Raw genomic sequence first — 121,896 nt, forward strand, 5'->3', positions numbered from 1 at the left:
TCATCACCTTGCACCTCATTTTTCAAATTCATTCAACCTTTCAGAGTGGCATGCAATGAGATGCCCATACTTTTGTACCACCCTTTTCAGTTTCCTAAGAGACCCAGCCATCAATTCAGCCTGAAGATGCCCAGCACTGCCTGCAGTACTGGCCAGGCTCTGGCAACATCCTTCACCTCCACTGGGACTTTCCTTCCATCCTCACAAAAGCCCATGAAGGTGGCATGTACAAAAAGGCTGATGGATGGTCTTGTTGCTTCCTCAGATTATGAAAAGCAGTGTCTGCTTTTCTCCAGGCACCAGTTCCTTAGCCATCTAAAATTTGGTGTTAATCTAGTTATCTGAGCTTCATCTACAGTCAATGGAGATGGAGTTAAAGGCGTCTCAAAAGGAAAGTTCTTCCCACATACGTTTATCATCTACTTTAGCAAAGGTTCAGTTGCCCTCTGGAGGAGGCTTTTGTCTTCATTGATTAAAAAGTAAGGCAGACAAGTAGCACAGACTGAGTGCTTAACTTTTAGAGAGCAAAAGCTAGGTAAATCTTATCCCTGATCACATATTTTGTTACCTGAGGGAAGAGGTAGAAAAGAATCCTATAAAGAGGGTGAGACTAAATCTATGAGGTATAAAAAAGGATAAATTACAAAGATAAATTTGTTTGATGTTATGCTTCCTGATCTGAGAATGAAGAAGGAGCAGCCTCATCTTCCATGGGTACATTTGCTAAAGGCTCAGCTTGCAATGTCATTTACAGCCCACGCTAAGCATCCAGCCTCTGTGGGCATTTCTGATCTTTGCATCAGAGGCGCCTGCAGAGAGCAGAGCTTATTGAAAACCCATCCCAGGGCTCTGCCAGGCTCTCTGGGCCTTCGTGTTCTCTGTTTCCACCACAGAATGCAATGGTCGCTTGGGTCCACAGTTTGCAGCTTTGTACAGTGGTGGGTTGGTGTTATATCAAACAAATCACAACCAGTCATAGCTAGGTTGTACCAGGCGGGGCGGGGGGGGGGGGGGGGGGGGGGGGGAGACTGAGCAAGTCCAGGCCCTCTGATTGTATCATAGACCCTGGAAGGGGAGTCTGAGAGGTCGGTGATTATATCAGGATCCCCAGGATTATTTATAGCCTAGGTATCATCTTTCTCTCAATCCATTATTTTTATGGCATACATAGACAACTTCTTACATTATTCATAATTCAAAAAAAAAAAAAAAAAAACAGGAAAAGCAACTCCATGATGTAGGAAAGGCTGGCATGGACTATTTATCAGAAGCTGACATGGGAGTGGTAAAATAGTGGGAGCAAGACAGGGATTGATGGAAGTCTTATTGCAACAACCCTCTACCATACTTGCTGGGATGGCTGTAGCCACTTAATTGTCAATGCTCTGCTTTTGATTACAGACACCTTTTATGCATGGATGAAGATATGTAAGAACAAAATCACTTTCTAGAGCTATTTTGAAGAATGTTGTCAAATGCTCCTACCCCAGGAAGGTATTGATCCTGTGCCAGACTTCCCTGATGGTCCTGCAGTCCTGGAGAGCAATTCTGCACTGTAAAATCAGGACTTTGGCCATAGCAACAAAACTTACTCTCCCCTCTCCCTCTTTTCACACCTGCAGTCCTATTTCTCTGTGTGACAGATCTCAAAGCATTTTAATTTGGGGTTTTTTTTTTTGGTTTGTTTTTGTAGCTCTTCACATGTGCCTGACCCTTCATTTACATCTCAACCACAGGAAGTATTGCTAGTCTAGAACTTCTCTTGGTGATGTCTGTCACACGTGAGAAATCTCAGCACATTACAACTCCACTGGGGACCGTGGCCTTACCTACCATTCATGTCAGACATTTGCTATGAGGACAAGTCATGTCTGTTCACTCAGGTGAGGAACTAAAAGTCCCGATCAAGCTTGCGATGGATCCTCCCTGTCCTTCCCCTCAGGGCCATGAGGACCCTTAGCCATCTCTCTACAAAACAGGGGCAGGGATGCCTGGGATTCCTGCAGCAGGGCCAAGGGGCTCTTTGCCTTTTTATCCCCTACAGGAGTCAAACATAAATGGGATACGGCAGTAGGATCATTTGCAGTAGGATCCTTGGTGGTCACATCAGTATACTAAATGTATGGAAAATAAAATTTGTCAGGAGAAGATGGACCATCACTGGGAGGAAGATATCTACTTCCTCCTCTTTATTGTTCCCTAATATCACATAAGTCTTTACAGCAGGAGTTTTGGGGTCACCTTTTCAAAGTGCTGCTTTTTCATCTCACTGAATATTCCTTGTATTACACAAGGAGAAGTAAAGATTTATCTGCACAAGGAGAGACGGATTTCAGTTATATCTTCATTCCTTGTATGACTTCCTTGCATGCTGCATCTCTTTTCCTCTGTCTGCCTGCTCCCTGAAAAAAAATAGTTTCCTTATCTCTCAGTCTCACTGCAGATATGTTTCCCCATGCGTCGGGCACACAGGGCTGGGTTTCAGCAGCGGGGGCTGTGGTGGGGACTTGTGTGGAAGGAAGCCATGAGCTACTGTGTGCCTGTCACAGCTGGACAGAGCCAATTCTGAAACCAGTGTGGGTGACCATCACGCACCAGAAGCTGCAGCCAGGCAGAAGATCCCACAGCACACCGGCTCAGACATATTTCAGGAAGACCCACAGCCACTGTGGGCATAAGACATGCAGGGGACACTCTTAGGGAGACAGGCAAAGGGAAAGACAGCTGTGGAGATGTGGAGCTAGAGATGCACGCTTGGAAGGAGAAGCTCGATGTCAAAAGGGGACACCCTGTGTCCCATGGGCGACCCACACTGGGGAGGGATATCCCTGTGCACTGTGGCTGTGGGTGACCAATTCTAGGGCAGGGACAACCCTGAGGGACTGTGTCCATCAGAAAAACCAGTAAGAAGCACAAAGGAGTGAGAAAAAGCAGTAAGAATGTCAGATGATCAAAGGAACCCCAGTAAGAAGCATGGAAGAGCAGCAGACCAAAACCATTATGTACACGGCCCAAACCTCTGGGGTAACTCAGTGTAACCCACGGCAAAAATACAGAGAAGTGAGACTAGAAAGGATGGAGGTATTTAACTGAAGCTGTGCCTGGGGAAGAGTAAAAAAAGCTGATTACTCAAGTGTTTGTTTAATTGTTTGTGTTTTCTTTTTTTCAATATCCAAATCAGTGATTAGAAGGTTGTGTTAATTGGCAATAAACTAAAGTAAGTAAAAACTCCCTGAGCAGAGACTGTTTTGCTAGGAACACCACATCAGTTTGGTATTTTCTTTCTTTGCCTCCTTGCACCCTTTGCAAATACTCTTCCAGACACTGCCTTGGTAACACCAGAGGAACAGTGTTTCAACAGACCCATCAGCTTTTCTACCCTCTCTTGCGTCTTATCACTTCACCCACATTTATTCTTTGTTCTGCCTGACCTGATCAGCTCAGCCTTGTGAGAGCCCAGGCTTCCAGCTAACAAAAGATAAAGTCACAGCAGGAGTCTGGTGAGCAAAGAGCACCTGGACATGCTCAACTAAAGAGGGTTGCCTCATCTTTGTGCCCATGTTGTGAACCTGACCAGCTCCGACAAAGAACAGCACGACCGAGAGAACTTGTGGCTTCCTATTTGGTGACTGACAATCTAATGGAGCCCTGGAGAAAACTCAGCATGGTGCTTTCTGCTGAACTGAGGCGTATCATTCAAGTAATACAAACAGTATTAAGTACAAATAGGAAGGAACTGGTTTGCCGTATTCTGTTTGCCTATGGCATCTCTTCTTGCATTATTCACAGACAATTTCAGTAGATTAGACTAGTGCCGACCTTAAGAAACTATTGAACAACATTTTGGCCCTTCTGCTCCGAAAGTATTTGATAGCTTTACCCTGAATGTGCTTGAATGTTCAGGCATGGTCTTTATTTCCCACTCAAATTTATCTGCTTGCCCCTTCCATCACAGCTCACCTACCATTCAGCATTCAGAAACTGGGGGCAAAAATTCACATAGTGTAAAATGCAGTGTGGTCTCCTTGCTGTTTAGGCAGAGAAAAGCACTACACTGCACTGATGTTATTCAGACAAGAGACAGAACAAGCAAGAAGCAGTGTATCTGAATAAAGGGCAAGCAATGGATTTCACTAGTGTGCAGAAGGTCATCACAAGTCTTATATATTAATTACATACTGGTTGAGATCGCGTCTGAAATCTGTTGGGGATCTAAGTAGTGTATCAACTTTGTACAGTCTTTTACACTCAACCAAGAGTTTCACCCTTACAGCCTCTGCCCTTGAAAAGAGTGGACCCTTCCCTGTGAAAGGCCACAGGTTCTCCCTGCCTGGTGAGGGTGTGGGTGCCCAGCCCTGCCAGGATCTGCCCTGAAAGGCAGGGAAAGAAGAGGAGAGCTGCTGAGTCCAGTAGGGAGATCTGCTGAAAGATATGAGCAGCCTGAGGGTAAAGAGACACTGAGAGAGCCAAGAAAACTCCTAGGGAGCGGTCGAGCTGAACTAACAAAATTCTTTCCCATGCACATGCCTAATACTTAAAATAATAAAAACACCTTTTGGGGACTACTGAGGCATGGGAAAGCCAAACAAAATCTGTTTTGGATTTACTTTAGTCAGCGGCTCAGGAATATCAGAGACCCTGCCACGTGAACTGGAGACTTAAATACTACAAAATTCCAGAGAACGTGATAAAGATGGACTTTTACTTGCCAAGAGTGGATGTGCTTGTGCAATGTTCACAGCAATAGTGCATTTGCCCTCACTGATGGAGTGGAGTGGTATTTCTCCCAGAACTGGTGGGATTGCTTCCTTTACTCAGCCCTTCAGCCCAGTGCCGCGTCCCTTAGTAATAACTTTCCCACAAAGCAAACAGCTCAGCAATGGCTCAGCCCAATCTCTCCATGCAGAGAAATGCTGGAACTGGAGCAGCTCATTTACATGGTTAAGCAAAGTAGCTTTTAATTTTTGCTTCTAAACGTTGGTGGGCTTTCTCTGGGCTGTCTGTCTCCACTCCCTGCAGCACTGCAGCCAAAGCTGGACTTCACAAATGCAACAGCTGCCGCAGCCAGCAGCTCCAGCCCTGGGGTGGACTGCACTGTATGCTCAGCTCTGAATAGCAGTAGCTGTTCTTGCAGTAATTGACAGCCAAAAAGGCTGTGGTGAAGAGAAGGACCTCCAGCTGAAAATCTCAGCATGCTTTCACACTCGCTGGGGAAGGGTGGTCATCAGAAAGGTGTTTTGTGGAGAAAATGCATTCTTTGGTATGTTCCCCTCTTCTTCGGCTTAGGAGCAGATTTTGCCTGATGGTAACACTCAGGCAGATGTCTCTAGGCAGTCCTTTTGCTTAATGCAAAACATATGCTGATTCTTTGAAAGACACCATGTTTTTGCTGATTGTGGCTGAGGTGGTGATATGGAGACATCTTAAGGAACAGGCAGTGGGACTGGCAGCTGGAGACTTTGCTCTCTGCCTGTACTCTGAACAGGATAAATCCTTGAGGTTGCAGGTGCCTGGGGGCAGACGGTCCTGGAGGACAGGCTCACCTTGCATGCCACTTGGTCTTTTCCTCTGGGGAGTGCTGTGAACACTGCAAGATACACTTTGGGTCTGCCTTCACCCGTGGGAACAGAATCAGACGTGATGGGGAACATGATGCAGAGACATGTGAAACTGGTAACTCAAATTCAGCACAGTGTAAACATCGTTGGACTGCTTCCAGACTTCTTGTAGAACATCTGTGTACTGCTGCAAATGGCCAGCCTTGGCTTCTCACAGCTCAGGAATCCTCCCATCGTGGGGAAGGCAGCCTGCAAAGACATGTGCAACCACTCAACTGTGGAGCAACTGGATGAAGAGATGTGTCAGAAGGCAAGGAACAATGGCAGTATTCAGTCATGACCCACATGGTTTGAAAGCACTGAACTAGAGATGGAAGGGATTTACTAGAAATGTGTCCCGGGTTATTTAGGGCCCCAAGAAGAATCCAGGCCATAGCTCGATGATGTTGTAAATCCAGCTATAGGGCTCTCATTAGATCAAAAATGCTGCATCCTCATGCTGCAGGAGTTTAAAAGAAAAAAAAAAAAAAAAAAGTTTAAAGTAGCAGTAAGTGCTGTATCTACTATCCTGCCCACTTATTAACTGTAACAGTTTCACAAGCATATGGCAGAGTAATTTCTCTCCTCAGACCCTGTGTGAAAGCAAGATATAAAGAATTTCCAGAACAAGACTGCAGGGGGGAAAATAGCCAAACTGACAATGCATAACATCATGTTTACAAAGTAAACAAACTGGGGAGACAAAAGCAAACGTTATCTCAAATCTTTAGTTAAAAGAGCCTTGTGTACAGCATGCAGCTATTAGCACTAGCACAGCACAGATGAGATGGAAAGACTTGAAACTGAAGTTTCTTTAAAGAGTTTGCTATGTGCTGCTGCAGCATTAGCCATCTCTTAATATCCTTGTTTAGGAACAAACACTATTTACTGGATTGCCGGCAGGCAACGGTCTGTCACCAAATTTATTTCCAGCAGTCGCACCAAGGGGCATGGAGTTGCAGTATCTGAGAACAACTGTCAGTGGCAGACTGGATGTACAGCCCCAATGGCCAACAACTGCAAACCAGCTACACAAACCCTGCCCATCATTTCTTCTAAAGATGCTTTCTGAAGAAAACACAGTGAGGGTTTGGAGTACTTCAGTGGTCTACTTGCTAAAAGCATCTGCAAAAGGATGTGAGCTGCCTTGTGCAATTTCAGCTTGCCTTAAACAGGTGAGGCTGTATGTTTTCTGTGCACAGAGGAAAAAAACACAAGTAACTGTGCTGCTAGTGGACATCTTGTATAATTAGAGGAGCAGGAACAGTATTAAAACTGGGCTCACTAGTGCATCCTGCTAACAGGATCTCCACTCCACTGATTAATGCACTAGAGAGACATGGAGTTTGTGTCTTGAGTTACTTAATAAATTTACTGTTTATCCTCTTCTTAATCAAAGGTGATCCAGTTTTTCCTCTGCTGAAGCCAGCTCTGCTCATAACAGGGGGGTAAGGTGAGAACCCCACACATGCACATATTGACGGTGTACTCCCACTTACTAAACCCTGCAGTGGGAAGTTGTCCACAGTTCCATTTTGCCTTCCTTGGTCTCATCTTTTTCCCACAGAAGCCTTGAGGTGGTGTCCAGAACTACCACCCTGTGGCAAATAAGCAGGCTGCTTCAGTATGAACAGGGGCTCTGGGGGCAACAGAGTAATGTTCTGGTGCTATTATTCCCAGTGGTAAGCTGCCAGTGCAGAAAAAGAGAGCAAGAAGGCTTGAGAAAGGCAGAGGGTTGTTTCATGATGTTGGTTCAGCTGGTGCTCCGCTTGTCCCAGGTGTTAACCTTCCACGGGAGGGCCTGGCCAAGACTGCCAGGATGCTCTGGCCTAAAAGACTGTATGAAATTACATTTAAGACATTCACTAAGGCCATTCATCTCCCGAGATGTGGAAAAATCGCTCTTGGATCAGAACACATCTTTAGTTCGTTTTATTGGCAAAATACCCCGGAGTATGAACCTCCCAGCCCTCACACAAAGGTCCGGAGCATTTTGGTTTCAGAGGGGTGGGCGAAAGCGGTGGGGCGAGGGGTTGGGAGGGGGGGGATTATGCCTGGCTGTTGTTCTGTTGAAAGTCGGTTTGTTTCTGCCTCATGAAGTATGCAAGAATGTTCCCATGGCCGGCCCGGGCCAGCCCCCAGCAGCATGCTTTGCACATTAGCAGCTGATGCTGGAATGTGGCGTTCCCAGGGCAACTATTAACCCCCCACCGAGCACAGCCAGCCCCCCGCCATTGTGCGGGCTTCGCCTGAAGGCCGCTTTGTTGGGTGATGTAATGCCGTGTATGCAAACTAAGCCGGGGCCACAAATGGCACTTGGAAACTGTTCCCCGACTTCAAAGGGCGGGCTGCCTGACTCCCACTAAGGCTGCCCGGCTCTGGCCGGAGCCGCCTCTCACCCGCCCTCCCGCCCCGCCGCTGCCGCCCCGGCATCGCCCTGCCAGGAGCCCCGCCGTGGGCAGCGCCCGGAGCTCGGAGCTCCGCGGCGGAGCAGGGCTCGGAGCTGGGCAGGGCTCGGAGCTCCGCCGTGGGCAGGGCTCGGAGCTCGGAGCTCCGCGGCGGAGCAGGGCTCGGAGCTGGGCAGGGCTCGGAGCTCCGCCGTGGGCAGCGCCCGGAGCTCGGAGATCCGCGGCGGAGCAGGGCTCGGAGCTGGGCAGGGTTGGGCAGGGCTCGGAGCTCCGCCGTGGGCAGAGCGTGGGTGTTCCTACCAGTAAACCAGCCTAACTTGCTCACCCACCCGTGCCCACCTGGACTTCTAGGATAGAGTCAGGAGGCCTTTTGTTTTGTTTTGTTTTGTTTTTTGAATAGTTTTTATTCTTCATGTTTGAGTACAGGACTGAAAAGAGCGCTGCACAGTAAGAAGGAAGCATTGGCTTCTCAGATCCATATCCCAGCTACGGACACAGCTAAATTCTTACCCACTCTCTTCAATAATTCCACAGCACTGTATCCTTGTGAGATACAGTTTCATATTGATCAGAGGCTTAGGCTCCAGGGAGCCATGACTTGATGTAGACCTAACGCCTGGTAAATGTTAGAAAAAACACTATTCTTGTCCCTGATACTGTGCTGTGTTCTACAGGTAATGAATACCGAGAGGGGAATTGGAGGTTTGCCACCGTTTTAAAGAAGAGAGAGCAATGCTATTGTTACAGTTAAAATTAATTTATTAGGTGGCTGTCTAAATTCAGTTACATAAAATGCAGAAATGGAACACATCAGGGCATTGCAAGGACTAATCAATTCCTTAACAAGTTTAATTCTGTAGCAGTTCAATGAAAATCTCAGCATCAGACCACTCACAGGCCAGACTGCTTGAGAAATAACCGAAACATGCTTGTTCTGTGAGCCTAGTTTCTGTTAACAAGAAATTTGTAGAGGTATTTCAGAGGATATTTTAAAAAAAAGGCAAGAGGAAAATATGCAATGTTCAAAACAATCTTTACAGTACTCTTTGGTTGTGCAACAGCAAAACAACATAGAACTCCAACTAGGACTGAGGAACTAAAGGCATCCCAGTTCCACACCTATTTGTAGACCGCAGAATGCTTCAGTACTGACATCTTGTCCTAGTACATTTTGGCTCAGTTTTTCAAAAATATATTGGGTGCCAGAAGATGCATATATGCATCAGTCAGTTAAGTGTCTAATGTTCAGGGCCATGCTTCTTTCTATTTGTGTCTTTCAGAACCGGGATCTTGTCAAATGATCTCAGACATTTCCTGTATCACTTCTGAGAGGCAGGCAAGTCAAGTGCAGCAGTGATGTTTTTACCCAGTGCAAAGTCAGTAAGTAAACTGCCTATCATTTTGGTCAGTGTCAGTGACAAAACTGGGGCAAGAAGCTAATGGACACAGATGGAAAAACTCCTCTTGCCTTCGGGAGGGCCAGGGCCAAGGCTGCTCCCTCAGCCTCCCAGATCACCTGCCATGCGGGAATGTGATTTCATGGTCACACAGCGCTTCTGATGGGAATTAAAACTGAATTACAGTGTTCTCTCTAGTAAAGATAAAGCAAAATCAAATAAAACAACACATAAATATATGCTTGAAAGCCAAGAAATTCAAAGATACTCTTAAAACAACCTTATAATGTGGAAATAGAGATAAAGATAAAGCATATAAGCTTAAATCTGACCACGCGCCCCTACCAAAACTGCAGCAGGAGGGCTTCTGCTTGAGTTATCCAGATCCCTAAAAATGAAGCTGAGTAAAGGAACTTCCTGACCTGCTCCAGTGAGACCCAACTCTGCTTCTCTCCAGTTTACACAAAGCTCCCATTACTTTCAGTGGGAACAGCTTAGCAGTTTTAGTAGTGTGAATAGATGCATTATAATGTCAGTAATAACAAATGTCATGCACATTCCATGATTAGCTAGAAAAATGATTCTAGGGTTAAATAGGCATGTCTCATTCAGATGCATGTCACTGAGCTGGGCCCATCACCTAGGTACTGGATGCCATCTCTCCCTTTTTCTGCTTCTCCTATTGCTAAACATGCTAATCCCGTGCAGCAACCAAACATCATTACTGCAGGCTCGTCCAAAAATTATGCAGAGACAATTAGCCTCATTCAAAAAGGTATCAAAGACCTCACAGTATCATTCATCTGTCCCTCAGTGTGCACGCACACACACAGGCATCCAAGGGATTTTAAACATAGCTAAAGACAGTGTTTTCATTAGTTCACTATGAATGGCAGTGACTTCATGCATTAAAAACTCCGCACCTCCCCCTGTGGTGTAATGCCTGTGCCCTGAGATGAATGGCTTTGCTGCAGCTTTTTATCCTGAAAGGCTCGGAGAGAGATCCTCACCAGTCCCAAGGGATATTGCAGCCGAACGTGCCCTATTACGATCATGCTGGCAGCATCTATTGATTGCAAAAAGCAGGTGACAACATCCCCAACAAAATCAACAGGGGGATAAATCAAGCACCTTGAAGTGGCTGGCATGGAAACTGGGAAAGGGGAACTTTGAGGTATGCATACCACTGTTCTAGCTTCTCCTAGGGGCATAAGGAGTCAGCAACAGTAGGACTCTGTACTTCCAGACGGCTTTACTAGTATGAACAGCCACAGTGGTCCTGAGAAGTAGAAATTACATCCTTTGTCTTTCTCCTTTACATTATAAAAAAAAAAGAAGCATGAGGTGTGTTCCATCATGATGTTCCCAAATGTCGCTCTCAGCATCCACTCAGCATGTGGGGACAGGAAGACTAGAAGTTAGACAAGTGGATGCAGTAAGGATGCAGATGTTTGCAGGAAACTGTGTGAGTAGTCTGCTGTGGCTACAAGGTTTCTGCAGGGGTTTCCATGCGAAATAATATTATTAAAGGAGTGTTTCTCATTTAAAAAAACACTTGTAATCTATTTTGATTTTGGTTTTTCATGACCACAATGCATATATCCTATTGCCTAGCTATTTTCTTGTTCACTGCACAGTCATGACAAATTAACATACAATTGCAAGTGTTCAGTGCATATTCATTACAAATACATGCTGTGATACAGTCATGAGAGAATATTTGAACCACTACAGAGAAATACTGTAGTGAACCAGGCTAATGAATGAGATACTAAATCACTTCACACTTTATCTTACAGAGAATTTCTCGATAGAGAATATGAAAAACCCACAACTCTGGGAAACAGTTACAATTGTAACTTTTGTTGGGAGACTTGGCAGAGCAGCCACAGCTTCACGAAGCTATGGAAGCCGAGTGCTTGGGAGCAGCTGATGACTCTGCAAACATTGAAGAACCTCTGGGCCCAAAAGCTCGCTCAAGTTTTACAGCTGCATGAGCTGTTAGAGCCCTCTAATAGAACTTCTCTGGACCACCGAGGCTGCAACGTTTTCAATGCTGCAACTCTTTGATCCAGTGTCTTTCACAGGATGTATCAACAGCACGATCCGAAGTTTATGGCCATAAATAGAAGCACAGCCATTCTAAAATCTTAGCTCTTAAGTCTGCTTGAAAATACAAGCTCAAACTTTCCCAAATTCCTTTAATAAAAATATTTACGTGCTCTGAAATAATTTACAGACTCATACCATCTCCGTAACAGCCCTGTGGAAAATCACTGTTATACCAGATGAGTACATTTTTACATCGGGCTACTTTTTAAGGGCGAATTAAACACCACTGAAGAGGCTACGCACAGCCTTTAGGAATCTGCTGTTGTTAATGATTAAACTATGCACCATTTCCTAAAGGTGGTGCTGCAGCCAAAATGCAATCCATAGGTGGGCAGCAGAAACCAGTCAAAGTTACTGTTCTTCTAATAAAGAACGATTACTGCCTTCAAGCATAATGCTTTTGACAGGCTGGTCTAAACTCTTGTCGGGGTCACAAGGTTAATCTCACAGCAGCCACAGGCCTCCTTACCGCTGAGCGTGAACAATATGGTTAACATTTTTGGAACGGAGTTAAATTTCTTTGTCATTCCTAGCCTACACCTGACAGACGCAGCCTTCTTCTCTGCTTTCATAACCTGCCATCTGGAAGATAACAAATTCTTATCTAGCCCACTGATCTTTTCTTCAATCACTATGAATGTTTCCCACCACTGTCCAAAAGACCAGAAAACAGAGTTTACCCACCTGAAATAAACTCTGAGCTTTCCTGAGGCTAATTCCTTCAGATCCTAATGTGACTACAAAAAATACAGGAATGTGTGACACAGCAAAGGGCTCTCAATGCCAGCAGCATTCCTCCAGCTCATCACCACAACCACCACAGCTCTCATTCCTGGGCTACTGACTAAACGCAAATAAATCTTGACATTGTTTTTTTTCACTATCTCATCATATTTGGCTTCATTCATCAGTTTATCCTCATGTAAGACTAAGGGTAGGTTAATACAGGATGGATACCATTTAGCTTATGTCCCAACAAAGAAGAGGTTGCACTTTGCTTGAGCACCTACAGTGACGGTGCAATATTTACCTTTAGCAAATTAGCATGAGCAACCAGTTACCGACAATTTCAGCAATGGATCTACCTGTCCTCATGAAGACTTGTGCCCCACGCAGGGGGAATTCTATAAATCAAAGTATTCAGGCTCAAGAGTGAAATCTCTAACCTTAGTCCTTGCAATCATCTGCAAGTGCTATCTACAGCCCCAAGTCTATCCAAATGTATATGTAGCTTAGAGTATTTATTTGGACTCAGGCAAACTTCTTTTTGTCCTCCATATTCCTGTCAGGAACTTGAAGATGTCATGGCCAGGGTTTCATACCCAAACATCTCTCTCATCTCACCTACAATTAACGAAGAAACTCCAAATTTTCCTTGTCAGCAATGCAGGCCAAATACTTAAGGTCCAGATCTAGAAACACTGAGGTCTTACTTACATGTCCAAATTAATTCAGATGACTGAAGTCAGGTGCATACCCAGTAATGCAGACCTGGACTATTAAGACCTATTTATGCTGCCTAATTTTAGGTGAGGCCTCCCAGGGCCAGTCAGAGGTAGGGGTTTTGGCTTCCTTCTCAAACTGGCTGATGCGCCTCACCCAAGGGAGGGGGAAAGAGAATGTACACTGGGACAGGTGCATATATACAGAGCCCCAAAACTCTTCAAAAAGAGAAGAGGCACGGTGTGAACAGTTTGAGAATCCCCTCTGCTAAGCAGCATCCCTGTAGACTCTGTCAGGAACACAGACTAACCTCCCAACTGCATTTACTCCAGCTGTCCACTCCCACTCTCCTGCTTCACGTCAGCTCTAGTAAGCATGCAACTGCCCAGAGATTTAATCCTTTTCCTTCTGTGGGTTAGTTGCAACTTGATGTTTTAGTAAACCTGATTAAAACAGTGGGTTTCTGTTGAAAAGGTGGTTTGCCACTGCAATGTTTCCAACTGCAGTGTCCCTGCCATCGCTCCCATATCCTATGGCAGCAAGGTGCTTCAATTCAGCTGGCTCAGAGTGATAAAAACAGTACAATTTCCCACAAGATCAGTCTTCTGGGGTTAGCCAAGTGGACCGATTCACCCTGCAACTGTACGATCCCTGAGCTGCACACCAAAGAAGCAGCAGAAGCGTACGGCAGAGAGAAGCGGAGCAGGGCATTCCTTTTGGCTGGACCAGCTCAGCCGTAACCTGAAACCATACCATAAATTAGGTGCCTTAAACACAGATATCAGGAATTTGCCCCCTTGCCACCCAGGAGCAACGCTCAGGCCACAGGGCAGCAACGCAGCAGCTCATGACACCCCTGCCTTCAGGTCATGTGTGGGCAACGCAGAAGAGCAACTTTTACCATGGGCACCCCCGGTACATCGGTGGCAGTGATGCCCCCCTCTTCCTTTGAGATGCAGGACACGCCTGGATGCATACACATAGGTATTTATGCATGAAGCAACACGAGGTGATCAAGACTAAATTATTTTGGAAATACTATTTTCTGTTTCAGAGGTAAGGTTCCAGAGAAAGAGCTAAATAGCTGGATAGCAAAGATGCTGTAGGTATCTGCAAGTACTTTATATCTGCTAGTGCAGGGATTCTGGACTGTCTTTCTACACCTGACATACGATTGAGGGGGTGACAAAGGTACCTCTGTTTACTTAAAAGTACTTACCCAAATACTTTTTACCCCTGCAGATTCATAATACAGTAAATCAAAAACCTAATGAACACAGATGTGCACAACAGGCATATGCATGATAATTGAAAACTAATGCCTATTTCTACTTTTCTTATAATTCTTTTCAATACAAAAATTGATGGAAAAGAAGTATTTGTCATCTAAAAGCAAGTGAAACAACTGAAAAAAAAAAAAATAGTGTGGGCATTACAATGTATGATGTACCTTACTTCTCAGTGGCCTGAAAAAGGAGAGCCTGAAGCCTGAGACACCTGGTTGAACATGCCTTGACCTTTGCTGGAACAACCTCTTGAAGCAGCTTGCTTACTTGCTCGTATCTACCTGACCAAGCGCTGTGTCTGGGGTAGTGCCCAGAGCCCAACGCATCCCCAGAGAACAAGATCCCCCCCCAAGGAACTCTCTTCCATGCTAGCAGGGCTTCCCTTTGCTAGAGCTCACCTTTATCACTGGAGATGGCAAGGGATAACTCCAAAAATTGCTTTCACTGATATGAGACAAGTATTTGCCATTTTAATGGAAGGAACCAGCTATTTTTAAATATTAGGACACGGTTCTATATGGGATTGTTTCCATGAGGCTGTGCACATCTTTCCCCAATAAAAAACAAACAAACAAACCAAACCAAAACAAACAAACAAAAAAAAACAAACAAAAAAACATCAAACAACAAAACAACCCAACAACCAAAACTCCATCCTCAACTTTGAACTAGAAGATTAAAAATAATCCATAGCAGTAACAGCTTTTATGGGACATAACTGGTATATATGAAGAATTAGAGAACATTTTTTACCTTTTAAACTTTTAAAATACAATTTGGAAGCAACTTTAAGTGAACCAGGCTGACTTGTGTTTCTCATCTTTACTTGATGTATGATGACAAAAAGAGATAACCTTGGTACAGATAGCATGATTTATTCAAAACTGAAGACAGTGAGACATGCTTGCAGTCATTGCAGATTAGTAACCCCTGTGTGTACATTTTTTATTACTTTAGTCTTTTCTCCACTTCCCACCCTTCATCTCCAGCTTTTACTTTGTCTTTGGCTGTCTCGAAGTAATGTCCTTTCTAAAGGACAGAAACCAATCCCACCAAGGATTATATTTCACAGCCACATTCTTTATTTACAAGGGGTTTTCAGTGCTCAGGACTTTTTATACTTACAAGATACTTCGGTTGTTTTTATAACTTGATGAAATGTTTATAATGTGATGAAATAGCTTTCAATTCAGAAATACTTTAACGAGGAGAGTTACAGCAGACATTTTAACACCTCCAGGCAGACTCTAAAACTATTGCCATTTGGTGAAAAGTGATTATATTTCTTGATATAAGCTTTCAAATCAGCTCTGATTTTTTTCAGGAACACGTCATATTTTCTTCGCAAAGAATGACAGGTTGAAACATTCAATCCTGAAGAAATTGTTTTGTTTGGGCACTAAAAGATTCACCATCCCCTCCAGAGCCAAGGCAAACACACAAACAGGCAGGAGCTATTACTAGAGGCAACGGAGCCTCTGACGGGAGCGGAGCTACCCGTGATGGGTAGGGGCAGAGCTCTACCTGTGTGGAGCTTGCGGAGCACCTTTAATCCTGACCCCCATTTTCAGAGGCGGGTGCAAAACCTGATTAGCTCCACCCGACTGCTCAGAAAGCATTTACCAGCAATGAGGGGTGACCTAGTTGCTTCCTTTATTCATTTACTTCAAAATACGCTCTCTGGATGGAATTAACCCTGTATTTCAGTCACTTTTCCTAATGTCACCTCTTTTATGGACAGGTATCAGCACTCTTCACAGCAATCTCTCTCAGCTTTGCACAGGAGCTGGGAATTCATCCAAAATCCCTGCTCAGTGCCCAGGTAGTGTGATGAGGAAGGAAGCAGATGGGACCTATGCATTAGTAACTTTATCCAGAACATGCTGGAGGGAAGAATAATATTTATAGAACCTATCTGTGCAGGAGACACACACAGCACAGCAGAAGGTAACTTTTTGTGAATTTCAATAGCTTTTTAAGTCAGGTACGGGCAATGCCTTTTCTTCATGTTTGGAACTGTTTTGCCCCAAGCAATGCAAAAATCAGGAACATGCTTTAGCCAAAGTTATTACATTTGACCTCCATTTGCATTGACACTGTTGCAAATTCAAATTATTTCAGTCTAAGATCTTAATTTGCTAGAAAGTAACCGACTTCTAATTATAATCTTTTACAACCCTTTGTTTATAGATTTCACTGGTTCTTTCCTGCCATCTTATATTCCACTCCTGCTGCCTGATTGAAAAGCTTTTGCTGCTTTGACACAGCATACTAGTGTTAACACATAACTGGTGCATTTACTAAATGGGCAGGAGGGAAAAACAGAGGAGCAAAAGCAGGGTAAGCACTTGACTGTAATTATATGTGAATAGTCTTAGGTTAGCAGTGATAATGGTAGAAATAGATTTTACACTTCAGGCTAAATTAAATTAATCCTCTGGGTAATTCAAATCGTCTTAGTGACATTACTTCATGGAAATGTTCAGCCAGCCTAAATGTGGCCTTTTTTTTTTTTTTTTTTTTCTTTTCATCCCTCATTTCTCATTTAAGAAGCGGGATGACACAGCACATAAGGGTATTTATTCTCTTCCCTTAAACTTGCAGTATTGTGTCCTCATATTTGGCTTTCTCTCCACTTTTCCGGTGTTTTCTCATGCAGGCACAAGATTTCCCAAGGTGGGGGAATCTGCAGCTCTGCCTGGTAGCAGGAGGTAGAGAAAGGGCCGGGGCATTTGCAAGCCGTGGCCTCTGTTCAGCCAATTGTTTCCTGCACGTAGGATTTTGGAGCTTGTGGAGCTGCTCCCAGGCACGTTTCCCTCCCCATGCAGCCCCGGCCCCCTCCCCATTCCCCCACCAGCAACACCAGCTCGCCTTTGTGGGAAGGTGCAAGGTGCTCCCAGGCAGGAGGCTGCAGGCAGGATCCCAGCAGCCAACATTACATTTCTTCTACATCCCAGTTTGCTGGGGGGGCGGATCAGAGGGAACACATACAGAATTTTCAAAGAAACAGGAAAGGACAACGCTTTTGGCATGAAAAAAAAAAAAATCAGTGATTTTGCAGAAGAATCCTTCCTGATTCAACTGCCTCTTTAATAATACTCTAACAATTTGTAATTGCAGACACTTCCATTGTTTGATTTAGGGAAGAATACAGAAATGCAGATGAAAAATATGAAAAAGGGAAACACAGAAAGTCAGATGAAAAATAAATTCTGCATTTGATATCAAAAAAAGCTTAACCAGGGAATATTGTTCCAAATATCTGAAAATTCGATTAGTTTTTGTGACCAAAACCTAGCCTTCTCCATCATCTAGTGGTGTTATTCTTCCTTTTGGACTACAAATATTTAAGTCAGCTAGAGAGAAAAAGGAAAAAAATAGGAAAACAATATTACAGAAAGTAATTTTAATCAGAGCAAAAATAAACACGTACCTGAAAGAAAATAAAATCAAGAGAAAAGCCCTTGTGAAACCTATCTTCAGAGACAGCAGAAGCCATTTACTCTGGGAGGTATGGCTTTGCCAGGAGTTTTTCTCCTTAGGGGCTGAGAAAGGAAAACTTGCAGGGAACAGACAGCAGAAAAGGATTATTAGGCAGTGAATGACAATGTGTGTATATGTTTGTCATGCAGAGGACATATAATTATTTTAGCGTTGTGACCAAAGCCCAGCACTGACATGATAAGCACTGAGAAACCCCAGGCAGGGATTTCACAGCTCTGGCATGATTTCAAAGTCGTCTGAAAGCAACCAAAACTTCACAGTTCAAACTGCAGCGTATGGTTAAATAAGAAGACAACTCCCATGTCATCACGGTATTAAACACCAACAAACCCCACTGGGGAGGAGCTGTTATAGATCTAATACATTTTATTTGAAGAAGTACATGGAAGTGGCATTACTGAGACTGCAGAAAGGGGCTCAGACCAGCAGCTTATGCACTTTGTATTTAGCTACTGATATCAACTTGCCAGGGCACCTGCAGAGGCAAATAGACGTCAAACAGGCCCTATCAGAGAGAACAGGATTTAAACTCCTCATGGCCAGCGGCCATGCCACCACTAGCTGTGATCTCAGGAGGCTGTGTAATGAACACAGGTTTGGGCTTGATTAGAGCTTCGGTTAGGAAATCTTGAAACGACGGGCCCTGGAAACTTGGTCAGAGTTAGAATAAAGTTGTGAGCCTGTAATGATGCTAAACGCTTTAGTGTCACGGAAAGACTCTGTTTCGCTTTAGAAGTAAAAATGAAGCTTGTGACCATTTTAGTGAATGCAGTCCCACGGAGATTCTGCCAAGGGTAAGAGTTACAGCTTCTGTGCTCTAGGGCCAAATTTGATTTATGATTCCATTCTCCCTGCCCAGATTCCCCACCTGTTTTCCAAAGGTTGTTGATGGAGCAGCGTCACGCAGCTGTTTCCTCATTACCTGAAGGTGTCTCTGTTTTGATGGCAAATGAAAAAAACTTACTGAGGAAGCACATCAGGATCCTCTGGGATGGAAGAAATAAAACACACAGTGCATATAAGGCACCGTGAGGTATAAAGCCATGTCTCCTGTGCCCTCGCAGTCAGATGGCTCACCCCCGGCACAGCAGCCACGCCGCGATTGCCCACAAGCAGTTTATGGCTCCAGACCTGCACCTTGGCCTCCCTGGCAGCACAGTGTGGTCGACAATGATCGCAACAAGCACTTGATTTTTATTTGATGTAAACTAGTGTCTCAAACCTCACCAATTGTATCTATACTTTGTACACAGCTTTTGGTATAATAATGGCTAGTTATTACTAATAAGTGTAACTAATACTGTTATTACTGTTTAAGCCACCCTGCATCTCTGTAAGTATTTTTTTATTGCTTGCACGCTATTGTAGATAAATTTGATATTTTACAGGTGAAAAAAAAAAAAAAGAAGAAAATCCCTGTCCCAGAGCTCAAAATTAAACCTGATTTTGCAACATGCTAATCATGAAAGCCCTGGTACGATAAATAGTCCCACTGAAGCTATTGATGATTTTCTAGGAATAAGGTGAGAGCCAGCAAAATCAAGCTCTAACATGCACTGAAAACATCACAAAACAAGATTTTGCTTCAGCATGTGTGCTAACAGAAAGCAGATTATTAACATTTCATGCGTAATACCTATGATGACTGTACACACAATGACAAATGCACACAAATAATTATTACTCATGCAAGAGCTGCATTATTGTTGGAAAGCCTCCATAACGTGCAGCTGGTTAAATCTGACTGATTTAGATGGAGAACGCAGAGTTCTGCAAACTACCTTTCATGCAAGACAGTCAAGTAATTTTTTTTCAAGGCTCCTTGACTGTCAGCTCACTGCAGCCACAGCTAGTTCAAACTTTCTTTAGGATTCATTTCATGCCCTCCTTTCTGTTAATATCCCCGAGATCAATCCTTTCTCTAATGAATAGCTGACCTATTCTTCTTTGATTTGCCATTGATTTCCTCTGCTTACCTCCCAAAGCTTTGCCTGTTGATTAAACGCTAGACATAAGAATGCCTCAAATTTCTGACTTCTGAGTCATCCTCTGATGACTTGAACAGCTTGAAGCCAGCTTCAACTCCCGGAGATCATTAGTGAAAACTTTTGTTTCTAGACTCCACAAACAACCCATTTCTCTCCAAGCTTAGGTGCCCCTTGTGAACTAGATAATAAATAGTAGAAACAAAGTTATCTCCTATATGCATTGATAAAATTATTGTGAGAAAAGGAAAGGGATACTTTTCCATGATTGTGAAGGCAAACTCCAGCTTTTCCTTTTGCACTGGGAAATCTTTTTGTCTACATGCAATGCAGACAAGACCACGAGGAAAGACATCTGATTATGCACACGTTTACTTTTGCATGGGGTGCCTCTGACTTCAGCATGACTCTGCACAAGACACAGGTTTACAAAAGGGGCTCTATTTTCTGAATTTTCTGAATCGAGACACTGGCTTATAAGAAACCTTCCACAAATCCCCCCTCTCCAGCTTCCATTTCACAGAGCAAGCTGGATGAAATTGCTTATCTGTACTGCAAGAAGGAGAGCTGGAGTTGACGCTTTGAAAGCATGCGGTGGTATTTCCTTGAAAGACAGATATCTTCAGTCTCCAACACTTTGATGTCTCCTTCAATAACAAACAGGCTAACACTATCTCCATTTTCCTGCAGTTCTGATGTTTCTCACGATGCAGCTTGTTCTCTCTAGGGTGACACACAAGATCTGCCAATCCTGGGAGACAAGCAGGATAATTATTATACTTCTAATTAAGGTAATCATACCTGACATACAGTACTATATTCCATTCTGGCTGTGGCTAGACTGAGAGCATCAGCTGCACATGACCCACGCTTTTCTTACTCTTCTACTCAGGTTCTGTGGGAAGGAAACGCAGCCCTAAGGTGAGAGCCCCAAGGTTTCTGGTGGGAAGGATGAGGACAGCAGGTTAGCATGGTGTGCCATGAAACACACCCCTGTCTCAACAGCCCAGACACTGTCCTTTGCTCCCGTGGTAGCTAAAGGACCCTGTCACAAAAAGCCGAGCTATGAATTTGTAAGCAACTGTAACATTTTCAAGTGATCAAAACCCAGAAGCATGCAACGTCTGTTCAGAGCTGTTTGTTAATATTTCAAGTTCTCCACTAGCTGTCAGGGCATGACAGAAAGTCCTATTGTGACCAGAGCACTGTGCTGGCTCTGCTGCAGGCTTTATGCATGGGATTGGGCAGGTTAAATAAGAACAAGTTCAACAACAGAGCCTATATTTGGGCATCAGATTCCCCTACCCTTGCATTCAATCCTGCAAGTCATGCTGGAAAGTAAGGAGACATAGGTGATGATATTACAAGATGCTGACTCTGGCATTGGCTGGACCACTTCGTGAGATAATCTAATTCACCAACATGTCAGACCACTGTTCCAGCAAAAAAAAATAGCTGGAATTTTTTCTCCCTTTAGCTAATTTGACCAGCTTAGCAGTCTGAAGTGCTCCAGCACTAGCACAAGGAAGGTGCTACAGCCACAAACGGAGGCAGTGAAGGAGACAGAAGACTGAAGATGAGGAGTAAAAAGGACAGTGAGACATCTTTCTGTGGGCAGAGGGGAGCTGTCATGCCAGCTCAGCTGCCTGTGAAACCACACGTTAGGCACCTGAGAACATCCTTAGAAACAGCTGGCATGCTGAGAGGGGAACTGTATAAATCAGCCCAGGCTCAACAAAAGGACAAGACATGAAGGACAGAACCTTGGTCACTGAGGGTCACCTCTGTTCATCTAGGAACCACAGCTCTGGAACCATTCCTGAAATGAGACGCCTACCCATTTGCTCAGATAACGAGTAAGACGCCAATATTTTCTCTCACAAGACCGTTGTGGGAAGAGAAAGGGTTGGTGCTGAGATGTTTCCCGCACTCACAGAGCAGCCCCACAATCCATCCAGGAAGAGGCAGAGGTAAGTCGTCATCCATGCTGGCGAGGCTGAGATTTTATCCAGTCTCATGTCCCACCGAAAAACCTGGGAGCAAGGACAGACGACCTGGTGCTCTGCTTCCCTCGCCTTATCAGGAGGTCATGTCACACCAGCAAATCAGGCTCCCTCCTGTGGTCCCTCCTGGGGAAATTTCAACTGTTTTCCTGCAGAGTAGTGCAATGCTGTACAAAAGCCTTCCCACCTGCTCCCCTTACAGCTTGCTGCCATCCCAGTTCCCACCCTCAAATACAAGGGGGTAGGTGGGGAAATTAAGCAACAGCCTACTTGTGGGGGAGAGGGAGCAACACTACAGACCTTGAGAGGATGTCGGCCTTCTTTTGGAAAGCTACTACATTAAAAAGCAAATTGTAACGTAGAGGTGGGAGGGAGGCAAGCAGGTTTGTACCATGCATGCAGCACAGCAGCTCCCTCCCAAGTGTTCCCTCTCCGAACACACGGGCTCCCAGTTTTCAGATCTGACCCCGGCTCTTCCACCACCTCTTTTGACACGTTGCGACTCTTCCCGTCCCGCCAGCACGGCCCGGCCAACCTGGTTACGGCACAGCGCCCCGGACTGAATTCTCGAGCCTTGCTGCGATCACTCTTAATTAAAATTTCACCTACGCAGGCTTCGCTGCTGCCAGTGCGGATCACGGAGCGCCCTGCCGAGAACAAAATCGCCCCCCAGACGGGGACAAAACCCCCGCGAAGGCAGCCCCTCGTCACCTGCGAGCTCCCCCCCGACGCCCACCCCCTGCCCCACCGCCCCCTCGTTCCCCTCAGCGGCCGGTACCGCCCGGGAGGGCCGGCAGCGACCGACCGTCCCGCCGGCCGCGGCGCGGATTGACGGCCGCGCTCACCAACCTGAGGCCACGCTGCGGGCCCGCCCCGCCCGGCTCTGCCAATCCGCTGAGGCGGCGGGGGGCCAGGAGGGAGCCGCGGCCGTCGGCGTGGGGAAGGGAGGGGCGGGTCCGGGGGGGGGGCGTATCCCGCCCCGCCCGGCCCCGCCCACCACCGCCGGTCCTCCCCCCGGGCGGCAGCGAGCGCCCGCCCCGCCGCCTCGCTCGGCTGTCGCCGGGCGCCGGGTGCCGCCGCGCACAGGCAGGACGGCGGAGCCCCGCCACCGGGGTCACCCCGCGGTAAGTGTGCGGGCGGCGCCCGCGCTCCGCCGTCGGGAGGTTCCCGGGGCTCCCCGCGACCCTTTGGGGCTTCTCTGGCAGCGGGGTTGGGGCGGGCGCGGCCCCGGTGAGCTGCCGGGGGACAAAGGGCTGTGGGACGGGTCCCGAGTGCGGGGCGGGAGAGGCACCGGCACCGGCACCTGCCGTGGGAGGCTGTGGGGATCCGGTGCGGCTGCCGGCGGCGCGTTGCACGGGGAGAGCCGCGAAGCGCCCGCCCCGTCCCAGCCCGGCGGGGCCCGGCCCGGCCCTGTGCGCCGCGGGGCGCTCGGGGTCGGTCCGACCGCACGGTATTGGCCGCGAAAGTAGATCTACAACTTTGCCGGTAAAGGGAGGGCTGGGATTCGGCGTTTTTGTTTTGTTTTGTTTTTCTGGTTTTGTTACGTGATCGGGGAGTTTTGCCGGCCGGAGCAGCGGCGAGCGGCGGGGCTGAGGCGGTGGCTGCGTCTGCAGCTGCCGGAGGTCAGCGAGGGTGGGCAGGCACCGGCTGCAAACGGGGAAGGAATGGGGCTGTGGAGGAGGTTTGGGGTCGTGGCGAACTCCCGCGTCCCTCGCTGTTTACCCTCCGCCACCGGTGGGTCTCGCCAGAGATGCCAGATGGGGCGATGCCGGGGCGCGTCCCGTGCGGCGTGAGGCGGCTCCGAGCCCCGGGCGTTGCCCTGGGGCCGCCCGGTTGGCAACCGCCTGCCCTGCCGGTGCCGGCGAGAGGGACGTGGCCGTGGCCGTGGCCGGGCGGCGTGGGACGGCCTCGGGGCCGGCGTTGCCCGGCGGGGCGCGGGTCCACGCGTGCTGTGGTGTGGCACCTCGGGCAGGGTGAGCCGCGTGGGGCAGCGGCGCCTGGAGCTCCTCGGGGGCGAGGGGCTGGAGGCATCCCGTGGGGCTGGTCCGGGTGGTCTGCCCACGGTGAGGGGCTCTCACCCACCGGCACGGGATGGGACCGGGACCGGGACGAGTGTCCCGGCAGGTACATGTGCACGGGAGAAGGGGCGGGTGTCAGAAAGGAGAGTGGCTCCGTACTTCGTTGTTTCTCCACCTCTTGAATTCTTTCTTGGTAATGATTTACAGGGAAAGGCCCTGGGTTTCCTGTGCTGAGAAATCGTCATCCTCTGCATGGAGAGATGTTTCTGCTGCTGCTCGGCAGTGACGGGCTCTCAGGTTAATAACTCCCCCTTGGCATTTAAAAATGCACATTGTTTTTTTTCCACCACACCAGGAAACTGTGTAACGTGCTGTCTGAACCTTGTCCCATCTTCAGAGAACTGCTGTGATGACCAGGCACTGACAATAAATACTTCAGAAGCACAGGGCACTTTCTCAGGGAAAATAACAAGGCTGTATTTCTAGCACTGATGATCTCTGGGGTAGTATTTTGTTTTGTTTTAAAAAACAAAACAAACCAAAAAAAAAAAAACCCCAAAACCAAAACAAACTCCAACTTTTTGGACATTTGTTTCCCATTCATTTGTTTAGCTTCTATCTTTTTTTCCTTTTTTTTTTTTTTTCTTATTTTGTTCCTGGAAAACTTGGAATGACAACAAAATGTCTTGGCCTTATTCTGTTGTTTATTCCTCCCATTTAATTGTTGTGCACTCTTAATCAAAGTGTTCCGTTTTCAGCACTGGCAATATTGAGAGTCAGTGTAGTAGCCAGTGTTTTGGCTTCAGATGAGGAATGCCAAATCAGAAGAAAATAGAATCCGAAAGGGAAAAAAAAATTTCTTGCAGTGATCACCTTAAAGAAAAAAAAAAAAAAAAGGAGGGGAGAACAACAAAAAAGGGTAAGACAAGTATAAGCAAAAGAGCATGAGTTGTAGCGATTCTTTTCAGTGGTTTAGCAAAAAATACTGTCTGTGCTCTTTGGACAGTTTTTTTTTTTTTCCCCTAGGGATCTTTGTTCTGGTTAAATACATTTTTATATGACTGTGATAAACTTGGATAAACACCAGTGGCAAATAGATTTGTGTTGCTTTTTTTCCTGAAACAAAAATTTCTAAACCAAATTTTGTATTTACTGTTTTTCTGTGTTTTTCTGATTTAAGTCTTTTTTTGATAGAAGTTTTTTGATAGAAGGTAAGGGCCACGTAATTTTTTTTTGTTGTTGTTTAAAAAAGCAAAGCTGATAGTGCTTTAAAGCTACCTCACACTTTTCAATTCCCAAGACTGCAGGTAAAAACTGTATGAATCCAGTGGTTAACTCTGCATCAGTTAGCTTTTGTAGTAAAGGCATTGCCCTACTGTTCATCCAGTGCAAGACAATGTAAATTACTTGCATGCTTACTGTGCTCCAGGGTTACACTTCTTTTCTTGGAGAAAGTCCTGTGCTACTGCACTGCTCCTTGATTATCTTGGTGGTGTTTAGCAGTGGTACCTTAATTTGTAGCCTGCAGTTAGGAGCTGAGCATGGACAAATGGTGGCCTCAGCCCAAAAGAAGTCCTCTGACAAGGAGGAGCTGTTCCTTGGAGAATCCAGGAGGAAGTAATTTGCTTCATGTTAAAACATTTCTTATGCTTTTTTTTTAAATTTCTCTATTTCCTCTTTTTGCAAAATTCGTCATCACATCAAAAATGTAAAGTTCTCTGTAAACTTGCTTTTCTGTTCTCTTTCTTTTTTGGACCGTGTCTTCCAGTTTCCCCCTTGCCTTGTTGGAATTGATGTCTGGTGGTACAGTGTGCAGTCTCTGAAGGAGCATCTAATCGTAAAGACCCTGCTGTTTGTGTTAATTTTGTCAAGGTATTGGCAGATTGGCATTTTCACACTTGAAATAGAGTCAAGCTGTGTTCCAGGTGGAGTTTCATCTATTCTTTCTGGAAGTCTATACACTTTACATAAATCAATATTCCTTTCTGCTCTGAATATGTTCAAGACCAGCTCTACACTTTAGGGGGAAAAAGTTAGAAGCAAAGTGATTCAGAACCTGCCTAGTTGGTCTGAATATTTAGACAGTGATTCAAATGCTGTGAGATCAGCAGCAGACTTTCTCCTTCTTCTGGGGAAGTAAGCCAATTTTTTTTAACCTAGTTATTACTGGTAGAGAAGCTGTTCCTCATCAGAAGAATTCTTTACATGATATATTGGTAAAAGTGTGTCTGTTCTTATTTGTCCTGCAACTCCAGGTATTGCTTGTGAAGTCATAATGATGCTTTTTATTTATTTATTTTTTTTTTTAATAAGGGTTTCATAGTCTGCTTACTTCTAGAACTGTAACAAGATCTTGGTGAGAATAGAAAACGAAGGAAGAGTTTATTCACATTTTTTCTGACAGATCTGCAAAATATTTCAGAAGGCTTGGTGATCTGTTCCAATTCAGTCCAGCCCAACTCAAAAATACCATCATTGTGGAATAACTTCTGCAAAGATAGTCTTGCTAGAAGAGTGTCTCTCGGCTGTTGTGCTTAAGGCAAGAGTATAATAGTTCTGCTTGGGAGAAATCGTGTTTATAGCCTTGGTAGATTTAAGAAAAGGAATATGTTTCCAGTTGGAGAATTAACCAATAGGCTTTTGGGTCATGAGGCTTTGGACATTTGCAATTTGCACGCTATAATGATGCTTCTCTCCTGAGTTGCTAGTAGAGAGACCAGGTCTTGCTGCTGTTCTCCCTGCATTTCCTAAGCTTCCTGACAGTTGCAGTGCCTGGGAAAGAAGCCTCACTCTCCCTTATTTTAAGACATTGCTGCAGTTCTCCGTCTGTACTTTGCCTCTCCTGTTTCCCATAGATACAAAGAATGAGCAGTCTTTAGTGAAGATTGCCCTGCTTGGCAAAAGCGCACAGGGCGAGCAGTGGGGTGCCAAACTGAGATAGATATCTTCTGTTGCTGTCCTCCACACAGAGGTACCAGGCTGTGGTGGTTTCTTTACTGCACTCCTGGCTCTGCGTATGTATGCCCATGAATAGGCTTTCTGAAAGGGTCCATCTCGAAAGAGGTACGCCCATGTGTTTGAGTGGAGGCAAGTTTGCTGTTACTGAATGGCTGTTCAAGCAACTCACTTCCCTTAACCTTTGCGAGATTTCATGCAACGCTGTCTTGGTCGTCCAGCTGAGAAAACAGCTTTGCACTTCTGACCAGGCTTCCTTTGCAACTGCTTTATGCGAGGTGTAATGGACACTGAGGCTGACTCACGCCTTGTCCCATATTTTGCTGGTCTGTCTTCTGCATTTACATAGGCCAGTTGATGCCTTCAGTTGCTACTTACTCAAAAACCTTCATGTGCTTGATTTATGACATATGAGGAAGCCCTATAAGCAAGTGGTAATCAATAAACAAGTCCATTAATAGGTTATGCAGAAGTAAACAAATCCATTGTCAAGAGAAACTTCATGTTGGTAGTCAGACGTGATAGAGTATGTACTGCTACTTTTGCTGATCAATGGAAAGGCAGGATCAGTTGATCCATTGCTCTTTCCATGTTGGCAAGAGACTGTCACCTCAGGAAAAAGGCATGCCAGAACAGAATCGCATGCTCTAGCTGCAGACTTTACAGTTTCAGTATTGTTTAAAGCATGTACATTGTTAAGTTTTGCACATGCTTCTGATAAAATAATGTATTTTAAAAGGCTGTATGTTTTTGTGTACGTATTCTTGCAAAAGGCTCCTGAATTCAGTTTTGGTTCTGGGGAAAGACTAAGCCTGGGTGATTAATCCTGGGCTGCCCTCACATGGAGCAAACTGCTGAGGAGTTTTTTTCATCCCATGGGAGAGCTGGATGGGCATGTGGTAGCCACCCTGCATCATAGTCCTGCCATTGCTGCCCTGCCATTGCACTTCCATCAGCACCTCCTTCGGTGCTCTCTCTGCAGCTAAGCCTTTTTCCTCTCCTTGAGGACTAGTTAGCAGCAGTAAGGTCTGATGTGTGCGCAAAAACACGAGTCACTTGGCTACTGGAGAACCCTGCCATCCCTGGGTAGAAGAGTTGACCCCCATCTTTGAGCCTAAGGACTAGGGCAGCCTACAGACAGAGTAGCATAGCAGCGTGGTCCCAGGTTAGGAATGGGAATTTTGGGAGATCCCTTCTTCCTGAGCACACCGGTCACATTGTGGGGGGTGCAGAGCAGAAGAGTTACAAGCTCAAGAGCAAGTTTCATGTTCTAGCACTCACTAGTGCTGCTTGATGTGAGGCAGGAGAACTTTGCAGAGCAAAGGTGGAGTGTGGGCAGTCATGCCTAAGAGCTGTGTCTAATCCTGCAATGAAGACTAATGAGAAAGCATTTCCCTCTATATTAAAGCTCAGCAACACCAGGGAGTGCTGCTAATAAAGTAAAAAGGATGTTGGTTGGTATCTAAGACCAGCGCTCAGCGATTTCCCCATCTGTCCCAAAAGGTATAGGGTGATGGTTAAGTCTGCTAGGGCTCCACAGCCCTGGAGTTTTTGGAGGTATCTCCTATTGTACCTTTTGAAAATCCTAATGGAAAGGTGGGGGAGTCAGGCCCATGTCTCGTCCGTGCAAGAGGTCGGCGCTCGGATCTGACAGGTGTTGCTCGCAGATGCAGAAGGCCTGCTGCAGTCGCACCTCCTACATCTGTGGACTGAAAGCCAGTTGACTTCGCTGCTGCCAGTGTTGCATCCGTCCCGTAGCCAAGCTGCATTGGTTCTGGGATCTGGTCCTTCAGAGGACCCAAGTGACTGGGAGGTCTCTTGGTATTCCTCATTCAGTGGCTTTGCCTAGGGGCTCCCTACTAAGTAGTGCTCAGTGTTTGAAGGCAGGTGTGTGTTCTACCCCAAAGTAGTGTGTGGACACCAAATTCAGTACCTTACCTCCTTGTGGCATCCTCGCCCTTGCATGTGTTGTGCTAGAGCTGGAGTGATGCCAAGGCAGATACATTTGTGAAGTCAACATATTTCTGGGAATTTGCTGCAGGACATGACCTAGTTGTCCTGGCTGTTGGTTGCAGGTGGCACTTCTCACATCATCTGCAGCCGTGACATAAAGCTATTTAACTTCAGGCTTGTTTTCTGCCCTGACAAGCATTTTTTTTCTCCCCTCCCTCCTGATTGATGTATCTTTCCAGAGAAATTTTCATCATCTCTGGGGATAGTCAAAGGAGGGAGGTGGGGTCTTAAAGGTGGGAAAGGCTAATATGCCACCATTACATCTTTTACTCTCTCAGGCTCTTTTTTACTCTGTTTTGAAGATAGTACTGATGCCCTACAGTATGCCTCTGAGGGGACAAAATACCTGGAAGGTGCGGGGGGTTCTCAGTTTTTAAGGCTGTGTTTCATCATGAGTAGAAGGCAGCCCAAGTGTGGGTTGCTGCCAGAGGCAGATTTATATACAGGCAGTTGTCTGTCTGTCTTGCTGCAGGACTGCCTTGATTAAAGCTGCTTAAGTTGATTGTGAAATTGCAGCCTAAGAGTCTAGTTGTCTTAGAGGCCTAAGACATATCTGCATAATGCCTGGAAAATGTTAAGAGTCTTAATGTTTCTGGATGGAGACAGTTTTTGATGGGACTCTGTAGGGCCACTCTGGTAAGGTTTCATCATTAAGATGTTCAATGATCATTTTCTGTCAGCTCTAGCAAAACCAACTTTCCTAAGAAGTTTTACTATAATAAACCTTACAAAGCATGTTTCCAGGTGTTTTTGAGAGAAGCACAGAATTACCTGTGCTTTTTTTCTCATTAGAGGAGGACTTTGTTCTGTTTTGCCGCTTTGAGTTGGTAGGTGATTGCTCATTCATCTGTTTGCTTTATCCCTTTGAGATGTGGTTGTGGAAGTACCTAGAGGCTGAAATCAGGATTAGGACCCAATTTGCTGTGGTCCCACGAACTGATGTGTAAAATTACAGCTGCGATCATATGGCTACGAGAACCCACGTGCTGTTTGGATGAGACCTGCTTCCAGACAGGCTGGCTGTGGCGTGGCCCCAGATTCAGTGGTGGCAGGTCATCCCTGTGCCATTGAGTATAAAGGTGTGAGGTGGTTTAGCTAGCTGTCCTGCTGATACCCGAAATGAGCAGTCTCTTTCCTCTTCCTCCTCCTCCCTTGAAGGGCTTTGCTGCTCTTACCCCTCTTGCTGGGGCAAATCTCAGCCATTCCCTGCTTCAACCTAGAAAGTGCTAAGGTTCTAGTCCGGTGTTGGGAGGCAGCTCGAGGGGCTGTGGGAAGAGGAGGGGAAGTTAGAGTTTTTCTTAATGAGCTTTTTATGGCCATGTTCAAGCTGTTTAATCAGAGGAGTCTTGAAATTAATGACAGATGTGTTTTCCAAAGCTCTACTGCACATGTGTTTAGGTAAAATAAACAGTGCTAAATAAGCTGTGCCACCACTCTGGGCACTAATAAGCCTCCTGACTGATACCAGAAGAATACAAATAAATAGTGCCTTTGACTGCTTCATTGATAGGCCGCTGGGCCTTTGACCAAGCAATTACATCTCAAAATGCACTTCTCCAGGAGCTAAAACATGAAGTGATGTTATTTAAAAAACAAAACAAAACAAAAACCAACAACAACAACAAAAAATAAACCAAACAAAAAAACCCCCACAAAAACCAACCCACACAACAAAAAAACAACCTGTAGGGTGTCCCAGAGGCCGATGATTGACTTCAGCTTTTATTAATTCATCTGCAGTGCATTTGCTAGAGCTTTTAGGGTTTAATTGAGGTTAAGAGGTTGGAATCTGTGGTAAACAAAAGAATGGCATATGGGCAGTCTGAAATTGTGTATCTTTAAGTAAGAGCATTCCTTCTGGCCACTTGTTTTCATAGGGCAGTTACTCTTGCCTCACAACTTTTTTTTTTTTTTAAAAAGATGTAAACATGCAGTGCTAGCAAGTTAATGATTCATTATGTTTTATCACATCCTAACATACCTCTGAAGAAGAGAAGCCTGGTGTTTAACCTCCCCCTTCAGATTAAGGATATTGCTTCTTTAACCTCTTACCTGCTGTGATGGACTCCACCAGCTCAGTTGCTTTAAAACATAAGAAAAACACCTTCTCCCCTTCCTTTTTCACTTACTTGCTCTTGGGATCCACAGTTCTCTTAAAAATTCAGATGAACAAAGCAGGTGTGAAACCAGAGGAAAAGCTTTCCAGAAGCTGTGTTTTATAGAGGCTATGGGGAAGTGGGATTCAGTTTCTTCAGTTAAATGTGCACACAATTTTCTGTGGATTTCATGGTTGCTTCTTTGTCCTATTTCCAGTTCTGTTATGAGCCACATGAACATCTTTGCTGGATGTGATCTCCCCTTGCAAGTGGGAATGTGTACTGGCTAGTGCAGCAGTTTGACAATTAAGACAAACCTCCTTATGTTGGAAAGCTTGAGCTCATACTCAGGTCTTTATGCTGTTGATAAAGCTTACGGTGCATATGACATCAGCTGGTAATAATAATGGCGACCTGTTGCCCTCGAGTCATTCTGTAGACATCTGTAATTTATATACAGCTGTTAGTAGTGTGTAGCCTGGAGCCTAAGAGAGCTCATCAGTATAATTATATCGATAAGAGAGGATAAATCAAAGTTTTTATCTTAATATTTCCTTTAATATAAGCTTTCACCTGTCCCAAGAAGTCAAATGTGTTTTTCCTGCTTGCTTATAATTTAGAGCAATCTCCTTTTTAAAAATTCCTAGTTCTTGTTTGATTAAATTCTGATTTTGAAAAAAAATAATGATAGCTTTTAATAACCCCCTGTTTAATACAATATAAATGCAATTTTTATGTACTTCAGTCTCATAAGAGATGCTCTACATAAAGAACCTGTAGCGGAAAATGCTTTATTGAGAAGCACTGTGTATGCCAGCTCAGGGAAGGAGGTGCATGGAACAGCTTTTTGTACTTGCAAAAGGACACTTACAGATCTTTTTCTTGTATTTGATTTAAAAAAAATATTAATGTTTGAGCATGGAAATGAAGGGAGAGGGGTAAATCCAAGTTCCTTTTTCTGTAATGTACTTTGTTTTCCCATGATGGCTTGCTTCTCCCATCTCCCACACAAGTTTTATTCTGCAATATTTTACCCAGAAACAGGGCAAACGTGACTTTAAATACCGGATGCTTTTAAAACTTGTACCTAATGTACACATGCACATGTGTTAGCGTAGCATGACCTGCTTCCTTGCTGCTTATGATCCCTCATCCTTGAGTTCATTTTGGAGGGTGAAGAAGCCCGTGCATCCCTTCACCGCTTGTCCCCCGGAGGTGTGCTGTGCGGTGGGCGAGGGTAGAGCTGCCAGAGCCGGTGCGTTTGGCTGGCGTTGGGTTTGGCTGCCCTTGCTGGGGTACGTGCCTGGCCCCAGGGGCGTGGGGGGGCTTTGCGGGCAGGCGTTGGCCAGCAGCACCTCTGTTGCTGTGCTGGTGATGGGTGTTCAGGTGTTGCTGGGGGATGGGTGTCATGCCGGGGCGACTTTGGGGAAGCAGGGGTTTGGCTTGCATCATCTTGTATGGGGATGGAGCAGACCCGGTAGCTGGTCGGTATCTTGCTGGATCAGGTCTCTGCCGGTGTTCATCCCTAACTTGCCCTCGAGGAGTGTCTCCCCTTCCTGCCAGATTTTGTCAAGTGCCACAGGATGCGTCCTTGCCCTGGAGAGCATCAGAGCAGAGAGGGCTGTAAATAAAATGTCACAAGTTGCTGAGGAAACTGTGTCTAACCTAGCTATAAGGTGATGATGATGTTGACTACTGTGCTTTTGGGTGTGAACGGAATTACTGTCTCTTGTTTCTGTTACTATCATAACTTCAGCTCTAAGATGCTTGTGCAGGTTGGGCTTAGCCCTTGGGAGGAGACTGGCAGGGCTCATCTCACAAAAAGTATCATACAATGTCTCAGCCTTGTGAGTTTATGTGTTTCCACCTGTTCTTTTGAGTTGAGGTACAGAGCATTTGGGGCAGAGGTTTCCCAGGGACTAGGGGTGGGCTGAGGGGGAAGACTGCTCAGATTAAGTCCTCTGCACTGACGTGTGCCTGCTTGATGGCTCACTGAAATCTCTGCTTTGGGCAAGAGCGAGGTACCTGGTTGAAGGATGGGGTGCCTCCCCCTCTCTGCTGGGCATTTTTGGGAAGTGATCTGTGGTGTCATCTGCCTTATCACTGTATGTGTGTCTCAAAACCTTGAGCCTAGTTTGTTATTCTAGGGAGTCCTGATTGCTTTATGGTGCTCTCCTGGGACTCCCGAGCTATTTAAAGGTGTGCCATGGGCCGCTCTCAACACCGGCATGAGCGAGGCACTGATGCTCTCACCTTCTCGACAGGTGCGTGGGATGAAGGGAGCCTGACACCCACCCGGAAAGGAGACCCTGGCCCCCGCGGAGCTGCCCACCATGAGCAGGGCACTGCTGGCAGGCAGGATGCAGCCAGAGAGCCGGAGTGTCTGCGTCTTCCTGCCCACCCGGGAGCAGCTCAGCCTGGTCGTCGGGGTGAGTGGCCGGGAGGGAGGCCTGGAGCTTCCGTGAGTCGCAGCCAGAGTTCGGTTTCTTAGCCCCCGTTGTTCTCCCAAAAGCCTGGTGCCAGTCTGCTGACCGAAAGGCTGTTAGCCAGTTTAGGGTAACTGGTGGTCCATTTTCTAATCGGGCAGCTTCAACTCATTTGCAGAGTTTCTTACAAGTACCGGTTGTGTTTTTGGACAGGGGGTCCCCTCTGCTCTTTTTCTGTTGTTATTTATTTTTTATTCTCTCTGAGTGTTTTTGCCACTGATAATAATCTAGCAATTTTAAAAAAAATTGAACCTGAAATGCCTTGATGACTTAGCAAGCATGCCCATTTGCTCTGGCATTTTAGCTATTTCTGGTTTTGATAGCCTGCAGATCTCTTCAAAGACTCTAAGGCAGAGTAAACAGCCATTGAGGGTGGGGGTTTTTTCCCTCTGAGTACTTGTACACACAAAAAACAGAGGTAAGTCACTTCATTTCTTTGATCACCACTTCAAATACCCAAGTGTGTGTGAGCAAGTGACAGCAGAGCCAGGTCAGCTGGCAGCCCAGTGTGGCACGGTGTCCACCATGGTGCGGTGCCTCTTTGTGCAACGCCGGCTGCTCCTTGAACTTCTGAGGAACTGAACTGACGGAGGCACTTCACGTTCAGACAACAAGCTAGCCTCAAAGATAAGTGCTCTCTTGTGAGTGTGTGCCTGCACTCATATGTGGGCTGGAGAGGTTTTGCTTTGTTTTGATTTTTTTTTTTTTTTTTTTTTTTTACCCCTCTGGGATGGGGAGGGGGAGAAGACAGTTGAGGTGAACTGTTGTTTTAAGCACTTGATTGAAACGGTGGCTTTTGAAACTATGCATGCTAATCTTCAAAATCCATGTAGGAATTTTCCTACCTGCTGTGCTTAAGTGTGGCATCGTTAACTGAAGCAACCACAAGGGCTGGATGGAAGAAGACTTTAATAGCAAAATCTGGGGTGCTCTGCTTCTAGGTTACGGGTTCAAACGCAGCCCGTCTACTGACCCAGAAGGGTTTTGTGCAAGCCACAAAACAATGATTTAATTAAGTTCTTGGCAGCAGGTGCACGGCCCTGGGTAATGATCTGACCCTAAATCTCACCTTCTTACAGTTTGTATCTGGGAGACTAAAGACCCGAGATAGCGGCGCCCGCCCCGCCGCGGGGAAGCAGGAGGGCAGTGTGCCCGCGGGGCTGGTGCCGTCACCGCTCCTCGCTGCGCCCGTCCCTGAGCTGGGCACACGGCTCTTCCTCCACTGCCGGGTCACGTTCCACCATATTAAGTTTTGGCAGTGCTCAGACCGTAAGGCAAATCCTGGATACCTGCAGTTTATCATAAAATCATGCAATCATTTAGGTTGGAAAAGACCCTTAAGATGATCGAGTCTAACCATAAACCAAACACTGCCGAGTTCACCACTGAACCATGTCCTTAACTGCCACATCTGTGTGTCCTTTAAATACGTCCAAGGTACTTGGTAAGCATAAGAAATGGTCTTTTGCACGGAGCGCTGGCAGGGATGGAGGGAAAACACTGTGTACCCCCAATTCCTGCCTGCTGCCACTCAGAAAAGTCGGGGTGCCTTGAGCATTGCTGCCTTGTCCTGCAGAGGGGTCAGTGCAACAGCACCCCTTGGCAGCCCTTTTTGAAGACCTTTTCTCTCCTCATTTTTGTTGCCTCTTGCTTTGGTGGCTGGGAAGTTGGGAAAATACATATGTGGAGATGCTTGTGTGTGAAAGGGAATAGCTGCCTGGGCAAAACATGAGCCCTCGATGCACAGTTGTGTCCTAATTGCATAGAGAGTGAAACATGACCTGTTACAGCTGGGCAAGTCACCAAGACCAGCTTTTCATTTGGCTTCTGTCTTTACCACAACACCCCTTCAAAACAACAACAAAAATTAAGATTTTTGCATCTGCAAAGACTTTTTTTTTTAAAGGAACATCAAGGCAATTTTCTAGTGATGTTGGTAGAACCCAAATTTAATTAGCACAACCACATATGATACTTTGCGCATTTATTAGAATAATAATGCCACTACTTAAGATTTCCAAAGCCTTTTAACCTCTTCAGTGTGGAACGCAAATACTAAACAAGCTTGCAGCTCGGTGAGGTAGGTAGGAATGGTTATCCTTCCAGCAGAATAAATTATAGATCCTTCCTGTGATAAGCACAGTGTTTATGCAGGTAATTGCTTTCTCCCCCCTCCCATATAAATTCTACCCTTCCAGATAAGAGTTTACCTATAAGTGTTTTATGTGGTTGCATGTAGATTGAAGCCTGCTCTTTAAAATGGATTTGTCTTATGCCCTTCACAGATAGTGCTGTTGAAGAGAAGACCAGTAGCCATTTTAAAGTCTTTTCACCCATAATTGGGTATTGCTTAATTAACTTTTGGTGTCCACCTTTCTGGATGATTAGATGAATTTGAGGGGATGGTGAGGAGGAAAACTGTCTTCCTGGGACCAACTGCTCAGGAGGAGAATCAGAGCTGTGAGGAGAACTAGTGGGTGCTGCAGCTCACCAGCCGCCCCAAGGATGGTGAGGCAAATTGGGAGGTTTCTGCTGGGGAGAAAGGACATCAGAGCACAGAGCAAAGCAGTCTGCCTTGCTTCAGGCAGCCCCGGTGGGGAGATGGACTATGAGCACTGGGGAGCTTAAGCTGGCTGTGAGTGAGAATGGTGCAACTAAAAGTTCTATCAGTTGTACCAAAGATCTTGGAGTGGTATCCAGTTTGTTCAGTTTTGTTTACCTGCCAGCATTGTGGCTTGTCTCTGTAGTAGTTTTGAACATGTTGATCAATATCAACTAGTTTTTATGATTAGGTTTCTGAAAATTTTCTGGGGTGGCAGCAGCTGAATAAAGGAGACATCTATGCTAGCAAAGCTCTGGCTGCCAAAGAGGGGAGCAGGGCAGGCAGCCACCCTACCTGCACTTGGGTAGTTCAGAAGCAGCTACAGCAGGTGTTGCTCCTTGACAAGGTACTGGAGGAAGGGTGGGAGCAAGAGCAGAAACTTTTGGAGGGGAGGAAATTTGGTGAGGTCCTGTGTGTTGGTGAATGGCAAGCGTAGGTCTGAAGTCATTCAGTTGTTCTGTGAGCAGGAGAGCTGATGTTTTAAAGTGTACGGACCAAGAAAAATAAGAGATAGGTAACCAATACGTGTGAATATTTGCACACAGAATGACCCTGGAGTAGCAGTTACCTCTGTAAACTTGCCCTCGACTTCACTTTGGACTAAATTTCATGTGCAAAGAAGCCCTGAGTCTGACATGGGGCAAAGCTGAGTATCAGGGGAAGGAATGACTCATGGCGTGTCTGGGATAGAGCTTGGCACAGGAACCACACGCAAAGGGAGAAAAGGCCAAAGAGAAGCGCACAGATGAAAAATGCAAAGGGAATTGTTGGTTGCTTTGAGCAGAAGGGAAGGCAGGAGGAGGGAACAACAATTGCAAGTGTAATCAATATTGCGTAGCCTTGAAGGCTGGGAGTAAAACTTGATACAGAGGGGAAGTGCCAAAAGGAGAATGGACAAGGTGGTAGCTTGCATACCTGCTGTGCAAGAAATCTGAAAGTCAGTGCTTTAGAGCTGAGTGTCACAAAACGTTAAAGTGCTCAGTTCCCTAGATCGAAGCATCTTAAAGCAGGTTTTTCTTCCCTTAGGCTTGAAAGCGTGCCACTTAAACTGATCTAATCATATAGCTTTTACATAGAGTCCTGTGCTCCCAGTGACTCTTGTATGCATGTAACCATTCTGGCTAGGGGTAGGTCACCTCTTCCTTAGTGAGCTTTTCCCAGATAGGAGAATATGCTCAGAGCTTGCTTCCTTGAGGAAGGAGGCAGATCCGTGCTCATCTTTCCCTTCGAACTGTGTGTTCTTGGCAGCTGAGCAAATACTGCATTTGGGTGTGAGACTGTAAGGGTACAGTCTCACACGGAGACCCATAATAAGACCCAGATGTGGTTTTGGGTTTTATTAGAACGGTGTACTACCTTCTCCCAAAGCACATATATGCACACATGTGTGTATTGGTGTAGGGCAGGTTTCAAAGCTTCTGATAAAGCACTAGTGAGTGGTTGGCTAGTGATGCCTTGTCAAGTAGAAGAAAATGAGTACTTAAATGACCTCCAGTTTCCCATTGTCCATGTCTAGTGACATGCTACATCCTGGGGTAGGGAGGGGAGCGCAGCTGGTTTCTGGGGAGTGTGGCATGCCTGCACTAAAAGGGTTTGAAGAATTATGGTGGCAATTAGTTTGATGGTGGTGATTAGTTTGTAGGAGAGCTCAGTAGTCGACTTCTGCCAAGTCACCTTTGCTGCTGTGAAGGTAGTATGGCACAGTCCTTCCCAGGAAGGCTGCTCCTGCTGCCACTAATCTTCATCATCCAGCAGTGGCATGACCAAATTCAGAGGTTCTGGCCCATTTCACAGCTGCAGCTGGTAGCACCCAGGGCTGATCTGAGCTTGTCTGTGTTAGTGGTGTTCTGCTCTGCCTACCTGCTCATGCCCAAAACTCCTTCCCCTATGCCTCTGAGGGTTTGGGGGTGGGGGTGGGGGGGGGTGGTGTTGGTTTGTACCTGTGGTTGTCTGTCTGTCTGTGCTCCTGCAATGGGGCAGGGGGAAATGAGGCTTGGGGTGGGAGGATATTGAGCGAGGACATTTTCCACTCATAGCACACATCCAGGTCTGCAGGTGCAGGGAGGCAGAATCACGCTCTTGCTGGAGGAGCCCGAGCAGCCCCGCTAGAACAGCCCGTTCGGTAGCTGTGCCCAGTGCCACGGCGTGCTCCCACCCCGTGCCGGGCTCCCAAACACGGCCCCGCCGCCGGTCCCTGCGGGAGCGCGTGCCGGCAGCTCTGCCGCCCTGGTGCCGCCGCGGTGCGCGCACGGCGTTACGGGGAGAGGGTACTGGGAGGTCTCGGAGCGGCATGGAGATGGGCAGGAGCTTATAGGCCTTTGGTGACAGCTTCAGAAGATGAAGATGTTAATTGCTGTGCGAGCAGAAGTCAGCAGGGGACAGAGCAAGCTCCTCTGTGTGCGGTACGGAGCAGCTTCCTTCATCTCTAACCCACAAGTGAATTCTGCTCAAACCGTGCAGTCTTGGGTTTCTTTGTGTACTTCTGGTTTTAGTTCTCTTGAATGAAAGTTTTCTTTTTTGTGTTTTTTTTTTTTTCTCTTAATATTTCAAAAAAAAAAAAATATCTGTAAGAGAGTACTATTTTCATTTCTGTAATTACAAACACACTTTTTGTAAGAACATCTATAAATAGCTTGCTCGGTACTGCATAAAACTAGGGCTCCAGCAGCCTTCCAAAATCTTATACAAAGATGCCAATAAATAGGAAACTTTGAATTCATGTCTTACTGAGCTGAGCCACTTTGCACTGTAAAGGAAGGAGAATGACACATTGATTCTGTGATCATAGCAATAATATTGAAAACAAAGCTTGTTCTTTGAGGGTTTGGGGTTTGTTGTTTGTTTCTTTGGGTCCTTTTTTGTTTGTGTGGGTTTTTTTGTTTGTTTGTTTGTTTTTTTTTCCTATGGTACTCAAAAATATATTGGTCAGTGTAAAGAAGGGGGATTGCTCCTTCCAGGTGTGTGAACCATTTGTAACGCTGGATTGGTTGTTTCTTTCAGGTCAAAGCCACTGGACAGGAGCTCTTTCAGCAAGTCTGTGATTTAGCGAAGATTAAAGAGCCTCACTTCTTTGGCCTCAGCATTGTTAAAAGTAAGCAAACTCAATGCATGGAGCAAATGACTTGGCAAACGTCCACAGACCTGCTTGTGTATTTACAGTGTGTGCATATATACACAGTGGCCGTGCCCGCGGGGAATTTGATTGTAATAAGGTCACAAAGTATGTAGATTATGCACAGGCTTCTCGGAGCTCTTTTGATCTTTGGTATGTGGGCAGACAAATTGGGAGAGGGGGGGGCTTTTGTTCTGCTCCTTTGTTCTAATGTTCCACCTCTTTGTGGGGTTTTCTTTCTCTCCTCTAGCTGAGTTGCTAGCCAACATATTTGTCACTGAATTCAAAACCATCCGCAGTTGAACAGGAGGTGAATTTTAAAAGGACTTTGGGGCTGGAAGTGTTACTTATCTTCTGAAGTCACATGCAAAGATTGTGGCACCAGGGGGAAAAAAACTCAAGTGGTTTGAGGGGACTGAATGCATGCATGGGGGACACTGGGTTTTGAAATACCACATGGGAAATACAAAATTTATTAGTCCATGGGTTGAAGTCCAGACTGCTTGGTTCTATGGCTCAGTATTGACCAGGGAACACTGTAAGAAGATGCCTTAAAGGAGCAAACTGATATGAGATATTACATTTCTAGGGTGGTGTGTGCATCGGCACCCTTTCCCCCCCATCCCCCCCCAGCTCTTATTAATTAGAAATGGATCTGTTGTCCTCCTTATCCTGCTTTCCCACATTTCCAAAAGCATGGAAAGAATTTATCTTCCCTTCAGAACTTTTCTCAAGTGTGTTATTATTTACTACTGCAACTCTACATACTGTTTCATTGAAATGAGAATAGTCTTTTGAGTCCTTCTAAATAAGGTTTCTTTTGCTTCCTTATGAGTATGTGGGATAAAATAGTTTCTTTTAAGTTTACTTGTCTCCTTTCCTTTCCGCTTTCATTGTCTAAGAACTTTTGCTTTTTTTGAGCACAGCACTCAAACTAAGACCAGCATAAGCTGTTAATCTCCATAAGGTTTGTAGTTTCCAAGAGATTCCACCACTGTAACTAAACCAGTAGCTAACAAATATATCTGTGCATTTAAACCAGTGCAGTCTTTTTTTTTTTTAACGTGAGGAAGACCTGAATGCTCTTAACATTTTTCACAAATCGACTGTGTTTCTGTGATTCCCCAGCATCACCACCTTTTTATAACACCAGTTTTTGCTTTTTCCACTTGCAGGACATCTTAGGTGCAACTGGAGCTCCAGTTCTCCCTGGCAAGATAGGGCAATTTCAATCCCATTTTCTTTGAATTAGGTGCTCTTCTCCTGTTCACCTCGTGTTTCTTTCACTTTTTTTGCCCTTCATATCTATCTTGTTCCATACTTTCTGTACCCTGCTTTTTCCTTCCCTTCCACCTTTTCTGTGGAAAAGTTTCCTTCACCCTGTCAAGCACAGGGGCTCTGGCTTCAAGATACCATATTGTTGCAGATGCCCTTCAGCCTGTTGGAAATGCAGTGTAACTATCCCAACCCAAAAAGCATAATAAAGCTGTGCTGACTAGACCTTAAAGTATATTGCCCATAGCTCTAAACATAAATAATCTTTTCAATTCACAAGTGTTCTTCCTTTTCAGAGCAGCTAATTCTTCATGAATCTCTGAGGAAAAATGTCAAGGAAAAGAATTGCAGGAGCCTGGTAGACTGAATTAACTTCTCTTTTTTTGTTTTGTTTTCCTGACTATTCCTCACTCCCGCTCGCTGTGAAAAAGTGTCAGCAGTGAGTTTCTCAGCCTGAATGGCCATCGCCACCAGGAAGGCTGCAGCCTTGAGAGAGAGAGCAAACCTGGTCTGTTTGTTATTGCTTCCCCTGGTCCCTACCTTTAGTCTGTGAAAGTCCATTAAGCTGCTGACCTGAGCCTTGTGGTGTGGGTTTTAGGGTTTTCTCTATTTTGTTTTTAAAATAGCACCAGGTTTATTACTGCATAGCTGTAGCAAGGGAAATATTTTGTTTTCTGTTCCCCAACTTGATCTTCTCCCCACCTTGTTTTGGTCAGCAGACTGATGATCATCCCCCTTGCTGACAGTGAGCTCCTGCTTCTATTGCAAAAGTAGCACTCTCCATCTCTGGCATTTGGAAGTAGCCTTTAAGGCATTGCCTGCTTTTCAGGGATTTGTGATTTCACAGTGAGCTATCAGCTCAAGAAAGGGAAGCAGTCAGGTCAGGTTGTGGGGAGGCCCGGTAAGTTTTGCATTGCCCAGGGCTGTCATGTGGGTACTTAAATCAACCTTCTTGGCCAGGCAGCAAGTCAGTGTATGTGCGGTAGAGGCTGCAAAGGGAAGTTATGGGGCTGGTCTGCAGCGCGATGGTGGGTTAGATGTCCAAAAACTGGAAGGAAGCCTCTGTTTCACACCAAAGTATTCCTCTTCTGCATCATGGTTTCACTTCTGTGTTACAGCTCTAAGATGTCATTTTTTAAGAATCAACTGCCCTGTTTTGATTAGGGTGTATTTCCCGGTTTCTTATTGTGTGTTTATTTTTGGCAGTCTGATGCGGCCACATGCAGTCCAAGGTATTCTAATCTACCTGCATCCGTTACCTTGCTGCTAATTTGTCAACAAAGCTCTGACTGTCAGCCTTGGCAAGAGAATGAAAATTAAAGGATTTCTACAGAACTGTAACCAATCACACTGGGTGGATTATCTGGATTAGGAGCCCATTTGACCTGCAGACGTTGTACATATACACTAATGCTCTGCTGGTCTCATAGTATGTGTGTGAGGAGGGGAGAGGTTAATCATAAACAGAAGTTTAACCCTTAAGTGTGGCAAAAATGAGAACACCACAAAGGACCATGCAACCTGCAAGCGTGAGTGCTGTGAGATCTAAGCTGTAGGTTTTGGAGTGTGTCTTTCAGCATTTATTGCCTAAATTCATTGCCTTCACTTCTGACCTACAGATGCTGAGAGTAAGCTTCAGGATTTAAGGTAATAGTAATGGTGGCAGGGCAGAATTTTTCACTCCTACTCTTGAGCTTTTTTAATTCTTAAGATGAAAACTATTTTAACCAACTGTATTTGGGGGTGAAAAAAGCTTGAGTCTGTAAGAAGTTGATCACTTTGAAAATTGAGTTCAGGAGTGTATATTAATGGGAGGCCGTAGTGGCACAAAGCCTGGGACATGCTGCTCTTCTATTTTTGTCACAGATCATCAAGCAGGCTATATCATGCATGTTCCTGCTGCTGCTGAAGTGTGGGTTTTGTTTTGTTTTTTTCGTTGTAGTTTGCTCAGTGAAAGACCCTGCAACCCTGCCGGGTTCAAGCTGACTCCATAGGCTTCAGCAGCTGGGTCTTGCATTGCAGCTCCTCCTGCAGGGTCAACCTTATCTAGTGCCCTGTGGGAGGCTTCCCTCTCTTTATCAGAAAGTGTATGCAGTGACACAATTCAGTCTTCTAAAACAAAACTGATTGTCAGCAGACAAAGAACAGCCAGGCCTCCTTTGTTGTTATAACCCAGATACCTTCAATCCTGAATTTTGGGATTCTGCTTTCTAGGAGCAAACCTTGCTTGACCCAAGCAGATGGAAGCCTTTGACTGGGAAGGAGCAAGCCTGCAGCTCCTACACCCTGCCATTGTCTCTCTGTGTCCTCTTGGCAGTTTCTCGGGCTGGCTTCCCAACAAAACCAAATCCCTTTGCTTCAGCTCCCCTGCCTCGAGAATAATCCTTCAGTTTTTACAGCTGTGACTGTTCACCTTGCCAGACCCATGCCTCTCAGCACATGCTTAGCAAGGAGCTTGGTGGCTAACTCTGCCAAGACTGCTCCGTCTCCAGTTCACTCTTCTGCATCTGTGTATTCTCCAGTACTGAAGTTCATGAATGGAATCCGTATTATCTTATATTATGTGGGTATCTATTAAAACAAAGGGTCTCTTAAGAAGACAAGTGACAACAGAAGTTCTCCAAAATACCCTCTGACAATTTCTACACTCCAGTCCTTCCCCATTATCTGCCTTCCTCAGCTTCTGCCTCTCCTCCTGTAAATCTGCTTGGATAGTTGTATCTCCCTTAGGAATTTCTTCTACAATCTAACCTAAGATGCAGCTCTATTATAATGACTTTAGTAGCCCAAAAGAGTTAAATGCAATATAAGAAAAACATGTACAGAAATGTCCCACCTTAAGGGCATTGCAGGGGTTCAGGTGTTTAAAAAATATATAGTACTCCTTGGAAGTACTTGCATGGCCTCTTTCTAGGAAAGGACTTCTTTGCCTGTACCTGCTGTCAGTTGTTTCTCCTTCAGCATCAGTACAATATCCAGCCAAGTGCTCTCCTACCTGGAAATTGCAAGAGGTTTGTTTGCTCCTGGCTGAGAAGTGCTGGAAATGGTTTTGCAGCTGCTCTTGTGCAGAAGAATCCCCCGTGAGACTGCCAGAAGTCCAGAGATCTTTGCCTGGGCATGCCTTGTTGCTAACTGTAAGATGCCAGTGTAATATTCCTGCAGTACCTATCCATCGTCAGGAATGACTGAGCCTTTATCTCCATCTTCAGACCTCAACAGTTCCTAACAGCCCCATGACCTTGAGCTTCTTGATATCTCTTCTTTTCATTGTTCCCTCCATATACCTTCTGTCCATCCCAGGTAAAGTGACCTCAGCCAGGACCTCCCTTGCTTTACTCCCAGCCTCTGTTGTGGTTCTTTCCTTCTTCTCTTGGGACACATGTACTTTCCAGCTAAAGCTAAAATCACAAGGTTATCCTAAACGAAGTTCTTTTAGACCCTTTAGTAAACTAATTAACCAGGTATTGAAAAGTGGACAAGGTTCCTTTTGACTTGAAAGGGGTGACACCAGGAGCATTGAGAAATTATGTAGAGGTGGTGGGTGGAGATGCCATGTGGATAGTGATGTTCCCAGGCCACCAGCGCTTGCAAGCGTGGGGAGCTCCACATGCAAGAGGAGTGTGTAGCTGGCTCTTCTTCAATAAACAAACAAAAAAAAAATGCTGGTATTCAGGGAAGCTAAACAGGTTATGTGAGGTCTACAGCATGTGTTGCGAGGTATTTATGAGTGCTGTTTTTTTAAAGCTTTAACTCTCCCCTAACCCCAGCACCCCTCTGTTCTGCTTCCAGTCGCTTTTCTGTTGCCTCTCAAGGGAAATAGTGGTGTTGCTGTGAGGCTTCTTGCAGCATCTGGGAGAAGTTAAGCGCTATAACCAAGGATAATTTTTTTCCCTTCTCTTTAAGGCAGAAAATGCTTGCTACATGGAAGTTTGGCTTTGCATTAATTAATATTTTATTTGAATACTAATCTTCTGGACTGACTAAATAGATATTATATTAAAATATACTTGATTTGACCAAAGGAGCTAATGGGATATTCCTGGCTGCCAACGGGGCCTGAGCTCTGCTTTTTGGTGGGGCAGGATTTGCCTCTGGAATTTCTCGGTGCTCCTAGCCCAAACCAGGCACAGGAGGAAAACAGATTATTGGCCTTCTCCATTACTTACCTTTTCTGCAGTGAATTTACCGTCGATAAAAAATGGAATGGGGAGGCACTGGTTAATGCAAAATAATGGCTTTTAGAGTAACAATGACTCAGAACTGATTTGAACCTGTATTACAGTCATAATTTTCTATTCCAATTTTCCCTGCAGTGTAAATCAGTGTAAACAGTGCCTATTGTAAATCTGCATCACTCAGTGGAACTGTGTCATTTTTTTTCTGACTGGAGACCTGGCCTTTTTTTTTTTCCCAGCAATGCGTGTCCCATATTTGCTTAAATATGTAAGTGTGTTAAGTTAATTTTGCAGAGTAGGAACACTTGAATGTTTGCATTTCTGGTGGCTGCTTAATTTGAAGTGAGACTTTTACTGCACAAACCTTCCATTTCATTTAAGGGCTCTTAAAAGCTGAAATTGGGAGAAATGTGTAAATTGCATTACTGCAAACTAACTGGCTGTCCAGATATGTTTCCTGGGATTGCAGTGCCCTGGTGTGTTGTCAGGTCTGATATCTGTATGCACATACATAAAGGAACCTTTTGAGAAGCTGATATGATATATTTTTAAGCTCACTGACAGTGCTGAGACAAGACTCATGAACACAGTGCCAGTAGTTGCTGGTGCATGTGTGGGTGCTTGCATGCATGCGTGCTTCTAAGCCAGATTCTTGGTACTTTTCAGTTGTTGTCCTTCAGCTGAGGCCAGTGAAGCAGTGACAATTTGTACCTGCTGAGTATTCAGGCCTGCTTGGATCCACAGATTGGACACGTTCTTCCCTGGGAAGGCAGCCATTTGTGTGTTTCTGTACTGTCCTTTACAGTACCTCTTTGAGGTGCTGTAATTGAGTGCCCTCATCTCTGTTACAGGTGCTTGTTTTCAAACCAGGGGCAGTTTTAGCGTCTGGCAAAAGATCTTGGAGTTTCACCATTAATCCAGTTTAAGGGAAAAAAAAAAAAAAAAATCAACCCTCAACCCATGTAGAGCTGGGGAGGGAAATACCTCTTTGTTTTTGTAGATGCAGGTTGACATTCCAGGAATATTAACTTCATTAAGGCAGGAATGCAGTGTTGCATTCTTGCACGGGAGGGAGGATGGGGAGGATGCTGGGCTGGGGAAGGGAGGAGCAGAACCCCCAGGGACAGCTGGTACATTGGGGTGTCTTCCTTCCACCTGGCTTATTCTTGGGGTTTATGTGACCCTCTCAGTAGGCATGACAGTGACCTGGAGTCCTCAGGCTCAGCATCTGGGCCCTCCCAGAATCATCTCTCTAACCTAATTCACACAACAGAGATAAATAGGTAACAAATGGCTTTACTACAGTGGAACTGCTCTGTCATCCTTTTCCCCTTTCTGTCCCAGTATCTGCATGCAATGGGATGGCTTAGGGTGTATCAATGTGCTTGCTGTTGCATCTTTCCCTCGTGGCTGAGGAATAATGCACGTATTTCCTTAAACACCTTTGGGCACAGGATCATTCCTGAGCGAGAAGGGAAAACTGACCCCACAGCTTGTTACTGCCGTGCAGGTTCCCTACCCTCTTTACAAGACGGCAGCGAAACGCCGGGACTGCCAAACCTGTGGGGGACTGGGTGCCGTGCTCATGTTATCCTGCTCCTGACGATTGCTGTGCAATTGCTTCCTAAATGAGTTTTTATTTACTTTTTGAGTAAAGCTTTACAGGGAGACGCTTATCAGCTTGGCAGCTGACAAGGGACAGACAAGTCCAAGAGATGAACCAAGCCCAAGCCATCTCTCTCACTGACTAGGACTTCTATCAACCTTTTCAAGGCAGCATTATCTGATCTTAATGGACATAAGAGAAGCAAGGGCTGGGTTGGGGCCAGCATAGCCCCCCAGCTGCCCTACCTTGCAGGCATACGTGAAGAGACAAGTACAAGATGCAGTCTCTGTGATGCTAAAACCTCTTCCTCTCCTTGTCAAATCAGCAAAGCAACTTCTGTATCACCTTGTGTGCTGCAGCACATTTATTCCCACCACTAAAATTCGCAGAATTTCTCTACAGCAATTTCAACAGTGCTGTTAAATACTGTGTTGTGTATATACATGTGACATGTCAAGCAAAGTGGTAAATAGTAGTATATTAAAATTACAGGAGTTATCAGTACAGTGCAGGAAAGACTATCATAGAGATAGAAACAGGACTTTTTGGGGATTGTCCTCTTTATTTGTGTCCAGTGCTACTGGTATTTTATACCTGTGGCTTCCTGTTAGTGTGGTGTGGGGACCAATTCTGGTTAGGACCAGGTGTGATTTCTCTCACTTGAGGTAGGAGCTGAAGGAGGTGGCAATAGGGAGTTGTTTTACTTGCTTGTTTTTTAAAAGCTTGTAAAGGAAATATTTGCTGTATCTGCCCCTGTAAGGAACTGGAATGATCTGGGAGGATGGCTGTGAGGTAGCTCACAGCCCCCTTGAATACCTGCTGTAACACTGGCCTCTGCCAGTCCTTCCTCTACTGTGCAGACACGAGTGCAGGCACTCATTTGGTTGTAATCTCCATTGGAAAAAAAATTCACCTCTATTCTCCTCTTCCTTTTTTGTTTTTTAACATCAGAAAGCAAATGCCAGAGCATGGAAATCTGGGCTGGTCTTCAAGGGCTGAAAGTTGTTCTGTGAAGGGTTCTTTTTTTTTTTTTTTTTTTTCTCCTCCCTCTTTTTTTCTTTCTCCTTTCATGTCCAAGGAACAAGCTCTTCAACTTGGCACTTATGTCACCTGTCAAAAGACTTTCCTGGGCAAGACCAAAGAGTATAGGGACTGATCAGGTGAATGCGCTAAGCTGGCCTTGCCCCTGAAGCCTGAAACACCTGTCAGGTCTTTCTAAGGGACTTGAAAAGGCTCAGGGAAAAACCTTCCACTGGCTGAGTTGTTTGGATTTGATAATTGGGAAGCAGCTCTACAAAACACTGGCTTTGAAAGTAGCATAAAACTCTTTCAAGACGATGTGCTGTCCAGGCTGTCTCTTGCTCACCCTCAGCTGTGTGGAGAGCAAGTCCTGGTCCTCTGAGGCAAGCCAGGTTTCCCTCCCTTTCATTCATCTTTCTGCTCTATGGAAGAAGTTGGGTATGAGCAGAAGACAATGCCAGACCTTCTGAGGAGGGCATCTAGGTTTGGTCCTTCTCCTCCTCACCATTTCAGAGGGTCTCATTCATATGTAGAGGGTGAAACCTGTCAAATACCTGACTCTGGTCACTTGCTTATGTCACATTGGCCCATGGTGCTACATGATGGTGGAGTGGAAGTTTGGGTAGGGCTTGCTTCTTTAATAATAATAAAAAACCTGAATCTGTTAAACTGACCGTACAATTAGCTTGGTAAGGTGATGTTTTCGTTCTGTAAGTGGCTTCTTGCTTATAACTTCAGCTCAGCATCTCTTGCATCAAGGCACATCTGACCTTCCTCATCATACTGCCTGGAGTAGCACACGTACTTAAGAGACTTGGCGCTGTCTTTCCCTGCCTTGTCTTCTCCCTGGTCAGCTTTGTTTTTAAGTGTATTGCTTGGAAACAACTGGTATAGTCATCTAACTATTTAATGAGTAATAATTTCTAATTCTTTAATTTTTTTTCCTTTTGTCTTTCAGATAATGAATATGTTTTTATAGACTTGGAGCAGAAGCTTAGCAAATACTTTTCAAAGGAATGGAAGAAAGATACCACCAAAGTAAGACAGATGTTTAATTTTGGATGCTACTGTTTTGGCATTAGACTACACAGTGAAATGAAAGCTCATAAACTAAGATCTATAAAGCATTTTTTGAAGGTGGTCTTCAGAATGCTGTTCAGTAGCAAGATGCAGTGACTTGTGCATATCTGTACCATGAATTAAAAGAGCTAAAACAGCCCCTTATACAACTTTACCCGAGTCATGTAGCCATGTGGTCGCTGCTTAGCTGCTACAGGAGTGGAGAAGGTCAGTTGGTCAGTCTTCCTTTTGAACTTAGATGAGCCTATGAAGAGTCTGGAGACTTCGTCGTTATCCTTAAGCAGAACAGCCTAAAATGACCATTTGTGACTTGAACCTGATGTGAGGGAGAGGAACTGTGACTCTTCCAGAGTACATGCAGAAGGACAGTGGAATGGGAGGAAGGATATTTTGTTCCAGAAGAGACTTAGTTCTTTAAGGCTAGCCAGCCCTGTCAAGGGAGAAAGAAGCTGTGAAATAGAGACAAGTCTATGTAATTGGTTAGTGCTGGTCATTCAGACATGATAATTCCTGTTTGTGTGTGTCATTAGAGGAGCAGCAGTCTAGAACAAAGTGTAGTATGCAATTGCATTCAGATATCTTAATTAGCTCATTATGACTTTTTCCACCTTCCTTAAGGGTTTTCTTTTGCAGTGTAGGCATGCTTGCCATTTCTGCTGCTTAGAGAAATTTGCAGATGACTAGTGAGGTTGTTTGGGGATCTCTTTTATCCCGTACTGCTTCTCCCAAACAAGTGAGGGTTACTTCAAAGGCAACTGCCAGTTGTGCGGAGGACTGTGTCCAGCCAGTGAGGGTTTCCTGAGGCAGGTGTTTCTGGTCACCTGGGGATGGGGTACGCTTTGTGGTTGCTTTGAGGCTGGATACTTGCACCACTTTTTAAGTTAGGATAAGTGTCAAACCTCTGGGGTGAGGTGAATCATAAAAGGCTGAATGAGTTGCCATTCTCTCTCTGAAGTCTGAGAGGAGTTAGGCTATCGGGACTGGGTTAGCAGACAGGGATTTCATTCCTATGAAGAGGTTTCAGGTGGAAAGTCCAGTCCAGCTGATAAAAAAGGGTGACTAGCAACAAGTTCCAGAGATAAAATGTAAATATTTGCATGGTGATCGAGAAGTTGCTGGATGCATCAGATGTGCATGGCATGCCATCTACCTTATATCAGTGGGTCTGACCAGCAAAGCCCTGGAACTGCCCGTGTCAGCAAAGTTAGATGTATGAATATTAAAGCAGCAGGTGGCAAAGTAGGAAGGATGGGAGAATGAGATAGGAAGATAAGATGTTCCTTTTTGGTTTTCTTTTTTCTTCTGTTTAAACAAGCCTGTAAGTCTGAAAGGTAGGCTGTAGTTAAAACAACAGAACTCTGGCTGGCTTTCTTCTAACAGACATTTCCAGCGCGAAGCAGACATCACTGTCTCCTTTTGGTCTGTGGCTGCAGGAAGGTGTGAATAACGAACCGGCAGCCCTGCCAAACGAGGCGAGGAGTTAATAACAGGCTGGTGCGCCCCAGCCTCGGGCAGTAAATGCTGAACGCAGCAGCGTGTGTCCCTGCGGAGGGACGTGGTGATGTGATGCGGCGTGGCTGGGGCTGGTTACTCCTGGGTGTGCTGGCACGGCGAGGCTGTGGCTGGTTACTCCTGGGTGTGCTGGCACGGCGTGGCTGTGGCTGGTTACTCCTGGGTGTGCCCCGGAGACGCCGCAGCCGTGCCAGGGTGGCACGCTGCCCCGCCGCCCTGCCCGCTGCTTCCAGGGCGGCTCTGCTAAACTTGCTGCGATCAGCGCTAACGCGTCCGCGGCGCTGCCAGGTGCTGAGCCAGGTAACTCTGGGCCAGGCTGGGCATCCCCAGGCTACGCTGGGATGCTTTTATACCCGATAATCCCCCCCCATCCAAAGTCTTCTGCCTTTCCTAGGATGTCTTGCCATTCAGCCTGTCTAAACGTTTTATGATGGCTCATTGCTGTGAGCTTCCAAGACAGTCAGATCCCCCCTAAAACTTGCCAAGAGCAGAAAATGAAAAGCAGTATGGAGAGCAAGCTTGGGAAAAGACGACATTACCAGACAGGGTAACAGGACTCTTGGATGCTGAATGTTATTTAACTTGTCTTCTGTCTCTGCTCTAGGGAACAGAGAAATTCAGCCCTCCTTTTGTTGCATTCTTTAGAGTACAATACTATGTAGAAAATGGAAGAGTAATAAGGTAAGTTTCCTTCTGTGATAGTTACTGTGTTTTGAATTATTCACTGTGTTCTTAAAAGGCAAGAAAACTAATGTATTAATATTTCTTTCTTAAGATCTTCTCTGTGAACTCACAGAAATAAGCTTAAAAAAATCCGCTTGTTTGATATTTTTTTTTTTTTTTTAAAAACCTTCACAGACTTCTTCACCCAGCTGTGAATGTTTTCCCCCTGAATCATACTCCTTTTCCTTAGGAATACTGTGACTGCTTTTCCACCTGTGTTTAGAGAGCAGGTTGAAAGATGACAGTATCAAAATATGATTAACGCTCTTTTGTTTGCATCTGTTGGTTGTATGAAAAGTATCAGATGAATATACCAAAATAGCTATTTATACTCCACAGCACATGCTAGTAATTTTGGATCTGGCTTTTGTATCTGAGCAATGCTCTGTGCAGTCTACTCCTGGAAATGGACTTTTGTAAATGGACAAAAGAAATTACTTCATAAGTTAGAATTTTGCATTTGTAATCCATTCACATGGAATATGGGCTGCACTCAAAACACCACCACCCTCACCCACAGTACAGAACAAAGGATGAGGTAGTTAAAAATGAACAACTGACAGAGTTAATTTGCATCAGGACTTCTGGTGTGGCTGTGACCCTGGGGCAAGCCAAGAGCTGGGATCATTTTGGTGGATTAAAATCTTTACTGATTTTTTGGCATTTGTTCTTGTCTTGAACAAAGTTTAGTGGTGTTGTGTTTTTCTCTCTCTGTAGTCTTTAATTTTGGATACAGGGGAGTCTTTCTTCTGGAGTCTGTTTGGCTGCTAAGTGTTTCTTACTTAGTTTTGCTTTTAGGTACAAATGCATATCGTCCTACCACCCCCAATGTATATATCCTTTAGTGCCACAAGCAACTTTCTCTTGCACTAGTAATTTAATTGGAGGTCTGTGGAGCCATGCAGAGGTAGTTACATGACCCCTTCAAACTATACACAGATGCACACTTTTACAAGCAGATTGTAGTGTCCAGCACCTCATCTATATGTACATGTCAGCAGCCTGCTTCCCGTGAGCTCTTACAGCAAAGGGTGTGTGGGATATCAGTGCTACGGGATAGTTACGCCTTGTCAGAATATCCCTGTTTAGCAGCTTGAGGAAGAAGGCAAAAACAAGCCCAAGGCTCCTGTGTCTTTTGATCTATCTTGCAGGGAATTAGCTGTGGAAAAGTACCTTGAGCCTAAGGCAAGGTGAAATGAAAAAGCAGTGCCAGGTTTAGAGGGGAAAGGAGGACAGGTGTACAAGAAACAGGACTGGGATTCAGGGGAGTTGACTTTCCTGACTGCTACAGGCTTTCCAGAGAAACAGAAGTACTTGATGTAGTCAGTCTCCAAAACAGGTGTGACATGATTTTCCTTTCATCTACTTTCTGCCTTAACTTCTTAGATCTCATGCTCCTCAAGATAGAAGTTACCATTTGCCATGTTTGTACAACACTTAGTAGGAAAAGACCTTGATCTTGGCTTGATGCTCCCCACACACACGTAACTATCAGGGTGGCATTGGCACACAGCAGGGATGTCAAAGTTCAATCCCTTCTCTCAGAAGGAAGATGTGTTTGAGGGGCCTTATCTGAGCCTGAACTTTCTTTTCTTCTTCAAGTAAATTTGTCTTTGTGTCTTGCAGTGATAAGGTGGCACGGCAGCTCTACTACTGCCATCTCAAAGAGCAAGTACTTATGTCTCGATGCAACCACAAAGAAGAAATCTACTTCTTGCTGGCTGCCTACAGCTTACAGGCAGACTTGGGCAACTACAGGGAGAAGGTCCATACTGGCAGATATTTTGAACCTCAGGCTTATTTCCCGCAATGGGTAAGTTTTGGGGGATCTTTCTGTCAACAGATTGTGCGTGCAGCAGGAGCTATGTCAAGGCAGTACCTAACTGCAGCCATGCAACTTCCCCAATTCCAACTGCAGGCAGAGTGGTGGACAGCATCACCCTGAATTTCCCTCAGGGCGTATCTCCTCTCTTTCCACCAGATGTAGGTGCCTGTTCCTCTGGGGCTCACTCATCAGTGAGGTGGGTGGTGCGTACCCTTGCTTGGTGAAGGAATGTGTTTGTGTCAAATTAATAACTCCGACAGTGCGGCTGTCTTTAATTCTTCTGTGGCTTAAAGGGTTGTGTATTTGCAGTGGTATGTCAGCAAGATCTGCACAACCTAAGCTCTACAGAAAACCTCAGGGCTGCAAAGCCAAGTCATTGCCCTTGTTCCTGTCTCTGTAATACTTACCTCTGGGATGGATAGACCCAAACCCTAAAGGGTAGTACTGCTGTGCAGTGCCTCTGGTGCTTGCTTTGTTAATAATCTCTGGCTCAACTGCAGTAAGAGAAAATGGAAGGGCCTGGAAATGGGTTTGCATGTTTGTTTATAAGCATATGCACATCAGCTTGTGCCCTTCAATATTTACAAAGACCTTAGAAAGCTAAGAGTTGGTTTAGTTGTCAAATGAAGGTAAATTAGCTAGGCCTCTGACAGGCCTGGTTACCAGCAGAGAGTTCTCTTGTGGTGAGAGGTCAAGAAAACTATTGATAAACACTTTATTGTCTATAAAAATATAAAGGGAAGCTAGCTTTGCCACAGACACATCACTGTAACATCTGATGACATCTGCTGGAGCAGGATGTTCCCTGGGATCTGGACAGACCCTCCTCTGTAACCTGGTTTAGCTCTGGAGCCCCCTTCTCCACTGTGACAGTGGATTTTAGCCCAGCTCGCACCTTGAGATAGCTGTTGTAAAGCCCAGATGCCTCTGGTAGTTGGCTGCTTGTCCCCAGGCAATTTGCATCTCCCCTGAAAGGTAACACTATCCCCTGCTTTGGGGAGAAGATTCAGAGCAGTGACAGGGGTTGTGTCAGGGAGGCAAGGCTGGTAGTATCTCCTTTTTACATGATTCCCAGCCTGCCTGTCTTGCTGTGCAGAAATGCACCTTTCTTGCAGACAACAGGCCTTCATTCCATGCTGTTCCTTGCTACAGGGTGCCTGGTGGGAGATAGCTAACAAAGGGCTGGAAAAGGTGGGTCTCCTGCATGCCATTTCTGGGGCAGTTAAAACTCTTATCGCAAACTGTTGCTCATCTGGCAAACATTGCAAAAGCCAAGGCAAAGCCTGGCTCACCTGTGCCGAGCCACAACCCCAAGCAAGTATGTGGGTAATTTATTACATCATTACAAAGAGCAAAATCTGGCAGGCATGGGGACGCTTCTCTCCCTGCCCCCGGGGTCCTGTGGGGAGATACTGAGTGATCTCCTCTTCCAACGGCAATCTCTTCCTCCAACACGTGCTTGAGATCATTTGGCCAAGAGCTGCCCCAAGCCCAGTGCTAGCGAGGAGAGGTGCTGCTGCCCTGGGGGGATCAACCCAGCTTTGAACTGTGGAGCTGGCGTGCCTCTTTCTGCTGATGTTGCACGGCTGATGGCATCGATGTTGTCCTCCACCGAGCCCAGCTTTCCTCGTGGGAGGGCAACTGATCTGGCAAGGCATGCAGAGAAGAGCAGAGGTGTTACCGAACAGAGTAAACACAAGGCTTAATATAAAGTGGAAGCAGGAGCTGGGTGAGGATGGGGCCTGGTTGTTTTGAGCCAGGGCAGGTTGTTCCTGGCAGGATGTTCTTCAGTACCGGGTGGGATCTAGTTTTAAACACCCTCAGTGCTGGGGGATTTTGTGGAATGAATTCAGCCAGCACTCCTCTTATCTGTCACTACCATTCGCAGCCTGGAAGCTGCCAGGAGGTGGCCCGGCCACCTTATTGCCTTGTACAAAGAGGGCATGGGGGCAAGCATGGGAACTGGGCACTCGCAGGGCAAGAGCAAAAGGCCCAGTCCAAGTTTTTCTACTGCTTAGCAAAGCCGCGTGCCTGCCAACCGCTCCTGACAGATAAAAAAATACCTTGAGATAGTGTTATCCACTCCTTTGAGCTTGGAAAAGCTAAATAAGCCTAATGTGTAGTTTTTGGTCTTAAAAGGACCACCTAGCATTTCTGCAGTGTTTAGAGATGTCGCTGTTGATTGTGTTGGCATGCAGAGCAGAATTTGTTATCTGCCCATATGCATTTATGGATGCCAAGAGTTAGGAAAACTAATTCCAGTACTTAAAAATGAAAAGAGCTGACGCAACCTCTGTAGTCTTGGTCTGTTATGATTTTTGCCATCTGGGATCTGTTTGGAGACATCGGTATCTTCTGGGCTGCTTTAAATGCTAATCCTCCAGGGAGGTAGAGGTGAATGTAGACTAACATCTTGAGGGACCCTATGAACCTCCTCCACCTCCTGTCTCTGCTTTGCTGTTGATCACAGCTACCTCCTGTGGGGATTGCTGAAGAGTTGCTGACCTGTTTGTTTTCCTTGTGGTTTAGATAATTGCGAAGAGGGGGAGCGACTACATCTTGAAGCATGCCCCAGAGATGCACCGAGAACAGCAAGGGCTGAGCGCTAAGGAAGCAGTGCTGAAGTTCATTAAGGAGTCCTGCCTGCTGGAAGATGTGCCCGTCCACTTCTACAGGCTGCAGAAGGTTAAACAAAGAGCTGCTTATTTTGAACTTCTCTCCCATCATTAATTGGGTGCAGCATTGTATTTTTCACTTGCTGTTTATCTGAGGGACGGTTGCCTCTGATTCTGAGGAGCCAAACAAGTCTAAAATGTTCAGACAATGAGGCCTGTTCCCACAAACAAATCTGCTTGCCAATATGCAGGTATACCTGGGATCTAGTTTTGTCCTTCGGCCAAGAAACTGGCCAGAGGAATGGTGAAACTTAATTTGTGTCCCTGACTGTCACTAAACTCGCACCAGGGAAATCACTGGGAAGCCTTTCTTATTTTTTTTTCCTGTTGCAGTCCATTGAAATGGTGATGAGGTCAGCCAGCGTTCACACAAATGCCATGTAATAACTGAAGGTGACATTAAATCATCCTGACTTTCTTACTCCTATCAGAGTAGCTGGTGTTTTTTCAGCTGTATGTCAGTTTTTTGGATTCCTGGATTGTTGCTTGTCCCTGAGTCTTAGACTCCTTACATAAGGCTGCTTAAACAGAATGCACTTCATTTTTACATGCTAAGAGAGTTTAGGTCTAGAAACAGGACTAAAAAGGAGGTTTCTGTTCCACTTAGGTGAGTGAAACCCGCTCATGTAATTAGAAATGGCTTGGACCTTTTTTTCAGATGGAGATATACTCTACATAATTAAACTTCTTGGTTGTTTGTGCTTAGTAGGAATTATGTCTGGGGGGTATCTCTGTCCTTTGACCAGATTAGCAGTTCTAGTTACTGGAGAAACATGCATTTTCTGGAGGAAATATGTTCCTGTTTGGTGTGTAGTCCAGGCTTGGTTTCAGTTCCTTGCAGACGATAGATGCTCCCCCTACCTCTACTCTGTCCTCTGTTTTGATTCTAATGCTGTTAATGATGCAATCGTAAGAGGGCTGGTTACACTTGAATGTGTATGTAAGAAATCCAGCTGGCAGGACACGATATGATTTATATCCAGAAGCACCAGGGCTGTGAAATTGGTTGCTCTTAGTATCCAAATTCCTGTCTGATTTGTACTTATGCATTGCTGACTCCTTCATGTGTTGTTTGATACACAATGTGCTCTTCTTCCTGCTGTGTGACATGGTTATCTCATCTCGTGATGAGATCCTCCTCCTAAGTGACACCTGGGTCACAAAGCTCCTGATCCAAGTGCACAGGGGTGCCAGGTGAAAGAGTCAGTGTGCTGGCTGCCCCGAGATGTCAAAAGCAGCCAGCCACGTTTGTCTTACACCCTCTTGATGGATGCTGCTGAGGTTGGGAACACTGAAAGAAACCACAGCACTGAGCCCTGTATCTCTCCTCCTAACCAGTACTGATTTATGAAGCTCTTTGCCCTTAGAAAGCAGAAAGCATTTCTTAGTGACTTTAAACTGGAGACCTGGGTGGTACCAGGGGCAAAGGGTTAGGTAATGTGATGGCCTAAGGCTTGCATCTTGGCAAGCCAAATGAAGAGAGAAAGTTTTGATGTAAAGTTTGAGCTCTGTAAGCCCAAAAATTTTTACCCCAAAATTTCCTTCTTCCTGCTTCTCCTAGCGAGAAAAGTATGTGTTCCCTCCCTAACTCTGCCATGCCAGGAGAGACCGAAAGAACTAGTTTATGATATTTTTTTGGTTCTTCAAGCAAAGGAATCTCATTAGAGACCAAGTATGTCATACCAAGATCCAGCATGAGGAAAAACAAGGCAGTATTCCAACCCAGCCACAAACATTTAAAACCACCTGCTCCCAACACCGAGATCAAAAGGTTAGAAGGAAGTCCCTGTAACTCTGTGCATTGATTAGTTTCCTCCTGGCCAAGAGACACCTAAGGTCCAGCAAGTTCCTGGATGGGAACAGCAGTGCCATGGCAAGGAGAAGGGGCCAGGCATCTCTTCTGGTTTGGGCTCTCTGTCACCTGGAGAGCCAGAGTGGTGCATGTTCATGGGGACAGCAGAGACCGCACGTGACAGTGTGAGAGGTTACAAGGGACCTCTGAAAGCAGTAATCGTCTGTGCCCTCAAATCACTAAAGCTGCAGGATTCCCTGTCCGGGGCAACTAGGGTGTTTGCTGGTGAAATGCTTGAGTCGCCCAGCATGAGGGGATTTTAGGTTTAGATATTTCAGAGGTCAACAAGGCAAGGTGCACTTTACAAACACAATAAAAACCAAATGAGCTGATGGCATCTGCCTGATGAGCAGTCCTGCTACCTCTCCTGCAGTAGGTGCCAGAACAAGAGTGTGGTCTTTGTAGATTAACCTTTGACTCCGGGCTCTTCTGTTCTTTCAGGATAAGAAGGAGGATCGCCCGACTGTTATCCTAGGCCTGACCCTGAGAGGAATGCACATCTATCAGGTAACAGACTGCTGTGAAAGCCTTCTGGTGTAGCATTAACTCTGCCCAGCTCCCTTGTCCTCCCCCCCACCGCAGCTCCTCTGCCTCCCCTGTGAGTGCCAGGCTTCGCGTATCTCAAATTCTCGGTTGTTTGCAAATTCTTTGCACATGGCTGACTCCACCCTGTACCTGCCAGTCCCTGTGTCACTCCGAGTTTAATGTGTTGCAGGAGGTGAATCACGTTCGCCAGCTCCTCTACGACTTTCCCTGGTCGCACATCGGGAAGCTGGCCTTTCTGGTGAGTATGACGGCACGGAGGCCATCTGGCAGCAGGCCGTCAGCCTGGGACCTGGCAAAGCTGTTGGCCTGCCCGCACTGCCGTGTCAAGTCCTGGCGCTCGTACGCGCAAGACCACAGCTATCTCTGGTGGCTGTGTGGCTGAAAACATGCTCCTGCTCATTTCACTGGCATCTCCCCTCTTTATGCAGGGGAAGAAATTTGAGATCCAGCCAGATGGTTTGCCCTCTGCACGGAAACTGGTTTACTACACCGGTTGCCCCTTCAGATCTCGGCACTTGCTGCAGCTCCTCAGCAACAGCCACCGCCTCTTTCTGAACATCCAGCCGGTGTTGAAGCAAATCCACAAACTGGAGGAGGCTGAAGGTACGTGATAGGAGAGCAGGTGACTTTGGTAAGGGGAAGAGTACATCGTGTTAGGCTCTACTGTTGCTTCATAGTGGCTGCTCTCTATCTAATTAATGGTGTTTCTGCCTTATCAGGAAGCCGTTGAGAGAAATAGAGGTCTTTAGGTATGTTTCAAGTCCATTACTGGGAAGCATTTATGGCTCCCACATTGCTAGACTGTGATCAGAAGATGTGTGTGTGAGAGCAGTAAGGGGGGGAATATCTCCCTTTAAGTAAGAGGAGATCCTTGCTCTCTGTGCTCCCAATTGGTGCGTGTTTGACACATGCTTCTGAGTGGAAGTAATTCTGAATAAAAAGCCTTCCATTGGGATAAGATCTTCTTGTGTTCAAGCAGCAGTACAAAGTGTGAGCCTGTGCCTTAATTTTTTAGTGCCCTTTACTAAACACTGAACACAAGTTAGTCTACAGTGTCCAACAGTTAAGAGGTAGGAGTTGCAGGTGCCAGAAACACTCTGAGAGCAGAGCAGGACTCCCAGAATTTATCTTTTCTGATGGGGTCCCTTCTCTGCAGGAACAGTGATTTGAACTCTGACAGTCCCTGGTATCCTTACAGGCCAGTCATTTCATCACCTCTTGGCTTGCCCCTTTCCATTTTCCAGCTCTGCAGGCTGTATCTCCTACAACTTCTCAGCTTACCTCTCCCCAGTGGTTGTTTTTAATGCATTGTATAGGTCTTCTTGCAGAGGACTGTGTCCCCTTCCCTCTGGCCTTCTGAATCCTTTTTTTTTCCCCCAACTTTTTTCCTGACTGCTGTTCCCTGCATTCTCCACTCACACTTTCTCTGTCTTCCCTGGGGTTTGTAAGCCTTGTATCATTACCTTCAAGGTCAGAAGTGAGCCAGCAGTAGTTGGTCCTCTTGTCTGAGGATGTAGGCTGACTCCTTCCAGGGAGAAGTCAGGAAGAAACTTGTTTCTGGTTATTGCCCATCTAAACTAACTCTAGGGAGCTAACAACCATCTCTGAAGTGGTGATCTCTGGTTGTGTGGGATCAGTGTACAGGGCAAGGCAGCCCTTTGTCTCATCTAGTTTGGCTATTTCTGACTTTCCCTTCAGTGGGGATACACAAGTGGCCTTGAGCAGTGCGGGTGCAACCAGTGGCATGTGCCAGTCAGCTGTAGAACGGCTCATTAATCAAGTGTGTGTGGACAAAAGACCCTAGGTTGTGTTGTGTCTACTAGTGTCTTGTGGATTTCTTGACCACCCTCAGCACACCTCTCTTCAGGTAACAGATACAAGCCATGGGAGAAATAATAAATCATTAGTAAATGCCAGCCATGGGGATCATGTTCTTAGCTGTCTCCACATGTTGGTGACACTGTTTCAAGCAACAGTCAGTGCACACTGTTTCTAAAGACTGAGCACTTGGGTTAGTTAAGTAATTCCATTTGGGTGTTTTGTTTTGTTTTTTACCTTCATTCTGGAAGCTACTACCTTCTGTATCCTAACTGCCTCTACCTGCCTGTTCTAATACAGGTGATGCTGGGGTTTACTGCAAGTGTGACTAATTTTTCTACAACCAGCTGGGCATCCCAGTATCTGTAGAACAAACAAAGTACCAAACTGTTCCTATATTTGTTCGGTAGCTGCAGCAGTCGTTTCTTAATTGGCAGGATATGCCAGTCCCAGAACTTACTGATTATTTTTGCTACCCTTCCTTCAGTCTTGCTTAAAGGTCTCACTGGTTCCTCTTGTCTTTATTCCTCAGAGAAGAAGCGCTACCGGGAGTCCTATATCAGTGACACACTAGACATGGACCTGGACCCATGCGACAAGAATTCGCGTGGCAGCGGGAGCAGCGGGGGCAGCCGGAGGGATAACCGTCTCTCGCGCCAGTCCACGGGGAGTCACGGCAGCTCTCACACGTCGGGCATCGAGGCTGACTCCAGGCATCGGGTGTCGGTGGAAATGTCAGTGGATGAGCCCTTCAGCATTGACCGGGTGCACAGGAAAGAGAAATCCTGCAGTTCAACCATCAGCTACGGTAGCTCTGGCATTGACAGCGGCAGCAAAGAGCGGGCTGAAGATGACTCTCAGGACGATGGTAAAGAATTTGGAGATGCAGAGCAATTTCTAAGCCTGCTCTTGCCTTCTCCTGCAGGAGAATGGGGGCAATAAGAGAACGTGAAGCAGCTTGGAGCAGAAATGTAATGCTAATCCTTCTCCTGCTGCTCTTTTCCTCCTAGAGCTTGAGCTGGCAGTAGATGAGCCAGAGGAGGTGCCTGTAGATGAGCCTTTAGCGCGAGATCAGGTAGAGGAGACCACTGTGGGAGAATCTGTTGTATCTCTTCCTCTAGATGCTGCTAGCCGCCAAGGTGAGATGTCTTTATGCTACTGCTCAGTGCTTCTCTTTAGGCTCTAACAACAGGCGTAATCTGAGGGATCCAAGCAAGCTGTGTTTTCTTCCAAACAACTGCCAGTGCTACTCACTGTCCTACTGCAACAGGATTTGAAGTCAGCTCGCCTAGAGGTTAAAGGCCAGCACCTGATATTGTAGTGCTGCTCTCCTCTGTGCTCTTCAAGGTCTCCTCCAAATTTGCCAGGTTGATTAATGACAAAAAGATAACTGAGGTAAACCATTTGTAGTGAAGGAATTTGCTTTAAAATCTTGTATACCACGAAATAGCCAAGGGGTTCAACCACAGATTAATGGGCTAGTCACAGGAATTAATAGGTAGAGTTTTGTGGAGTGTGATACAGGGAATGTTAGACAATGGGGTCACACAGGAGCTGTCTGGCCTTAAGACATATAGCCTTTATAGCAAAGCAAGATGGGTGAATATGGGACAAGTTGGTGAGAAGCTGTTTCCTTGACGCTTTCTAAACATTGATCCTTAAAGGCAGAAAGGAGTACTTGTGAGCAAAAATCCCAGAGCACTGAGGGCATTTACTGATGTATATTTATAGGATAGCACTGCTTGAATGTGGCCTGTGAGAACAACTTCCGTTTGCTACAGCCCACAAAACCTCAAACCTGCAGTGTTTTTCACTTCCTCCTTCTCCTTTGCAGCTATGAATCAGGAATCACTGTCTGTGGTGCAAGTCACGTTAATAAAAATGAGAGGCCAAAGCGTGGAATCCCTTCACCGGGTAAGGGGGGGTGCTTGGCAGGAGTGTCTGTGTGTGAGTATTGAACCAAGGTCTAGTGTAATGGAGACAGCTGTAAGTCAGATGAACTTGATTGGTCTGAATTTGACTGATTTTTAGATGATGCAACCAAAACCAGCTGTTGGCCAGCTACTGCTATCAGGAATAGGATCAGAGCAGTGTTTGGGTCCAGAATAGTATAGAGGGGTTTGGAGCGATCAGTGGGGAAATCTTGCAAACCAGCTATCATCTGCCATAGGCTTACAGATGGGAAATGGAAAATAAACCACTTCCAAATTTTCAGTGCAATATAGAGATAGAGCTAAGACCATCCATGCAGTTTGGATGTGGGTTGCAAACTTGATCATCTTCCTTTTCCTGAGGCCAGAAGGAGCTCACATCAGAACAAAACCAGATGCACAAGCTCTAATTACTATAATTTGTGTGATTACACTGTGTATGTGCTGAAGTCTTTGTTGTCAATGTTTCCTTTTCATCAAGCCCTTGAGAAAAGGCAACTATATATGGTAAAATATGTCATATCATAAGTTGTGCTTGGAAAGCACTTATTAAAATGTCTTTTTAAGGCTAAACAATATCTCCTTTGGAAACTATAGCTGTATCCACTGGGGTAGAAAAGTTGTGTGTCTTTTTTTAAAGAAAAAAAAAAGACACATGCCTCCACTATTCCTTCTTTCTCTGAATCCAAATTAGCCTTATCTGCTAAAAGAATTTTAAAAATCTCTTTATCGTTTTCCCCCTTACTCACTGAACTTTTCTGAACAAGGACTTCAATCACTACTTAAGACTTTTTTTTTTTCTCTTTTCATGCTTCTTCCAGTCAAAAGTGATAAGAAATTTTCACTTATCAGAAAAATAGTCTGTCAAGTTCTATAGAATTAAATAAAATCCTCGTTATGCTTTCCAAAGCTGAAGACCATGCAGTACATAATGAACTTATTCCTATGTTTGAGTGAAACGACTTAAAAATGCAAGGCAGGGAGAGGGCATCTTGCTTAAAGTAACGTTTTTAATGCTAATGCTTTTACCAACACATGCTTATGCTATTAATTGATCAAGAGGCATCTGTTTTGTAAGAATGTTTCTGATCAGCAGAGGACTGTAAGCAATTGCAAAGGCCTAGCTGCCACTTCTATGCATCAAATATTTGGTGCATATTTAAAAAACCACAACCTTCCTTACACAGCCATGTAACTAAACGCTGCAGGACTGAGTTTCCTTAGTGTTGACTGGACCATAGCACAGCTGAGCCAGTGCAGGGTTTCCACAGGGTAGTTATTTAATTCCCATCCTGTGTTGGTGAGAGAAGTGATAGTGGGAGGAAGCTTTCTGTGTTGCCAACAGAAGTATCTTGGTTTAAAAGTGATATTCCTGAAATCAGCCTTAATATTAGCATTTACCAGCTGATTATGAAGAGATGGAACAAGAAAAAAAAAAGGTGGGGAAATTGGAAATTTCTCCAATAATTCCTCCACAGACGCTGAGTCACTACAATTTGTGTAGCAAGATGCTGCCTCTGGGAATTACTGCTGGTTTGTCACTCCTGTTTTCTTCATTGCTGAGCAATGTTATGTACCTAAAACTGTATGCTGCGCTTAGTGAACTTTGGATACCTTAACCCACTGGTTTGCATGGTTGCTCTCTGAACCTCCCTTTAGCTCATTAGACTTTCACTAACTCTGTGTTCAAGCAGTTGGGGTAATTTTTTGTTCCATGCACTCTGTCCATTTGAGGATGACTGCACGGATCTGCCAAGAAGTGTCAGGTCACTCAGGTGTCAATACCTGAATGTCAAGTGTTTTGTCCCTTGTACTGGACACTGAGGACACAGTGCAGACAGATCAGGATCTGGCTCAACATGGAAGGGCAGCTTAACGCACTTGTAATTTCTTACTGGTTCACAGCTTCTTCATTAAACCAGTGTACTTCAGAAGGCTGGCGGGGCTGTTTTGAAGGGGTGGAAGAACAGTTTTGGAAAACTTGTAGCATGCATAGCCAGCATCCTTAGGCTGTGTCTGAGCTCATTGTTTTTATTCATGTGTGTCTTACTGAACTGGCAGGTCAGATCGCCCAAAAGCAGGAGCTGCACAGAGCAGCACAGCCAGAGTTTGGATGACATCCGCCTTTACAAGCACCGGCACCCGCCACTAAGTGCCACGCTGTCTACAGACACGTCCCACAGCTACACGTTTGGCTGCAGCCTGGAGGATAAACTGTCTGTCTATGGCTGCGTTTATTCCACCGCGGACTGCAAAACCAAGTCTGCCCTTTATGGGAAGCGATCCATGAACTGCCTCTCCTTGGATCTTCTGGGAGAGGACCAGCTCCCGGAGGAGTTTGTGGTGTAATGAGATTGGAGCTCTTCCATACCAGGAAATGGCTCATCATGGAAATATATACCTCATTAACACGTGTGATGTCACTCTGGCTCTTGCCGGAGATTGTGAGCAGCTTTGTTATTCAGCTCCATAGTCAGTAAGTGGCACCACTTCTGCAGACCTGACTACAGGGCAAATCAACTGGAGCGTAGCACTTAAAGCTGGCATTTGAAGTGCCTGTCTGAGCAGAAAATGGAAGTGGCCTGCGCCATTAGCAGTGACACGACCAACACAAAAACCAAAAGCAGTGGACCAAACGGATGCTGAGCTAGTAAAGTAAACACTGTGTCTAAATGGATTTATCGGAAAGAAATTTAAAGTCCGTGGCAGTTTATCCTCCTGCCTTTCTCTTGTGGTCCATTTATGTCAATGCTAGTGTACAGATAGTTTGGTTGTCTTGAGTTTGTGCTTGCCGCAACACTGCCAACAGCTGTCAGGCCAGGATATACTCTGAGCACATTTGGAGGGCTGTGTATGGAAGTGTCTGGCCTGTTCCTGTTGTAATAAACACAAGTTGCCTATTTCCTTTACTGGGAGCAAGATCTGCTCTGCCAGGAGTTTATTTCTCTTTTTTTTTCTTGTTGTTGTTTTGTTTTGTTGTAAGCATGCAGCCAAATATAATGTGTGTTCTTTTTTTTTTTCTTTAATGCAACAAGTGGAGCTTTCTCTCAGCTATCTACTACTGCCATGGTGCAGATTGGTAAATAAATGCTTATATCCTTGGGGAGATGGGGGAGGGGATAAAACAAATGACTGCTTCTGAGAGTACAGAAGACAAGAGCGTTAATTGACTGGCTCTTGAAGGCAGGAGTGTGACTGGAGAATGTGTCCAGGCATGATCACCCCTTACTTTGAATCATACTTTTATGTTGTTCTTTTCTTTGTTTTTAATAAATATGTTCCTTAGATTTTTTTTTCTCTGCTTAGGAGGCAAGTATGGACTGGAGAAAGTCACTTGGAAAAGACAGTGACTCTGTTCAGCTTAGTCATGGATAGGTAATGCAAATGTGAGTGTGTGGTGCTGCAGGGCTGGTGATGGTGGAAGCGTAGGGTGTCTATGCCAAACTTGTGTGGTACTTATTTGGTGATTTTGAGTGGTGGAGCTGGCTGTGCTGGCTCTCACCAGGAAAATAATTATAGCTATGCTGTTTGATTCAAGCATTTGGTGTGGAAAGCATCCTGCTACCTTGTTACATACAAATAAATGTATGTTTGATTTCTTTCCCTATCTTCTCTCAGTAACTCCTCCCCTCATCAATTCCCACCATTTGGGAAGCTTGTACTTACAGGCATGTGTAACCTGTGCCCAGATTTTGACAACCTTGCAGGTGGAAGCTAATCATTTTTTGGCAAACTATAGAAGCAGACTGATGCTATTCTGCTGGTTGAGGAAGTGTGTGTTGTGCAGTGTTGATCACTCAAAAGCTGAAGATAGCCGAATTCAGGAAAGGAGGGAAGCCGGACCATGACAAGGAGCGTTTGAGCTGCTGTTCTGAAGGTGGGCTTTCAGGCTTAGTAGTTTTCTGATAAACTGTGTTCCCATAAAATGTTAAAATAGCAAATCCATAAAGTCTGTCATCTCGCTATTTCTGTGCAGGTGAGTGTGGTGTAGATGCACCTGCACACTCTGACTCTGCGTTTACTGCAGTGGCGTCAGTGGCTGGCTGTCCATCCTCTGAGATGAATCCAGCACCAAACCCTCACTGGGTGCTTGCAGAGGGAATGATAGGCACAAGCTCACTGTAGCCATGACTTAGCTGACCGTGCCCTCTGATCACACTGTTCTTCCTTCTTGTAATGAACAATTAGGAGCCGTGTGTTCACCGTAGCCTCTTTTCCTTTCTTCCAAGCAAAGCCAAAATGCCTTTGCAGAGCACTTGAGGTGTGTTTACTGCATCCAAAATAAACTCTCCTAAGTGGATCTAAATGAGTAAAGACATCAAGCTGCTTGCGAACAGTCCAGTCAAGCTCCCCGCAGTTGGTCGCTCCCCGTTACCTGGGGCCTGTTTGGCCGCCAGCCGTGGGAGAGGGGCAGGGCTGGGATGCAGGAGGCCGGTGGCCTCGCTGCGGGGAGCGGCGTTGTTCTTGCAGCTGCGCGGAGTGGGAGGGGTGGCTCTGCAGCAATGCCTGTCTGTCTGAGGTAAAGGTGCAGGGGGGGGTCTGGAGCGATGGCCCTGCTCACCTGTTCCTGTCCCACCTGTGCAGACAGACTCACGGTGCTGGCAACGGTTGTTAACGGGAAAAGAAGCTCAAAATTCAGTGGGTATAATTGTTTGGAAAAGTGTCATAAAACACACGTGTGTGCCACGTGTTCACATGCATGCACACTGGTCTCAGAGACAATCACATTCGTACCTGCTTCAGCCTAACCACCTTGCTGAAGTGTTTATTGCCACCAACCAGCTTGGTATTTTCTTTTCGCAGTTACCAGGCATTCAGTGGATTTGGTGAAATGCTGTAATCCTGCTGTCACTGGTTACAAAATACACCAATGCCTGAAAACAGTGTAATTGGCTCTTGCATGAGCATCCACTGCCTTGTGTGTACATTGGGGTTTCTTGTATTTATTCATGGCTGGTGGGGAAGGCAAACTCTCCAGGTCTGACAGTCTTCTCAGTGGTCTACGCAACTCTCTCCAGTACTGTAAGTTACATATGCATATGAAGAGGAGACTGGATACTTTTTGTACAGACTGAGAGTGAATTAATATTTTACAAGCACTGTGAATATCTATTATGCAAGTTTTTGTATTCATAGGATAGAAACTGTTCCTGCTAGTAATAGATTTTTTGTTTGTCTTTGGATTTGGAAGGTCTCTTATTATTTTTGGTTTTGATTAGTTTGGTAGAGGGTAACGTGTAAGCATTTATCAACTGATGTTAGAAACTAGATGCCAATATTTGTACATATTTGTAAAATATTCATGGTATAATCACTCTATTTTAATGGCAAAAGTTTCTCCTTTCCATGAAAGGAATTTCTTGTTTAAAAAAAATATAAATAATTATACGTATACCTGCAATAAAGTATGGATAGAAAAGGTAATTGTGTGTCTTTATAATTTTTTTTCCTCAAAGAGGAGCATGCCAGTGACATCTTCCATTTGAGGTAGGTAGGTTGCAGAAATGGATTGTCTGCCAGATTGTAACCCGTATGAACTTGGCTCGTGATGGCAAACCCAGAGGCACTGTAGCCACTGGAAAAACCCCTTTTCTTCACGGCCACTCTCAGTAGCATGATACCAAAGGGGCCCTCTGTCAGGCATTGAGGACCCAGTCGAGCAGGTTGGAGTCAGCGGAACAGTCACTAATGGGAGCTGAATCTAACCGAAGAGACAAGTTAAGCTGCTTGTGGTGGTTAGTCAAGAAAATCGAGCGTGCGAACTCCCAAGGGTGTAGAGAGATCCCGTCAGCATCCTCCCGGGGGCTGCATCCGCAGACAGGCACACCAGCCCACGTGGGGCAAAGTGCTGCTGAAGAGCACTCTGCCCTGAGTCACCTAACCTGCTGCCCTCGAGTCCGGCCTGCATAAAGGGAAGTTTGGCTTTTCTTGGGACATAAATCTATGAAAGAGTGACATAGTGTAACTGTTCACATCTCCTCTTGAAGAAGCTTACTGATTGGGGCTGCTTTGTAAATGTGGTGTTTTGTTTTGTTTTGTTTTTTTTTTTCCTCCTCTCGATACGTTATGGACCACTAAAGCCAGCATTCGAAAACAAAAAGTAAAAAATTTATGTACTTTAATATTACAGTCTTGCCCCTATTCTTATGACTTCTGCTCTTGTACTCAGTATTTCTGCCTTGTACCTGCTGTGTTTCCGGTACACAAATTTTCAAGAACTTCAGAGATTCATCCATTTGGGGGATGCCAGAAGGTGGTTTAGTTATGCATGGTGCTTTCTATGAAGGTCAAATAAAATAGGCAAATACTAAGCCACCTAACTCTGCAGGGCTTTGTTACTTCTCTTTGTTTCTTTGCTTAGCAAGTAATAGCACCTTCTTGCCTGCCAGGGTGGACTGCTGCTGACCAGGATGGGATGAGTCTGTCTGAAGACGGGACTTCTTATGGTACCAGCGAAACCTACGTGGCTTCGGTAAAGGGACGCAGCGTGGGATGGGGGAAATGTTACTGCACCAGATCTGTGTTGAGGCATGCCAAGTGTGGGAGCTGCATGGCGGTAAGGTCTGAAGGTGTGTGCTAAAGCAGATGGCTAAAACACCCCAGGTATTTTGAGTGAAGTGAGAACGGTTCCTCGGTGGAGCTCTTGGCAGCAAGGTCCGAGACACTGAAGGCTGGCACGGTGTTCTAACAGCCGGAATGCTTCTGAGCAAGAACTGGTCACAGAGCCGCAGTGGTGGGCAAGCTCCCCGCTGTAGCTCCTCGCCCACCACCAGTGGTGCTCACCCTGCCGGGGTATGGTGCCTCCTGGTCCGTTTGCCCAGGCTCCTCCTGTCAGTTCTCCTTCCTCATCCCTGCCCCTACAGCTCCCTCCGCTCCTACCTCGGAGCCCCCGCGCCGTAGCCTGCCCCTTCCGTGGGCGCCTCCCCGGGCGGGCCGTGCCCAAGGGCCGACGCCCGCGTCTCCCCCGGAGGCCCACCAGCTGCTGGGGGGGGAGGAGGAGGAGGAAGGGACCAAACCTGTCCCCCCCGCGGCCGCTCCCAGGCCCTTGGCGGCAGGGGCTGAGCTGAGGGAAGCCTGGGGACGGCCGAGGGGCAGCGGGGCCCGTGGGGGCCGGGGCCGGGCCGTGGGGCGGCAGTTCCGGGCCGGGGCGCGGGGCGGCGCCCGAGGAGCGCGGCGGGGCCGGGGCCTAGGCCGGGGCTGGGGCTCCTCCGGCTGGGCCGGGCGGGCTGACGCGGAGCTGCCGGGGGGAGCCCAGGCAGAGCCCGGGGCCGCGTCCCCCGGGGCGGGGGGGGGCACTTCGGGCGGCTTCTGTCAAGCGCTGCCGGAGAGCAGGCTCCCCGCTGCCCCCGGGGCACGGACACGGCCGGCCGCGAAACGGGGGGAGCCCGGGAGGCCCACGCAGGCCGGAGCGCCGGGAAGCCGGTCGTTGAACGAGCAGACCCCCCCAGGCTGGCTGTGGCCGTCAGCTGCTCGCTGAATCCTGTACGAAAAAGTGCGTTAAATGGTCTCAGGTGGTGGAGACGGCATCTCTCGGGCCTGAGGGCAGCGTGTCTGGTTCCTGCACGGAGGGTGGTACACCCAAACTACACAGGGGACAAAGCTGCTGCTCCTTCACCTCTGGGAATCCTTGGCACAGAGAGCTCCAGGTGTGAAATACTGATACTAGTTCAAAAAAAAAAAAACCCTCCACGACCCCGCTTGGGTAGCTGAATGTCAGCGGTGGGCTGCTGCCTGTTCACGCGTGGGGCCCGTCCACCCCGCTGCAGCTCGTCACGGAGGGGAGCAGAGGGAAAGGTGACCCTGGTGCTGGCAGGGTGCCCTCGGTCAGCAGGGACGGGCTGCAGGAGGCGATGGGACCGTGGAGAAATGGACGGGAAGGATTTTGTTTCCCCACAGATTATTTCACTGCTCGCAGCCAAGCAACATTTTATAAGGTAAGCCCACTGCGAAGCAGTTCCCACCCCTTCTTTTCTGGCACGTATTATGTCCCCACAGCTTGTTTTTGGGGGGCACGCTCCAACCCGGGGCCATCCTGCATTTTCACACTGCTGGTCAGCCAGATACCGGCTGCCTCTGTCCTTCTGAACCCTGAATTTGGCTCTGCAAAGAGGAGATTGTAGTTGTTAGAGTAAGATCTGGATAGCAACTCTTGCACTGGAAGTCTGTTGTTCTACCGCAGAGATGTAATGAGCAAAAATTGTATTTATCCTTTCTGGTATATTGTAGAGGCAGCTGAATATGGGCTATTGAAAAACATAGCTGTGGTATTTTAAAATTCTGCTTTATTTTTATTCCTGGAAATATCAGCCTTACATTTTTTTAATTTTAAATCTCATAAATACATTTATACCAGCCTTTATTTTTCTTTCTCCAATCACTGCTGTTCTCAATATGTAACGAGATAATTGGATGTGGCATGTGCTAGAAGCCTTGAGTCTCAAGCCACCATGTGGAAATTACCATTAAATACTTCAGTGACAGCAGAGCGTTCAAGTGTAGGAAAAATTAGTTTCTATTAGCTGCAGAAAGCACTCAGCCTTTTTCTTATGGCCAGCTGACAAATAGCCTGAGCTGTTTGACTGACTGATTCCCACAGCCACATTCCCCACCCTCTTTGAAAATGTGGCTTTGAATGGGGCTCGCTCTCTAGCCGAGAGGATTCAGACTGGAAGGGCTGCATTGAGGCAGCCCCTCTCTGCTCTTCTGCTGGGTGCAGGTTTTGGGGTTACCCTCCCCTCCGCACTGTCTCAGACCCAAGTGCCTTCAAAAGAGCTCCAGCTACTGATATGGAGATCTCTGCTCAAAAACATGCACTGTAGGAAGCTAGGTAATTTCCTTGATGCGTAATTTTGGGGGATGAGAGCGAGGAGGCTTACCCCCTTCTGAGGCATGCATGCTTGCCCACTGCTGGAAATAAGGTCTGTGGCGCAGTTTGCTGTTGTTCCTGGCGGTGGTATTGAAATCTTTCTTGTCTGGCTTGTGGGCTGCACTCCTATATTTAGGGTTAAATTGCTTGCTGTGTGTATGGAGGAAGCTTGGGAAGCCAGCCCAGCTTTTGGTTGTAGCATCTGCTCAAATGGATCCTGAGCTCTCTGCGTTTGCAGGACCGGCGACAGTGGCAATGCCCCTGCCCTCTCCTCTGGCCCACGCAGAGAGGGTTTTCTGCCCGTATGATCTTTCTGTGGCTAGTGCAGACTTTCTGGCCATGGTCTTTCTAGTCAGACATGAACAGAGGGCTCCTATAATTGCTCTGTTAAATTGTTAACAGGATGTATTTTTGGGACCTTCCATTCTTGGGATGGTCAAGAAGGACATGCCAGTCACTGGAGTGGGTGCGTTAGGGCAGGTGAGACACCTGGGGCTAGGTGGGTTAGTATTGCCAGCTTTGATTGCATTTCTTGCAAGTGTTGCAGTAGGCTACGTTTTCTTTTTAAAACCCCAGCTCCCTGAGTCATGCTTTTGCATAAGGCTCACGGCTTGTAATAAGGCAAACAAGGAACCCTTCCCAGCCTACCTGGCTGAAAGGAAAATTTGGCATTAGGACTGCTTGAAGAGCTTATGCCAGCAGGGCAATAACGAGAGCCCCAAATATGGGTGTGGTTTTGAACATCTAGATCCAAACTCACAATGCCTTGAGGCTGGGGGTGCAGGCATGGGGCCTTCCTCTGGCGTGGCCAGTCCCAGCCCAGCCCTGCTGCCAGTGCTGGCGTTCAGCTAGCCACATCCCGCAGCAGGGGATGAGTGGCAGGGTTTGCTGTGGGAGCAGCTGGGTACAATTTTGCTTAACGTTTGTACTGCAAATAATAGAGGGCACAAACCATTGCCTTCCAATCTGCTTCAACACAAACCGCTTTGAGATTCAAAGCAGAATTATTGATGAAAATGTAGGCCTATCATGCTAAGGGAGAGCTCTACAGCCATGATGCTGGTTTTATCCTGATTTCAGAGTGAACAGAGCAGGGTAGGAGCAATTGAAGGCTGCCCTTTCCAAGGACGTTGCCAGAGCATCAGCTGAGCTTTCAGACAAGCCAGCATCTTTACGGTTAATGAACTTTAAAGACTTCCCAAAGCTGCTGCCCCAGACCCTGCTGCCACCACTCTGGTCCTGCTTCATTGACGCTGTCCTGCAGGCTCAGAGCTGCCTCTCTAACTCCAGGCAGGTGCCCACAAAGCTTCAAGTACAAATTCTCCCTATGTAGAGGATGCATGGATACAACACAGAGCCCTGCGAAGCACAGGAGCAGCAGGGACAGCTGTTTCAGCAATGACATTCCAGGTGTGGAGGAGCATGAGGTGGTTTCTGGTGTCCCTAAGGTGCTCTCCTCTGGCCGAGGGCAGGGGCCAGAAAGGGTTCCTGGTGGCTCAAGTATTGACCTTGCTGCAGCTGTAGCAGGTCCTGGTGGAGGGTGCTACAGGGGAGGGCAGTCAAGGCACAGGAAATCGGCTCTCTCCCAAGGAGAAGAGACAGGGAAAGGAGAAGGTGTCTGCAGACCCTCCAGGAGAAGTTACCAACGTGCTCCAGTGTTGTGGTCCTGTGGATGAGCTGCCCAGGAGAGAGGTAAGGAGAACCCTGCTGGGGTGGGGCTTGCTCGCTTCTCAGTCTTCTCAAATGTTGTTCATTGTGGAAGTCCTAAACAGTTGCTGGGATGTGGCCTGGAAGCCACTTCTTCCTTCCCTCTGTCTGGCATGTCCTAGTGGTGAAGCTTCTGACTCTTCCCTGGGACGTGCTGGCATAAGGAATAACTTGCAAGGGCTGGAGGCAGCAGTGGCAGGGGCAGGGGCAGCAGGAACTCGGCAGAACCTTGCTGAGTGTCCTCTCCCAGGGCATGTGTGCTGTGGCTGCCGAGTCTGGGGCCCTGGGAGCAGCCCTGTCTGGCTGTGCACCCCAGATGCACCCCAGCGTGAGCAGCCGGGTGAAGGTGGCAGCTCGGGATGTGGCAGTGGGAGACCTGCAGCGACTGGCCTGGTGATAGTGCCACTTGGTGCTGGTGGGTGAGAGACAGAGGGGTCTTTTCCAGGGACTCTCGGGCCTGCCTTGTTAAAAACAGGTGCCTAAACTGCGACTCTGGCCAAGGTCAGGCAAAACCTCAGCTGCCTGGTGCAAAGTGCCAACAAAATCTGAATGGCCAGGCCAGGTTTGTTTCCAGGACTTCAGTGAGTTAATGTCGTACGAGCCAGCATCACCGTGTCTCCAGTATCTCATGCTGGCCAGAACTTTATTGAAGCTCCCTTAGGACTCCACGCCTTTTCCCCTCTGCCCTTTCCACTCTTTATGGGAGGTAGGTGGTATCCAAAGGTCACTGGCCTTCTTGGAGGCCAGATACTTTTGCTTTCTCATGCCTGTGATGAGGCATCTCCTTGCCTTCAGGCTTGCTGTCACCACACCACCCTGAGGTGGTGGCATCGTGTGACCCAGGGCGCAGCTGGCTGTGAGCATCCCATGTGTGCCCTCCGTGCCTGGCCGTGTGCGTGGCAGCCCTGGCAGGGCCCGACCCGTGCTGCGGGACCCTCTCCAGCTCTTACAGAGCATTCAGGGTTCACCATATGCTGTGACTGGCTTTCCAAAAAGGTGTCCTGGCTGAAGGCAGTTTGGTGTTGCCTTGTGCAACACCAGGCTTGCCCGCAAATGGGCAGAGGTGACCCCAGTGGCACCTCCCCTTCCTTGGGCTTGGTTTAGGTTGGTTCTGCAGAGGAACCGCCTCACTTTCAAAGAGATGCAGGTGGAGCAAACCTTTGGGCAGGGAGCAGCAGGAGCCCTCCCAGGACCTGCATGGTGTCTTTGTGGGTAGCTCGCTTCTCTTCCTCTGCCCCGTGTCCCCATGCAACTGCACATTTTTACATCTTCGTTATTCCTCAATTTTTGTGCCTTTTCCCTCTATACCTTGGAGCTGAGCTCATGATTTGCAGCTGGGATTGCAAAGGTTGTGATATTTCGATGTGCCAGGATTTATGGGACTGAGGTAGAAGGGGTTAACACAAACCTGTTCATGCTGAAAAACTGTGGGCCTAGCGCTTGCACCCCATGTCCCAAAAGTGGCTGTTGTGAGTTGCCTGCAGTTATGCAGTGTCTCCATTAGTGTGTCCATCATAAGTCCTCTCTCCATGTGGAGATTATGCTGGTGAACGTGCAGGTACAGCTTCTTGTGTTCAGGCATCACAGTCTCATCCTGCCTCTTGCCGTTGCAAATGCTACGCCAAATTTAGCAGGTAAACCAGATTCTGGTAAGGAAATCAGAAGTCAGGCTCGGGTCTGACTGTGGACCTCTTTTTCCTCCCTTTGAATTGCCCGTTGCATGTTACCCACATCACAGCCGCTGCTCTGGCAGCTGGTCTGGGTGGTTTCAGAGTCTTCATGAGCCACGGTAAGAAGAGAGGTAGAGTGCAACTGCAGTGTCCTGGCTGATCTAAGGGGCTGGCTGCCAAGAGGTGTTCCTCCACTCTGATGGCAATAGGTAGCAAAAGGTGAGCAGTAGCGAAAGAATCTGCTGTAACTTCCAGCTGGTACATGTCCACAGTGAATCTACATGAATCTACAGCAGCTTTCCACAGCAAGGCCTGATAAAGCCTTTCTTCTGGATGGGAGACTGGGAGGGCAGCAGGTGGAACGTGTCTCTCCGTAAGACAGCGCCAGTGGGGGATGTCCAGAGGCACGATGCCCTCTATGGTCCCTGGAGGCAGCCCGGGCAGCAGCTCTTGCACTGCCTGGTACCTCCCCAGCACCCTCTGGATTGACCCCTGTGCCATCTCCATGAGGTGCCCCTGTTTGGACGCGGCAATACTGAATAGCCTCTTGCAAACTCTGTCCCGTCTCTGTTGGGAGGCGCTTCCCACAAGTCAGACACCATGAAATAATTTGTCAGATCTGGCTGCCTGAGCTCGGTCGCGTTGCGAAGCACGGGGAGCATCGGCGCGTTAAGCACCGGCTAGCCGTTCTCTGTGGATTCAGCCTTGGCAGCAGACGCAGCCGGAGCAGCGTGGGCTCCTCCTCCAGCTCCTTTCTAAATAAGTAGCGCGTGGATGAGCGCTGGCATCCGCCTGCGCTGAGCCACCTACCCTGGGGAGGGAGAGGAGGAATGCGGACTTGGGAAGAAGTGCCGGGAATGTCGGAGCGCACAGGGCTGGAAGTAGCGGAGGCCTGCGGCTGCAGCGTAAAGCAGGACTGCTTGCTGCTGCAGTGGCTGCCCAGCAAAACGCCCGTGTTTCTGCAGCTGGTTGTGGGTTTAACCTGAAGCTTGTGTTATCCCAAATGCCAGCTCAGAGCATGTAGTGGGCAGCGTCTGTCTGTGTGTGTGTGTGTGTGCTCAGAAAGAGGTGGAGGAGGCTCATGCTGCTAAAAACCCAAACATCTGAAGTGAGGGAGGAGGTATCATCTTCTGTCTCCCGGATCTTCAAAGCTTCTGGTGTGGTCTCCAAAGTTTTTTCATAATGGTGGGTTGGATTTTTTGTTGTTTTGTTGTTATTTTTGTTTAGAAGAGAGAAGGAACTGGTTAGTAAAGTCCAGAGGAAAATGAGAGGGAAAACTAATCTTTCTGGTGCCTTTAAGTGAACTGCTGGGCAGTGACTCATCCCAGCCAGGATAGTAATTTCATGGAACAGAAAAAGGGCAAGAGGGGACACGTGTTGGATGAGATACTTGGAAGCATGGATATGGAAGTACATGGGGGTGATAACTCAGCTTAACTGTGGTTCCCCAGGGTAATGAGCAGAGGTGCAACTTCAAGCCTGCAGGTTTGTAGATAAGATGTGCAAATCTCATGTTCCTGGAGTTTGATATCTGGGGATATTTTCCCCCATTGTTTCTATCATCAAAGCTGACGCTAAATACTTGTTCCTGACAGCTGGAGCACTGCAATTCTCTTCTTTTGTTGTTAAACTTAGGCCCTGGTGTTTGAACTGTTACTACTGACATCTGAATGTCTGGTCAATTGACCATTTAAGCATTCCAGCAGGTTTTCTGAGGCTGATCTCCAAGTCATTAGAGACATGTACTGAACAAGCAAGAGGTGAATTTGGAGCGTTGCATCATGTTATTCAAGTACTGAGTTTGGCACTCCTCTTCCAAATGCTTTGTCTGATCAATCCCAAACTCTTGGGTATGTGAAATAGGGATCATCTCTTTTTTTTTTAATCCGTGGCTTGCATTTTTGTCTGTCTGGGGCCATGGTTAATGTCATTGCTCAAACACCAAGTTGCTTTTGTGAATGGCCACAGTACCTTTGGTGTTCCTGCACTCCAGGCCCATCTGCTCCTCCATGAGCAGACGCTGCTGCCTCTTCCTCTGGTTGGAAGGGGCTTGAAAGCCCATCAGCTTGCAACTACTTGTCCACAGCAGGAGCTGAAAGCCTTTCCCAGTAACCGCTTCATTCTGCCTGTGCTTTGCATTCTGCAGAGGTTTGGAAAAGTGCTTCATAAAATGGAATCGCAATTTAATAACAAATTAAACATTTTTGTGACCCTTCCAATGCTAATTATGGTTTTCCTAGCCTGGCTAAAACCAAGAGCAGCCTCGCTTTGTGGTGTGGCTGCTGCCAAGGCATGAAGCCACACATGGAAATTAAATATATAATTTTCAAATGTCAGCATAGGTCAAGGTTTTGTTTAAGAGTGGGCCAAAGGCTCTGGCTGGTTTAATTACTGCTTTTTTTTAACCCTGTGATGAGGTGCAGCACTGTCGAGCAATTGTGGATCGCACTGCTTCCTCGGGCTTTGCTGGTAAGAGTACTCCTAGGTGGTGAGGAAGACTAACGGCTTGGCTGCGGAGGCTGCAGCGCGCTATGAACAGCCACGTGCTGGGCCTGGGGCAGCTCTGGGGCGCAGTCAGCTGCCCTGCACAAAGGCATTCCCTGCGGGCATTGAAAACAACATCCCCCCTCAGGGCACTGATGGGGAGCAGCTCCTGTGCCCTGCACCTTGCTCTGCACGGAAAGCCGGGTGCTGCAAGCGAACGGGGGACAGATTTGCAAAGGGTGGAAGAAGGGTGTGTTGGACCAGCGCTGCAGGGCTTGATGCTAGAGGCGGGTAGGTGGGGTAGGGATCAAGGTTGAAAAAAATAAGTGAAAAACCTCTGCAGCAGTTGTATGTCCCTCAAAATCAGGTCCTTGAGCAATCAGTTTCCCTGGCCATGGCAAAATGAGAGGTGGGGCTCTAAACCCTTTGCTTGGATTCCCTCATCAGGCTAGGGAGGCAGAGGTGCTTGCTGAAAGCAGATCTAGCCTGTTAATCCCTTTCCCTTGGCTGCAAGGGGAACCAACAATTGGAGTTGATAAATTCCATCTGTAATGATAAATCCACAGAGCAATGTGGGCACCGAGCTGTCCTTCTGGGCCAAATTTTGAAATGTACTTTGAAGGCTATTGTCTGATTCTGGATAGGTCTAGACTTCTCCCACTAACTTTGTGTAGGTCTATGTGTATGTGTATCTGTGTATTTTACCCTTGATGAGCACTTGCTGCTATTAGGACTTTGGGATTGCTCTGTCCCATTTTTGCTGCCTCAGCTCCAGGTCTGCTGGGTGTTCTACAAGCCAGAGTGTTCGCTTGTGCAGGGAGCGACACAAGCTCAAATCCTTTGTCTTTGAACTGGATCCAAAGTTTCTGCTTTCTGAGAGGGTGCTTGGCCCACAGGTTAGGGGATGTGCGAGTAGGGGTGCCAGGGGGTGAGGGGAGCTTGCAGTGTGTACGCAGCTTCCACCTTTACGTAAGGTGCTTGGGGTACTTTGGCATGAATACCAGACCCTGGGCCTCCCAGGCAGCTGCCGTGCTGCTCGGGCTTCACGCCATCAACTCCTTGGCCAACTTGACACTAAACCATTAGGATGCTGAAGTATTCACCAGACCAAATTCTCTTGTGTTTGCTGTGGTTTCAATAATGGGTAGGTTTTTTGAGGAGGAGGTGGAGGTTCCTAGCTACTGTTGCTAAAGCAGTTTGCTCAGCTCATCTACAGGGCAAGGAAGAAGGTTGAATAAATTCAGGAGGGACATCTGAAGGCCAGTCCAAGGGGTAGCTGGGGTTTGTGGTGCCGCCTCGCATTGCTGTGTGGAAGGAATGCCTCTTTCTGATGGCTAGCCAGGGGACGGTGCGAGGTAGCTGAGCACTGGCTGTCACGGGAGAGAGTGGGGGCCCCGTGGGGGAGAATGAGAGCCCAGCAGCGAAAGGTTAACATGTTGACTGCAGCCAAAGCGTGCTGAGCGTGGCTAGGAGAGAGGACGGCCCGGTACTGAGCAGCACTCCATCCCTCCCAGTGACCTGGTGGAACAGGCAGGAGGTAGAGCAGGGGCGAGTGTGCTCTTGCTTCAGTGCACAAGGAGTCCAGCTGAGCTCTGGATGATGCACTCATGGGCCTCACTGAAAGGAACTTCTCCAGATTTATATAATTTTTACTCTCACTTGTGCCCTTGACCTTGCAGAGAGCAAAGCTGTATTAGCAAATAGACTACATGGGCACTATTAAAAACAACCACTTTTTTCCTGGTGCTTATGACCTTCTGCCTCAATTTTTTAGAACACTCAAATACCACTTCCTTTTTCCCACTGTTGGTACGTGTGTTTCAGCTTTAGTGTCAAGATGATGAGGACTGGTTAATCAGGATAGGTTTTGGTCAACAAAGGAGACGTTAAAGTCAACTCCATGAATATGTGTCACACCTGTTCTTCTAACATAGTTGTCATTTCAAAGCTTGAAAGATCTGAAAACAAACAAAAAAATATGTGGAGAAGCATCGGGCCTTGCATATGCCATTTTCCTTGCTCCTCAGGACCTCAATTACATGTCTGAAGATCTTTGCCTCTTTTTTAGCAGGGCCAAGTGAATCTTCGGGCAGAAGACAATTGACCTTAGATGCTGGAATAAAGCCATTTCACCCTTACAACTCTTACCCTTCTTTCCTTCACTGCATCACCTCTGACACTAGGACTGAGCAATCATGTCTCTATAACCCAGGAAATTCCAAAACTGAAAGTTCTTAGAGCACAATGTACAGGATATACAGGGCAGCAAAGTTAACATTTCATTGTGCAGGTCAAACGGTGAGTGATATGCTACGCTGACAAGGAAAACAGAAATAGGGAATGCTGCATATGTACAATTTGGCAGAGTTAATGTTAATGTAGAAACTTAAACTTTTGGTATTTGCTGATATTTGAGCCGTTTATTTCACAGCTTTAACAATAAGTATTGCTGCTTTTCCCCTGCCACACAGATTGTAAATAAATGCCAAGGTTTGAAGAGCAGCTCCAGAAAAGAAAGCACAATTCATGACAAGTTACATTTCTATGTAACACTTAGGAAATGCCAAATCCTTAAAAATATTTGAGGAACTTAAAGATGCTGGTGGAATCAGCTAGCCCTCCCCTGCCACAACCTCTTTTAGAGCTTTAATCCAGGCTGCTTTTGAAGCTGTCTGCCCCTGTGTTTCTTTTAGCAGGCTAACGTCCCTCACTGACGCTTTCTCACCTGAGATCACTTTAATGACCAGTCAGCTTCGTAAGGTCCTGTGTCCAGATTCTTCTCCTACCCCTCTGTTACTGCTGGAATCAGGTAAAGTTAAGGCAATTTTACCCTCGTGACATTATTTAGGAAAACAAGTATTATTGCAGCTCTGGTTGCGATGCTAATGTTCTGAGCACCAGAGCACTGCATGCAACACAGCAGCTGTTATATATTCAAGGGTGAAATTTCAGTAATGGTATGCTATATAATCTCTAGATAAATATTTATGCTTGTGAAGGTTAAGTGACTTGGAATACTATGAAGGCCAGCCTTTTGGGCAGGCCACTGCAATTTAAGCCTTCTTGCAGTGACCTACCACTGACCTCTCCCGATCTAGAAGCAGAGTGATTGCTGGAGGTAAAAATTCAGAGTGGATCCTGAGGCCTCTGCTGAGCAGTAACAGGGTGAGTAAAACATGTCAGGTGTTACTTGAATCCAACTACCTATCTCAGAACTGCTTCTCATTTCTTACATTGCTTAGATTGCCTTTAAACTTCTCCCAGTGTAACTTCATTCACAAACCCTGCGTGGTGTTGTCTCTTGAAGATTCCAAACATCGTATCGCAAGATGGGGTTTTGGTGTTTTATTCACGTGATGGATGGGAAGAGTGTAGTTATCCCTTTCTAACGTGCAGGCACATATTGAAGGGTGTGATGTGGTTAATTTGCTTTAGAAATGCAAGTGAAACAAAAAGCCAGACTACTACTGAAAGAGTTGGACAAGTTAGGTCCCATTAGGATCTGTAGTTCAGGGCCTTTTGGCACTCCTAGAGCAAAAGAAAAAACCCCAAAAGAGGCAAAGCTGTAGTCTTGGTGAACTCAGCAGGGTTGGGATTCACTCCAACCATGTCATCTGAGTGTTTTTTAAAAAATTTGTATAATCCCTTATTTGCTTCCTAAATTACATTCCAGAGGAACAACAGATGTAGCCTTACTCCTTTTTCTCCATCTCACTGGTGCTGTTATTTCCTACCTAAAACCAGAGACCAGGACTCCATTCAACACAGCTGGTGGGTTCCTTTACACGCCTACCTGTTGACAGTGCCTTAGGAATGACCCCAGCTGAGCTGGACAGAAGAGCAAGCCATGATGATGTGTCACATTTTAATCCAAGCTGGGAGGAAGTATTTCAGTTGTTGCTTTAAAGCACTGGAATGATATTTAGGCTCCTGTCTTCTACTGAGAAAACAGAATGCACCCTTGGCCTTTCAGAAGCGAGCCATCCTCAATCAGGGCCCTGGTGACTTAGTTCTACTTGCCCCAAGGAAACACATCACCAAGACCATGTCTTGAAGTAGCTTTCCCAAAAAAGCCTGATTTATTTCTGTGCCATGCCACCACAGTTGGTAGCTGTTGTCAATACTTGCTATTATCTTTGAAGCAAGAACATTATCAGCAGGTTTATGGCTTACTAATGCAGTGTTGAGGATTGTTTATTTTATCTGGCAGTTAGATATCTAAAAGAATGGCTTTAGGACAACGATATACATTTCAGTCTGAGGAACTCATTAATAATACTTTAATCCACAGGAGTCTTAGGCTTTATTTTGCTTTACTCGGCACCGGGAAACTCTTTTTCTTGACTTGTCCTCTCTGAACTTGCCTAACACGAGTTCCAAATCCCAGAGACTGCATTGATTCTGTTAAGCACTTCTGGTCAGGAGAAATGCACAGCATCACCAACAGTTTAGCATCACCTCCTAAAAGCAGAAAAAAAGACAAAACTTGCTTATTTACTGCATTATTTTCAGTAAGCTATGTACTGGTAATATACTGATCTACACAGCAATGAGCATAGGCTGCCATTGGTTTTATGAGGCAGATGACTGTTGAAAACAGACAGCTCCTTCAAGGGAAGTCTATATCTAGCAATATGATATTTGCCCCAGTAGAATAAGTGTCCCACAGTTTTTAATGTAGTGGGTTTGTTTTTTTTTTTTTTTCCCCCTTGTAGCTTCATCAGTTAGTCAGCCTTTATGTTATGGGTCTGGGCACTTCATTAAGCTTTGTTAGATGTTTGTAAATTTGAGGTGAGTAATGGCACAATGGCTTACTTGTGTGACAATTAAGCAAAACAGACTTAGAAGTTCACAGAGAATGATTAAACAAATAAGGAAATTGCCACTTTCAACACTTCACCTAAACATTGTCACCCAAAGTCATACACCAGGCATGGTCAAAACCAGGCTCAGTGCCCATACAACACAGCTCCTTAACCCACTTCTTTCTTTGGCTTTCCTGTCCCACAGCAGGGACTCCAGCACTAGGTGAAGCTCAAAGTTCAAGCAAAAACTAATAGTCTCTCAGAAGCTCTGAAGAACCGTTACCTCAGTCACTGTCAATGCCTTGAACTGGAGACTAAAAGCATCAGGGCTGACGCTTTCTGGCTGATGAAAAATGGACTGATGTACTATATGGATGGACACAAATCAGACATTACTGCAGGAATTACAGTTACTTTAAAACTGTTTCTGCATAGATGAGGAGGTGACCCAAACACAAAAGGAATTTGTAGCACAGTACTATGAGTATGTTCTGTCTTCCTCCTTTGTCTTACTGCTACAGGGCACAATGTTAAAGAACGTGCAAACATGTGGCTACACCCTGTAGTGATAAAGATTGAAGCTTAACTTGTAAACCATACCTGACATGAAACACCAATGAAATGCAATTATTATCCTTTGCATAATCCCATTAGACGTGTTGTGATTTTTACAAGTGTATTCTTAAACTGAACCATGAAAAGAGCAAGATTTAGCCAAATTCAGGAGGAGTTCAGAACTCTCACTGCGTACTCACACTGCTCCAAAGCCAAAGTCTTTGAATAGAGGCCCACATACAAGGGAAGAATACAGGATCATCCTCTAGTTTTATAGAACAAAGGAAGGGAAAAAATAATCTCTACTGTTAAACAAAAGTCAGAATAACCTCTCACCTAGGGAGTCCTGAAGCAGATGTGTAAGTTTGCTGTTTCTATATGGTACGTGAGATCGCTGTTCTGCTATTGCTCCAAGAACATCTGCTAGGGCAGACAAGCTGCGGTTAATAAATGATGTCTCTCTCAGTGCTGCTCCCGTCACTCCAGACATACCTGGTATGGAGTAGAAAAAGGCAATGGTAAGACTAAGCAAAGCTGCTTCCACTGTAATGTGTGAAAAATACTGTTGCTGTATCATCTACTTTTGACGCAACATTTTAAACACGGATTCTGAACCATGGTTTCTAGTCCACCCATGCCAAAAGCAAGATGCAGTGGTTTTTCACTCTGGACTGCCAATACTTGTGCAGTACTTCTGCTCTTTTGAAGGAAGGTTAAAGAAGGTTCAGTGCCTGCAGATGGTCTGAAGCACCTCATGTTAAAGTTGATCTCTTCAGCTGTACAATGCATCTTGGTTCCAAATGTATTAAGAACAGGGAACTGAGAAAGTAGGAACAACGTAAGATCAGACAAGATGGTGCTGCCTTTGAAAACACCAGTTCACAGTGTCCCCCAAGAGAAGCCTGTTGTGTTCCATCATTTTTTGTAACAGTTAACTGTCCTGTTTGTATCCCTTAGGAAAAAGAAGTGTGACACTGATGGCATAAGCTACAGAAACAAACCTGTACAGTAGCCATAAGTGCGAGGGGTTTATGTTCACCGAAGTCTGTGAGGTGCTGTTTCGTGGTATCATATGCTGTAAGGAAATGGATAAAGGGAAATTATGCCCTTCTACCATCCACCAAGCATGGTGGTATGTAGCTGCGCTGCCTTTGAGCAACACTGGAAAGGTTTGGTGTACACATCACGTTGCAGCAATTTAAGGAGGTGCTGCCTGCTCAACTCTGATCAGTCTGGATGAGTGTGCAGTTAAGAATAATTAAGTCCTCTTGTCCTTACCTCTGCTCGTTGGGGAAGATAAACTTGCTGTTAGCAATTAGCATTACATTATTCAAATTCAGCCTTTCTTCAGGATAGTGGATGAGGTATGGATGTGTCTGCAGTCACATCTCACTACCCAGAGCACATGAGCCATGCTAGCAGGAGGATCAGATGAGGTTAACAGTTTCCTCAGCCGCCTACTGTCCCACCTCTAGAGAGGTACAGAGAGAGGCTAGGGATCTTGTTTTCCCTCTAGGCCAGCATTTTCCAAATGGGGAGAACAACAGAGGTGTTCAAGTGGCAAATGTGGAAAGGCACAGTAATAGCAAAAACCCCAGAAGTCTGGACAGTGAAGGCTGGAGTGTTAGAGTCTCTTGGCAGAGAGGTACAGAACAAAACAGTTTGGAAGACCCTGCTGCAGGGTGGACAATAATCTGAGATAGGATGTATCTCAGACTCATTTTATTGGTGTCATTGTGTATACAGCCATTCCCAGGCTTCTTTTATAGCAAGTGAAGGGGGAGACCTGAGACAACGTTTATCACCCTAATGCAGAAGACTGCAAATAGGTGAGGGGCTACACGTTTAAACTGCTGATTACATAAACTGAATCTACATTTGGTTAGATGAACTTCCACAAAGCATTGAGCCGAGTTTTCAAACCAAAACCTGGTTTGCTACAAAGGGACCGCTTTGCTTGTAAACACTGTAAGCGATCCAGGACAGCTGTAGAGCTAACCAGGCAGGGCGCTGTGTACTGCTGCTCACTCTGATTTGTCCACATTTTAAAACAGTTATGAGTTAACAGCCGCCCTCACTTTTATCAGAGTAGCTGATGGCAGAGGTTGGTCTGCTGCGTGTGCTGCGCCACACCTAACGCTGATGAAAGTGAGCCCAGCTCTTCTGGCGGCACTGGGGGATCTGGCCCACCGAGCCCCAAACCAAGTAAATGTTTGTCCTGGTTGAACTGAGAGAACAAATACACACACTGTTGCTCAATTACATGTTTACCAAACAGTTTCCAGCACTCAGAGCAAATGAAAAAAATAATGTATTATATTAGGTTTCTCTGTAGAACAAAAGTTTAACAGTGAGCAACAGCAAGAATTCTTGGCAGTAAAGTAAAAGACTCTTTCATAATACTGGTTCAGTTTTCAAAACATTATTTCTGGAATGGTACATTTGGCTGGATGGCTTTTCTTGGTAAGAAAGCTTGTCCTTTAGGAAATAATCAAGTTTTTGAAATTATTGTGTGCATAGAGGAGGCAGGAGGAAGAAAATGCTTTGAAGGAACAATGAAAACAATATTATCTTTTCAACACTAACTTCCTCCAAGACTTTTTCCGCAATAAGGCAGAAAAACCCACACATGATGATATCAATTATTACAGATATTTCTAGTATTTGAATAATTTATGCACTTTAAACATTTCTGTACAAAGACATGCTAATTTTCAGAGTAGAAAAACAGGCCTAATAAAACCAGTCTGAACAAATAATACACCTATGATAGGGGTAACCGCCCTGGGCTTATTTCAAGCTTATGCAGTCAGATCTTCAGTTAAACCGTATCAGTGTAAAACTGGAACAATCAGCCTCCAAAACTTTGTTTATGCCAGGATCCATGGGTTTAAACCACCCTGTGTGAAAGCAGGGTAGCCGGTATCTCTACATGAGGAGGTAAAGACAACTTTTGTAACCTCCATCTGGGAGGATGCATGCCTGTAAACAGACCCGTTTCCTCACCAACACACTCGCTACCAGCCAGGTCCACCAGTTGCAATCTAGTTTTGACTTGCTTAATTTTCTCAGTTTCTTCAAGTTGTGCTGGTGAAGAGGCTCTAGAAGAAGAGGTGGACCTATTGTCTCTCATTTTTTGTGGAAAGGTGCAGGAAACCTCTTTATTTAGTTTCTGACTGGTTTGTTCATCTTCCCACGAAGTACCTGCTTAATTGAAAAAACAAACAAGGAGAGCTTCTCAATGACACTGGAAATTCAGATGGGGAAAAATGGGGCATCAATAGGGGAAGTACAATATCTGCTGTTTGAGGCTATTCTAACAGAAGCAATATACAAGTCAGAATCAATGGCATGGGCAGGCTGAATGACTTTTTCTCTCTTATTTAAAGTTTTGTTTGTCAAACCGATTGCACCAGTTGGTAACAAGACTCGGTGTAGGTTGTGTTGTAGCTCATATCCCCCTTGTTCACACTGCTGTGTGGACAACAGGAAGCAGGAGTCCAGCAAGGACTTTAAATGAGGCATTTTTTCATGTTTTAGATTGACTGCAACCAAAGTGAGCTTTTGGATGTTTGAGAGCACTAAGCTCTGAAGTCTGTTTCTATGTATTTGAAACATCGCCTGCTAGTGCCCTAGCAAAAAAAAAAAAAGTTCATCTTGCCTCTTCTATTTTGTCCTTCGCTGCTGTTCCCTCTAGACTTTCTTCAGCCCTCATATCCCACTGCTGCACCACCCCATGATGAGCTATTAGCCTCAATAGCATTATTCCCACTTGTTCAGGTTGGTTACCTACTACTCCTGGTAGTTCTGTAGCTGCACTAGATTGCTTCATATCCTTCCTCTTCCTCAGCATCTGGCCTTCACTCTCTGCAGGGAAGGAAGAGGAAGACAGATTCTTTGGGAAAGCTGCTTTGACATTAGCTTAGCAGAAGTATATGCAAAAGGGCTTTCCCAAAGCAGTTTGGCTTCTTTCCTTCAGTGTTTTGGTTTTCGACAACAGACTCCTGGAGACTTTAAGAGTCTAGTTGCAATAGTACAAAGTTCTGAGCTGCAAAATGTGAGTAAGGAACAGGTTGAATTGGGTTGCAGAGCTCTGTACCTCTCCAGCTAGGCTGCTGCTAAAACCCAAGCTAGCTTTTTGCTGTGTAGAAGGAGCAGCTGTGTTGGTTTACACAGAATAAATGGCTTCAGACCTGCCAGTGTAAAAATAAGTGTTCTCACTCCTCTTCAGTTTGAGATGAGGAAACTAAGTAACTGCTCTCCTCAAACAACAGATAACACTGAAACAAAATGCTAAAAGTCATTAATCAAACCTGAAAAAGTGCTGCCTTGTCAACCCTGGCTCTAGGTGCAGAACTCATCATAGACCATAACTTTTTATTTAGTGACTTAGATCTCCAGTGTTGAGATATTTGACAACTGCACATAGCTTTTAACTCAGGAATTTCTCCTTTTAAACAAGACAGTGTGCTGTCACACTGGATAGCGAGGTCCCATTTGCAGTGCTGCTCTACCCCCCCCATATTGCACATCTTCATGCACAATGAGCTGAAAGCCTGACTCTGCATTCAACATAAATTTGACAATTCTGTAGAGTTTTGCTGCCAGGCAATATGGCATAGTAGAGTGACTGCAACTGGAAGTGGCAAAGTAAAGTCTGTACTAGAGAAAATGGCTGGCGAGCTAATGGAGCAGAAACTGCTTTGAAAAGTAACATCTGTCTGATTGACAAGAATCTGGAACTGGCTAGAGCTAACATCTGGAATGCTGGAGCTGCAACTTGTGAAGTAACTGTGTCTTTTGGCAAGGTCCACAGGTAAGCAAGGGCACTGTTTGTTCTGCTTCGCTAATATTGACAGTTTAATTTCTGATAGCAATCTAAGGGAAAAAATGTTAAATATTTTTCACTTTCTAAAACCAAGTTGTTGTTGCAGAGCATGAAGGAGATGGACCACAGCACTGGAAGCAGAGAGCCTAATTGCAACATGAGCAAAAGAAAACAAACTTAGCCCCTCCAAAACCAAAATTATTCCTAAAGCAATAAACTGGTAAGTCTTGGTGTGGTAATGAAAAGTAGAAACATAGGTTTTGCCATAGTAAATAAGACATCTATGTTGTCTGCTCCTACAGTGGCCTATTATTTACAGTTCAAGAGACTCTGAATTTAATGGACATTTTTGCAAGGCAGTGGGTAGAAAAAAAAAAATAATTCTTTCTCACTCAAAAGCATATGATGATCCCTAAAATGCATGGTTAGCTTTACCGCAAACTTAGCATGACTAATTATATGAGATGTGATATGAAGTGATTTAACCGTGGAACGTGAGTATCTATCTTACTGATACCTTGTCTATCTTATACCTTATCTTATGACTTATTGGTAAAATTTATCTCATTAGTTGTTTCATGCTATAAGACTTCAAGAACTCTAATCAAAACATGTAAAGAAAAGTGAAAAGTTTTTATGAGAGTGAAAGTTTCAGTAGCATTCAAACATCAAACTGGTCTGTTATTTAAGAAGGTATGTCGAGGTTAAACAATGGGAAAGAACTGAGGGAATGTATTAAACATTGGAAAAAGGGGGGAAAAACGGTATGAATATCTCTCAGTCCGCTGACTGTTTTTCAAAAAACAACTGGCTCTAGATGTAGTTTAGTAACATCCTACTTACCGAAGTTATCTCCAGAGACAATTGTGGTTATGGTCAATGTAACTACCAGATGAGAACGAGAGGAATGAGCATGCACCAGTGTTGGGTGCCTGACTCTCAGCTGTAGGCCTTTGTTGACTAGATGCAAAAATTCAGATGCATTTTCAACAGTCCTAGGAAGTAAAGAGACAAGCAGAAGATTTAACTGACTCACAGCAAAAATCACGTGAGAAAGCTGACAACTTGGATGTGAATCTGAGTATTTCTTTTTCCCCGTTCTTCTACAGCCTTACACCAATCTCAGTTTTGAGCTGCACAAACAACTGTATATAGCCTTTTTCAGGCGAGATATAGTCCAGGATGAAAATTCAAAACAAAAGCTATGAGGTAATACTGAAAGTGCTGAAGAAGTGGCCTGCCAGCGTTGCAAGTCTATAGGTACTGTAGCTCAGCTCTAGATGTGACTGAAGTTCCTACACCTCTGCACTTTGGAAGAAAAGACACAGATTTAGACTTTCCTGGAATCTCTGGTCTTACAGAAGTGGAGTTGTCCAGTTTATGTTAAGGTAGCTCCCATTCTTTGAAGGTACAGAATTAGGGGGAAAAAAAATGAAATTTCTCTGGGCCCATTGAAATCATATTTCACATTTGGAATTAAATCCAGAATCCTTAGAAAAAAAAGTTTAATTCCACTGTTCCATGAGCAGGGACTCAAGCGCAGTGTCAGAATAGACAGACAAAAGTGTCTATAGACCGTTTTATCTTGTACTAGCTGCTTTCTTTTCTAGTTAAAGGAAATACTGCAAATACGACCAATCAAAGGGCAAAAACCTAACACAGAAAGTGAAATAAACTGATGAGGTAAAGAAGAAACTCACTACGATTTCCTCCAGGTTTGCAATGTTTAAAACAAATGAGGTAAGATTGCCTACCCTTTCCTTTCACTGCACTGCCTTCTGAAATAATCACTCAAGTTACATCACCTAAACATTAGTTTCAAGTTGGGAGTCTAAATTACTATGACTGCACATCACAGCTTGGTAACTGAATGCCCTATAACACCAGAACCATTAATAACTCTCCTGACAGGCTACAGGCTTGGTTCCACATCGCTGCACTCCGAAAAACCAAGCATGCAATGAAAGGCAAGGCCTCCATGACTTGGATTTGGCCGATGTCAGTGAAAGTCATGCTGGGCACAAATTTATTTTAGGCTAAGAAGAGCTGCACTTGGAGAGTTGAGAGACAAAAGAGGTATACCCATTGAAATCAATTTCCTCCAAAAATTAAGCATTTGAAGAACAGAAAAATGCTTAGCCACACCATGCTTATGGACACTTAAGAGAAACAGCCACCTAAAAGCAGTTCCCTGTGTAACCAGCGCTGCAGGAGCTAAATGATCGCTATAGACTTCACCTGTGAATCCCGAGCTGCACGTGCTGGCCTCCCCTGTAATCTCTCTGCCTCTCTGCATCCTTGGGTAATGTCTCCCTGGTTGTTTGACCTGGCAGCAGCAGGGAAGCAGCGGCTCTAGTTCCTCCTGTCAGAGAAGGCAGAGCCTCACACTGGGGTGACCTGACCGTTGCCTCAAGTCCAAGGAGGCAGATGTTGCCTTCCCGAGTTTTGAACTGCATCTTCTAATAGCTGGTCAGGCAGGACTGGACAGCCCGAGAGGTCAGCAGCCTTCACTAGGATGTAGCAACTGGCAATCGGCTGCTGCCAGCTGCTGCTGTGCACTGGCCAGGGGCCAGTGCTACAAGCTGCTCTATTCTAACTAGCGTTAGCAGAAGGGGATAGGCCTCAGTGTATGCTCTCAGTGCTGGTCACCTCCTGGGAAGCTGCAGTTGACTGGAGGTAAACAGCATCCCCAGCCCAGTGCTGCAAGCTTAGCCCAGTAGCTTCTCAGCAGGGCTGACAGTAATAATTTTTCAGTATAACCTCTACAACTTTATCATGCTGTATGTACTGCACGTTCCAGGACCAGATTCTACAAAGAGAAGCCCTGTTGTGGTTAGGTTAAAAATTTGATGCTGAACGTCCTCCAAAGTCAACCAAGCCATCAAAGAAGAAAAAGACTGGGGTTTTCGTGATTCAGTAGGATGTACATGTTAGCAGGAAAGAGACTACTGTACTTTAATGGGTATATGGAGAAGCCAGTGAGGCTCAGCAGGCCAATATATTCTAGATGAAATATTATCACAAATGAGGATGTGTTTTTATTCAAAGCATCAGCTGTTTCCTTTAGATTTCAGGCAGCTGGGTGGCCTCATTCAATGGTTCCCTTACTTTGTTTGGGTTTGCTTTTTCTTATTAACCTTTCTGTGTAATTATTAATATAACCTGTTTATGAATTGGACTTTTTTCACTGTTTGCATTGTAATTGAGATATAAGTCCATATTCTTATTTATATTTGCATTAGAATTTATCAATTGATCGAGATAAGTGGTTTTTAAGAGGTGCTTAGTTCAAGGCACCAAGGCACCAGGTTCCTTCACCATAAATTAAAGTTTACAGAAATAAACAGAACAGCCATTTTATGAACTAGAAGGACAAATGAAACCTTACAGCAACTTCTAGTTCCTGCCTCTATGGCACAAGCCCAGCTCTATCTCACCTCTCCCTTCCTGAAAGCCTGGGAAAAGAGATGGGTCACCCACTAACTATGCAAAGATCCCTTGCGAAGGGGAGTAGGACTTTTTCAAGAATGAAACCAGGCCAGCATGTTGGTTATTGAAATGCCATAATTAAAAACTACTTGGAGGTTCTGATGAAGCAGGAAAAATTCAACTCCCATCATACCCACACTATATGCTCCCATTTTCAGTTTCTAAGTCATACAGTTCCTTTCTGCTCTAGTCAAAGGAAAGAGATTAGCTCCTTCAAGAAAGATTCAGTACACACACACATTAAGCTCCACTCCCGACCTCTTCTGAAAGATTTTTTCCTTTCCTTGACAGAAGAGTCTTAACCACATGCTAAAAGTTGGAGTAGTCACAGCTGGGGAAATCTAAGAACAGAGACTAAGAGAAACCCACCAGTCAGTATACTAGAGACAGAGAGGGCAAAAGGATTCATCAAGCTTTGGTCATTTTTCATTCATTTCATGCTCTTATGGAGCATGCAGATTGCAAACAAAGATGCAGAATTTATCTGGAAATCATATTTAACCTCAATATTGAAGAGCAGGCATACCCCAGATACAAATGTTAATCCTTCCTAGAATATTGCAGTGATTATTATTTCATAGAAAGAAAGGAGAGTTATATAGCCCCCATGGTGAAGAAAACCAATTTACAATTTCTCTGGGATCCAATTTCCTATGAGTTGTTCAATGGCTAGAAATACAAGTCAATAAATGTGTATAACTAGGTAGAATCAAAGTATGCTTGCGCTGGGTTCTCCAGTACATTCTTGTATTGTCATCAAGGCTTTCTGGCGACAGCATAAACCCACAGAAACAAACAATTACTAGTCTGCTTATGTGACTAAGTCCCACAAGACAGAAATACTGCCTTCAATTATTTACACTGAGGGTGCATTTTATTTTAATGGGGATGGAGGGAATGCTTTTCATATCTGACTTCTAATTCCTCCTGGAAAAGTAGAGATCAGACCATGACAAGCATTATTACAGAGAAGTGAAGCAAAACAACATGTTTCCTCCAGAAATGTAAACCACTATAATACTGTGCTAAACATTTCAATAGGGCAAGATGTTTCTTTTCACAAACATTATTTGCCCAAAGAACAGAACATTTTTTTCTAAGTTGCTAGACCTCTCTGTAGTGCACAAGCAGAAATAATTCCCTTCTGGAATCTGCTCACATGCTGGGCGCTCACAGGTAAATGTCCAGTAGCTTAATTCCACTGGGTAGCATCACTCCTCTGGTGCCACTAGTACTGCTTGTCATAATTTGGTTTTGTTACTGTAGACCTAATACTAGCATGAATACCACACCTGTTACTAAAATGATGCATCTGAAGCAGATTCACTCTTGCTAATGTGTGAATTGTTATAAGCATGTGATTTTTACCATACAATTAGCTGAGTGTTTCGTATATAACAAGAAAGTATTACACATTTTCTTTATATACTACACATACGTAACACCAAGAAGCATTCCCATGTTTACTAGAACAAGCCTTTGTAATTCTTAGGAAGTACAAGAAGGCATTAAAATAAGTACAGCTGTGGCCTTACCTACCTTAGGTCTCCCTACACTGCCAATATGTGTAAATAAGAATCAAACTTACCATATACTGATGGTGGGAAGGTATGCCTCTTAAAACAGAGTGAGTAGAAGCTTAGCTGCTACTCAGCTTTTAGTTTGAAGAACCTGGATTTTCAAGAACTACAGGTTCAAATGTCAGCATATCAATTCCTACTTTAATGTCTCCAGTTAAGAAAACAGAATAGCAGGCAGTCATTTATATTAAAAGATCACTTAAAATCTTATTCTTTCTAAAGTAATTTTTTTTTTAACTCCAGTGTGTGTAGGGAAAGCTAACACTCTACATCTGCTTAAAGATCTACAAGAAATACATACATTTCTATTATGTGTAAATTTTACAGTTTAGTAAGAGTAAAGGGAAAGTGCTTTGAGTGGGTTACCCCTTCTTTTTCTACAGCTGACAAGATCCGGGACAACAAAATACACTGCTATCATCACGCATGCTGAGTGGAAGGCGCTTAACACAAGATTACAACCAAAACTAATTGTACTGTTACTTCAGAAAGTATTTTGACATTTGCAGCCAACTGAAGTCTAATACACTGAGCTAATGGAAACAGTGAGAACCATCCCATTTTTTCTTTTGCATATGACAAGGACTCATTGTTTAGAAGTGATAACTGGTGACTATAGTGTAATTTTGTGACAGCTGTGCATTGCATTGACACCAGATCATGATTGGATGATAAGGATCAAGTCATGTACTTACTCATACGTTAGCAATGGAACTTCACTCTTTCCTTCTCTGGTTGTGACAACATCACGTTTAACACCAAATACTTTTCCACAACTGTCTTTGGCCAAAAGATCGAAAATTTCATTATTATACACTTCTACAACAGAAACCTCAACCCAGCAACTGCCTGGTGGCTTTTCTGAAATAAGCCTGGAGAATAAAAATAGAGGAGAAAAAAAAAAAAAAAAAAAAAGCCCAAAAATGTAGAAGTCAAACTCCAAGTGAGCAATCTGTACATAAAGATCTATTCTGTAATTGTAATCTAATTACAATCTGATAAAAGTGCTTATTAAATACCCACAGTAGTGGCTTTGCCTCATCCACATGCTCATGTTAAGTTGAAGAATCAGAATATACAGTCAAATTATAGGTGAAGCAGTAAATAAAACTTAATTTTCCAAACAGCTGTGCCAGCTGAAATTGTTTTTCTCCACTAACCTCCCTCCTCAAGATTTTTTTATGCCATTTCTCTGCTGGACATTATTGGATTCAGAGTTCAAGGTATGATAAACTCTGGCAGAGTGCAAGCAACAAACAGAGATAGTAAACTGCCCAGCTAGACCTCTAAGAGATTATCTGTCCACAGCCTCAGAAAATTCATAAATTAAGGGCTTGTCTGTTCAGGAGAGTATTAACAGTTAGACACAGTTATTCTGGTACAAAATTGGATCTTTTTGATTCAGTTTACACCCTTCTCCAAAAGAAATAGGCTCATCTAGAAAAACCTCTAATGGCTCTTCTATTATAACATAGTAGCATATGAGTTCAAATAATTCATTAGGTTCAACTAAAAAAAAAAAAAAAATCTAAGAATCCTCAAAGCAAGAACAGATTGTGGTTAAAAAATCTATCATTCTTCTTTGGGACTGGGTTCTAGTCTGGATGTTCTTCAATTATTCAAATCAATTTTTACAAAATTTGTAAGAACTACTTAATTATGTTTTGGACTCCAACAACTATGGTTGAAACATATTCCAAAGTTAATTAGGAGTCTGAAAGACAGATAGACCAATAACACACATCAAGATTACATAATCTTATTTTCTTAGAAAATCAGTCTGAGCAGGGGAGAGACTAGAAATCTACATCACAACTCACATATCGAATGGCAGTCAGGGAAGCTATAAATATTAATCACTGCGAAGCTGAAATCTGTAATGATAAATACATTACAAATATTATTTCATCCTTTCTATAAAGTTTAAGGTGACTGCCACTGCCACGAGTCTTTACTTAGTTGTTACCTGAACACTTCTTGGGTAGCTCGAGGAATAATTCCAAGTTCTGATTCATCTTCTGTGGAGAATGCAAAGTTCTCCTCCATCTGTGATCCCAACATTGTGTATGTCTTCCCACTTCCAGTCTGCCCATAAGCCATGATACACACATTGTACCTGAAAATTAATAGGGCCTTCATTTATTTCACCATTACCAAATGTGTTCGTTAGATGGCAAGCCAAACCCCAGACAATTTGGGAGCACAAACAAACAAATACACACACTGCCCTGCAGATTTCTTTCTGGAGATCTCAAAATCTAACAGAAACTAAAGTACTGCTCATAACATTGCCTAAACAGATTTTTATTTTTTAAGCAGAGTTGAAGGGCAGGGAACTGACCAAAGAGGGATGCTTAGCTTGGAATGACTGATGAGGTTAGACCTCCTGTCTGCCCAACTTCCAGTTCACGCACTACTGAGCTGCTTGTTAATCAGCTCCTGGAACCACTGCAGTTTACAGTACAGCATTTTAAAGTAAACCATTGCTGGGTTTCATTTGTCTTACAGTGCTATGCTGCGAACCACAGCACTAATATCTTAACATCTGGGAACAGTAAACTCTGCAGCTCTTGGAGTCTTTTTCAGGCAGGCTCATCAGTCATAGCCCTCAGTCACTGGAAAAGATAAGACAGCCCTAATAGTAAACGGTACAAATTTTAAACCAAGTAATACCTTACTTCAGTATAAGCATGCACACAAAGATGACTCTGGAATAAAGGAGGTAGGAACTGCTCTGATACAGACGTGTAGACGGTGACGATGTACCATATACCACCACAGAGGTACAGGCACCTGTGAAACACAACTCATAATTTTCTGAAGTAGACGTGTAAAATACATCTAATGAACAGAACTCTGAAAATGACTGTTTCTCTGCATCGAAAATAATAATAATAAAAAAGTCCACAGCTGTGAGCTCTGTTGTGGATGTCTGTGCTGCAGAGATCAGAAATTCAGTGTATGAAACCTATCCAGAAAGTGTGTTTCTAACACAGTCAGATCAAAGTCAACATCTTAAGAAAAACAAGTAGGCGGATACAGCTGTATCCGGCCACGGTACTACTTCGTACGGAGGAGGAACACCGTGCTGTGCAGCTGAAGGTTAGTCCCTGCTCGCCTGCGTCTGCTCTGCGGCACCTGCCAGCACCTTGGTGTTGACCACAGAACCGTGCCAGCAAAAACTCTTGGAAGACATGCAGTTATGCTGACAGGACTGCTCCCTCCCTGGAGAATCTTGTTTTGTTCAGAGATACAACATTAGCAAAATCTTCACACAAGAGGAGTGCTTTGCAGTATGGAGAAATTTCTGCTCTACTAGAGAGTTGCAAGAACGGGCTTGCTCCTGTTTGCCAGGGAGTAAAATTTCACTGCCTAAGCTACCTCCCTCTGTGGGCAGACCTGAACAGCTGCTTTCGGTTATCCGATGCTTTTCTTCATATCAAAAATGTTGTTTCAAGCACATGCCGGCAAATTTCAATGAACACCTCTCATCTAATTGTTTTAAATTTATGATTTCAAGTCATGAAATACTTACATGGCCACTGCAGAGAAATATATTTGCAGTGATTTTTTTGCATATTAAACATGCCTAGAAGCAATCATTTTTGGAATATGATTTAGAAAGCTTTCTCTTATTAGAAAGAAATGTGGGCTGATAAGCAACACAGCAAATACCTGGGTACCCCTTTGGGAATGCAAAGTCAAAGTTGCAGTCAGCGAACCTATGGTAAGGTCCCTCCACATTTCAGGATGCAGGGTATAAAGCAGAAGTCTAGTCACAGATTTGAGGAAGTAAAGGAGATAACTGTAACTGACAAGAAAGAACACTACAGCAAAATGAAATGTGCCAGAAATTAGGGCTGTAAATCTGAAACATGGGATTTCTCTAAGTATTCACTGCTGACATAACTCTACTTGCATTTATGTCAGTGGAAAAACTCCCACTAATTCTGGTAGTTTTCAGCTATGTTAACAATGAGCAATTTTCACAATTCCACCCCTAATGCACACTGCCTCGCCAGCCCGTAGCTTATTGAGACTTCTAGTCCCACTTAAAAATCAGAGAGATCTTTGGAACCAAAAGGGAGCCAGAAGTTTGCAAGCAGTAGTCTTCCACAGGAAAACCAGAATGGAAGTCTTTTTAGAAGTCTCTCAAACTTTCATATAGTCCAGCTATTCAACTTTTCTTTAATTGCTACTTGTTAGAAAGTAAGCATCATGGACAAAATAGTTCTGACAAGATACAGATGACATGATTAGAAGCTAAGTAGACAGGTGCTTGTAACACTGAAAACAGAGATGCAAATCACGTATCAATCAGTGGTAACTTCTCTGCCAAAGCCAAACCAGTATTTCATTCAATAAGCACAAATGAGCTAACACTATCCGAAGAAGTATTGTATCTAAGTAGGCACAGGAGAGAAATGTAATTGTTGGGCGGTTGAACAAGAAGACAAGCAGCAGCAGCAGACAAGTTTATATTTACCTAGGTTACTTTGTTGGTGTTCTGGTTCCAAGGCAAAGGTTTCAAATAGAGCAATCTGAAAATTTCAGACTGTGATTCACCTCCGTGCCCTGACATTTCTCCTTCTCCATTCTGCTTCATTAGTTACATTCTTGTTTAGAAAAGTTCTTACTGTCAAGCTAGAATACTATTAGTCTTGTAATATTTCCCTCCTGAAAAGAATGTGGGTGTCTAGTACAGCAAAGTTACCACTAGGAAAGAACACTGTTAAAGGAAACCGAAGGAGGAGAAATGTATTCTTTAAAATAAACAAACAACTTTGATTCTTCAATGCTGTAAGGAAAAGATATATTATCTTACTCCCTTGCTGGCCCTGTATGGCTAGCTGCAAACTTTGAAGCCTGCTGTACTTTGTTTTGCATAGGGAACAATCTTTTTGTCCTGTATATTTATACTGAAAAATGAAACAATTCATTAACAAAGAAAAATAAAGAAAAAATAAAGGAGTGGAACACTCCTTTCTACTTAAGCTAAAAGTTGTTACAGACCACTTTGGAGCCCAGACTAAAACAATCAGGAGCAGCAAAAAGGTTCAAGGTTCAGACTAAGTATGTCTGTTTCCCATTTACAATGGGAAGGCTGCTGAGAAGCATGGCTCATACACACAGCCTCGCCTTCCCTGAAAATCTGCTTCTGTTTAAATGGCTCTTCTGGAAGAACAAGACAACTCTTTTGTTCTCAATAACAGAACATTTCCTAACTGAATATAAAAATCCCAGCTTTTAGGACAGGATTCTCTCAATGTGGAAATTAGAAAGCAGGAAGTCCAGCAGATCAAGGTACAGATCAGATATGTCTGAAGATACACGGGCAGCATATTGAGCCAAAGCAAACATGTTCATTGCAGAAGGAAAAGCAGAGAGAGAAAACAGTGGTTATAAGGACTTCTTCAAACTCCTCCAACCTAGTGGTCCCTAGGTTGCTCAGCTATGGAAACTGTGGTTACCCAGCTTTAGTAAACCAGAATAATGCCATCTGGGCCACACAGGATTCCCCTTAGCCCAGGTAGCCCTTTTGGGCCCCTCTGAGGCACGAGTAAAGGGATGGCTGGGATTTCCCAATATGCACAACATCCTGATATGACTCTTCTAGGCTGCTTTTAAGGAAAGGAGACTTTAAGGAAAGTGTGCAGACCGCTGGGAACGGATTACCACTCTTCAGCTATGCCACTGTGGATGGAAAGGGACTGGCTTTCCCTCTACAGGGAGGGAACGGTCCCTGACAGCTCTACAACAACCATCTATAATTGAGTGGAATTAGAGTAGGGGTGAGAAAGGATCAGGAGGGAAATTCTGCATAAATCTCAGTTCAAGCCTCAAGGATTATAACACGGTTTCTTTGCAAGAGTAGCTTAAATTGGCTCTAGTATAAATGAAGAGTCACACTTCATGAACCATTTAGTGGCTAGAAGTAATTACATATATTTGTTAGTGGTTGTTACTAATCAGTTTTGTATTCAAACCAGAATTCTGTTTTAAACCCAGTGCCTGAAGGAGTGTTAGAACCATGAGTGAGGAAGCTCAGGTCTGGTTCAACCAGGAATTGAGTATACAACCTCCTATGGCCTTTGCTGTACAGAAAAACAGGACAGATGATCAGAGAGTGCCCTGGCAGGCCTTTCATGTATGAGTACACTGGTGGAAAAGATGCATCATAGTGTGTCTACAACTGAAAACCAGTTATAAAACATAACTTGCCAAAACAAAAAAAAAAGATAGTATCTTCCATTAGAAGCAAAGCTTAAATTTGCCAGAAAGAGACCAGAGAAAAAAAACCTGTTTTTTTTTTTACCCCCAAATTTGTCTGCTCTGCTAAATTTTGTAAACGGTGTTTTCACTGTTTATATGGGGAAACAACATTCACTTGGTGTTGAGCAGAAAGGAAACAGGAAGATGCAACTGCAAAGCCACAAAACTGGACAGGACCACTACTACTACAACTTTTTTTTTTTTTTTTTAATTGATGAATTTCAGTAGATTGTTGCCCTTTAGCTTTCTTACTCCCACCTTTTAACTTACCCATCCAGGAGAGATGTTAGCAAAGGGGCCACATCTGCAAATACTGTGTCTTGAGACTCTGAAGCATTGTAAACTCTGAGGAGCAAAGTGCAATGATTAACTGACGAAAAAATATAAATATGCTGTCACAATAGAAGAATACTAACTAGGGAAAATGTAGGCTGGTGACATAAAACTTGCGACCTGCTGACATTTCTGTCAGGGGACTGAAAATTAGAACTCCAAGGTTCTCACCTGCTTTTTGGCAGCAGCTGTTGTATGTGCTGGAGGGAACGACCCGCAGGTGTTCCCCTGGGACTCTCTGAGCTCATCCTAATCCTTCTGTCTGCTTCTCTGGCACACAGAATCTTCTTTCAGGCTGTTCTGGATCCCTGTTACTTTTTCCCAACTATCAGACTGAAATGTCCCTGCTGCCTGTGTCTCCTTTGTGTCACACTAAGGGAGGGAGGGGTCAAGTTGTGTTTCCCTTTAGATGTGGAGAAGGACTGGGAAAAAAAGAGGTACAGAGGCTGCAAACTTGCCTTGGGACTTGTCTGAGAGAAGTCAGTGGCAGAGCAGAAATCAGAAGGCCCCTGAGGGTCATGTTTAAGGATACACTGTCTTTATGGGCAGCACCAGCCTAAGGTATTTCTATCCCCATCCCTTCTGAACTATCTAGTCTGAAATAAACACTTCTCACTGGAAGGAAGGACTTTCTTTTACATTGTGATGTGGATTTCAGACTAATTTTTAATCAGAATGAAGGACAATTAAATTGAATGAGTTAATCCACCTCTTAGAACAGAGCACTGACAGTACAGTCCTTGGCCCAAAACAATGATGTCTGAAACAACCGCATATGTTTTTTCAAATTCAAGGAAAAAAAAAAAGTTAACACAGGGCTCTTCAGAGAAATTTTTCCTCCAAGCCCTTCAACTGTAAAGTCTGTACAACATAAAAATCAAGACCTGAAAATAGGAAATCAAAGGGAAGAAATTCCGATCCCAAAATGTGGACACCCTAACTCATTAATTTCTTCCCTAGCACACCAAATACTTACCTTCCCCCACATAACAGCCCACAGTAAATACTGTTTATACAAGATGAACAAAATCTAAAACATGAATGTCATTAGCCACACTTAAGGATCTGAGCTATGCATGTTTATTTTTGGAAAAAGTTTCCTTTTCCGATATCTTTCTGTTGTGATTCTTTCTGTTTGTTTGTTTATCTCTCTTTTCCAATGAGTGATGGATGTACTTCATAGCTTATAGCAAAATGACTAATTAGAAACAGGAATTTTGCTACCAGCAAACATTACAAAGCATAGTTACTTCCCTGTGTATATAGTATACTAGTACACTTCACTTGGCAGCACCCCACAGCTTGTATATGATACTACAAGTTTAACTGAATGAAGACATAGTGTGCTCTTTAGGATTTACTAAGCTTCTTTGTATATTTGACCAGGATCTGACAACTATGGTCTACGGCCTGCAGAAATGTAGATTTTGTATTAATGTTCCCCATAAATAAGACTGTACAGAGGGATCACTGAAAAACAGACACAGAATTAGAGCCAACCCACTTAGTTCAGCATTTTGTTCCTGACAATAGCCAGAGGAAGGAGCAAGAAACAGTGGTGGCTGGAGACCCAATAATTCATCTCTGCGTCTCATCCTAATCCTTAAAAGCTGTAAACTGGCCTCCAAACTGAGATATGAATTGAATCTCTGTTTCAAAAAAAATATTATTAGAATTAGTATTCAGTTTCTTTTTTCATCTTGCTGAATTCTTGGCCCTGAGTAACATCCTGTGGCAATGTGTTCCACAGTCTAATTGTAAGTTGCATGAAAATGTACTCTCTTTAATCAGGAAAGGAGCACTTGTCTGGCTTGATGGACAAATACTGCTTGTCTTGCCATTCCACTGATGTGCTGTCATACTACACTGAGAAACCAACAAATATGCAGAGATGTGGCACAGTTTGTACTGGGAGGACACAGACACTGAATAGCAACATTCCATCCTTGCTTTGCAGGCATACATGTGCTTCAGTGAACCTTGCACGTCACACCTGCAAGGTCAGAGCAAAAGCACTTCCAAACACTTTCTCTCCTTCATTTATCATCTGCAGTTGATGAAATATTCATTAGCACCGAGCTCTGCATCTTAACCAACTAAGTCTCTAACTCAGTATGTGTTGAAACTATATTTTTTTTCTTTAATGCATCAAAGCATCTCAGAGCTACTACATAAAAATCCCCCAAGCAAACAAAAAGGTCTTTTAGAGATGAGAACATGCATACTGTCCTCACTTGCTGTTGATGGGGTTTGCTGTTTAGTAAAGCAAAGAGATTGCTACTGGCCAGAGCTAGAATCAACCGGTTTTAGTGGTCTGTTTGCACTACTAAGTAGTACAGCCACAGCTAACTATGTCAGGTCCGGGCTCTGGTAGCCATTTAGAGGAAAGGCATGGGGCTCCATATTACAGTAACTACTCCAAATATTTACTCAACTTCCTAAAGGGGTTTTACTGCCACTACTTAGCTGCTGTGGTTCAAATGCTACCAGTACCCAAACAAAGTAGTTTGAAGTTGTCTTGGACTGGTTTATGCTACACTGTAATCACAGCACTGACTGAAGCATGGACACCCACTTAACTAGTTATGTGAGACCATGAAAGATGCAACAAATCCAGAGAATCTCTTTCTATAAGCCCTCTTTCTATAATCTATGTGTATTTTTACCAGAATGATGACAGATTTGTCCCTGTGTAGTGATTAATGTTAATTTCACCTTGAAAATTCTGAGCTTCTTTTTTATTTTGTTAACTGATTTGCCAATAAAATTATAAAAGCATAACATGCTGAAAGCTGGAATTTTCTTCCTGAGCTGAAATCAAATATTTTGACATTTATTAGTTCCATAAAACGTTGCTAAAAAAATAAACATTTTTGAGTTCATAAGAACCATATGCTCTTCTGTTTATAAAAAAGAGCTGTGCTGGGACACTGAAAAAACATTCCCCAAGAACTGCATTTTTTGGGGGATTTACATTTTTTTAACCCTTTTCCTGATTATCAGGATCTACACCACATGTCGAGAGTTACAGCACCTCTGGAGTCCCGTGTCAATACCATTAACTGTGTTGCTCTACAGAGTTCAATTCCAGATTATTCTGCATTTACTTTAAGTGGTATGGCTGTGTTAGGTATAGCAGGAGGGTGAAAAGAATTACTTTGAGTAGCTTAGAAACATGCGAGGTGGCCATGTACCTTGAAAGATTTCGTATGCCTTGTATCAAGGGAGTCCTATAAACTTATGGAGTCAATAAAGCTTCCCCAAGATTTGCATTATCTCAGGAATTTTCAGTTGTTTGATGGCCTACAAAGCAGCAGTCCCCAGTCTTTGTGAGTAGAAAAAGGCAGCATTTTAGAAGGATGCCTCAAGGAAAGGGTGAATGATTGGCAATGTTTAGCAAACCTGCAGCAGTTCAGACTGAACAGGCTCAGAACTTAAGTTGAAACCAGGACAGATAATTCATGCTGGATACATCTGACTTGAAAGGAAGTTTTGCCTTCAAGCAAGGAAGCACGGAATTGTCCTCGTGTTCTGTTTCCAGAGGATTTTGAAGCATGGTTCAGGGTAGAGAGCCTACCTGTGTGAGTTACTGCAATGTATAGATGCAAAGTTTGCATTAGAAGAAAGGTATGGGGCAAGATGTTGCATTCCTTGGTTTACAGAAATCTCATTCGTACTAATTTAACTCTTCATTCTTATTTTCAGAGGTTCAGGCCAATATGAACATTACTTTCTAACCAAGGTCTACTAAAAAAATCAGCCTTCACTATACAAATCTTCCAGCAATCCAGATTGCTACACAGGACTACCCACCTCTCAAACTGAAAAGTCTTGGTTACTGATGCATGACCAGGACGGCTACACTTTACAAGGACAGTTTCCTAAATGAAAACCAAAATACTTACAGTTAATATCATAGGCACACACACACACACAGAGAAATATTTATAATTTCTAACGTTCCAAGTGACAGCAGTAATTAAGGATCATGAAGTACAAGGCCCTCCTCCAGCAGTCACCAACATGTGAGGCTTTAGAGACTGTATACTGCAGTGAACTAGCAAGACCATCAGAAAGGATCTCAAAACACATTCAGATTATTGAAGAACAACCAACATAAACTATGTGCGCTTAAGTTCATGAGAAAGATTTAAATCCTTACCCAAACTTCTTATGTGCCTAGAAGGCCACAAGCAAGTTAACCCAACCTTCCTAACTGCCACCACAGGTAGAAAAAAATGGCAGAGCGCACCCTTTTTTATCATCGGGCCAGTTTTCACAGTGCCTTTGCAGATTGATTTCTGCCTAGAACTGATCAGAAGATTCTCATTTAATAGAGTAACATGCTAGTCCACAACTGTGAGAAAGATCTGCACTAGCACAGTTGCTAGAATTCCACGGGTTTTTAGTGGAATCCACTTTCCAGATGGATTATATAGTAGTTTTGTAAGTCTGACAGATATGTAAGCAGCTCTTTAAGCTACTACCACAGTGTAATCACAGCAGTCTGGCATGCTTTATGTAGCAACTTCTGTGCCCCTCCACTCCCCATGGCGTATGTTGCTCAATTGCAGAGAAAAGTAAAGGGAAAAAAAAAGTGGGAGTTTACCACAATTTGGGTGAAAGCTCATTAGCACACAAAATACTTCATCTAATTAAGGAGGTTTCCTAGCTTACTAACCTGCGGTCACATTACTGCATTTGATGGGAGTGCTGAAATTCCTACTGTGCTTCAGACAAGTAGCTTGGAGTGCTCAACTAATGGCCTTCAAATGAGTATTGCCACAGACTGAAGTCATAAAGAGCTGAGCAAGTAACGATTGCATAACAGTATGTCCAGCATGAAAATGGCTAATAAAAATCAAATTTATTGTTTTGAGTTTACAACTATTCTTCTTTGGAGAAGACCAATGTGTCATTATCAACCTAATGATGACAACACTCACTCTACAGAATGAGCTGTGTTACTCATCCCAGTACTGGCAAATCTAGCAGCAGTACAGATGTGAGTACAATACATTGGTACAAAATGGCCTGACACAGAAATTCTAATAGAATCAGTAACCAACCGGCTTTTAGGGGAAGACAAAAAAAAAAAAGGATATAGAGTTATGGAACTCATTTCTGATTCAGATATCAAATTCACTTGCAGACCAGCTTTCCCTAAGGTGATAAATGGGACATAAAAACCTCTATTTGCATAACATAGAAACAAAAGAATTGTTAATAGGCAGAAGTGTCATGGAAGCATTTGTAATGACCTTCCTTTCTCAGGAGAGCGGTATGGTCCAACATATCCACCACCCTGCTGGCCTACAGAATCTCATCAGATTTCCCTGTCAATAGTGCTTATGAAATCCATACAGCTGTCTCATATGAACAGTGAAGAACCTTTTTTTCACCCCAGTGTCACAGAATACTCCCAGTCTGAGTTCTTTCGGGGCAATATGAATCATGGAAATGACAAAAGGATACTTCATAAATATTCACAATCTGTCCTGACACCCAAGCCTGACTCCCCAAGCTCAGGGAGTAGTTCAGTAAGCAAAATTCAGTAAGGCGGAGAAATAATTTTAAATGAGTTACGTGGAATAGTGGATATGGACATGATCACAGAATCCAGCTGCAGTAATTATAACTTCTTATCAGTTGTTAGTGTGTATCTGCTGAAGGCTATGCCCCCTTTCCCAAGACTACTGCTCTACAGCAGAGCCAATGTAAGGGAGACCGTGACCACTCCTCATGTTTCACTGTCAGCTTCAGTGCAACTGGCTGACATAGCACTGAGGCTGACACAGACAGCTTAAAGGATTCCCCGCACTGGGTAAGCACCAGGGGAAGAAATCTCTATCTGGGGATGGTGATAAGCAACTGGGGAGCAATAACATCTTCAACTGCTATAGCTACATCCATCTGATTTATTACAAAAATATCTCCAAAGAAAAGGAGGGTCATGGCTGTGTTAATTCATGTCTTCTCAATGTTATCTCGAAGAAACCACGTAATATTGCACCTTCCCTGATACTCAGAGCAGCCTCTTTGCCATCTCATTTTTCTCAACTTCTCACAAGTGAAAGCCTTCTCCAAATGATTTGAAAGGAATTAATCACATTGAGGCAGCCAGTTTCTTTTCTCTGTGCCAAAGAAAGTTAGATTCAAACATCACTTCAGGTATTAGGCTAGGGCAGGTGCCTCAGGTGCCTATGTAGTTGTGGAGACACACACATTTGAAGTTTAATTCAGATCTTATGTGAATGACTTTCCCTCTCAAGGTGGCTACTCTTCAGCGACCACAAGGGGAGTCTGGAGGGATTTGGCACCTCATTTAAGTACCTACATTTGATACAGTGAATCCAGGCAAAAACACAGCTGCTCATTCAAACATGACACCTGTACTCACCAGGACACACAGCACACCTGGCCAGAGATGGACGAAATCACAGAAAAGCAGGAGGTGGGATCCTGGACCGGAATCACAGAACGGTTAAGCTGGGAAGGGACCTACAGAGACTGTCGAGGCCAACCCCCTGCTCAGAGCAGGGCCAGCTACAGCAGGTTGCCCAGGACTGTGTCCAGTCAGGTTTTGAGCATCTCCAAAGATGAAAAGTCCACACCCTCTCTGGGCAAGCTGCTCCAGTGTTTGACTACCCTCACAGCTGCTTCTCCTGTTTAAACGGAATTTCCTGTATTCCAATTTGCAGGCATTTCTCCCTGCCCTGTAACCACCAAGAAGAGTCTGAGCATTCATCTACTCATTTTCTCAGGTAGTGACAATACTGGTGCTGCTCGGTGTGCTAATCTATGTGGACTAGTTCAACCTGATGCGTAGTGTGTACTCACACTGCACCATTATTGCACAACAAACTTGAGAAGAAAGGCTCAGACAGCTGTTACTGTTACGCTGAGGAGCTGGGCATACACAGGAAAGCAAAAAGAAAAGTTCAAAAATCTTAAAGTACATCAAAACCTAAAATGAAATATTCTTTGGTACATCCAGTAAAATCCTAAGCCTTTTTTAGACTTAGAATCAGTATGATTCTCTGGACAAGATCAGCAAGATTATAGAAAAGATTAGGTGTCTTTTGAAGAATGATATGACTTTTTAAATAAACAAAAGGAAAAACACTCAAGGACTAAATGGAATTCATGTAGTCTCAGTCTCACAAAAAGATACACAACCATTCTGCCCAAGTGTCAGTTCTGCCTATCTAGACAGTTTGAAAGAAGTTCTTATCACAGCTCCTGGCAGAAGAGAAGCAAAGCTACTTTGTACAGCAATTCCTGTTGTGGACTTTCACCACGAGACAGATGTTTTCCCTATTCTATTTAATAACATGACAGAGTTGTAGCATAGATGAGACAGATCAGTGTATTACTAGAGCTCCAGTCCAATCCAGGAACAATGTCAAGCTGACGCTTGTCCAGAAGATCCAACCATCATTTCCAATATGCACACTGGACTGCATTATGACCCTGGTTCTCAAATGCAGCTCTGCTTTCTAATGCACATTAGCTCTAAATCATCATGGCAGGTAACCGCCTGGTTACGTTACACATATAAAACATTTTCAGGGAAAAATCTGGAAAGACAGCTATGGTCTAAAAAGTAAAACTAATAAACTCAGCACCTCTATCACAGACAGTCTTCCTTCACCTTGATCTAAAATTTCCTTTAAATCATAAATGCTTGTCTGGAAAATGGTTAACTTGTTTCCAGAAATATGAGCTTTGACTATGTTGCAACTAAAAGCTCAATAACAAATGAAGACCCATAATTTTATCTGAAAATTGCATACTTATCCTAGCCACAAGCATAGCACCTTCAGTTATTAAAAGCAAAATAAGCAGACAATAAACATTGTTTTACTTTACTTCTGTTAGATTAATCCAAATTGACTGCTTTTTGTAAAAAGTCAGTTTTACTTTTATCCTCCCTCATGAACTGGGATACTGTAAACAATTTTTTTTTTTTCTTAAAAAAATCATATTAAGAAACTAACACAAGACTTAAAAGTGCTTGATCAAAACTAGAAAGCATTTTAACCAAATAAATGTCAAGGCAAACCAATAAAACTTTTGAAGTCAATGTTGTGTTTTCCAAAACCAGGAAGTTAGTATCTTGCAAACTTCATTTTACAATCAAGTCCATGCATACATTTATTTTCCTGGAATATTTCATAAGGACTTTTAAACATGAGAACAGATTAGTATATTGAAGGTTACCAAGTTACTGTTTTATACAAACTAAGACTCATCAATTGGCATAAGCAAGCAGACAGTGCTTTGCCTGTAAACATATAGATACTGTAATATACCAGATATCTCTCTGAAATAATCCAAAACCTAAATATTATCTAATTTCATCTTCATGCAATAAAATTTAACAGGTCAGAAACGGTTGTAGAATTTTATAGTACAAGAAATGGGTCATGAAATCCAGAACACCACATCTACTGTTACAGATCCCTGTTTTTTCTCTCCTGACATACTGACCCTTTCTTGGCTGACTCTTCATGTGCTCCATTAGTTTTCTAATTGCATATATACATATATACGTATATATACACATATATGCATATATACACACATATAAATATACACTTTATGCAACTGAGATCTGCCTAATGAAGCTATAATTCGGGAGATTTAAATGCATAACATACTATAGCTCACTTCAGCAATATTTTAAGCACTATACTGTACAAGCGAATTTGGCTAATCACCATGTCAGTAACAGTGAGCAGCCAACTAAGAACTATGGCAGCTAAGAAAATTAACACCCCAGTTAATACTTTGACCTTAGCTCACACTACTGTGACTTTTTAAATTTTATATCTTGGTAATGTCCTCATTTAATGCTGGGATGTCATCTGGATTTGCAACCTCAATGCTCATTCTCCTTCCTCTGATGGATCTAAGCCAGGACACTTTAACATGCTTGACTGCAGTACCACGTAGGCTGCTGCAGTTCATTAGATATCGTATTTCTCTCCTAATACATTAGTTGTGTTGCAACAACCAAATGACAAAAGCCTAACATAATTTTAGAAATAGTTGCAGTAAATACTCAAAGGGACTGCTGCAGAAAGTCTGAAGCAGTTTGACTACTGTAAACACAACCTCCAGTGTATGGATGACTGCACCAGCAGAAGCTCCAAGCTATTACTACTACAAACAGTCAGGATGAAAATAGCATAAATCACCTGCCATTGCACTCATGGGTGATCAAAGCTGGGCACTGATTGACATGGAACTACCTCATTTAAAAAAAAAAACAAAACAAAACATTGTTCACATGTCCCTCTTGCTTATCCTTCCTAGTATCTGTGAATGTGCTTTTGAATTTCAGCATCAAATACTCACATCATCAGCTGCATATGCCGTTTTTTCTGAAAAGTTTCTTTGCCTGTAAGGGGGGAAAAAAAGAAAAGCCAATAGGGATAAAAAAAGGTACCTTTCAAACCATTTAACTCAGGAAAGTCAATGCTCAAAAGGTCTGTGAACTATATATTGTCTGAAGAGTACCTTTCAGAATTTCCATTTTGTTGCACACCATGTACGTACTAGCACTGCAGTTAATTGTGAATAAAGAATAAATTAAAGTGCAATCAAGCAAAATAATCTGCTTTAAAAATGAATTTAGAACAAACTCAATTAAGACAAATTCACATGTGAACCATTCTATTATTTTGAGATTGTAACATGAGCTTGTAACAAGAGGCTTTCACTTTAGAACATTAAAGTGAAAAACACCCTTATTTTAGGTATTTGTTCCTGATGTTGCATCCATTACTAGTCCAAAAACTGACTGGGATTGCTAAACTGTATAAATTCATTCATGTGTGTAAGTGCTTTGAGAATCAGTCCTTAGCTTTACAACTAAGTTTTATTTAAATTACTTTTTGATATATTAAGAAAAGTTAGTCTTAACAATTGTTTGGCCCAGACCATCCTGTTTTACTCTACAGTTCAGCACCTGATTGCACTATTCCATACAGCAACAGAAACAGTGAGTGGGATTCTTCCCAGGTATATCAAGCAGAGGTTAATGCAACTTTCCCCTTCAGGCTCCTTGAAATTTCTTGTCTGATATTTTTGATGTTGTTTTAATTAAAACAATTCTATATTTTTTTAAAGATTTGCCAAAAATTAATAAACTTTAAAAAAACAAATGTACTCTTTTAGAATTACCAGCCACCAAAAGTAAAATAAAGCCCCGAATCAGTTATTTACCGATAGAGCAAATGATACTGTTACTGCTTGCCCGCCACCCACCCAGTGTTCCCCTTCTTTCTTTCTTTGTGTATGTTTCAACCCCTACCTTCTTTCATGTTAGTCATCCAAGGAGAATTCAGCTTGTTGTAGCACATACTTGCATCTAATCCCTCTTTTCCTTTTGGATCTTGGAATGTTTTGCCATTTCAGTTTACAGTAAGTGTGTTATAAATTAGGGATGCAGAGCCAAATTATACTGAAATAGAATTACCAGTGTTTGTGCTGACAGCAGATCTGTTCTATAGCATTACAAAACAACTGTAATAAGTGTGTTTCTCTACCCACGACTTCTGACAGTTATTACATTACTGTATCCCAGAATTTGTATAGGATAGTGAATATACTCTAAACTGATTGCAGCTGTGTTACTTCTGCCAAGCCAGAGATAATCCTGGCTTGGCAGAACAGCTGTGGCTTTCTATTCAGATGGACATACTTTTAGACAAGGCAATTAGATTGGCTAAAGCCAAGTTAGCAGGAGAAAGGAAAGGAAACAGGAATTACTTTCTATAAGACCATCATTGTCTTACCATACACATAAAAACAGGGAAAAAAAAAATCAAGAACACAGTTGTTCTCACATACTTATACCTATTGTTTTCTCTGTATTAATTATGAGTCAGCTAAGATCTAATACAGCCAAAATACATTACCTATCCTGTGATATCAAATGTCCAGCAGCAGTATCAAAAGGTAGTAATGGTCGGATCCTGCAGTGGACTCTGATATTTCCTCTCAGTTCCTAGGGTTAGAATATTAAGACGAATTTAACACAAACTACTGGAGAGGACAAATACACTGGAATTTGTGAAGCAGACATGAACATTTTTAAGAAAGCAGGTGTTTACAATATCACAGCCTTAGATTGTATGGAGAGAAAAATAGCATCAATATCATCTGCCTTAAGAAGTTAGGAGAAAGTACTTGAGGAAGTATGAGCTCTTCAGAGCTCTGGAATGGTGTAGCTCTCTCCAGTCTATATGGAAAAAAAAAAAAAAAAAAAAAAGAAAAGGCTTTCAACTGAGATATTTTCCCCTCTTCAGACTCCTTCCTCTTGAGCTTCTTCAGACACCTATAGTAACTCAACAGACAAGATTACACACTCCACTTCTCTTCCACCAGCCCTGAGGAAGATGTGGAAAATAAAACGTTTTGTACCTTTTCCTTTTCACAATGTGTTCGTACATGACTAAAAAGCCAGTAACTGATTTTTCTCTGCAGATTGTTTCAGACTTCAGTTTATCTAACCCGGTGTTTTTCCTTCCTTTTTATTGGTGATCAGTTCTTCTCATTTTGTATTCATGAAAACAGCTTGCCTGGGATGACTAGTGACCACTGTCATTAACTGCCCACTGCCTTGGAGAATATCCTTTCAGTAAACTGCAACACAAGGCAGAGTTTAGCAGGTAAGTACTTTTTAACAAAAAGCTTCATTGTCCCAGGTAGAAAAACTTAAAAGAATTTTGTTTGAAAGTGGCTTGTGTTTCTAAAAATCAGGCCCTGAATAAGGCAACCCAAAACTAGGCAATCTGGGGGGGTGAGGAGGAAGAGTAAAGTTAAAGTACAAATAGGAAAAAATTAATCCTGAATGAACCATCACTAATGACTGAACAGGATACAGCTAGGTATATTTGGAAAAATAAAAGAAGACCACTTTGTAATTTCAAGTTATTAATTTTAAGAGTTCGAAAACAATTTCAGAATCTGAAAATTTAGAGAAGAGGGTAAAGAAACTCAAGCTTTGTTCATTATTCAAAATGGATGATGCTCCTTAGTGCAACAGGCTCCAGGAGTGCATTCAGAAGATGCTTATACAAAAACAAAGGGGCTAAGGATTATTGTAAGACAAACATGCCTTCACAAAAAAATGCATCATATATAGACAGCTGGGGGAAGTGATATGTCCATAAAAAGTATATTCATTAGTTTTATTGGTGAGAAAATCACGGGCATAATTACAATAAAATAAGGAAGTGATCTGTCATTAAAGATACTTACAACTAAGCTGTTATGCAAAGCTCTCCTCTTTTGCTTTTCTTTCTCATATCTCTCTGTCACCTCTTGTAGAGACTGCTCAAGATCAAAAGCTTTTATCTGAAAAACTGGAGGAAGAAAGCTGTTTCAAAGAACTAAATTCTGTGACTTCACAAAATGAATTTTCCAGTAGCACCTCATGAAATACAAGCATAAACTTATTTAACTTCTACCAAACTTAAATTAGGAAGGGTAGTTCCTGATTTATTAGATACATCTGAAAAGTCCCATCATACTTCTTGCTATGAAATAGCTATGCAAGGTTACAGATAATTACTGCAGGTATAGATGTGAAATCTTGAAAAACAATCAAGAATAGAAGATATTTAAAGGCAGTTCAAACATGTCAGTTTAGTTAATGTTATCTGTCAGTGAAGCCTGAAACCCAAACTTGAAGCAACCTGCCTCTGGATAGGGCTGTCACTTGCCAGGCTCATGCCTTTTCTGCAGATTATTTGACTCAAACCAGCTAACTTTACAAGAAGTCAACCTATTATTTATCCTCAGCTTTATTTACAGTGCTGCTAATCCTGTAAAATAGTTACAAGGTTCCCTTTTAAGATAGGTACATTCACTTTATGGGTAGGATTTAATAAAAAAAGAACCTCAGGGAGTCATCTTCACAAAACTGAGGTGAGTAATATGGGTCATTGTAAAAGCCTTCTAATTTCACATTGGTTTTATCTCAACCCAATTACATGAACACTGAGGAGCCCTAAAACATACAGCTCAGAAGGCACATAATGTGACTGTAAACTTGTGTAAAAACCAAGCTTTTAGGAACCCCAGTGGGAAAGCAACCTTCCCAGCAATTAGTGAGAAGTTTGAAGATGTAGAGTAGCAAGCAGTCAAAACCACAGTCTGAGAGCTGAGTTAGCAGGGTGGCCACCAGCCTCAGTATGTGCAACCTTAGAAAGAAAGGAACAGACTTAAAGTCTCAGTATGTCACACGTGATTTTTTTTAGTATAGACTAAAAAACAGATAATTTCAAGGGACATTTGTCTATACTACAGATTTGTCAGATCTTATTTTTGTAATACCCACACTGTTCACCTCCAGCCCATAATGTTCCTCCACAAGTGCATGCATGCAAGGGAAACATGATGTTAATAGTTGGGGAACCAAACACTAGGACTTTCACTAAGACAAATCCTTTTCTTGCATGCTGCATGTGGAATAACACTAGTATGCCTTGGTTTGGAGAATCACATGCACATATGTTACAATAAATTGTCAAAAGTGACTCTTACATTTAATGGCCCCTAGTCATACAGTGTTTTTCAAAACATGAGGAGGGAATCCATTTAAGTAATCTCCATAATAAGTATCTTAAATAAGTATCTTACTTTATAAATTTGTGCACACACGCTTTCAGGTCTTGAAGTCTCCTGAATAAACAATAAAGTTAAGCAGTAGGTGCTAAGGGTACTCTTCCATTCTTCCAGTCTTGAAAGAAAAAAAAAATTACTAATTTGTTTCAGTATTTAAGTGGTCTCTTCATGAGGACTGTGAGAAGCCTACTGGACACTATAGATCCAGTTTCAGTTAACTTAGGCCCTATTCTCTAATTTTTTTTTTTCCTTACTTAGCTGTCCTATGGTGAAGATGACTGTGAAAATAGAAATCAACCTTGGCGCTTCCTAATTTGACACCAGAGCTTTTGAGCAGACAGGTGAAGGACTGCAATCTGTAGAAAATGAGTTCAGTTGTTGCATTTAGCAGGTGATATTTTGATAAGTGTAAGAGTGAGCCATTAGTTTTAATGTCCATCTTCTGTAAAGCCTTATGTGAAGCACAGAAACATGCATTGAATAGAAGCTCCACAGAGCAAGTTTCCTAATGCATAAATTATTTCTGAACTTTAAATTTTTCTGAAAGTGGAGCTATATAGTTAAAAATATATATACTTATTTAACATCTTCTTAGTTTTCTGCTTGGCACCAGCTGCAAGCTGTTCAGGAGTTACATTTTCATCCATCAATAATCAGACTGACAGTTGTAGAAGAGTGATGGCTTGCAAATATGTTCAGGATTGTAATGCTTCTTTAATTGACAGTCCTGGCTAAGGGGCTTTTCATTCCCTCCTATTCAGTGATGCACCAGACCCTCTGCTGTGCTTCCACAACTGCTTCCATGGTCACATGGAGGTTTAAAAGCAATCCTTCTTTCTGAGTAATTTGTGTCCTGGATCAGCTCCCTGATCTGCTTTGCTTGTGATCACACAAACAGTTATGCCAGTGAAACGGAAAGGACCATGACAGGGACAGGAGCAGCATAACCTAGGACAGGCACAGCAGTCTAGCTCAGGTGTGGATGTACAGCTGTCCCCATAGTTCCCTCGGGTTCTCCATCCCAGAGAGAAAGTGTCCTGGGATCTCAAAGGATATTTAAGTCATTGGGCTGCAGCAGCTTTCACAAGATTTGTCAGTAACCTGCAGCAACTCCTCTGTCACGTATTCACTTGGGCAGATTTTGCTCCTTAGTACCCGACACTTTGCCAAGCAGGAGAAAAATGTACCTTTTAAATGGCAACACAAAGATACCAGAGCATCACCCAGGGACTCTGATTATAAATTTGTGTATTTGTTGTTAGTTCATCAGGCTGCAAAGCTTCAAACAATTTAAGCTCCGTACATATCATGTACTCCTTAGGCCTGGCAGGAGCTCCACCAGATTCAAGGATACCGAAAGCTGGGGCAGAGATCCATGCCAAGAGACCCAGGTGTAGGACCCACACAATTAGTCCTCAGAGTCTGCTTTATATGTACACATGAACAAGGAAGGACCTGAATTCCAAATCAGCAGTTCATGTGGTGTTATTACCTACAGTCTAGCAAGTGGAACTGGCTGTGATTTGGAAGTAAAATTTTCTCCCTGAATACAGAGAAATAGTTGAAATCCAGTCCATCCTAATTTCAGACAGTATTTTTAAAAATCTCCGAAATCACCTGAGCCCTTTTCCAGTACAGTCAAAAGCAGACAAATTTCAGCTAAAGCAACACATTCTTTATTCAGCTATTCTAACATAGTCAAGATAACAAGCCTGAGAACTTCAGATTAAAAATGTTACAGCTGAGCCAACTCAGCAGCAATCTGATAGCAGCTGCAATCAACACAAAAGCTAAATCCAAATTATCAGTCATAACCTCTGAAGAGTTATTTGTACTCTTTCTAACGCTTCAGAACTCCTCGATGATCTAATGGCAAACAAAAAACAAGTGCTACAACTTCAGTGACACATTTCTCAAAAATCAAACTCAACCTTTTAATGTTAGTAACATTTAACAATGACATTATTGATGTTACATGTTTGAAATGTAAGTGCAATGAGCCTTACTTTTCATTGCTTCATTTTGCAGCTGTATCCCTTGGACTGCTGTCAAAATTTGGCAAAGATAAGACCTGCTTTGACGCTGAAAGTCTTTTGAAAGCTCAAGAGCAAATGAATGGAGGCTCTTCAGGTCTTGCTTAAGCCTCTTCTCAGCAAAAAAGAAAAAGTATGTTATAAAGACACAAAAACAGCAGTTAAGGAAGAATCTATATAACAATACTACAAATCATTATGGTGAGATATAAGAGTCAGGAAGAAACCTTTACTTGAAAGGAGGTATTCAGGAGTATATCTTTCAACATGTTTAGAGAAGGATCCTGCAAGATATTTAGCAATGTCATTTTCTAAAGACTTCAGCCAGATTTTATGGATCCTTACCATCTTATGGTACATACTTTGACCAAAACACAGCTTCAGGTATAGCCAAGTCTCTTAGTCATCAAAGACATATATAAGATGAATTTAACAATATCTTATTTCACAGAAGCACAGTGATGTTTCATTAGTCAGCCTGATACAATGTGTCACATATTCTGTGAGATTTTATTTTTCTAACTGTAGTACTGACCTTGAATTAATCAACCAGTTTAAATGATAAAAGAACTATCTAAACCAAAGGAATAAAATCACAGCATTTCTCACTCACGAAAGCCACAGAATGTAACTGGGAGGAAGGTTTGTTTTTTTTTTTTATTATAGGTGTAGGGTAACCATTAATCTAGATTTTTATTTGGAGATCTTTGCTCTCTCCTAACATTCATTAATCTCTGATAGTAAACCATCTCAATCCACTGGTATTGCATCACAAGCAGTTCTGCCATTCTAGCTAGCTGCAAAATTTAGTGAGCAGAATCACTGTAATTAGAATAGAACAGAATAATTCAGTTGGAAGGGACCTACAATGATCATCCAGTCCAACTGTGCTACAATTAAGCTACATCCTTCTGCCTGTTAAGAATCAGATTTCTTTCCTGAGATACTTTTCAGTCATTTTATGCAGGCATTCAGTGCTACCCTGAAAAAAGCTGACATTTGTTAGTGACCCTAAAAGGAACTCACTATTCCATGGAGTAACTTAAGGAATAAGTACTTCAACAAAGGAAAATATTATGGTACTGGCACTGGGAGAACAGTTCCAGTCTCTCTGATGCAAAATAAAGACAACCTAAGTGAGCCTACAACAAACTACTCCTTGTGAGGTCCGCCAGAGCAGAAATCAATAGAACTCTCCAATGCTTTTCTAAAGGATTTACCTATCTGGTTAAAGTATATCACAATTATTGTATTTTAGGGGATGTCTATATGATAGTCAAATCAGGGATTGCAAGGTTTTGATTACAAAATACCCAGCTCTGGCACTGATAGCAGCCTATACGTAAGATTCTGGAGCTCAGTGGCAGCCAGCTTTACCAGCTGCTCAGGTGACTTTGCAGCCTATTACAGCAAAAGCACTATAAATTTTAAGCTAACTCAGGCACTGCTACACTTCACTGCAAGCAGTGCTATGAATACAATAAAGCCATAGATCTGGTTCATATCTGACCGTTTTCTGGGTTTTACTGTATTTTATAAGCATGTAGATGTTTAGGGCACAGATTATGCCTACATTATTACGAAATGTTTTTACCTTTATTGCTCCATGCAGCTGGGTTGCAACAGAACTCCTCTGAAATTTCTGCTGCTGGCCATGAGCAGAGTACAGCTGCAGTACTTCATTAGTGCTTCTTCCAGCCAACCCTTGATACTGTTAAAAAAAGAAATAAAAGAAGAATCAATTCAAAGCACTGACGCTTTCTGTTGCATTGTCCCCTTTGTCCCTGTAAACATTTGTAACTCAACTATTTGATTACCTGTGATGTTGTAAATACATAATATCCTTGCTTTTACCTTTTTTGAGTCACATGAAGCATCACCCTGAGGTAACTAGCTAGTATCAGAATATTTGACTTCGTTAGGGTGGTAAACCACAGCATCAGATTACTAAAATGCTTTTGCAGTACTTAAAACCCTTCACTTATGCTTGAGATGGATCTAAATCCTTAAAACTGTGCCTTACTTAGGGAAAAAAGACTGGTTACATAGCTGGTTTAAATGTCTTCTGGTGACTAGATGTAAGGTAACGTTTAGGCTAACTTTTAGACTAGATATAAGGAAAATATTTTTTACAATGAGGGTGGTGAAACAGTGGAACAGGTTACCCAGAGAGGTGGTAGATGACCCATCCCTGGAAGTGTTCAAGGCCAGATTGGACGGGGCTCTGATCCAGTTGAAGACATCCCTGCCCATGGCAGGGGGTTTGGACTGGATGACTTTTAAGGTCCCTTCCAACCCAAACTGCTCTAAGATTCCATGAACTACATTTAATGCAGAATGCTCTCTGAAAGGACATGAAACAGAACGAGGACGCACATAGACATGTGTTTACTGCTGAAGTCCTGAAGGAGCTGGTAATACGCAGCCCTCAATTTAGTGTTCATCGCTCTCACTTCCTGCCAACACTGACTCCATTACAGTCAGCTGAGTTGCAGTGGTGCAAAACTGTACCAATAAAGCACTAGGCTGGGTCTCCAGAGATCAAAGCAACCAAAGCAATTTTTAAAGGATGTGGAGAAGAATGCTTTTGTAATAATCTAAAATTATCTATTATGCAAAAGCAATTTTTATGGCCAAATTTTGAGATGTTGAAATCAAAGGGAAAACAGAAATAGTGCAACTTTCAATATTTACAGGCAAGAGCACAAAATAGAAATCTCTGCAGAGTACTTGTGAAATTCTGCAATATGACAGAATCTGTATTATATTAAAAACTGCATTTTTGCCATTTACTGACAGTCCTGGTGCTTAAAATGAGCTGCAACTTCTTCATCTACTTTCCCCTGCCACCTGTTGACATCTATCATTCCTCAATCTGTACTGATAGCCTCTTCCTTTATTTTTAGAATACATTTATCTCTCGCACAGACTTATTTCCTACTTTATTCAGGCCATAAATTCTGTGACTGCGGTTCCCTGTTATTTAAATTAACAAAGCATAGAAGAGTACAATGACATGGAATAACTAAATTTATTCATGTAAAGGGTTTGACTTAATTCCTATCATCTGATCATGATAGGTAAAAAAGTAAACATTTAATTGCAGTTTAACTACAGATGACATCTGCAAAAAACAGCAATACAATGTCTTGGAACTGTTAGAATAAAGAAAGATTATATTTTCCAAGAAAAGTACTTCACCGATCTAAACCAACCTTTTCATGTGGCTTTTTCACCTTCACGAAGCATGCATCTTCTATTTACAAATGCATCCAGAGGTCCTGCACAACTATACACCACCTTAGCACTAATATGAAAAGTTCTTACATGGAAAAGAAATAGCAGGAAGACTATTTAAAAAAAACATTTTTTTTTTTTTTTTTATTACAGGCTTTAAGCTCCCAGAAATTGAGACACATCATATACAGTGTTCATATGTTCTTTTACTCTAAGGGCTTTCGAAACTCTTGTTGCTCAGATGTGGTATTTACAAACATGCTTGACAAAAATGCATACAAGTAGCACACCAGAATTAGTACCTCTAATTACATGTGAAAAGTTAAGCATATGAGCAATTGCAGTACTCAAGAGTTACTGTTAAATAAGCTTAAGCTAGTTAAAACCTACTTTTATCATCTAATAAATTTTCTACCATCTGCAGAGTTTCCCCTTGACCTCCCATTTTTCTCAACATGAGCAATAAAAGCAGAATGGTTGATTCTACTGTCACTGCAGTTCAACTCTCATGACTTCCACTATCAAGTTTATCTTTACTGCAAATTCTGCCTTGGTTTTGAGGTTTTCTCCATTAAAATAGTTTCAGCATTCAGAGTTGTTCGTAGTCCAGAACCTGCAAATCTGTGCCCATACATGAGAAGTATAAAAAATTACTATAAAACCTTTTATGGTTAGCTTTATTATAAACAGAAGTGAAACTGAAGTACTTAATAGTGTTCTCCAAACTGAAATCCCAGTTCTGCAATCGAACCCATTCTGGCAGACTCAGCTTTACCTATGGAAAGCTGCAGGATCAGCACCTCACAGACTGCTAATAAAAGCAAGGGGCATGCAAGACACATTTCCAAACAGGCAAAAGCAAGTCTACAGAGAAAGAATTTGACTTCTTATGTTCAATAACAACCTTTACAATATGTTCCTAGGATAAAAATATACTGGGCTGCAGAAACAGTGGCAGTGCTGACATTCGTGTTTGTCTTAAGGATATAAGCAAGGGGAGGTCTATAGCAAAAGATAACATTTTTCTTAGACTGATGCAACGTATAGACAAGCATTTTACACTGCAAAACCTAATTTATGGCTATCCTCATAAATTTGTCTCCAAAGCTCCCTAACTCACTTCAGCCAAAACGAATCCAATTTGTTTTTACAAGTTAAGAACGAGACCTCTGTTAACCCTGGTCACTGTGAGTGAACTTGTTACAGCTCAGCCATTCAGGCAGCTCCACCAGCAGATCTGAAGGGTCAGTGACTGATAGCTGAGGGCACTGGCTCTTTTCATCAGCATAGTTAGTGAAATACGGTGCAACATTGCACAACCTTACATTCATCTAATTAAAATTAGTACTTTTTAATAGAGACTATTCAATTAAGGTAAAATTATTTCATAGATGCCAGTTTAGCTCACATTTTCAGATTGCTGGGACAAATTAATGACGGAGAAGTGAAAGTCTTTTCTCTGTATTTAAAAAACTGCCTGAATAGAAACATCAGTGCAAGGTTAATTGCAAAGTATTTCCACAAATCATTTGATGTTGTTTCTGACTGAAGGTGGTAACACTGCCATGGTCCTCCTGTGTCTGTCGGTGCTCATATCTTCCAGCACATCTGGCAATAAAGAGTGCTGTATTTGGAAAACAAGAATTCATTATCTAATACTTAGATAACTTCTTCCTATATCTGATGCACTTTCCCGACTAGAATAATTTATTTCTTGTGCTAATGAAAGTGAAAAAAAAACAAAACAAAAAACAAAAAAACCCAAACAAACAAACAAACAAAAAACAAACAAAAAAAGCCCAACAGAAAATAGCTGAAATACTCTAGGTTTTTGATAAATTTTATAAAGCAGAATAAAAAAAAAAAGAAAGATTTTTCAGAATAAATTGCAGTACTCTTCTGTATGCCTAGCAAAATTCACCTCGGATATACCATCATCTGCTTCCAGTCAGGCTTTGAAAAATGTTAAACCCACTTTTATCCACAGGTGTTAACAAACCAACAGGGAAGGCAAATGGCTTTCCTGAGGTCACGCAACCATTTAATGTTTCAGCCCAGGTTAGAAACTCTTGGCCAACAGTCTGTATCACAACTAATACTCACAGCTGGCTCTGCTCTAGCAGTGTAGGTTGATATTCAAAATTCTCTAAATCTCTGAAATCCTACCTTTGAAGACCCTAAACATTACCACAGGCTGCTCCTTGTTTCAATAACGGTCTAGAAACAACATATGCTTCTGTAGAAGGATATAAGGAAATGAGGGCATCCAGTTGTTGCTAAACGCTCTGTGACTGACTTGTGCCTCTTCGAGACAAGGGTAACACTAGTGCTATGAAGACACACAATAGGGCATCTCTGGTAATTCTGTTTATAATAAAACGTCTTTCCTACTCTCTATGGACAGTCCTTTTTAAAGGATCATCCTAATTATGTCCAAAACCTACCCTTATCTTTTAGACAAACATTTTCCCTGCAAGCAAAAAGCAATATCCCATATTTAATGCTTGTGGAGTCATACACTCAGTTCACTTTTACAGATTTAAACCAATGACAAATATTTAAATGTATGCCAATTTCTAGGTACTTAATCAATCTATTGTTACTGCTACCATTTATGATTTAAAAAAAAAAAAAACAAAAAAACAAAGCAACTCTGATGGGTTTCCCCAACAATTAAAGAGTACAAAACCTGAAAAGAGGAAGACAGATTTCTGTGCCTTTTTTTTTTTTTTTTTCCTATTTTCATAAGAACTCTTTCTGGAAAAATAAACAATTGTTACCTCTGCAAGTTTTAGATGAAGAGCAGCGTTTTCAGTTTCCAGGACAACTATTCGCTCTTCTTTAGCCTAAGGAATAAAACCCACCCAAGCCCACAAAAGCAAAAATGAAATAAATATGAATCTCATGAATGTTATTACATTATGATAGTTTTATTATATTCCTGATTCTCAACCTTCCAAAATCAAAGACTACGTACCCCCGAATGCCTCAGCACAGTATTTGTCTACAAGCACATAAAAACTAGGATAAACTCTTGATATTCCCTTACTTCCTATACCTCCCGTCATTTTGCCTGTTTGTGCGGAAACGCATACGCAGAAAGTTTTAACTGCTTTTGCTTTACAAAACCGTCCCCTGGCACATCCCAGACCTGTGGTCCTTCGAGAAGTGCGATTCTGCTTATCTACAAATAACCACACCCCTCTCCCCCCCCAGGCCGGGCTGTCAGGGACCTCCGACGGTGCCGCGGGCCCAGCCGCTGCCCCCCGACACGGCCGCGGGGCCGGGGGGGCCGCTCACAGCGCTGACACCCCAGGGGGGACCAGCCTCTCCCTCAGCCTGCTGTAATTTCGGATTCTCGCCTAGAAATATACTCGCAGAAAAGAGCGGGAAAGGGGGAGGGCGGGGCGGGCGCGCCACCGCCCTCAGCGCCGCCACGTGCCGCGCCCCACGGGCCCCGCCGTCGCCCCGGGCCAGCTCTCGCCCCCCGCCCGCCCCACGCCTCGGAGCTCACTCGCAACCGCTGCTCCAGCTGCCGGAGCCGCTGCGCCCACGCGGAGCCCAGGCCGAGCCCGCTCCGCGGCCGCATCGCCCTTCCCCGCGCCCAGGCAGGCCCGGGCCCCCCCCGCCCCCCCGCAGCCCGTCCCTCGTGGGGTTTAAACCGGCCGAGGAGGAAAGCGGCTGGGGCGTCTGCCTGGCTGCCATGGTGACAGGACCCGCCTCCCGCCGGCGAGCGCCCCACGCGCGGCTGGCGCGCCGCCTCCGACCGCGAGCGGGGCCCAGGCAGCGATTGACAGCCGCCCCGCCGCGCCCCTGAGCGGCAGGGAGGCCCACCAATCCTCGTGCAGTGGAAGGGGGATGGGGGCGGGGCCTGCCAACTGCCCCGCCCTCAGGCGGGCGGTGGCACCGCTCCCCCCGCCCCACACCACGTTCAGCGGCGCCATTAAGGAGCGGGCGGTAAGCAGGGCGGGGGGGGCCCCTCCGCCTCAGCGGCTCTGGGGATAAGCGACCTCAGAGGCCGAGGCCACGGCTTAGGGGCGGGGAGCGCAGGGACTGAGGAGAAGCCTGGAGCTGGCGTGGCCGACGGAAGGCTACGGAAAGATTTCTCCTCCCAACACGAGTTCCCAGGACCAGGGGCACAGGCTTTTGAAAAAAGTGTTAAACCCAGCACAAAGGGCGGGAGGAGGACAGAGCCTAGAGCTAGTGTATTGGCTACAGCATTTCTCCTGAGGGGCTGGTGATGTGTGCTAGGAGCTAAGGCTGAAAAGGCTACAAAGAAGATTAAGGGATGGGAACATCTGTTACACAGAGGGAGCTGGGGGTTGTTCTGGCTGGAGGAAAGGCGGCTGAGGGGATCTGATCAGTACGTATAAATACTTGGTGGGAGAGTACAAAAAGAGCAGGGCCAGTCTCTCCTCTGGGACAGAACAAGAGGCAATAGGCACAAAATTGAGACACATGAAACTCCCTCTAAACCTAAAAAAAAAAAAACCAAACCCAAACAACAAAACTTTTTTTTTTTTTTTTTTTTTTTTTACTGTAAGGGTAGTCAAAGGCACAGGTTGCCCAGAGTGGCTGTGGACTCTCCATCCTTGGAGATGCTCAAAACCCAACTACAGCACAGCCCTGGGCAACTGGCTGTAGTTGACCTTGCTTTGACCCTGGGCTCGGTGCTATCTAGAGGTCCCTTCCAATGTCAACTATCCAGTATCTGTGAACAAAGTCAGTGTCTAGGGCTAGTCCTAGGAGATGGACAAAGCCTGCAGGTCCAGCTGGTGTGGGAGGCCTGAGACTGCCCAAGGCAGGAGCCATTCATTCAGGCTGTGGCAGGGAGTCTCATACTGAGGTTTCCAAGGCCAGTATGTGACATACATTAATAATTCTACGTTGTGCTCCACTGTAGTACACTGAAAGATGAATGTTATCCTGAAAGCCATCGGAATACTATTTGACTATTAAATGTGAAAGTATGCCAGATACTTGGAAGTGGGAAATAACACTACTTTTGCACCACAGTTGGTTGGTTGCTTTTTTTTTTTTTAATAAAAAAAAAAAAAAACCAAAACCAAAACAAACAAACAACCTGAAGCCACCATCGTAATTACGGAGGAATCCAGTTCTGCAAAACAGCAGTCTCAAGTTACTGTGTACTGAACCTTGCAAATGTGCTCTCATGTGGGTGGTAGAAAATCCAAAGGCATACAGCAGTGAATCTAGCCATGTTTGGCACAAAAGGGATGGCAATCCTTTACACAGGAACCCAGACGCAGCCCATCTCTCACAGACCAAAACAAACATCCCTGTGCAGCTCTATCAACTGTCTTCTGTGATACTGCAACT

At 44.2% G+C, this 121,896-nt stretch overlaps 2 protein-coding genes and 1 long non-coding RNA gene across 14 annotated transcripts; 2 read left to right on the forward strand and 1 right to left on the reverse strand.

The window, feature by feature from the left end:
* The first annotated feature begins 22,750 nt into the window (after nucleotides 1-22,750).
* On the forward strand, nucleotides 22,751-66,460 carry FRMD1 (FERM domain containing 1). 4 transcript variants are annotated; one of them, XM_032996936.2, is made up of 14 exons: nucleotides 22,751-22,859; nucleotides 33,082-33,246; nucleotides 38,906-38,996; nucleotides 48,052-48,131; nucleotides 50,290-50,366; nucleotides 52,035-52,221; nucleotides 54,763-54,918; nucleotides 57,202-57,267; nucleotides 57,476-57,544; nucleotides 57,735-57,909; nucleotides 59,657-59,992; nucleotides 60,135-60,263; nucleotides 60,959-61,038; nucleotides 63,117-66,460. In XM_032996936.2, exons 2-14 carry the CDS (start codon nucleotides 33,151-33,153, stop codon nucleotides 63,402-63,404), a joined length of 1,830 nt encoding a protein of 609 aa, XP_032852827.1. In that variant the 5' UTR covers nucleotides 22,751-22,859; nucleotides 33,082-33,150; the 3' UTR covers nucleotides 63,405-66,460. The 4 variants fall into 4 exon arrangements, with proteins under 4 accessions (XP_032852827.1, XP_032852829.1, XP_042652116.1 ...); XM_032996938.2 differs by lacking the exon at nucleotides 22,751-22,859 and adding an exon at nucleotides 23,982-24,050; XM_032996937.2 differs by lacking the exon at nucleotides 22,751-22,859 and adding an exon at nucleotides 26,628-26,724.
* Nucleotides 66,461-68,322: 1,862 nt separating this feature from the next.
* Nucleotides 68,323-91,727, forward strand: LOC122153711. 4 transcript variants are annotated; one of them, XR_006165593.1, is made up of 5 exons: nucleotides 68,323-68,989; nucleotides 78,476-78,947; nucleotides 86,077-86,190; nucleotides 87,581-87,710; nucleotides 91,423-91,727. It is a non-coding gene; the product is annotated as an uncharacterized LOC122153711 (long non-coding RNA). The 4 variants fall into 4 exon arrangements; XR_006165594.1 differs by lacking the exon at nucleotides 68,323-68,989 and having other exon boundaries at nucleotides 78,193-78,591; nucleotides 78,881-78,947; XR_006165592.1 differs by lacking the exon at nucleotides 68,323-68,989 and having other exon boundaries at nucleotides 78,193-78,947.
* On the reverse strand, nucleotides 79,944-120,321 carry KIF25 (kinesin family member 25). 6 transcript variants are annotated; one of them, XM_042795867.1, is made up of 17 exons: nucleotides 120,071-120,321; nucleotides 119,337-119,402; nucleotides 114,914-115,030; nucleotides 113,293-113,431; nucleotides 109,919-110,022; nucleotides 108,574-108,662; nucleotides 107,009-107,051; nucleotides 101,459-101,526; nucleotides 97,583-97,657; nucleotides 93,006-93,155; nucleotides 91,735-91,911; nucleotides 86,814-86,965; nucleotides 84,932-85,009; nucleotides 84,149-84,346; nucleotides 81,479-81,634; nucleotides 81,002-81,147; nucleotides 80,029-80,243 (listed from the first exon to the last, which is right to left on the reverse strand). In XM_042795867.1, the coding sequence occupies exons 1-17, from the start codon at nucleotides 120,143-120,145 to the stop codon at nucleotides 80,220-80,222; spliced, it is 1,857 nt and encodes a 618-aa protein (XP_042651801.1). In that variant the 5' UTR covers nucleotides 120,146-120,321; the 3' UTR covers nucleotides 80,029-80,219. The 6 variants fall into 6 exon arrangements, with proteins under 6 accessions (XP_042651802.1, XP_042651805.1, XP_042651801.1 ...); XM_042795865.1 differs by having other exon boundaries at nucleotides 84,149-84,349; XM_042795868.1 differs by lacking the exon at nucleotides 81,002-81,147 and having other exon boundaries at nucleotides 79,944-80,243; nucleotides 84,149-84,349; nucleotides 120,071-120,320.
* Nucleotides 120,322-121,896: the final 1,575 nt, after the last annotated feature.

Source organism: Tyto alba, unplaced genomic scaffold (assembly GCF_018691265.1).
Source record: "Tyto alba isolate M040663 unplaced genomic scaffold, T.alba_DEE_v4.0 Super-Scaffold_22, whole genome shotgun sequence".
NCBI classification, from domain to species: domain Eukaryota; kingdom Metazoa; phylum Chordata; class Aves; order Strigiformes; family Tytonidae; genus Tyto; species Tyto alba.

Bases quoted from the DNA above. Each gene is read 5' to 3' on its own strand.
- KIF25 (XM_042795865.1), bottom strand. From the start codon at position 120,145: ATGCGGCCGCGGAGCGGGCTCGGCCTGGGCTCCGCGTGGGCGCAGCGG. The intron at 110,023-113,292 runs GTAAGGCTCATT...TTCTTCCTCCAG, and splicing joins GCAAAATGAAGCAATGAAAA to TTTTTCAGATAAAAGCTTTT. The intron at 101,527-107,008 runs GTGAGTATTTGA...GTTTTCATTTAG, and splicing joins CGGCATATGCAGCTGATGAT to GAAACTGTCCTTGTAAAGTG.
- FRMD1 (XM_032996936.2), top strand. From the start codon at position 33,151: ATGAGCAGGGCACTGCTGGCAGGCAGGATGCAGCCAGAGAGCCGGAGT. The intron at 54,919-57,201 runs GTTAAACAAAGA...CTGTTCTTTCAG, and splicing joins ACTTCTACAGGCTGCAGAAG to GATAAGAAGGAGGATCGCCC. The intron at 57,910-59,656 runs GTACGTGATAGG...TTTATTCCTCAG, and splicing joins CAAACTGGAGGAGGCTGAAG to AGAAGAAGCGCTACCGGGAG.